This window comes from Schistocerca nitens, chromosome 8 (genome assembly GCF_023898315.1).
Source record: "Schistocerca nitens isolate TAMUIC-IGC-003100 chromosome 8, iqSchNite1.1, whole genome shotgun sequence".
NCBI classification, from domain to species: Eukaryota; Metazoa; Arthropoda; class Insecta; order Orthoptera; family Acrididae; genus Schistocerca; species Schistocerca nitens.
In genome coordinates, this window is record NC_064621.1 from 334,480,719 (window position 1) to 334,624,897 (window position 144,179).

The following is a 144,179-nucleotide window of genomic DNA, read 5'->3' on the forward strand; positions in this document are numbered from 1 at the left end:
GTGATGTGACTGAGAAGTGGAAATGCGAAGGAATAAGCACAGTTAAACGAAGACCAAGCAGACCTCATATACCGGCCGACAGTAAGCCTGTGAGCATAGCGGAGGATGGTTGTAACAATCGCATGAATTCAGCATTGGGAATGACTCGTGAGTTCCAAAGTGTTGTCAGCAGCGGAGCTATCACAATAAGTGTTCGTTGGCAGTTACAAAAATAGGCTGTAGTAGTCGAACAGCTGCTCGTAAGCCACACATTTCTGTAGTCACTAATAACCGACGTCTGAGGTTGTGTAAAGAGCGACGCCACCGTGCAGTGGACGACTGGAAACGAATGATGTGAAGTGATAAATGGCGGAATACCCTATGACACAACGATGGATTTGTTCGAGTTTGGAGAATGCCTGAAGAACATTATCTGCCGTCGTGTGTAGCACCAACAGTGAAGTACGGAACAGGTGGTTTTACAGTATGGGGGTGTTTTCGTGGTTAGGATGCGGTCCTTGTACTGCATTTAAGAAACAGCTAAATGCGGCAGTATATGAACTCATTTTATAGCATTGCGTATTTTGTACAACAGAGATACAGTTTCGAGACGATGTGTACTTGTATTAGCATGACCATGTACCTATTAATGAAGTGGCATCTTTGAGGCAATAGTTTTTGGACAACAACGTTTCTACAGTGGACTGCCCTGCACAGAATGCCGGCCTTATTGTAGTCGAACACTTTACGTATGAGTCAGAACGTCGACTTCACTTCAGATCCCAAAACAACGCTCAGTGAAACTGTCGCCAACATAGTCCAAGCCTTCATAAAGGCGAAATGTGGACACACTCCATACCATTGTCCACTAATAAATGTCTGGATACTCTCGATCAGATAGTATGAGTTCATACACACTCAAGGGACTAACCTGCTCTCAGAAATTACAGTTAATTCATAGTTGCATGTCTTTATTTTTATTCTTTCAATATTTCATTGCGTCTTATCAGAATATTAATTTTAAAAAATAGTTGCTTTATATTACTGTCTGAATGCCTAGATTATTAAATGAGGTCGTTTTCCTTCATGAAATGATTCACGTTTTCACACCTGTAATTGATAAGAAGTTGGCGTTTTTTGGAAAGTATATGCCATATCGAACCAGAGGGGTGCAGTATGTAATTCTTTAAAACTGGGGTAATATACAACTTTGGTGGAATACGTTTTAATTTTATGTCCTGAATGCCCCTTCTTGTTAGGAAAAAGATTTACCACATTCTTTTCGTGAAAAAAAACTAGCAAGACGATAAGGTTCAAGAGTTTATGCGACGAAATCGGCATGTGTACCCTGTGTAACACCTCTGGAACGATTGTCTGGAAATCGAGCTTGAATATGTTTCTGGGTGTTTGTATTAGAAACTGAAATGGATTCCCCAAATAGCTTAATGAAATAACGTGATGCTTCCTTTGAGAAGGGCACGGTTGATTTCCTTCCCCTTTCTTTATCAGGCGGAGTTTATGGTTCGTCTGTAATTAGCTCGTCAAATGGTTCAAATGGCTCTGAGCAGTATGAGACTTAACTTCTGAGGTCATCAGTCCCCTAGAACTTAGAACTACCTAAACCTAACTAACCTAAGGACATCACACTCATCCATGCCCGAGGCAGGATTCGAACCTGCGACCGTAGCGGTCTCGCGGTTCTAGACTGTAGCGTCTAGAACCGCTCGGAATTAGCTCGTCATCGACGATATATTACGCCCTACAAAAGAAACTGTGCCGACTTCAGAGAGATACTTATTTTCCTCTAGTAATGTCAAAAACATTAGAGTTCTTAATGTGCTCTATTATTCTAACACAGACTTCGTGCATTAGTTTGTAACCCTTTTTCATAAACAGAAATGATTCACGTTTTATTCCAGTATAACTACATCTACAAACATACTCTGCAAGCTCCTGTGAAATGCGTGACAGAGGGTACTCTACTTTCAAATTCTTCTCATTTTCTTCCTGAATCTTTACATAGTTCGCGTTGACTGCTATTGACCTTTGGCGAACTTCTCTTATCACGTTTTACGGCACTATAATGAAGAGCACTGGTGAGCGCACACTTCCTTGTCGAACCCCCTAGGTCACACTTCAATTTTGTTTCATATGCGTCCCTTGGATACTATGGTGGCGCCACTAGATTTCCCTTGTCAGAGGGGCGAGAGAGCATAGTAACGGAAAGCTATCCTTTGCGCATTCACAACACGAGTAGCAAGGTCGTAGCAACGCACATCAGCCGTCTCACACTTCGTGTGCTAAGCGAGCCAGTGTTGGCAGTTACAGCCGTAGCTTCGGCGCCATCTGACATACCTACAAGATGGTGACCTCCCAAGGCACGTTTACAGTAATATTTAATGTCGTTAGTCCATATAAGATTTTTGTGTATAAGCAGATGGGCGCTGTTGCTTGTCTTCTTGTACTTCCACGGTCCGCAGGAGTATTCTGTCCTCAGAATATCCGATGTGCACTACGACTGGAAGCAAGCCAGACAGTGCCACGCTAAGTGCAAAGTGCAGATCACATGAGTGCTGCTATAGTCTTCCAACATACTGTAAGCCAGAGCCAAATTCGAGGTTCTCGTTTACAGCGCAGCCACACAATACTGCCTGCCTTGTTACACTCTACTGAAATTCTTTGGTGAGATCTTTCGATATGATGTTGCATAAATATATTGAAAACCGCAGATCCATTGTTCGCTTCTGGTGTGGGATGGACTCAGACTCCCTCTACGGCAAATGTAACTTGCCGTCACTACCAACACATAAAACACAGTTTTTCCATACTGAAAGGTTACAGTACCGCCCGACATTGAAAATAGGTACAACATACTTCATTATTCTTGTCAGAACAACCCATTTTTTTGTAAAAATAACTCAATTTCAATTAATACAGCGAAGCCGGATACCAGTGTGGGAAAGAATGACAATTTATTTATTTAATTGATCACATGTGCACTCCCACAAAGTAAATCCCTACATCCAGTTTGGTGAGATCTGTGAAATGAATGAATGTATGGTCGTCTGCTAACCGCAGATAGTGAATGTGAATATATGATCATCTTCGAGTCGATCCTTTGGCCACCTTTGGTGGGACCAAAGAGATGAAATTTACCTGAGCTTTGAGCGCCTGAAATGTGGCTGACCAATACGGTAGCATGGTCTTCACCCACCTGGACAGAAGTGCGAGATGACCTAGAGAACGGCCATGTTTCAGCACTCTGCTGCTAGATCTTGTGCTGTTAAGACCTGTTTTAGTTGTGCTCCGTAATGACAAAAGAGTGGAGACATGGTATGCATGTGGAATATTTAAGAGTAGTTTGAAATAATAATTTCTCTATTTCAGGAACTTTTGTGGGGAGAATTAAATGTCAGGCAGGTAATATTAATGGGATTGTAGTAATCTTCGGAAGTGACCAACGATCACAATGAAACCACGTGTAGCAATAAGTTGAAATACTTCCATGTGCTTAAGTTAAGCTGAATTACTAGCGTGTGTACAATAAGTTGAAATATTTAAGAAATAGCGTGTGTACCATAAGTTGAAATATTTAAGAAATGGCGTGTGCAGGACTTGAAATTAGAGACGAGTACTTCCACGTGGTGAGTACTGTGTGAGTCTCAAGCTGTGTATGAGACAAAAGATAAAGAGAAGTACTCGTCCATGGTATAAGTTGAGGACTCGCGTGTGTGATGAATACGTTCTTAATATTACTTTGCGTGATATGATTCCGTGTGACGCTAGATTCAAACTCTGAGAGAGAAGCAAGGTGAGTCGGCCGTCTATCCAGCAACGCCACTTGGCTTGCATTGCACAGGAAGACGTGCAAATATCTCCAGAGTTCATAGTAGGAAAGTAGAATTACAAAGTGGGGCAGTGTCGTGTGAAACTGGGATAAATACTAATTGAAGTGGGAAAGCTGAAAGTGATAATGTTGTGAGTATTTAGTGTTTTGTATTTCATGTCGTAGTGTGGTGTATGTCATGTAATTTGGGTATGTGTGGTTTGCATGGGAGAGTAGCAAGGTAGTTTCAAAAGATTAGTGGGTTATGCTTGTTCCTTCTGTACTGCTCGGTCTGGAGGATAGTCTCGTGATGATGATTGTGAGAGTCGAAGTGTGAGAAATAATAAAAGATCCACCATCCTATCCAGAAAGTGCACTGTAGCGTTAAATAATTATGAGGCCATAATATAGAGATTCACCAATGTAAAGCCATGCCCACTGGGCGGAATTTCTCATGTGTTATTGTTGTAGGTTATAGAATTTGTGTGTTTAGGTTAGAGAATTTATCGGAAGAAATAAGATAGTGAAAAGAAAAAGATTGGTGGACTTTTCCTTCGAATTGTATGTTGTCATAATGTCCCGAATTTATAATGTGTGTGCCATTCATATTCAGTGCGGTGGCCACGTGTTGACAAAAGCCGTTAAATAAAAATAGAAAGAAAATGTGGTATTGCCAGTGCGTAGTGTACAGTCAGAGTTCTGTAAATTACTGATAGTCAGATGCGTGTTTCCATTACGTATTAATCATATAGGAGGATAACTTGTAACTGAAGTGTGAGTACTAGAGTTCATGTTACTCGATAAATAAGAATTAATCCACTCGCTTGGCAGACCACTCATCTTGCAAGCCTGACTGCTTGATGCCACAGTATGAGCAAGGCATGTGGGTGCCTCTCATAATTTCGACCCTGCCAGGATATTTTTTGCCAGGATATTTTGCCAGGATATTTTGCCAGGATATTTTGCTGTTAGGTTTATTGCTGTTAAGATTTTTTTTGATGGAATATATTGTGATAGCGCTAAGAACTAAAATTTTTTCTGTTTGCAAATTCTTTCTGGATTGGTGAAGATCTTTTTTTTTTTTTTTTTTTGGAATTAATTGCTATATCGTCCAAGGCTGGAAGATCGTTGTATAATTTTTTTGCGTAATGTCCGTAGTAACTAGGTCGCAGTCGAAAAGTGTAGTCACCATGGAGAATAGTAATTCTAGGGTGAACGTAGCAGTGCAGCAGGAAGTAGCTGTTGACCATGGGTTAATGAGCGAGAACGACAAACACTCGGAAGGGGCTGAATTGTTCAGCGGACCGCGGCTAGGTGATCCTTTATGCGGCAGGCTTTGTCCACAAATGGGGGCTTTTCCCAACGACGCGGGTGAGCCGGGACTAGGTCAGGATTGCAGTGAAAGTGAAGCTACCCTTAGCGAAGCTACCGTTTCTCAGGCGAACAAAGTGAGCGCACCGAAAGTAGCAAATGACAATGTGCTATTGCAGTTTTTACAGAGGATGGATAGGGATAATAAGGAAAGATTGGAAGCGATGAATAAAGATAATAAGGAAAGAATAGAAGCGATGAGTAGAGATAATAAGGAGAGAGATAGGGAGAATAAGGAAAGATTTGAAGCAATTACGGAAATATTGGAAGCCATGGATAAAGGTAATAAGGAAAGGTGGGAAGCGATGGATAAAGATAGTAAGGAAAGTACGGAGGCATTGGATAAGGGAAATAAAGAGGCAATGAGGAAGGTACACTCAGTTATCGATGAGCGTCTGCCCGCAGTTAATAATCGGTTAGATGAGGGGGAGAAGAATCTGGGTGCGTTGAAGAAAGTATGTGACGCCGTGAAAGAAAAAGCTAATAATTTGGAGGTACGTATATTTGCAATAGAGAGTGATACCACTGAACGTAGGGATGTGTTGCCGGACAGGCGAATCAAAGAGGTAGTGGTCAGAATGAATACGATTACCGCAGATGTAGAAAAGATCAGTATGAGAGGCAAAACAGGCTCTGACAGTACGCAGCGAGAGGTTTATGCCGACCAGGAGGAGATACAATCACTATTACAGTTTAAAGAGGCACAATTAGAAACAAATAGGAAACATAGGGAAGAACTAGCACAGTTGCAATTAGCGTGCAGTAGCGAAGGTGACACACCACCAGGTAGATTGCAGAGGGAGAGTGAGATAAATTCAAAAAACGAAAATAGGCAGAAAACGGAAGACGAACTCAGAGAGTTAGAAGAACGGTTTTGTCGGATAAAACAGGTGGCAAACCCAACTGGGTATAGTCCAATAGCTGTCTCAATTTCAAGATTCATTGCCTTCATCGTGGGGACAGCTCCTCAAAATGAAGATTGTGTGTAACCATTTCAGGGACGAGGCTAAAGCAAAAATGCAGGAAGTTGTTAAAGACTGTAGTAGCTATTTAAATGAATTCTGGTCGCAAAGTAAGCAGGACCAGGTTACGCAAAGCATATTGATGATGCCAAATTGTAACGAAGGTGGTATAAGAGATCCAGTGTCGTGCTATCAGGAAATCCTGAGACGAAATAGGTATTTGGATGTGACATACGAACCTGGGGAGCCCATTAGGATCTGTATAGCGAAGTTGCCAGTGAAATTGCGCAGAGATATAGCGATAGCAGACAGAGGCGTAGACGATTCTGCGTCATTTCAGCACTTGTTACAAGGATTGGGTAATGAGAGCAATATCGTGAACGGAGACACGACTCATAGGTCAGATAGTGTCGAGGATAGGAACGGCAGAAGCTATCAGAATGACAGGAGAGCATGGAATCCTGGCATTTCATTCTTGTCATAATGGATTGAAGGATAGGAGAAACTAATCCAACATATCAGCCCTTAGCATCTTGCCTTAAAACACATGCAGCTGGCACTGAAAATTGTCTATGTAGCAGACATACTCTACTAATAAGTAGGAATGCAAATACCATACTTCTGATCAGAGAATAAAACACCAGTATTGGCATCTGTTAGGCTGGTTTCTCAGAGCAAAATTTGCAAATTTTTATTTCGAACAGTAAAGTAAAAGGACTGTTTCCTCAAAGAAACCAGTTGCTAAAATGTTATGTAATAATGCCAATGAGTCCAGTTTAATTAGTGCAATTTGACTATTGCAGGTGCTTAACACGTAATGTAAAAGGTCAACATTGTGACCAAAGTTTTTAGATTAGCTGCCATCTGATCGGTAGTATGTCATTGTCATAGTGACAGTTATGAGGTGCTGCGTATGGTTGTTCGGAATCTGGTGTTAGTGAAAGAGGCCACTAGCACCAAAGTTTCTAACACTTGGGCTGCCATTTCTCCCAGCTTGTATATTCTCTGCACACATTTAATTTTCATGTAAGCTTAGATTCCTAACTAGCAAATTCTTTACTGTGTATAGTGGACCATTCAGAGTGAGGCGGATTGTCCAGGAAAATGCTGTACTGATTGAGACGATAAAGGGAAAACAATCTCGTGGGCTTCATCACATTTCTAACATCAATTTATGGAAAAGGATAGATCGAAAGTAGGCAAGTTATGGTAGATAGTCAGTGTATTTATTTGTGGTGTGTAACGTTGTGCAGGGTCAAATCGAACATAACAATTTTGGGATGTCAGGAAGTGTGATGGAATAGACTGGTCGAATGAGTCATGAACAGGAGTCGACAGAGTGGTGTATGTACGTATTTTTTGTCATATGAATAAGGATCAAGCAGAAACGACGTGATGATTAATGAGTGGATAAAGATGGTAGATAGAGAAGCGACGTGATAAATAGTAGTGGATAAAGGTGATATTTAAGGAGAGAAGCGACGTGAAGCAGTGTGATTAATAAAGAGAGATTCGACGTGATGAAACAGTGGTAAATAAAGGTGAGTAGAATTAATAATGTGGAGATGTCTTAGATGTATGTTACAGAGAGGCCTGTGTATGCTGCAATAGAGATTGATGCCAATGGCGAAGGAAGACCAGGAAATGATGGAGTAATCGACGGACGGAGAGCCGAAATACGAATGAAGAGATGAGGACAACTGCACAACGTTAAAGGACATAAAGGGAGTATGAGATCCAGATGGTGAACGTTGTGGAATACTGACGTAAGATGTAATATAAGTGTAAATCTAATTCTTACCATAACATTTGATATATGAAAAAAATAATTTTTGTTGTTGTTGAAGCCGGGTACCGGTATAACTAATCAAAACGGTATCAAGAATGTGTACAGTTATTTTTGCAGGATGAATAATTTGTGTATTTTTTGTTCTTAGATGAAGTGTCGCAATTCTAAGTTGATATTTAGCAGGATGAATAATCGGTAAAGTGAATGCAGAGGTAAGCCGATGGAGAGAGGTGCCAGAGTGAAAGGACGAATTCGGAGACTGGAAAGCTATCTGTGAAACAGCTTCATGTGTTATGTGGTTGAGTATAAGGGAACAAAGGTCTGGTATGTTATCGTGAGTGTGGTGGTGTTAAGGTTAGCTGACTTCTAGACCTATTCTGTTAGTGTATTAATGGATTGAATGAGAAGAAAAATGTGATGTCTGGTGAGTGAGAGTCGTAGAGTAGTGTGATCAATGTGCACACTCCTGTAAAGGGGATGCAACCGATCCGTAACTAAAACATTATTGTGTACTGTTTGATTTGGATGAACGTCGATGGCAGGTCAGGATCTGACATCATGTGGATGGTTCATACATGTCCTAGAAATGTTGTTATATATAATAAAAAAGGTAAAATATATAAAAAGATACTAATTTCAGTCTGTCACAAGCACAAAGGTGCATTGGACGTTGTAGATTTAGAGTCATCAGTTTCTAAAATGTTTATTGTGTTAGGATGTGAAAGTAGTTTACTATTTAACAACATGTGGTAGGTAGTCGTGAGCTGTGTAGATTATTTCTTATTTTCTTGTTAGAACACTTTCAAGGGGTATTAATTTCAGTCTGTCACAAGCACAAAGGTTCACTGTGTATTGTAGTTTTAGAATAAACAGTTCCTAATATTTTCATTGTGATAGGATGTTAGAGTAGCCTACTATTTGATATTGTAATTATGAGCAGTACAGATTGCTTATTATTCCTATTGTTTTTTTTACACTTTCATGTTTTGTATGAGGGACGACAGGTACAATCAATAGCACAAGTGTGGGCTATATATAGAAAAGGGATAAATGTTGATGTTGTATGTGTAGAAAACTAGGGGTTACGATTTTATCTTTTTAGAACACAGATTCTTTTATTACCAATGTATCTAATAGATCATACATGTAATCAATGAGTATTTAAATACTGTAAGAATATCCTTTTGTCGGTAATGTTGCGAGATGCACGGAAGGGTCTGACTGATTGGGTGTCGTAGCGCTGAGGGCTACACCGAATGCGCCCATACCACATAAGCCAAGCAGACGTCGGCAACAGAGCCGGTGCGCTCCCCACTCCACTGCCGGGCGGGGTACACTCCACGCGCCCGCTACAGCAGGTCAATGGCCTGGAGCGACACGCACGTACCACTGGCCATTCATAAGTTCCGCCACCCTTACGACTGGGGAAAGTATCCCGCGGAGGCAACAGCGGGTGGTTTCTTCTGCACAACAGGTCGCGCGGCGGCGCCACGGCAGAATGAACGACGTGGGGCAGATTCCGGCGGGCATTTGTTACCAGCAACTATTAACTAGTACTGGACTGTGGAGCTGTGAAGCAAGATGACTGCTCGTATGTCTCCATAAGGTGGAAAGTGAAGGACTGGTGTTTCCACATTGTGAGTGGTGGAAACGATTTTGTCTTTAGCAGACAGGACGATCGTTTTGTTTTGTCTTGACCACTGAACGGTGGGATCCATAAACTTTTGGCAGTCACTTGTTAAGTGTGCTTTGTGAATTGCAGGTGGGACGCTTGGTATTCTTGAAGAGGACAGTTGTCGTTTGGTGACTAATTATTGTATGAACGCAAGAAATTAGAGTGGGACATTGACATTTGCGTCTGTGGTAGGAGACATTTCTTTAATTGGTGCGGGAATAAGTGCTGTTTGTTGGAACTTACGACTTTTAATTACACCATGAACTGAAAGGACAGAACCGTGGGTAATAGAAGTTGTAGGGCCATTTCTGGACGACCAGATTCGTGTGGATGGTACGCTGAGAGTGACTATGGCATTTGTGTTTAATGTGAGATACAGTTTACTGTTCAGTGCGTGTTCAAAATGTCGATTTGAGTGACTTAAAGACTTTCGTCCGGATAACCATGGGAGAGCTTTGACACCGAGACAGTGTTTCTAGGGAACCTGTCAGCAACCTTTTAGACCCCAAGAAAATCACAGAATGAAATGATTCCGTGTGACTCGCAAGATAGGGAATAATGTATTTGTACTTGTAATTGTGTAAATTTTTTATATGTTTCATTCCTGAAGGGACAGCGAGTGTAATTGTATTTCATTAACATTTGTGTTTAGAATAGTTAGTGTTTCTTTTGTTTGTTTGTTCTGGGTTATCAAGTTCACGTAGCATGTTTATTAGAATATTTGGTACAATGATGCTTTAATTATTAGCCAGTGGCGTAATACTAACGTAGCGGCTCTTGTTGCATTGGTCAGTAAGGTTGTCACAGGGGACAAGAGTTTGCATTGCACAACAAATATCGGAATTAATTGATGTATTTTGATGTCGTGGACATTAATAATCTTGTTGGTGTGTTGACTGAAGCCACTTATTTGCATTATCACAGTGGTGATATTTCACATTAAAGTGCAACGAAGGCTAGTCGAAATGCAAGTTCTTGTCGTCCTAATGTGCAACAACAAAGAAATGAGCAGTAGAGTAAGATACGAGAGCTACTGGTGGATTCAAGCACTTATTGCTAACTATTTATTGCGTGTATTGATATGGAGCCTGACTTCTACGTGTAACTAGTGTACGAAATTTTTTTCTTTTGTTGATTTTGTTTTGTATTTAGACATTGCCGTGTAAAGATTATTACAGCGCAATTTATGAATGTCAGATTATTTGTTCTGTGATTGGACGGTGAGCTATTTAAAATTTCATGAGTACAATTAGAATTTTTTTTATTTGTCATAGAATTAGTGAAGTTTGGATTACTCATAAAAATAACGGAGATCCTGGTAACTAAGCAAATTTTTACCTCAACACTATTTTTTATTTGTATGATGTAATGTTTTATTTGTCATGTGGATTGTTGTAAACTTGTATGTGTATGTCACTCCGGATTGTGGACAGTACAATAATGGAACAACTGTGTCAATAATTTGGTAAACTTAACAGCATTTGGTCGGCTATTTGAGGTCACCAGGGGCTAAGGTGTCCTCCTAGTTATTTTGATGACTTGCTAAGTTTGTTCTAATACAGCTTTCTTAAAAAAATGTTCGGAACTACCCTCGCATTGCAAGGATAGTACCGTGCCATTTTTTTTTGCATGGGTAGCCGGTGGTGAAAGGGTACAGTACCGCCCGACATTGAAAATAGGTACAACATACTTCATTATTCTTGTCAGAACAACCCATTTTTTTCGTAAAAATAACTCAATTTCAATTAATACAGCGAAGCCGGATACCAGTGTGGGAAAGAATGACAATTTATTTATTTAATTTATCACATGTGCACTCCCACAAAATAAATCCCTACATCCAGTTTGGTGAGATCTGTGAAATGAATGAATGTATGGTCGTCTGCTAACCGCAGATAGTGAATGTGAATATATGATCATCTTCGAGTCGATCCTTTGGCCACCTTTGGTGGGACCAAAGAGATGAAATTTACCTGAGCTTTGAGCGCCTGAAATGTGGCTGACCAATACGGTAGCATGGTCTTCACCCACCTGGACAGAAGTGCGAGATGACCTAGAGAACGGCCATGTTTCAGCACTCTGCCGCTAGATCTTGTGCTGTTAAGACCTGTTTTAGTTGTGCTCCGTAATGACAAAAGAGTGGAGACATGGTATGCATGTGGAATATTTAAGAGTAGTTTGAAATAATAATTTCTCTATTTCAGGAACTTTTGTGGGGAGAATTAAATGTCAGGCAGGTAATATTAATGGGATTGTAGTAATCTTCGGAAGTGACCAACGATCACAATGAAACCACGTGTAGCAATAAGTTGAAATACTTCCATGTGCTTAAGTTAAGCTGAATTACTAGCGTGTGTACAATAAGTTGAAATATTTAAGAAATAGCGTGTGTACCATAAGTTGAAATATTTAAGAAATGGCGTGTGTAGGACTTGAAATTAGAGACTAGTACTTCCACGTGGTGAGTAATGTGTGAGTCTCAAGCTGTGTATGAGACAAAAGATAAAGAGAAGTACTCGTCCATGGTATAAGTTGAGGACTCGCGTGTGTGATGAATACGTTCTTAATATTACTTTGCGTGATATGATTCCGTGTGACGCTAGATTCAAACTCTGAGAGAGAAGCAAGGTGAGTCGGCCGTCTATCAAGCAACGCCACTTGGCTTGCATTGCACAGGAAGACGTGCAAATATCTCCAGAGTTCATAGTAGGAAAGTAGAATTACAAAGTGGGGCAGTGTCGTGTGAAACTGGGATAAATACTAATTGAAGTGGGAAAGCTGAAAGTGATAATGTTGTGAGTATTTAGTGTTTTGTATTTCATGTCGTAGTGTGGTGTATGTCATGTAATTTGGGTATGTGTGGTTTGCATGGGAGAGTAGCAAGGTAGTTTCAAAAGATTAGTGGGTTATGCTTGTTCCTTCTGTACTGCTCGGTCTGGAGGATAGTCTCGTGATGATGATTGTGAGAGTCGAAGTGTGAGAAATAATAAAAGATCCACCATCCTATCCAGAAAGTGCACTGTAGCGTTAAATAATTACGAGGCCATAATATAGAGATTCACCAATGTAAAGCCACGCCCACTGGGCGGAGTTTCTCATGTGTTATTGTTGTAGGTTATAGAATTTGTGTGTTTAGGTTAGAGAATTTATCGGAAGAAATAAGATAGTGAAAAGAAAAAGATTGGTGGACTTTTCCTTCGAATTGTATGTTGTCATAATGTCCCGAATTTATAATGTGTGCGCCATTCATATTCAGTGCGGTGGCCACGTGTTGACAAAAGCCGTTAAATAAAAATAGAAAGAAAATGTGGTATTGCCAGTGCGTAGTGTACAGTCAGAGTTCTGTAAATTACTGATAGTCAGATGCGTGTTTCCGTTGCGTATTAATCATATAGGAGGATAACTTGTAACTGAAGTGTGAGTACTAGAGTTCATGTTACTCGATAAATATGAATTAATCCACTCACTTGGCAGACCACTCATCTTGCAGGCCTGACTGCTTGATGCCACAGTATGAGCAAGGGATGTGGGTGCCTCTCAATACAACAATAATTTATTTACATTAGCGAGTACATCACTTTATTATAATTTCTAAGAAATTCCAGTTCAGCGAAATACCTCTGAAAAGCATTCATCCAAAAATGTGTCATGTAATTGATTTGAGAAATCATTCCAGCGACGATACTGGCCGCAAATGGTGAAAACCACTGACATAAGCGATTTGAACGAAGGACAGATTGTTATAGTTCGGTGGAAAAGAAGCAGTTGATCCCCTGTTAGTGTGCTACTGTCGTGAGTATCTGTGGAAAACACGAGTAGGCAACAACGCTGGGCAGCCACGCCTCATCAAAGAACATAAGCTCGGAGAGCTGCCCGCTCTGTAAAGCAGAATTTGCGTTATTCTTTGGCAGATCTGACGGCACAATAGTTTCGCAGGACGTCGTTCAGCCCTCGTAGCTGAAAATGAGGTATCATACATGTTGTCATGTTGACCCAACGCCATCGTCAATTACGATCGCATTGGGAACGGGGTCATCGGGAGTGGACCATCCATGAGTGGAAATGAGTAGCCTGGTCGGTTTATGGATACACCAGATCGATAGTCGTGTCCAGATAGGCCGGCACCTTCACCGCACCATTGGACGCACAAAGGGAGTGGCTGAGTTACGCTATGGGGGCTCTCACCTCGGCTTCCATGGTATATGTGTTAGCGTTAGCTTACGTCAACAGTACTGCAGACGTCTTGTATCCCTTTATGCTGTTTTTTGGGACAGCGATAGCACTTCCCGAAGGATAACTGCCCGTGTCACAATGCCAGAATCGTGCTACAGGTATCTGAGGAGCACGACAGTATGACGTGATAGAAGAAGAAACAGGTGTCGACAGAGAAGAGACAGGAAATCCAGTAATATAATTTAAAAGACTTTTGGACGGCTTAAATCAAATAAGACAGAAGGGATACATATCATTTCACCAGATTTTCTAAAATCACTGAGGGAAGTGGCAACATAACGACTATTCAATTTGGTGTATAAAATATATGAGGCTGGAGATATAACATCAAACGGTCGGAAAACATCATCCACACAATTCCGAAGATAACAAGGGGCGACAAGTGTGAGAATTATAGCACAGTCAGCTTAATATGTCATGCATACAGGTAGGTGACAACAATAATATACGGAAGAATGGAAAAGAAAATTGAGAATCTGTTAGATGATGATCAGATGGCTTTAGGAAATGTAAAGGCACCAGAGACACAGTACTGACGTTGCGGCTGATACCGGAAGCAAGACTGATGGAAAACCAGTACACATTTATAGGATTTGTCGATCTGGAAAAAGCGGTCGACAATGTGAAATGGTGCAAGATGTTTGAAATTCTGAGAAAAATCGTGATAAGCTATAGGGGAAGACGAGTAATAAGCAATATCTAAAAGAACCAAGTGCGAACCCTAAGACTGGAAGACCAAGAAAGAAGTGCTCACATTAAAAAGGGTATTAGAAAGGAATGTAGTTTTCCGTCCCTTTTGTTCAGCATGTACATCGAAGAATCTGTGACGGATATAAAAGAAAATTAAGATTCGCTGATGACTTGCTGTCCTCAGTGAAATTGAAGAGGAATTGCAAGATGTGTTGGATGGAATGAAAAGTCTAATGAATAAGAAATATGGATTGAGAGTAAATCCAAAAAAGACCAAAATAACAAGAAATAGCTGAAATGAGAACTGAGAGAAAATCAACACCAGAATTGGCGATCACGAAGTACTTGAAGTTATGGAATTCTGCTACCTAGACAGCAAAATAAACCATGGCGGATGCAGCAAGCAGGATGTAAAAAGTAGACTGCCGGTGGATAAGAGGACATTCCTGGACAACAGAAGTCTACTACTGTCAAACATAGGCCGTAATCTCAAGAAGAAATTTCTGAGAACGTACATTTGGAGGACAGCCTTGTATGGTTGTGAAACACGGACTGCAGGAAAATCGGAACAGAAAAGAATCGAAGCTTTTGGCACTTTGAGCTACAGGAAAATGTTGAAAATTAGGTGGACTGATAAAGTAAGGAATGAGGAGGTTCTGCGCAGAATCAGCGAGGAAAGGAATCTATGGAAAACTCTACGACAAGAAGGGACAGTATGATAACAGGCCACGTGTTCAGCATCAGGGAATAACTTCCATGGTACTAGAGAGAACTGTATAGCGCGAAAACCGTAGAGGAAAGCAGAGACTGGAATACATCCAGCAAAAAATTAAGGATGTAGGTTGTAATTGCTACTCTGGGATGCAAAGGTTGGCACAGGAGAGGAATTCATCGTGAGCGGCATCAAAACAATTCGAAGACTCATGACTCAAAAAAAAGGCACGACAGTGAACTCACGCTGATGCCTTTGCCACCAAATTCGCCTAATCTGAACCCGCTGGAACACATCAGGAACGTTATCGGTCGCCAGCTAGGCGCTCACAGACAACCAACCTGTAATTTACGTGACCTGCGCATAGACAGCTGGTGCCATATAACTCTGGAAACCTACCAAGGGCTTGTCGGATCCATGCCACACGGAGTCGCTACTGTACTGCGTTCCAAAGGTGGACCAATACACTATAAAGCAGGTGGTCATAATGTTTCGCCTTATCAGTTTCAATGACTAAAATGCAGCTAATGGGGCAACGTAGCCTGTTGTTGATAGAAATGGTCCAGACTGCTGTGTTGACAGCTTTGTTTACACTCAGTTCCTGAAGCGGGGAGAGCTTAGAGGAAGCTGCGGACGTGGTACGCAAGCTTCCGGCGGATGAACGCTGCAAGCAGTGCGCCGCCACAGAGATGGAAGTCGCCGATAGAGGCAAACGCGAAACCGTCGCCGCCGCAGCGGAAGGAAGGGGTCAGCGACCGCGGCGGCGACTGGCGGCTGCCGCCTTCCTTCCTTCCTCAACGCTTCCCGGACATCTTTAAATGGACTCTTTGGCTGTCGCCGCCTGCTACTCTCCTTCCTGTCTTTGGCAGCCTTCGCCTTCGGGATATAAAATGCGTTAGTACGAGGAGCGTTCAGTAAGTAATACAACACACCTTTTCTGAAAGCTAGTTGGTTTTAAAAGTCTCTTCGGGTTTGATGGCCGATCCTAAAATCAACTTGACTCGATATTCGGCGATACAACTGGTCGCCATCTTCAGGAGAATGCTGATTCTGCTGATGAGTCCCGCTGAGAACTGACGCCAGCTGCAAATCGACGTCCTATATAGGGAACGTCCAGTACACGGCGCACGCGCCGCCCATCACGGTTGCTGCCCTCCAAGACAGGGAAGTGGCGCCGCCCTTAGTAGACACCGGCGGCAACGATATATCGCACTCAGAGCCACATCGAAGAACGTTCAATTTTGATGCTAGATAGTACAGGATTCCACGTCCTGCTAAGAGGAAACCCATTGTCTCTGTTGATTGAATTATCCGCCAACATAATCTCAATCGTCTCTTTATAGACACCGTTCCAAAAACTGGAAATGTTGGCAACTACCACAGTTTCATCAAATTTCATACTGTGTCCCTCATTTAAGCAGTGTTGTGCTACTGCCGATTTTTCCGGCTGTTGTAGCCACGTATAACGGCGATGTTCCACACACCTGTCATGAACTGTGTGAATCGAATGGCCAATGTAAGCCTTCCCACATTGACACGGAAATTTGTATACACCGGGTTTCCTAAGCCCAAATCATCTTTCATAGAGCCGAGTAGTGCCCTAATCGTAGAAAGTGGACGGAACACACTCTTAATGTTAAAATTCCTTAAAATTCGTCCAGTCTTAAACGATATGCCTCCAGCATAAGAAATAAAGGCCACCGATCTCTGTTCCTCTTCATGCACCTCCAGAGATGGTCCAAACTCCATAGCCCGACGAATCTGCTTCTCGGAGTATCCATTTTCCTTAAAAACAGTCATCAAATGAGCAAGTTCATGACTTAAGCCGTCCGCGTCGGAAATGGCATATGTTCTACGTACCAAGGACCCCACTACATCTACATCTACATCCATACTCGGCAAGCCACCTAACGGTGTGTGGCGGAGGGTACCCTGAGTACCTCTATCGGTTCCCCCTTCTATTCCAGTCTCGTATTGTTCGTGGAAAGAAGGATTGTCGGTATGCTTCTGTGTGGGCTCTAATCTCTCTGATTTTATCCTCATGGTCTCTACGCGAGATATACGTAGGAGGGAGCAATATACTGCTTGACTCTTCGGTGAAGGTATGTTCTCGAAACTTTAACAAAAGCCCGTACCGAGCTACTGAGCGTCTCTCCTGCAGAGTCTTCCACTGGAGTTTATCCATCATCTCCGTAACGCTTTCGCGATTACTAAATGATCCTGTAACTAAGCGCGCTGCTCTCCGTTGGATCTTCTCTATTTCTATCAACCCTATCTGGTACGGATCCCACACTGCTGAGCAGTATTCAGGCAGTGGGCGAACAAGCGTACTGTAACCTACTTCCTTTGTTTACGGATTGCATTTCCTTAGGATTCTTCCAATGAATCTCAGTCTGGCATCTGCTTTACCGACGATCAACTTTATATGATCATTCCATTTTAAATCACTCCTAATGCGTACTCCCAGATAATTTATGGAATTAACTGCTTCCAGTTGCTGACCTGCTATTTTGTAGCTAAATGATAAGGGATCTATCTTTCTATGTATTCGCAGCACATTACACTTGTCTACATTGAGATTCAATTGCCATTCCCTGCACCATGCGTCAATTCGCTGCAGATCCTCCTGCATTTCAGTACAATTTTCCATTGTTACAACCTCTCGATACACCACAGCATCATCTGCAAAAAGCCTCAGTGAACTTTCGATGTCATTCACCAGGTCATTTATGTATATTGTGAATAGCAACGGTCCTATGACACTCCCCTGCGGCACACCTGAAATCACTCTTACTTCGGAAGACTTCTCTCCATCGAGAATGACATGCTGCGTTCTGTTATCTAGGAACTCCTCAATCCAATCACACAATTGGTCTGATAGTCCATATGCTCTTAGTTTGTTCATTAAACGACTGTGGGGAACTGTATCGAACGTCTTGCGTTGGTGTGGTGGATGACAACTCTTAGAATGCAACCGAGCGAGGTGGCGCAGTGGTTAGACACTGGACTCGCATTCGGGAGGACGACGGTTCAATCCCGCGTCCGGCCATCCTGATTTAGGTTTTCCGTGATTTCCCTAAATCGCTCCAGGCAAATGCCGGGATGGTTCCTTTCAAAGGGCACGGCCGACTTCCTTCCCCATCCTTCCCTAATCCGATGAGACCGATGACCTCGCTGTCTGGTCTCCTTCCCCAAACCAACCAACCAATCTTAGAATGCAGATACCGATCTGTGTGCGTCGGCTTTCGGTGAACACTGTGTCCCAAAGTACCATCTTGTTTTTTATAATCCATAACGTCTGAAAATGTAAGCATCCCATCACTTTTAACCTCCATGGTAAATTTGATGCGGGGATGAATACAGTTGAAGTGGTCCAAAAATCTATTAAGAGCATAACGTCCATGGGGCCAGACGAAAAAGGTATCATCCACATCTCCAGAAGCGCTTTGGTTGCATAGATGTAATCCTAAGTGCCATATCCTCAAAGTCCTCCGTAAATAAATTGGCGGCTATGGGTGATAAAGGACTACCCATAGCCACTCCGTCATTCTGTTCAAAAATGTTACCGTTAAATAAAAAATATGTGGATGTCAGTACATGACGACGAAGTTTCACCAGCTCTTCATCCAGTTTTTCACTAATCAAACTAAGGGACTCCTCCAGAGGAAACAGCATTCTCCTGAAGACGGCGACCAGTTGGATCGTCGAAATATCGAGTCAAGTTGATTTTAGGATCCGGCAGCAAACCCGAAGAGACTTTCAAGACTTATTAAGCCGGGAAAGCCTACGTAGTCACATCAAGTTGGTTTTATTTAGGATCCACATAGACTATATTATTCCCCACTTTTTTGGCTACTAAACCCTATTCTTCTACACAATCGACCAAATCGATGGCCTTACGCCGCCTTACTGGGAGCACCTGTATGCCACTCTAATGATCGACGTCGGAGATAACGTCTCGCTGCTTCAACTACCTCCCTATCATCCATGTACTGTTTCCCGCAGAGCGTATCCCTCATCGAGCCCACCACATGGAAGTCAAAACGTGCGAGATCCGAGTTGTAGGGTGGGTGAGGAAGAACGTCCAACGAAGTTTTGTGAGCGCCTCTCGGATGTACAGACTTGGATGAGACCTTGCGTTTGCCACGGAGAGCGAGAAATTCGTTTGCGTTTTTGTGGTGACTAACACGCTGAAATCGTTTCTTTGGTTTCCTGAGGATAGCGCAGTACACTTCAGAGTTGATCGGTGCACGATGAGGGAGGACATCAAAGAGAAAGTCCCAGAAGACCATATATGAAGTCTTCAAACGTTGTCAGCGGAGTGGCGTCGTCGTCTCGGAGCAACGTTTCGATGGAATGCGTCTCCATCATCTTCAGGCGAAGTGTCGGGATATCGCCTTGCTCACTATGAATGACAGCCTCCCAGAGGTTGCCTAAAAAGAGGAGTCTTTGTCCAATGACATTTACTCCAAAATAATGGGTTGAGAGTTATAACTGGGACAAGGGAAAAACTGGACTTGCCCGAGCAAGTTGCTCTTTATGGTCTTCTGTTAGGCGACTAGAAACCCTATGGGCACACACCTTTGAGAACCTCAACTTGTGTAAGAGTGTGTCAGCACTACCAACAGGGACGTCCAGTTGAGCAGTGACGTTTTTGAGTCTGATCAGCCGATCACCTCGAATGAGAGCGTACGTATGTTCCAACAGTGCAACAGTCAGAGTTGTATGCCGTCTGCCGGCATCCGGGAGATCGGACTTGTTTGTGAGACCTTGTTCGTATGTGCCAGACGACTCGCCCAGAGACTCGACATGCTTTTGTTCACTGCCAGATGACCGTAAATATTCTGCAAGTGCTTATGAATGTCTGCAGTGTTCTGGTTTTCCGCCAAAAGAAACTCAATGACATCTCTCTGCTTGGAACGCACCTCAATTAGAAACACCGTTTTGAAGGCTACATATAGCACTGCCACCTATCGGAACTTCATGAAACTATAGGGGCCGAAGCGTGAATATTCCACAAAGAGCCACAACAAATTCCACATTTTTCAAAGCGAAATTGCCCGAGAAGAAATGTGCGCATTACTTATTGAACACCACTCGTAAAATTCACGAATCATTCTATCGTTAATGTAGCCCATTGATCTTTCGCTCGCTCTGATTTGTCTATCTATTTGCGCAAGCCTCTCCACCAACTGCAAGCAGCGTCCACAGTAATACTCCTCATATACCCCAATCTTCCCCCTTCCGTCCTGTTTTTTCCCCGCCTACCCTCTCTCTGCCTCCCTTCTCACCCCTGAGTCCTTTTGCATTTTACTCCTCTGCCTTTCTCCATTCCCTCTCGCGTCTGCCCTGGCCCCCCTTATGGGTCCTCTCCTTCCGTCGGTTTCCCCCCCCCCCCATTGTTTTTTCCTTTATTCCCTCCTTTTTTTCCCCCTCATCTGTCCAGGTCCCCCCCCCCCCCATCTGCCCTCGGCTGTGGTGAGTCATCTTCGTGCCAAATTTTTAGTGCAATGTTTCCAGTAACTGTTAAGTGTTGTGCGTCTTTTCTGAAGTGTTGCGAACGGACATCATGCTGTCACTGGGTGTGATTTTTATATCTCGCAAACAGAAACTAGACTGTCGCCGTGTTTTTTAATTGTCTGTCTACTATTTTACCTGTCTGCTTCCTGTGGATTTTATTAGCATCGCCAAACCCCTTGTTTTATGATTTAACTTTCCACAATTTTCCACCGTTTTACAATTTAAGCCACCGTTTTATCGCCTACTTTTATTGTTTCTTATCTTCTTGTGTTTTAAAAATTCTGTAGGCCGAAGCGCAGCGTACGTACTAAGCTGCTGCCAGCCTGCCCCCTTCGGGGAGAATCGCCAATCAATAAAGGGAAAAAAAAAACAATATTTCTGTGCCTTCCATTTTCCTAACTCACCAGTGAACCAACATCACACACACTGAATGCTCTAATTTTTGATCAAATGTTTGACCGTGGTGAAAGCAAACCTACCTAGAAATTACACAGTGGATTTCTGTCCAAATTATCATAGCCAGACGAAGAGAGGGTATCAAACTGACAGATGTAAGGTCTAGTTTTGCTAAAATAGATGTAACTGGTTGAAAGTAATCAAGGTAATTAAGAAAATTATTCATTTGTTGGAAAACTGAAATACTCCACAAACAGGTGCTTTCACTTGAACTGTATTTTCTTTATAATCATAGATTACCATTCTATATTTAAATACAAGACTGCTATAAGGGGCAATAAAAATCTGTTCCAAGGCCGTACATTCCAGAACAGGACTGCTAATTTGGCAAAATCACCATGAGCACTGAGGCAGTCATCCCACTAACGGACCAGGTTGAAGATACGCGTGTGATAAAACACCGTGTCCTGCCGGTTGAAGAAGTCAGTCACTGCATGTTGCACATCCTCGTCCGACAGAAATCGTCGACCCTTCAAGACCTTTTGTAAAGGACTGGAGGTGTGATAATCGCAGGAGCAGGGTAGAGTCATGCAGCATCGCCCGGCTTACAGCACCTGCCACTACTTCCCTTTCCTCATCTAAGTGGCAGAACAGTACAGCAAGCAGAAGCAAACTTGCGTATCCATGTGCACTGGGCTCTGATATCTTCTCCCTCTCTTCATTGCTAGACTGCTTGATGATCTCGCTGTAGTTCTTAGCACACCTAAGGTATTTTGAGGCCTGTGATACCCGTTTTTTTGAGATAAGTGATTAATTTCTTTGTTATATTTCAGTTATCTAAGTTATGTAAGGAATGACATCTACCAAACGCTTCCGATTTTCTATAAAAGAACGTATTATATGACAAGATCCCTGCAGCGTATTGGCCGTGCAGCACTAAAAAATGGTTCAAACGGCTCTGAGCACTATGGGACTTAACATATTAGGTCATCAGTCCCCTAGAACTTAGAACTACTTAAACGTGACTAACCTAAGGACATCACACACATCCATGCCCGAGGCAGGATTCGAACCTGCGACCGCAGCGGTCGCGCGGGTCCAGACTGAAGCGCCTAGAACCGCTCGACCACTCCGGCCGGCCGTGCAGCACTGGTCATCCGATTGTCTTTCGGTATCAGTCAGACGTAATCTCAATTTTTAAATTATATTTTCTTCTTCTTACTCATTTTCAGACTGAGCGGGTGGAAAATGCAAAGAAAGTAAGAGGAAAATGGAATGAAGAGTGAATGAAAAGGCTGTGAGCAAGGTTAAGTCTAACAGAATCGTTGTGAGGGAGGCAGCTGAAGTGTTTTCAACACTTTGAAAAGAAACAGATCGCCACCGAAGAGAAGAGACTAAAAGCAGAAGAGCGTTGAAGGAAGCATAAGTTAAGTCAGGTGTTCCAAAATGAAATAAACATACAAAGTGGGACCTTCGAAAGCCAGTTACAATACGCCGAAGAAAACTGGAATTTACTGGAAAGTGTAGGCTGAAGAAACTGAGAAGTGCATTATGAGTTTGGAGTCGTTTGGAGAAGACAGAGTGCCGTGCGCCAAGTGTAGAAATGGTTGAAATGGCTCTGAGCACTATGGGACTTAACTTCTGAGGGCATAAGTCCCCTAGGACATAGAACTACTTAAACCTAACTAACCTAAGGACATTACACACATCCATGCCCAAGGCAGGATTCGAACCTGCGACCGTAGTGGTCACGCAGTTCCAGACTGTAGCGCCTAGAACCGCTCGGCCACCCAAGTGTAGAGGCTGGGCACTTATTATATGTGTGCAGTGGGGAAGAAAAACTAGAATTTTATTTGTGACATCTATAAAACAATGCGCTAAACACTGCTGAACTGCACTGGACTCGCATTCGGGAGGACGACGGTTCAATCCCGTCTCCAGCCATCCTGATTTCGGTTTTCCGTGATTTCCCTAAATCGTTTCAGGCAAATGCCGGGATGGTTCCTTTGAAAGGGCACGGCCGATTTCCTTCCCATTCCTTTCCTAACCCGAGCTTGCGCTCCGTCTCTAATGACCTCGTTGTCGACGGGACGTTAAATACTAACCACCACACCACCACTGCTGAACTGAACTGGAATGTTAAGAATAAGTTTCCATGCTTATGTGCTTCATTGTTATTAAATAAGTAACAGTGTGGTGTATCATTAGCAGCTGATATATTCACAGAAAAGACCATGCCCGATACTGCAAGACATTTTCTACAAGCCTTGTAATTGTAACCCTTTTACTGTCGATGTAGTTAACGGCGGCTCCAGCGTCCCCCACTAGATTCTCCTTGATCGACTGGATCCGTGTCCAATCACGACCAGCACACAACTTGGCACATCATTCCACAACGCTGGTTTTCGACAGACTTGTTGTCCGGCACACATTTTTCATTCGCTGATGGATATCTGCTGGAGTTTGTCCTTCTACAGCCAAGAAAAGAATAACAGCACTTTGGTCTTGTTTGGGCGCATTTGGTAATAACGGCGCAGTATTACGCTTTAGCATTTAACTGCACGCACCCCAGAAAGACACGAATGCCACACTAATCCTTTTGCCCACGTGTCTGTGCTTATCTACCCGCATCGAACTCGCGCTAGGTTGCATATACGCCGCAGAAACGACCTCAAACGAAAACTTTGTGATCGCCCCTTGTATAAACGATTCACTCGTTTTCATAGTACTATATTTTCCAAAATATTACATATACAATTATGACTGATGCGTGAATAGGACAGCAATCTCACCAAGCTTGTATTTTTCACTCTACAAATGTCACCCGACACATGTCCAAGAGACAGTCAAGTTTATTCCATACCTTATATAGTGGCATCTTGTCAGTGGTTATCACACCAGGATTCCGTTCTCTGAGCTGTTCCAGTGTTCTTGACAATTGGGGATAGAGAAAACGCGGTCCTTAATGTATCCATCCCCAGACGACAAAATCACAAGACGTTAGGTCAGGTGAACTGTGTCGTCTTAAATACTCCGATTATGTAAGAACGTTTCCAGGATCGACCCAAATCTCCACATATCCCAGTGTCTGTTTGCCATAGTGCTTGTAGAGTTATGAGATTTCCGCACAGGGAGAGCGTTGATTATTTGTTTCGTCAGTCTGTCTTGGCCTTGACATGAAACACTTTGGTGCAGTGTCTGTTTTAACGAGGGTCACTCCAAAAGAAATGCACACTATTTTTTTTTGTAAACCATCTTTTATTCTACTTGTTTGAAAGTTTTACAGTGTGTGGATACATCCTTTAGGAACAATATTCTCATTTCTCCACGTAATTTCCATCCCTCTCAACTGCCTTACGCCATCTTGGAACCAATGCCTGTATACCCGAACGGTAAAATTCTGGACCAACCACTTGGAGCCACTGTTTGGCCGCGTGCACAAGGCAGTCATCATCTTCAAACCTTGTTCCACGAAGAGAGTCTTTCAGTTTCCCAAAGTCACATGGAGCCAGGTCAGGACTGTAAGGCGGGTGTTTCAGTGTCGCCCATCCGAGTTTTGTGATCGCTTCCACGGTTTTTTGACTGACATGTGGCCGTGCATTGTCGTGCAACAGCAAAACATCCTGCTTTTGCCGATGTGGTCGAACACGACTCAGTCGAGCTTGAAGTTTCTTCAGTGTGGTCACATATGCATCAGAATTTATGGTGGTTCCACTTGGCACGATGTCCACAAGCAAGAGTCCTTCGGAATCGAAAAACACCGTAGCTATAACTTTTCCAGCAGAAGGTGTGGTTTTGAATTTTTTTTTCTTGGGTGAATTTGCATGATGCCACTCCATTGATTGCCTCTTCGTCTCTGGTGAAAAGCCGGCCGGAGTGGCCGTGTGGTTCTCGGCGCTACAATCTGGAGCCGAGCGACCGCTACGGTCGCAGGTTCGAATTCTGCCTCGGGCATGGATGTGTGTGATGTCCTTAGGTTAGTTAGGTTTAATTAGTTCTAAGTTCTAGGCGATTGATGACCTCAGAAGTTAAGTCGCATAGTGCTCAGAGCCATTTGAACCATTTTCTGGTGAAAAATGATGGAGCCATGTTTCACCACCTGTCACCATTCTTCCAAGAAATTCATCTCCACCATTCTCGTACTTTTCCAAAAGTTCGCTGCATATAGGTTTTCTTGTTTCGTTGTGAGCCACTGTCAACATCCTGGGAACCCACCTGGCACAAACCTTTTTAAAGCCAACACTTTTAGTATTCAGCAAACACTTCCTTCCCCTATCCCAACGTAGCGTGACAATTCGTTCACTGTGATGCGTCTGTCAGCAGTCACCAATTCGTTAACTCTCTGCACATTGTCTGGAGTGCGTGCAGTACGAGGCCTGCCGCTGCGGGGACAATCCTCAATACAGCCGTGCACGCTTTCATCACGTAACCTGTTTGCCCACCGACTAACTGTGCTGCAATCGACAGCAGCATCTCCATACACCTTTTTCAACCTCTTGAGGATGTTTCCCACTGTCTCGTTTTCACAGCTCTGGAATTCTAGGACAGCACGTTGCTTTTCACGAACGTCAAGTGTAGCAGCCACCTTGAAGACATGCTGTGACGGCGCTACTCACGGGAACATGTTGAACTAAGATTGAAAACAAGCGGGAAGGATGTATATACACACTGTAAAACTTTCACACATGCAGAATGAAAACTGTATTTTTACAAAAACAGTCTGCATTTCTTTTGGAGTGACCCTCGTAAAAGTGTCCGTACAGTTAGATGGGGTTCCTGATGATCTATACGCGTATTAAATCAAGAAATGTAGTCGCAAATTGCGATTACGGTACCACAACAGCTATACAATTTACCGGAAACATGCATGCATGTCTGAAGAAACACTGCATGGAACTATACAGACTTGACGAGAAAAAAAAAAAAAAAAATTGTCTCTCCCCATACAGTAATCACATAATTGTGCGAGCACTATTAGAAGCAGACACTGGGGCGTATGTGATTTGGGTCAGACCTACAAGCATACTCGGATAGCCGAAGTTGTTAAGGTGTCCGCTCTCGGGAAGCGGGAAATGCGGGTTCGAGTCGCGGTAGGGCACAAACTCCCGTATGTTTACAGTAAGTTCTACAGCTGTTGTGGTACAGTATTCACAGTTTGCGAATACATTTCTTAATTCGCTGTTAGTTTGTTTTCGTAAAAATAAGACCGCGGTGCTTAATTCTCTCTCACGTGAATTTCCGAAAATATATCTATCACTGAGTTAATAAAAACTAATAGCGTCATCTCTTGGTTCTTTAGGGTACTACGCCTCGATGATTAAATATAGACTACCAAGATGAGCCGTCGATTTAGATACAACTTTAAATTATAATGTTTTTTTAGTGCTCTGATCTTGACGAAATAAAGCCTATATGTTGCCCCAAGCTATGCTCAAATTACGTGTGAAAACCTCATGAAAATTCATCAAGACGTTTTGCAGACTAGCGTGTCAAACAGACATCATGACGGTTTTAGACAATCCTTTGAATCATGATATCTTTTTTCCACCATCTGATTTTTGTGAAATAAAACCTACACGTTGCCCCAAGTTACGCTCATGTTATCTGTGAAAACGTCCTGAAAATTCTTCTAGTGCTCTTGGAAATTAGAGCGTTCAAACAGACAGACACGACAGTTATACAATTTTAGTATTAGTGTAACCAGATTTATTTCATGTAGCAAGATTAGCGCCCTCACACCCTCTCTTATATTTAACCAGAAATCCATAGTAAGTGGATATTCCTAATTGTATAGCATATGAGAAATACAGTAATAATTGTAAAATGTGTAGTAATTAATGTATGGAATTTAAGAAACGACTGTCTCACTTCCGCATTATGGCCTTGTCGAATGTGAGTGTAAAAGAAACGCGTGGCTGCAGTACAGAAGCAATCAATGCGGAGAAGAAGTTGACTGGTCAGAGGAAGAGCAAGAAAGAGAAACGTGAAATTTGCAGATGAGATGGAAGAGAGAAAAGAGGAACAGAAAGGGTTTGAAAAGCCTACATAGTTTACACTGTGACGGAGATACTGGTTCCCTATGTAGGTTGGATATGTCGATGATAACAAATAAAGTTTTAATCTCCTCTTGACTGTAGAATTGTTTTGGATGAGACGTAGGTTACGGAGTAATATATTCCGCAGTGGCAAAAGCTGAGATGGAGAAGGAAAAAGATTTAGTGTTATGAGAGGATACAGCCAAGACGCTGGACATATTCGATTTGATCTGTGAGAAGAGGTACTGCGGACACCTGCGGCTAATAAACCGATGAAGAAAATAGAACGTGCAGAAACCATGTCGCCCACCCAGACGCATCAAACCCAGCAGTGTGCAGGAAGGACTGACGTGAATAAAAAACCGAATGTTACACACGTATCTGCCGCAGCCATTCATAGCTAACTCGAGTCATCTGGAGTAGCATTCGGGAGGACCACGGTTCAAATCCGCGTCCGATTGCCCTGATTTAGGTTTTCCCGTGATTTCCCCAAGTCGCTCCAGTCAAATGCCGGGATGGTTCCTTTAAAGGGACACAGCCGATTTATTTCCCTATCCCTGAACCGTTCCGAACTTATGCTTCGTCTTTAATGACCTCGATGTCGACTGGACATGAAAGCGTAACCATCCTTCTTTTTATCGAATCATCTGGAATTTATAATATTTGAACGTCCTGAACTACATCCCACAAAGATTTGGCAGGACTGTGATCTGGTCTAATTAGTGATGAAATATTTTTCTCAATTTTTGGGTTGCATGTAGAGGGAGATTTTATGCACCCTGGAACAGTTTGTTCTTCCCAGTTTAGATGCTCTGCCAAGATTATCTTACTGTTTTTTGAAACTGTGATTAGATTTTTTTCAGATGTATCGGAGGCACTGTTTCGCGAAAATATCCGTTGCTAAATTTTCCGCTTATATGAGGATGGCTTGTGACTCAGGGTTTAAAATATTGATTTGTGTGGCCGTATTGTCCGTAGATGCTTTATAATTGTTGAAGGTATTTTAATTTAATTTTTATAACTACAAGAAAATGTGTGTCTTTTGACATATAATGCGTTTCATTTTATTGAAATAAAACATAATCAGTGGTCTGTAATGAAAGATGTTTAAAGTTTGTCTTTTTTCAGGATCTAAAGACAGTTCGTTAGAAAAGATGTCGATATTTACTTGCTGTATTTCATGTCTGGTTTTCCACTCACCTCAGCAAATACCGTCTGCTTGCGTATTTTTGGGCTATTAGTTCATTTCGCACTGTTGATTCTGGCCTAATCCCACACTTCTCTGCAGTTATTTATGTTAAACACAACAAACTGTAGTACTGCTGCTGCTTATTTGTATCTTTCTGCAGTTTGTTATTTGTCTGTTATTTCATTGAATTATGTTACTATTGAAAGGTCTCTGTTGGATTCCTTTCATGTTAATTTCTTAAATCTGTTGTCATTTACGGCATAAATTCCTCTTCTAAATTTACTGTGGTGTTTCTATCTGGGAGGAGACTGAGCAGTGAAACGTGTTACTTTTACACATAAACAAGAACGATCTGTCACACTACTACACTTTAAAGCATAGTTTATATGTAATTCATGTCACACAGTCTCATACGGAACCTACATCTCCTTCCTTTTATATACTGTATATGATAAGATACTGTCATCCCCCTTCCCTTCTGTGTGAAAGAATGAATGAGCAAATGTATTTCTAGTTGCATGCTTGATGGTAGCAGACAAGCCTGTCTGCTAGAGAACAGTAGGACCAACGTCGGAACAGATAGCTACACTTTCTAAAAGCAGAGAGGTTTCTATTCTTAGTATGGTTCTGTCCGTCCCGTGTCATGTTGGTATACGAAGCTGCCTCTCTGGTCACTTCCGTTTGTATCGGTTAAGCGCTTGGTAGGAGCCCAGGTCAGTCTGTCCGTGGCGTGCGTCTGAAGTGGTAAGATCTCCGGCTAAGCGCGTCTCTGCTAAGTCGGTAGGACAATGGATTTCTTAAGTTCAGCCTAACTGAAAATTTAATCACCTTTATTTCAGGTTTAGCTCTAAATTATCTAATGTTATCTTAAATTGCAACGCAGTGTATTTCGAGTGTGAAGTTCAGAATATCTTCCGGTAGTTGCTTTGTCACTACTTTGTGAGTAAAGTGGAACCACGTGTTGATCAGTAACTCTAACTAAGATCATCAATCTTAAATGCGAATGTGCTTGAGATTATAACGCCTCGTCTTGACAATATTTTTCAATATAGCAACTTTTCTTTATGTTCAACCCACGTGGGGTGTACTTTGTGAGACCAGTACCACGTGCTTATACAATTGTTTGACCCATCACGTTAATAATAAGACGATAGTAACCAGTTCGAGGTTTTTCTTTAGTAAATTGCGTTTCGATGTAATTTATTTTAATTATCAAAATTACTGTGGAGTTACACTCTTTGTGTAAACCAAGTTGACCACGTGAAGCATGTGGTGTAAGCATCAAAGTAGCCCTCAGCTATTCTTTTCGGGAAGATTTCACAGAGAGTTAGTATGAATTTAGTATTCCAGTGTGTGGTAATTTCATGACGGACAGGATTGCGCTACGAACGTAACTTCTTTGGGTGAAAATTGAATCGGTTGGTTGTGGTTAATTTCCTCTTGCATATGTTTCAACGTTCTTTATGTATTATTTTATGTATGCCGTGTTGTATGCAGTCTCCCAATCTTGGCTCCATATTTGATGTGTTCCGTAAGATTAAAAACTCACATTTTCACAATCCTAAATAAGGCACCAGTTTAGTTATGAATCAAGTTTAATATGCTGAAATTTCAATGAGCAATGTTAAAATAAATTTCCAAATATAAACTGATTTATTTCTTTTTATTTAAATTCTTTTCTTTATATATATATATATATATATATATATATATATATCACCGGTTGTAGTATGACTATTAAAAGATTATAATTAATGTTAGTCTGGTTGGGAATTTGGTAAGCTAGACTGGATACCTGGTGAAACAGTTGCGCAGTAATGCAAGGTTAACTTCCCCAGACAGCTCACAGCTTTTAAACCGCTTTTATTGTCTATCAGTACCGCTTTCATAACAAATTAATGCAACAACATTACACTATGTACTTATTTTTATTTGTCTTCTATAGTTCGTCATTTGTATGTTATTCCACTTAATTATGTTGCTATGTGTTTATTGAATGTGTAAGAAAAATAAAGATTTTTACCTCAAACACTGCTCTTTAATTTCTCTTACACATTAAATAAACACATAGTGACACAATTCGATCTAGAAAAGGAGTCAAATAGTAAATATCTTTCATTGCAGACTACTAGTGATATTACATTTCAATAAAATGAAACTCGTTTGGTGATAAAACAAGCGTTTCCTTGTTGCTGCAAAAAGGGAATTAAAAATACCCTCAATAATCTTAGGATTTAGTTTAATAGCTAGGTTTTGTGCCCATCGTGATACTGAACAAACATTGTCATTCATACCCGATACGTGTGACGTTCCCCTTTGTTGCTCACTTCATTGATTCTACTAATCGATAATGGAATGCTTCAAAGTTATTTGCTGATCTAATATATGATACAAAATTGTTGAGGCTTTCGTGGCCACTTGTTGACAAACTGCCTATTGGCTTCTGTCTCGGGTTCTTCGGCCGACGTTCATCTAATGATTTTTCTGACGTTTCGCCAGCACGAGTGGCTGGCATTGTCAAAGCTTCACCCTCCATTGCCGATGGTGCACTGGAGCCGAGCTCGCGGGCGCAGAATATACACTCCTGGAAATGGAAAAAAGAACACATTGACACCGGTGTGTCAGACCCACCATACTTGCTCCGCACACTGCGAGAGGGCTGTACAAGCAATGATCACACGCACGGCACAGCGGACACACCAGGAACCGCGGTGTTGGCCGTCGAATGGCGCTAGCTGCGCAGCATTTGTGCACCGCCGCCGTCAGTGTCAGCCAGTTTGCCGTGGCATACGGAGCTCCATCGCAGTCTTTAACACTGGTAGCATGCCGCGACAGCGTGGACGTGAACCGTATGTGCAGTTGACGGACTTTGAGCGAGGGCGTATAGTGGGCATGCGGGAGGCCGGGTGGACGTACCGCCGAATTGCTCAACACGTGGGGCGTGAGGTGTCCACAGTACATCGATGTTGTCGCCAGTGGTCGGCGGAAGGTGCACGTGCCCGTCGACCTGGGACCGGACCGCAGCGACGCACGGATGCACGCCAAGACCGTAGGATCCTACGCAGTGCCGTAGGGGACCGCACCGCCACTTCCCAGCAAATTAGGGACACTGTTGCTCCTGGGGTATCGGCGAGGACCATTCGCAACCGTCTCCATGAAGCTGGGCTACGGTCCCGCACACCGTTAGGCCGTCTTCCGCTCACGCCCCAACATCGTGCAGCCCGCCTCCAGTGGTGTCGCGACAGGCGTGAATGGAGGGACGAATGGAGACGTGTCGTCTTCAGCGATGAGAGTCGCTTCTGCCTTGGTGCCAATGATGGTCGTATGCGTGTTTGGCGCCGTGCAGGTGAGCGCCACAATCAGGACTGCATACGACCGAGGCACACAGGGCCAACACCCGGCATCATGGTGTGGGGAGCGATCTCCTACACTGGCCGTACACCACTGGTGATCGTCGAGGGGACACTGAATAGTGCACGGTACATCCAAACCGTCATCGAACCCATCGTTCTACCATTCCTAGACCGGCAAGGGAACTTGCTGTTCCAACAGGACAATGCACGTCCGCATGTATCCCGTGCCACCCAACGTGCTCTAGAAGGTGTAAGTCAACTACCCTGGCCAGCAAGATCTCCGGATCTGTCCCCCATTGAGCATGTTTGGGACTGGATGAAGCGTCGTCTCACGCGGTCTGCACGTCCGGCACGAACGCTGGTCCAACTGAGGCGCCAGGTGGAAATGGCATGGCAAGCCGTTCCACAGGACTACATCCAGCATCTCTACGATCGTCTCCATGGGAGAATAGCAGCCTGCATTGCTGCGAAAGGTGGATATACACTGTACTAGTGCCGACATTGTGCATGCTCTGTTGCCTGTGTCTATGTGCCTGTGGTTCTGTCAGTGTGATCATGTGATGTATCTGACCCCAGGAATGTGTCAATAAAGTTTCCCCTTCCTGGGACAATGAATTCACGGTGTTCTTATTTCAATTTCCAGGAGTGTATGTACCTGGCGCGCCAACGTCCGAGGGCTTCTCCGCGGTCATTTCCGGTGCGGTTCTTCTCTTCCTACCTGCGACGTTCGTTCGCTGCAGTACGGGAAGCCGGGATCCGTTTACCTTAAGGCTTTCCTCTTTCTTGTTCAAACTGTTCACGTGTTTTTGTATTTCTACAGCTTCTCTGAACAAGCGCGTGTGATAGTGGTTCTCTACAGCCAGAACTTCCGTGTCGGCGAATTTTATTACGTGGTCGGTCTCATTCAGTGCGTGTTCTGCCACGGCCGATTTCTCCACCTGCCCCAACCTGCAATGTCGCTTATGCTCCTTGATCCTGGTGTTAATGGATCGTCCAGTCATTCCGACATAAACTTTTCCGCATGCACATGCGAACGAACGTCGCAGGTAGGAAGAGGAGAACCGCACCGGAAATGACCGCGGAGAAGTCCTCGGACGTTGGCGCGCCAGGTACACATAGTCTGCGCCCGCGAGCTCGGCTCCAGTTCACCACCGGCAATGGAGGGTGAAGCTTTGACAATGCCAGCCACTCGTGCTGGCGAAACGTCAGAAAAATCATTAGATGAACGTCGGCCGAAGAACCCGAGACAGAAGCCAATAGGCAGTTTGTTAATATATGATGTTCATTAACCGCAACGGGTTGAGATGCTGCTACTAGTTTCTTATATCCTTTGTCAAAAACTATTACTGAATTATAATATATAACAAAATCATACCACGAGATCCTAAAAAACTCCAACTTTCACGAATGCTATAAACTCGAACGACATTCACCACTTGTTTAATAGCCTCTAGTCACGAAACTGTAAAATTTAGTACACTAATTGGCTTTCTTTTGAATACTTCCTGCGACTAAGTGCTCGCGATTTCGCGATTGCCCACATCTCTAGACTCTACTATACAGACAGCCGAACTGGCGCGCACTCAAAAACGAGCAATCATAGAACTCAGGGACACCTAGCTGCACTTCGTTGCACCTCACAGAGGTTGTTTTTACCATCGGATCGATCGGGATGTGGCAACGATGAGAACACATACGGCAGCAGCACTGTTCTTAGATCTGCCACATGGATACAACTGGATATTGTCTGGATATTAACCCTGCAGCGGATGTGTGGATTATAGATGTAATCCACTTGCGCAAATTCGGAAAAATGTGGAAGTTGGATAGCAACAGTGCTTTGACACTCTGTGTAATTTAAAACGGATTGTTGGCGAGCCGTCTCAGTTTGTGTGAACGGCCGTCACGTGTTTTTGTGTCACAGAAGTTCCGCGAATTCGACGAACTGGCTTGTTATCAGCGCGTCTGCTCCGTATTTTTTATATTTCTGAGTGTTTTTTTTTTTCATTTTAAGTGTCAGAATACATTTATCATATTGACTAATTACTGTTTTAGAATGTATAAACATGTGATATAATAGAATCTCATTGAATTTTGGCAACATCATGGAACAGACGCAAGAAGCTCGAATTCTAGCGTGGCTAGAGGAGGTGAGAGCGAGGAGGATATTATTTAGCCGATCTCTAGCGATGCAGATTACGTCCTGGAAGAGCATTCTCGCAGTCCTCTGGAGGAAAGTCAGCCATCAAACTCGGGAATGACAAAGAGCAGATCCGTAGGTCGCTGTAATGCTGGAAGGACGCAGAAATAGAAGTACCCGAAAAATATGTAATGCGTGCAATAACTTCATTTGCACCGGTCTTTCCAAGATCTTCTGTATGTCTTGGTTGGAAATTTGCGGTAAAAAAATGGTTCAAATGGGTCGAAGCACTATGGGACTTAACATCTGAGGTCATCAGTCCCCGCGACTTAGAACTATTTAAACCTAACTAACCTAAGGACATCACACACATCCATGCCCGAGGCAGGAGGATTCGAACCTGCGACCGTAGCAGCAGCGCGGTTCCGGACTGAAGCGCCTAGAACCGCTCGGTCACAGCGGCCGGCGAAATTTGTGGTAAGGTCTTATGGGACCAAACTGCTGAGGTCATCGGTCCCTAAGCTTACGCAAATCTAACTTAAACTAACTTACGCGAAGGACAACACACACACCCATGCCCGCGGGAGGACTCGAACCTCCGACGGGAGAAGCCACGCAGACCGTGACAAGGTGCCCAAGACCGCTCGGCTAAACCGCGCGGCTGCATGTCTTCTTCCACAAACCATGACTATAGCAGTATTTATCGGAATATGTATTTTTAATTTGCTCAAAGTCATGATGTCATTTTAATTAAAATAATGATGCATTATTAAAATTTTGTTGCTGTTTTCATATCTGAGGAAATATGTTTACTTTTTATTGATAATTTTTAATAAACATTTCTATGAGCAACACATACAGTAAAAGATTCAATATTTTTCCAAAATTCAATGGCTCCCAATTTCAGATGGGAAAATGACATAGCCATTTAACCCATGCCACCACTTAAGGGTACGTTTCTTTTTAAGGTGAGACCATTGCAGGATTAAGTGGTAATTACATCAGTGAGGTGCAGATGAAACACCATTGATGTACAGCTATACACTTTACCCAGTAGGTTAACAGATACTGTGAATCATCTATATCTGCGCTATTGGAAAACGTTACCCTTGCAGGAAGACAAAGACCGTAGTTTATCCACGAGGGGGAACCATCCCATTTATTACAGAGGATCGTTCGACAGTACCGCACAGCGTTTCGTGGGCGACAGACTGGTAGATTGGTTGGTTGGTTGATTTGTGAGAAAGTGAGAAAGGGACCGAACAACGAGGTCGTTGGTCCCATCGGATGAGGGATGGATGGGGAAGGAAATTGGCCGTATCCTCTGAAAGGAACCATCCCGGTATTTACCTGAAGCGATTTAAGGGAAATCACGGAAAACCTAAATCAGGATGGCCGGACGTAAGTTTGAACCGTCGCCCTCCAGAATGCGAGTCCAGTGTGCTAACCACTGCGCCACGTCGCTCGGTGACGACTGGGAGAGGAGTTCCAGTAGCACACCCTCCCTGTCCACCACACCTGAATCCCTTAGAATTGTGGGCAAGGAAACATTTAAATGTGTTGGTAGATGCCCACCCATGACACTGTGCAGACGTTACAAGAGCGTGCGAACAATGCCTGTGACGCAGGCCAAATGGAGCAAGCTGTATTCACTTCGGAGAAGGGCTCAAGGATGCCTCAGGATACGCAATTATGACATGCTGCGCTGCCTATAGCGTCTTCTACGTAATGTAATGATTTTTGTGTGTGTAGATGGGTGTGTATAGTGCTTGCGTACGAGTCACTGAACAATAAGTATGACTATACTTGTGCTATTAATAATACATCGTAAGATCATATGAGGCTACAACATATTCACTGCAACTTCATTCCGAGGGCAAGTAATTTTATTTTTGATATTGTTAGGACTTTCTACATTCGAGTGCCCGATAAACAAAGCACTTTGGACTGTCTGAATAGACGTAAAATGAATTAAGAACTGATCGGTGTGAAACATCTTAATCGTTTGCTTTTAGAAATATCTTAGGGATGTAATGGAAAGTCTTTTCACATGAATAATAATTAATGCTTTCGTAGGTTCGCGAGGAGAAACACCTTTTGCGTGGTACACTACTTATTAGCCGGCCGCTGTGACCGAGCATTTCAAGGCCCTTCAGTCCGGAACCGCGCTGCTGCTACGATCGCAGGTTCGTATCCTGCCACGGGCATGGATGTGTGTGGGAGCTATGTGCTGGACATCCATCGTGTTGGAAGTACATCGCCATTCTGTCATGCAGTGAAACATCTTGTAGTAACATCCGTAGAACATTACATAGGAAATCAGCATACATTGCACCATTTAGATTGCAATCGATACAATGGGGGCCAATTATCCTTCCTCCCATAATGCCGCACCGTACATTAACCCGCCAAGGTCGCTGATGTTCCACTCGTCGCAGCCATCGCGGATTTTCCGTTGCCCAATAGTGCATATTATGCCGGTTTACGTTACCTTTGTTAGTGAGGGACGCTTCGTCGCTAAATAGAACGCGTGCAAAAAAATGTGTCGTCCCGTAATTTCTCTTGTGCGCAGTGGCAGAACTGTACACGACGTTCAAAGTCGTCGCCATGCAATTCCTGGTGCATAGAAATATGGTACGGTTCAAATGGTTCAAATGGCTCTGAGCACTATGGGACTTAACATCTATGGTCATCAGTCCCCTAGAACTTAGAACTACTTAAACCTAAGTAAGCTAAGGACATCACACAACACCCAGTCATCACGAGGCAGAGAAAATCCCTGATCCCGCCGGGAATCGAACCCGGGAACCCGGGCGCGGGAAGCGAGAACGCTACCGCACGACCACGAGCTGCGGACAATATGGTACGGGTGCAATCGATGTTGATGTAGTATTCTCAACAGCGATGTTTTTGAGATTCCAGATCCTCGCACAATTTGTTTGCTACTGATGTGCGGATTAGACGCGACAGCAGCTGAAACACCTACTTGGCCATCATCATTTATTGCAGGTCGTGGTTCACGGTCACACGTCGCTGAACACTTCCTGATTCCGTAAATAACGTAACTATCCGGCGAACGGTCCGGACGCTTGGATGATGCCGTCCAGGATACCGAGCAGCATACATAACACACGCCCGTTGGGCATTTTGATCACAATAGCCATACATCAACACGATATCGACCTTTTCCTCAATTCGTAAATGGTCCATTTTAACACGGGTAATGTATCACGAATCAAATACCGTCCGCACTGGCGGAATGTTACGTGATATCACGTACTTATACGTTTGTGACTATTACAGCGCCATCTATCACAAAGCGAAAAAAGTGGTCCAACTAAAACATTCATATTTCTTTACGTACTACACGAATATGTACTAAAAATGGGGGTTCCTATTTTAGAAAAACGCAGTTGATATCCGTTTGACCTGTGGCAGCGCCATCTGGCGGGCCAACCATAGCGCCATCTGGTTTCCCCTTTCAAGCTAGACGAGTTTCGTTCCTTGTAGTTTTTTCGTTTGATGCTTATTTCGTGAGATATTCTGCCCGGTCACTATCAATGGACCACCCTGTATATCGCCTCTCTCTTACTCAATCTTGCCGTAACTGGAGCAGGCAAACGACAGTAAGGAGAGAGAGAGAAAGAGGAGGATCCAAACAAGACGAGGGACGAACGTTTCTGACGCTGGGAACATCCGCATCACCAGTCTGACGATGTGTCCTTGCTGAGAAGAAGCGGCACGGTAGAGCGCCGGTGCGCAGCGTCAAGCTCTGGTGGCGGCTGTGTCTGTGGCTGTGGCTGCGGCAGGTGGCAGGTGGTGGAATTAGTGGCCGCCTGCCGGAACGCCCGGGACGGTCCAGCGCCGCGGGACAAGGCGGCCGCGCCGCAGTGCGTGGCGGTGGTGGCTGTCTCCGTCTCGCCGCGTGGGTACCGCGCTCCGCCGCCTAGCCGGAGACAATACCTTTGTTCGCCTCAACAGGTCCGTTTCCCACCTCAGGCCTGGCAACGGTAACTATACTACTGACAGATTGTTGCTTGGGAGTCCCCGGACACAACGGTGAAAAACGAAAATTGGGTTTTCTGATCACCACCTATTATGATCATGGGCTCATACTTTAATTTCATATCGTTTATTGACAAAAGAAGCCTTTTCCCGCTGCTTCAATCGCATGTGCTTTCGACACATATATTGTACATATCTCCTCCTCCCCCTCTCTACGCCCACCTCTTCCTCGCTCTGTCTGTCCATCTCATCCTCCCACCTCTGTCTACCTCCTCCTCCTGATGCTCTCTGTCTCTTCATTCTCCCCCTTCCCCTCTCTCTATCCATTATCTCCATCCCTCTGTCTGACCATATCTTCCTCCATCTCCCTCTTCCCCCTCTCTTTCTCCATATACGCTCCCCCCCTCTTCCTTTCCACCTGCCCACTGTCCCTCTACACCTTCTACCTGCCTCAAGCAACTCACTCTGCTCCCCTCTCACTGTTCATTTCCTTCTTGCCCCCACTCGATTCATGACCTCCTCTATCCATCTCAAGCTGTTCCCTGTCATGCTCATCAGTACATGTAGCCCCCGCAATACAGTTCGCCGGCCGGAGTGTCGGAGCGGTTCTAGTCGCTACAGTCTGGAACAGCGAGACCGCTACGGTCGCAGGTTCGAATCCTGCATCAGGCATGGATGTGTGTGATGTCCTTAGGTTAGTTAGGTTTAAGTAGTTCTAAGTTCTAGGGGACTGATGACCACAGAAGTTAAGTTCCATAGTGCTCAGAGCCATTTGAACCAATACAGTTCAAAGAAGGACCTACCTTACTCCCACAGCATGCCTGTCATGCAGGGCAGGCTTCACATCAGGGGCCGGCCGCGGTGGCCGAGCGGTTCTAGACGCTTCAGTCCGGGACCGCGCGACTACTACGGTCGCAGGTTCGAATCATGCCTCGGGCATGGATGTGTGTGATGTCCTTAGGTTAGTTAGGTTTAAGTAGTTCTAAGTACTAGGGGACTGATGACCTCAGATGTTAAGTCCCATAGTGCTCAGAGCCATTCACATCAGGGCGTGAAAATCATTTTTTTTATCCATGATGTATAGGCCATCATACAAAACAGGTCGATACAACAGGCCGATACTACTCCAACACACACCTCTCATGCATGGCAAACTAGATGTCGCAGCTCGTAAAACTGTTTTTTGTTCATGTCATGTAGGCTGCTGAGCCGCGTTTCGGCTCACGTTAGTGCCATTGCTATATTGGCATCGTGTAATAGGGATAGTGGCGTCTCGTTTTCCTCTTGTGTTTACTGGCGGCACTACGTTTGCTAGCGTTGTCTGTACGCGAGTGGCAGCAGCAGCTGTTATCGATATCTAGTACGGTGTTATTATCTTTGGAGGGACGTCAAGTGTTTTCCGGGTGGAGTGTGTTCGCAGTTCGGTTGGGACGGAGCAGTAGTGAGGTCCGGCAGCGCGGACACATGTCGGGACCACTGGCGGCACGCAGGCACTGCCGGATCGAGGGGCTGTAGTTGGGCGACAACCTCGTTGTGCACCGGACCCAGGACGTTTGAGTTGAGTGAACATTAACCCAGTGGTGAAACCTCCACTATTTTGAGATCACGCCGTGTCTTCACGCGTTGCTGCTCCACAGTCAATGAAATGAAGAGCAATGAGTCGAATGTTTGGAGTTGGCGAAATTAGTTAGCCGTCCTCCGCTTCTTATTATTAATCATTGAATTCCTTGTGTTTATTGGTGAAGTTCAACCAGCAGTATTTTTCTGCCTAGTGGCCGCTAACGCCCCAGTTATCTGTCCTGGAGGTTAGCGTATTTTCGCGGCAGTGTACCTTCCCTCGCCTTGCCACTGCTGTCCGGTGAGACATGTAGTTAGACAGCCTCCTTCATTGTGGTTCGGATATGTTGTTTCTGTTGGATTGCTTTCGTAGTAGTGGTTCCTTCTGCTTCTGTATGTTTTAACACCGGATTTTCTTTAAAAAAAATAGCATCTCATGGAGAAGTTTAACTGTTTTTAAGAATTTTATATTCAGCCCTTCAGCCATTAACTTGTTTTTGAGTTATTACTATTGAGGCCTTCAGCCGACAAATAATTTCAATTTCTGGTCAATAAGACCAGATAAGAATGCAATTTATATTAAGCATTTTTTATTAGACACTGTGTCTTAACAGTCAAATTTGATAATTGTTCCTTATTGTCAACCTCATTTGCAATTAGTTCCAAATCAAGTGTAAGTGATTTTATAAAAAAACTGAGCAATCAACAGTAACTGAGTAACGCCTCCTCCATACCAAATCCTGCCTTCCCATGTCTCAGCTGCCCTGTAAAGCAGGTTGATTTGATTTGCCATACTGTTCCTAGACAATATTCCTGTCATTTTTGGCAGCCTATATGCCAGGGACTGTAAAAACCACAGAAGCCACGGTGCTGATACTTGTGAGACCTGCTGTTTCTGTGCCAAATGGTTGAAATCCATCTAGGAGTTTGGGAGGAGTTCTTATATATACCGGGTGGTTATAATTAAACTTTCCCTATTTAACATATTATAACATGGAAACTAATTACCATACGAGTTTCAAACTTGGTAGCATTAATGTCAAGGACATGGGAAACAGAAGTAATGCAGAATCAATTTAATTGAAAAACTTTTAATGTTCTGCTACGGTACATCGTACCGTTACATATCGGTACCATTAGTGCTACAAAAGGGGCTCTATATGCCGCCTATCAGCGTCCAGAAGAGTCTGAAAGCGCTGGACTCTATTCTGCAAAGCAGAACGAAGCATTTCCTTAGGTATGCTGGCTACCTCTCTGATCACCAGATGTTTCCCTGGTTAACCACGTCCTTCAGGAAGCCGCGCAACCAGAAATCACAGGGAGTGAGATCAGATGATCATGCTAGCCAATCATGGAGTTTTGGAAAAGCAGGTAAACTTCACAAGCGGTGTGCGGTGGAGCTCCAGCTTGCAGTTGAGTTCAATGCGTCTCTCTCCTATAGGGCTGATATGACATGGTGGCAAGTACTAACGCTGCCCAGTCACACTGCTCGTCTTTGGTCCTTGAGCGCTAACCTTTCAAAAAAGAATGGGCCAATGATGAAAGTAGCCGTGAAGCCACCCACACCTTACGGTGACAAAGTCACCATATAGAGGAACTTCATGCAAAGTGACTGGAGGTGAAAATCCCCGCACTCGGCAATTCTGTGTGTTCACCTCATCCGTCAGAGAAAAATGAGCTTCGTCTCTCCATAGGATGGTCCAGGGCCAGCCCTCGTCAACTTTAATCCTTGCGGGAAAGCGGAGAGCGAAGTCAACACGTTGTTGTGCGACGTGTGGTGCAAGCTGCTGTACGATATGGATCTTGTACGGATATCATTTGGGAATGGTTTGAAGCACCTTCCATAAAATGGATCACGGGATGCTCAACTGTCGTGACACAGCATGTGCACTGCCTGACGATCAGAAATTGCGCGCAGCGTTGCGTGCCATAGCAAAAGCGATTTCATCAACTACAGGGTTATTACAAATGATTGAAGCGATTTCACAGCTCTACAATAACTTTATTATTTGAGATATTTTCACAATGCTTTGCACACACATACAAAAACTCAAAAAGTTTCTTTAGGCATTCACAAATGTTCGATATGTGCCCCTTTAGTGATTCGGCAGACATCAAGCCGATAATCAAGTTCCTCCCACACTCGGCGCAGCATGTCCCCATCAATGAGTTCGAAAGCATCGATGATGCGAGATCGCAGTTCTGGCACGTTTCTTGGTAGAGGAGGTTTTGAACACTGAATCTTTCACATAACCCCACAGAAAGAAATCGGATGGGGTTAAGTCGGGAGAGCGTGGAGGCCATGACATGAATTGCTGATCATGATCTCCACCACGACCGATCCATCGGTTTTCCAATCTCCTGTTTAAGAAATGCCGAACATCATGATGGAAGTGCGGTGGAGCACCATCCTGTTGACCGTCGGCTGTGGTACGTTTAGCTCCCTGCTTGCTTTATTCGTCGACTTCCGCGGGCTACGCGTGAAACTTACCTGCACGCGTTCAACCGTTTCTTCGCTCACTGCAGGCCGACCCGTTGATTTCCCCTTACAAAGGCATCCAGAAGCTTTAAACTGCGCGTACCATCGCCGAATGGAGTTAGCAGTTGGTGCATCTTTGTTGAACTTCGTCCTGAAGTGTCGTTGCACTGTTATGACTGACTGATGTGAGTGCATTTCAAGCACGACATACGCTTTCTCGGCTCCTGTCGCTATTTTGTCTCACTGCGCTCTCGAGCGCTCTGGTCGCAGAAACCTGAAGTGCGGCTTCAGCCGAACAAAACTTTATGAGTTTTTCTACGTACTTGTAGTGTGTCGTGACCATATGTCAATGAGTGGAGCTACAGTGAATTTATGAAATCGCTTCAATCATTTGTAATAGCCCTGTACATGTGGTATAAACGGTCGTCGGCCTCTTCCCGGAGCGACGCCCAGTTCTCCAGTTGATTCGAACTTCATCATGTTCCGCACAGCAGGTGGATAAAGATGACCCTTCCGTAATCATTTCACCAGGGATATTCTCGAAGTGTAGCTACAGCATTACTGTTGCTTTGACCTTCATCAATAATGCCCTGCTCCTTTTGTCCAAGCTTATCTTGATCATCGTCAACTGCACTGTGGATGGTCAAGTGTGTGATAGTATGAATCACGATGACTGATCACGGCATCTGGTGGCCATAGTTGAAACCGGATGGTGGCGCTGTGACGCGTGGAAATCATCACCCCATACTCTTGACGTTAATGCTACCACGTTTGGTGCTATAATGCGTTAAACAGGGAAAGTTTAATTATAACCAGCCTCTATATATAAAAAACTGCGAGTAACCCAACGATAGCTTTGTGGGTGAATGTTTTGTAGAATGGCCATGTCTTAAATCCTGCCACCAGGTGCTAGAATACAGCTGGCACAGCATGCTGCAATACTGTAATTTGACACAGTGGTATACTGCATTTCCGCATGACGTGGCACAACGCTACACTTTCGTAGCCTCCTATGTAAAGGGAAGTGGGCTTCTGTGACAACATAGCTGGGCTGGGCGAATATAAACACTAGCGGCTCAGCCACTAGTGGTGTTTGCATGTTGTTGCTGGACATCCATCTTCAGCCACTGCCATGACAGTGTCCACGCCTGCCGTCAATCAAAAGTAGATCCGAGCAGCTTCACCCTCACCAAGCAGCAGCCTCAACGAGTCACCGCTAGGTTTGATGGTTCTGGGTCTCGAGCTAGCATCAGACATTGGAGACCTCGTCTAGACTGTCCAGTGCTCCAGGCGACCCCAAGGATCCTGGCTTCACTCAGGGTGTTAGTTTTGCTTGCCAGAACCACTGTTCATAGCTGCAGCAGCATAAGCTCATCAGCTTCCTTGTGCCAGCATGACGGCCTTACCAGCTGCTGCTCTTTTGCCGAGGCAGAACCCAGCTGCTCAGCAGACTCACCCGGTGCTGCGAGGCCTAGCATGTCACCAGGAAGTATGCTAAGGTAGCACTCTGTGACGTGGATGACCACATGTGCTACTGAGACGCAAACAACGACCTCTTGTAAGGAAGTCAATTTGAATAAAGAATATTTATAGTGTGCAAGATGCTGGATGTGAGCAGTGATGAGACTTCTCAGTACAACGTCCGACGCCAACTGGACCTCCCAGCAGTCAAAATTTTCCTCATAAACTGAGATACGTTGTTTACATTACACAACGTATTAAAAAGGTAAGGCCATAGTAAATTAATGAATCAGTGAGGGTTTGCGAAATCACTCAGTAATACGGGGGAGGATTCTAACTACAGATTTAATAGGAAAAAATCCAGTCACTGCCACATTCTCTTTAATCTAATAAACACGTACGGTTTTGGCTGTCTTTTTTCCGGTACTCTGGGCGACTCCGAGGGCCCCGGGTTTGCATGGTGTCTGCGTGCCGTAAATTATATAGAAAGAAAATTTGCGTACGAATAGCAGTAATATACATAAAGGTTATGATTAAACTGTCGAAAGTTGAGCCAGTGTAGACTGAAATTGTTTACTGTTTGGGTAGCCAACTTTATAGGAATGATGTTCAGACTGTGCTGTAGGATTTGCATTGTTAGTAGAGTTAAGATCATGACTTGCCGTTAGGTGCCGGTACTGTTAAGATGACACAGCGCTGAAACACAACCATCGGTTTGCATTACAGTTGCAGACAGTCAACAAGGATATGGACACGGCTAACAGGGTTTACTCGTAAAGCTGTTTTATCAAAACATGCATTAAAGGAATACGGAGAGGTCCTCTTCCCGCACTGGGGTTGGAGAGCGTGATAGATAAGTTCGAATTAGCCGGCGATTTTGGAATTGCCCCTGCGTGGGGCCAACAGCCAGTTGCTCCACAAATTGTTGACGTTACTGTTGCCATATCTAAGAACGCTGGAGGCAGTGTGGCGTCTCCAGGCATTGCTCGAACTGTATCAAGACAGCTGAACATTTCGTGGTCCGAGGACTGATGACCCTGTAGTTTGATCCCTTTCTCTCCAAACCAACCAACATGGTCCACTGTTCGTAAAGTGCTGCGCAGAAAGAATTATGAAATGGTATGTGTAGTGCGATTCCATGCTGTCATGGATGCAGATGACCATCGCAGTGAGCAACGTTCATAAACTGAAATGTAAACATGGTACGGAATTAACAAACGTTACCCTCTCAAGTCGCGATTAAAATTGTTTCTTTCAATGGTTTTTTCGTAAATTCTCTTCCGTATAATATTTTAAAAAGTTTCATTGCTTTGTGATCACTCGTTTTTTATGGGTGCCCTCTCAGGTAGCAAAAATTTCCTTGTAACTACCATATGCATCGGAAAGTACTGTATTAAGGTTATATGGACCATGCGTTCGACACTTATGAGGAGATTCCGAAGTACAGGGACACAAAACGAAAAACATTGTCTCCAGGAATTACTTTGCAACCTACATTCATTGATACTGAAGAAAAAATTGCCCTGACTGTGCTGTGAGAAGGAGTACATGGAAGCCATTGAAATGAGTTGGTGATACGCAAATGGCACTGTAATAAGGGGTCACGTAAAAACATATGATCAAAGATCCACTGAGATAAAGCCCACACGAGGATCGCCAAGAAGAAGGAAAATCACGAACGCGGTACTAGAAAAATCAAATATCACCTCGAGTAAACTAATATCAAACGATGCCTACTCGAAAGTACAACCTATCCATTTTCTGTTCAAATCAACCATCGAAGCAAAGCAGCACTTACACTGTCTTGGTGTGAGCAGCACTGACTCGATGTCCAGAATCAAAGTCACGAAAAACTTGGCTTATCTCTCCTCCCTGACCCTCCGAATAAAAAGCGCACCTAAAGTAGCATCAGCCATTCAAGACATATGACCAGTTGTCATCCTATGAAGTGAGAAGAGATGTCCCTCACAATTCCCCCACTCTAGAGAAATTAGAAATAACCCTCAGGCACACCCTAATGACCGACAAGGCGCACTTACAGGTAACAGTCAGGCGGGCGCCTAACTGTCACGTCCTTGTCGATAGGGAGGCGACTGCCCCCCAGAAAAATTTAAACGTAACCGACTAGGTGCTCGCGCGAAAGATAAAGGATATGCAAAGAAGTGGAATTAAGCTGGTAACGTATACGTGACGAGCCGAGCGGCTACCACCTCATCGTATGAGAGGAGACTTGCAAAGACTTTCTGTCCACGGAAAACTCTAAGTTGACTAAAACTAAACACGAATATCAGTCCTTGGTACATAGTGAAACTTTTACTGTTTTATTAACATCAAAATTGCTCAGTCACGGCCTATGTAAGAATGCATCTAACTGCCAGATGTAAGCGGGGTATGAGGGGGCTAACTATCTTTCTATACAATTGTTTCTGTTAGTATTCTATGTTACTGGTGCGACGGAAAAACAAAAAATGAAACGAGACCACCAGAAAACTGGAGGTCGCGTTTCAGCTGCATGATTTCCTGGACTCCATGCTCGCTATGGCACTGATAGACTGCAAGCCACAGCTCCCACACGTGTCCTTACAAAATGGTCAGACAGAGACTCCGAAATCAGGTACTGCATTATGAGACATCTCCAGGATCAGATATAGACTCGAGTCATAATTTTGTGATGATGAAGAATAGGCTTACATTTAAGAGATTCGTCCGGCAGAATCAGTATGCACAGAAGTAAGGTACTGAAGCAATGAGGAATGATGAGATGTGTTTGAATTTCTCTGAGGACACTTAACACCACACTAGGCAGTTCTGTTGAAGATGAATTGCCATTTCTATAAATGGCAATTACAGAAGTTAGAAATGTTAGAATGTGTGTGAATTCTAAAGGACCAAACTGCTTAGGCCATCGGTCCCTAGACTTACACACACACACCCATACCCGAGGGAGGACTCGAACCTCCGGCGGGAGGGGCCGCGCAGTCCGTCACAGGACGCCTCAAACCGCGAGGCCGCTCTGCGCGGCTGCGGAAGTTACACAAATATAGCAACAAGCAAGTATGCGAAGAAACCTTGGATAACAGATGAGGTACTTCCATTGATCAACGAAAGAAGGAAGTACAAAAACGATCAGGGAGATTTAAGAATGCACAAATATAAGTCACTTAGGAATTAAAATAATAGGAAGTGCAGGGAAACCAAGGCGAAATGGCTGCAGCTAAAAGTGAAGAAAGCGAAAAAGAAATGTTCGTCGAAAGGACTGATTCGGCGTGACGAAAAGTGGAAACAATCTACGGTGAAATTAAAAGCAAGGACGTCAGCGTTAAGAGTGCAATGGAAATTGCAATGTTAAGCGCTGAGGAGAGAACGGACTGGTAGAAAGAGGAGGGAGGAACGCTGTACCTCGGAATACTTATCAAACATTCGCCTCAAGTCAGCCCTGTAATAGAATTTTAACACATTTTCTTATTCCTTTTAGAAATAGCATTAATTTTATGTGTGCTGCAATATTTTTCTGAACTCACAGAAATTACTCCGGAAATGTAAGGTTTTTAGAAATGTGAAAAAATTGCTCCAAGGTACAAATTGGTCATGTACGTAGAAACAAACATATTATTCAAATCTGAAAGTGTTGCAATGGCGAAAATCTCATCAATACTGTTTCTAATAGTCTACGTGTTACATTACTGTATCACTCTGCTACACACCAATAATCAAGAAGAGAAATCAAATTAAAAAGACGTGTTATCAGGAAACAGTTACAAGTTAAAAACAGTTTGAAATAGAAACTGCTGACAGTTAATTGAAATTTCTATTCTCAAGACAGGGAAAATTGCTAACACATTAAAAAAACTCATTTCATTTGCATAAATAACGTGTTCCCTGATAGAAGGTCTTTGTTTCAAGGTACAACATGGGGCTCGACTGGAGAAGTTGTTTAACTGTCCACACGTTATAAAGTTTTAAATATATGCAGAATATTACACACCATAAAGTTCTATAACTGAACAATTAAAAACATCCTCCAAACAGCTGCCGGACGAAGTGGCCGCATGGTTCTGGCGCTGCAGTCTGGAACCGCGAGACCGCTACGGTCGCAGGTTCGAATCCTGCCTTGGGCATGGATGTGTGTGATGTCCTTAGGTTAGTTAGGTTTAACTAGTTCTACGTTCTAGGGGACTAATGACATCCGCAGTTGAGTCCCATAGTGCTCAGAGCCATTTTTGAGCCTCCAAACAGCTTCAATATAATATACAGCATTTAAATATGTAGGACTCGTAATATTCACAAATAATGTACAAAACACAATCTCATGTCAACCATTGAAAGCAGTGACAAGCGGGCGGCTATTCAAGTTGGTGTGCAGAATGCATGAATCTGGCGACACATTATCATACTTTCGGAAAAATATCATCCACAAAACCTCATCAATAGCAAGGACTGATAAAAGCGAGAACTGCTGCCGCACATATATTCAAGTTTCTGGCAAGAATAATATACAGAAGAATGGAAAAATTTAGGAGTTGTTATATGACGACCAGTTTGGTTTTCGAAAGACAGTTCGAAAGACAGTTCTGGCGTTGGAAGCAATAGTAAGGAAAAATCAAGACCCTCCCTTGAAAGTTATAGACCAGGAAAGACCGTTCGATAATGTAGAAATGAATAAGATGTTCGAAATTCTGAGAAAAATTCGAGTAAGCTATAGGGAAAGACGGATAATACACATTACATGCAAGAATAAAGAGGGAGCAGTAAGAAGGAAAGACCAAGAACGAAGTTCTCGGTTCAAAAAGAGTGTGAGACAGGGAGGTAGCCTTCCACCCCTACTAATTAATCTATACGGGTACACAGAAGAAGCAATGGCGGAAATAAAAGAAAGGTTGAAGAGTGAGATAAGAATTCAAGACGAAAGGATATCAATGATAAGATTTGTTAATGACGTTGTTATCCTCAGTGCAAGTGGACAAAAATTTCCCGACTTGCTGAATGGAATGAACTGATAAACTTCGTATCGGAACTGGGGACCACTAAGTAGAGGCAGTGGAGGAGTTCTCCTAACTTGGAAGCAAAATAACACATGACGAGAGAAGCAAGGACGACGTTAAAAGTAGATTAGCACTGGCGAAGAGAGATTCCCTGACCAAGAAAATTTTACCGGTATCAAACTTCGGCCTTAATTTGAGGAAGAAATTGTGAGAATGTACGTTCGGAGCACAGCACTGTACGGTAGTGAATTACTGACTATGGGAAAACCGAAACAGAAGAGAATCGAAGTGTTTGAGATGTGATACTACAGAAGGAAGCTGAAAGTTAGGTGTATTGATAAGAAATGAGGAGGGTCTCGTAGAATACTATAAATAAAACCTTAAAGAAAAAAGTCGAGGAAAGATACAAAATTAAAGTTTAACAAAGTAATGCCTCCGTCTGTCAGCCCTCGGGTAGCGGATCTTAGACCGAGAACAATAAAGACAAAAGTACCGTACAACAGGCTGAAGTGCGATTTATAAGATGTGTGAAAGGTTGCTCAAGTAGGAATCTTATAAAGAATGAAGGTATAGGAGAGGAATTAAAAATATTCAATTTAAACGACTAGGCGGAAGAATATAGGAAGCAATGGAGACAACACCTTAAACTTAATGGAATAAAAAATCCTAGGCACCGTGAAAAAGACATTCTTAAAGATCTGAAGTCGATACAGGCGTATTGTCTAAGACGAAGAAGAAGAAGAAAAAGAAGAAGAAAAGAAAGGAAGAACAACGTTGCTGTGTCCCGTAATAGCCACTTGCAGACAGACCCCAGACGCTCACTGATGTCGCGTCGCCATGACTGCTACGTGGGAACGACGCCCTATCACAGCACTGAAGTCGCCAACTAGTACTTCGTAACAGTAATACACGAGGGCGTTAATTAGTAACGTAACACACGTTTTTCTCCGCCACTTTGGTTTGAATAACTGCGGAATTTCTTGTGGGACGTTGCGGAACATAACCCGCTTCAGTCCCTAATAGTTCTATGAAGTTCTGGTTGATGACGACGCTATACGGTACTTAGCCTACAAAATGGAGTCTGTACAGGAAGTGCGTTCCAAGTTGTGACGGAGTTTCTTTTGGTGGAAAACCAGAGCATCGCAGATATTCACAGGTATTTGCAGAATGTCTGCGGAGGCCTGACAGTGAACAAAAGCACAGTGAGTCGTTGGGACTCCTCGTCTGTCGTCATCGCCACAGTGTCGCGCACTGCCTCGATCTCCCTCGTGTCGGCGGGTCGTGCACGACTGTGACGTCTGCAGTGTTGGAACGTGCGGACACTCTCAGTCCAAGTGGGCGACGGATCTCAATCAAACATCTAGTTGCTCAACTGGACGCCACTTTTGGCAGTGCTGACACACTCGTCCACCACTTGGAATTCTCAAAGGGGTAAGAAGAAGAAAATACAATTTAAAAATTGAAATTACGTCTGATCGATACCCAAAGACAATCGGATGGTCATATTAAACGTTCTTTTACATAAAACCTGAAACGGTTGGTAGATGTCATTGCTTACATAACATAAATAACTGAAATTTAACAAAGAAATTAATCACTTACCTCAAAAAACGGGTACCACAGGCCTCAAAATACCTTAGGTGTGCTAAGAACTACAGCGAGGTCATCGAGCACTCTAAGGAGACAAAGAAGTGAAGAGAGGGAGAAGATATCGGAGTGCAGCGCACATGGACACACAAGTTTGCTTCTGCTTACTGTACTATTCTGCCATTTAGATGTTGAAAGGGAGGTAGTGGTCGGTGCTCCAAGCCGGGCGATACTGTGTGAGTCTACGCTACTCCTGCTATTATCACGCCTCTAGTCCTTTACAAAAGGCCTTGAAAGGTCGACGAGTTCTGTCGGATGAGGACAACATGCAGTGACTGACTTCTTCAAGCAGCAGGACACCGTGCTTTATCACATGGGTATCTTCAACCTGGTGCGTTAGTGGAATGACTGCCTCAGTGCTCGTGGTAATTTTACCAGATTAACATTCCTGTTCTGGAATGTACGGCCTTGGATCAGATTTTTATTACCCCTTATGGTAGTCTTTTATTTAAATATGGAATGGTAATCTATTATTATTAAGAAAATACAGTCCAAGTGAAAGCAGCTGTTAGTGAAGTATTTCAGTTTTCCATCAAATAAATAGTTTTCTTAATTACCTTGATTACTTTCAACCAGTTACATCAATTTTTGTAAAACTAGACCTTACGACTATCAGTTTGAAACCCCTCTCTTCGTCTGGCTATGATAATTTGGGCAGAAATCCGTTGTGAAATTTCTAGGTAGGTTTCCTTTTATCCTGCTCTAACATTTGATCAAAAAGGTTGAGCATTCAGTTTTTGTGATGTTGGTGCACTGATGAGTTGGGAAACTGGAAGGCAGAGAAATATTGGAATATATGAGGAGTATTTCTGTGGACGCTGCTTGCAGTTGGTGGAGAGGCTTGAGGAAATAGGCAGACACATCAGAGCGGTCGAAAGATCAACGGGTTACAGTAACGATAGACTGGTTCGTAAATTATACGAGTGGTGTTCAATAAGTAATAAGACACATTTCTTCTCGGGCAATTTCGCTCTGAAAAAAGTGGAATTTGTTGTGGCACTTCGTGGAATATTCTCGCTTCTTCCCCCATAGTTTCATGAAGTTCCGATAGGCGGCGGCGTTATAGGAAACCTTCAAAATGGTGTCTGTAATGGAGGTGCGTTCCAAGCAGAGAGCTGTCATTGAGTTTCTTTTGTCGGAAAACCAGAACAGTGCAGATATTCATAGGCACTAGCAGAATGTTTACGGTGATATGGCAGTGAAAAAATGCACGGCGAGTCTTTGGGCCAGGCGTCTGGCACATAGGAAGAAGGTCGCGCAAACCAGTCCGATGTCCCGTATGCCGGCAGGTGGCACACAACTGTGACCTTTGCACTGTTGGAACATGCGGACGCTCTCATTCGAGGTGATCGACTGATCAGACCCAAAAACGTCACTCCTCAACTGGACGTCTCTGCTGGTAGTGCTGACACACGTACAAAAGTTGGTGTTCTCAAAGGTGTGGGCCCGCTGGGTTCGTCGGCGCGTAATAGAAGACCATGAAGAGCAACAAAGGAGCATCAATGCGGAATTGCTTGCGCATTACGAGGCTGAAAGTGAAAATTTTTTATGCAATTATTGACATAGTCTCCGACGTCGACTAGTAGAATGGTACCATGCGGGTGTACAGGCCCTCCTACTAAGGTGGCGTAAGGCCGTCGCTTTGGGGGACATTATGTTGAAATATAGGGTTTTGTAGTCTCAAGTGTTGGGAATAATATGGTGCACTGGAATCGTGAATAAAACAAACATGCTTACAAAATAAATTGTGTTGAATTACTTATTGAACGTCCCTTGGACGTCACTGTACGTAAGTTGCAGTTGTCATGTCAATGTTTCAAGCTTGTTCCAAAGTCGTAACGATTCAACAGCTAGAACAGTGATCCTGAGATGACAAAGTACACCTTAAACTAATTACTGTGTAAAGACTTTAACTCAGAAACTTTAAACGAAGCGTGTCTATAACTGTGGTGGTTTCAGCGGAAGCGATGTCGGAGATTTGATGGTTTACCGAATTCCTGATATTCTCGGTACACTCGTGAAATGGTCGAACGGGAAAATGCCTACTTCATGGATACCTCGCCGCTAAAGTCAATGCAGAGCTGAAAGTCGTACTCGCGAACCCTGCCAGCACCACACGAAGGAATCTCCAGAAGCTGGGAGTCGCACAGCGAGCTGGAATTCCAAAACTGTGGTGCAACAACAGGAACTCATGTAAACGTATAAGTCTTGTTTCACAATATCTCCAACTTCTGGACTAGCTTGTGTCTCAGGAGTGAGACATGGCAGGCGTTCGGTTATGATTTGGGCAGGAGTATCGTGGTATTCCATGGCCCCATGGTTTCCCTGCAAGGTCGCATTACTGCCAAGGATTATGTGATAGTTTGCACTGATCAGATGCATCCCATGGTACAATGTTTGTTCCCCAATGTTGAGGCTATGTTCCAAACGACAGGGCCGCTACCCACACAGCTTGCATCGTCCAGGAATGGTTTTGTGAGCTCGAGGATGAATTGCCGCACCACCACTGGTCATTACAGTCGCCAGATTATTGAGTCTTTCTCGTCTCCTTCGGAGAGAAGGAATGCACGGTTCCTAGCCACCTCCATTATTGTTGGAATTTTTTAGTATTTTGAGGGAATAATCGAACAAGGTTCCCTTGAAAACAATACAGGTCATCTAGGAGATCCATTATGAAATGGTTGGAAGCCAACAGTTTTCCTACGCCGTATTAGGCGTAGGAATGTGTTGTGTTCTTCGTGTTTCTGTGTTTTGTCCAATCCGTGCACACAGCTCCGCTTCATCAAACACTCGATTAAAATTCTGTTAAAACCATATGCTCTGCAGTTCTGTCTGTTCGTTCAACAAATTGTCCCGCTCTCTTTTAGCATGCGTGAGTGTTCCCACTTCCTCGAGTGCATACATTTTTGTAGGGCTTCGCTGCTCTGTGAAATAGTGTCGGTGGTCTCTTTCTCTTTACGTAAACCCATAGCAACAGGAGTACCAACGGGGGTAATGAAAACTTGTCTCTACCTTCGCAAACAATAAAAACTTCGCTCATTTTATATTAAATGTTTTATCCGAATGTCTTGGGGTGTAAGGGGTAATTTCTACCCAAATGACATCGTCATCTGCACCTTGTGCACCCTGCTTTAGACTGCTGAGGCTCTGGCGACCGAGTAACTCTGGGACAAGGAGACCCCCTCTTTCTCTCCAATAGCGGATTGAGATTAGAGCTCTCTTTTGCCCCAGAGTTGGGAAACTTGTGCCAAAGACGGAGGAACCATGAAGATGGTCAGCGGCATAAGGATGCAGAACGCACTGGACAACGGCTACATTAAAGGCCTTATGGCATGTCCTAGTAATCAGCGTGGCCATGCTCTTGGCAAAGCTAGTATTCGGAGTAAGCTTGTAACCTCCCCCTCACTTATCGACCTTAATGACAGTGAAAAATTTGGGAAAAACAATCGTCACCGAGGTTAATTTGTCGGTAAAGAGGGAGGAAAGGGTTACATCTAAATGAAAGGAAAAATGCAAATGAAACTGGTGGAAATTAATTTTGAAATAGGGGTAAAGTTAATAAAGAAAGTAAATGTGCGGCCGTTACATTAACAATCAACTAGCGGTAATTAGATATTTGAGATTTGGGGGAAATTACGGTCGCCAGTCCTAAGGACAATTACTATAGTAACTGAAAAAGAAAGATTATTACACATATAATTAGCACTAGAAGCGTGGCAACTGAAGGTTGACAAGTGTAGTGTGAAAACTGAAAGTTTGTCAGAAGTAATAAATTTCGCTACACTTAATTTAGCAAAAGAATTAATAAAACCGGAAAATCGAAAGTTAATTTAGTGACTGAAGTTAATAGTGAGCTTTCTTTCTGAAGCACATCGAAATTCAGTAAAATACGGTTAGTCTTGGACTACCTCAACAATCATTTCAAAAGCTGCTTGAATCTATGCAATTTAGAAATAAGAGATTTAACTTTGAACTTGAATTAAATGATTCTGAACAATTAACAATAGTAAAATTTAGTACGTACCAAGCTGAGCTGCAGTCACAGGTAAGCTAAAATATGGTAACAAAACTAGCACTCTTAATTTGTGCTTGTGTAATCTAAGTATTGTAGCCAGCTATGAATACTTTAACTGAACTTTGAAATTAAAGCAGTGAAATGGAATTATGCTGGCGTTTGAATTTCAACGACACTCGGGTTCATTTCGGAAAAGGAAGGGACCCTGCTTGGTAATTCAATTGGGACAATGAGCAACAAAGGTTCATGCTAAGTAGCTGTAATTTTGTGATGCAACAATTTTAAAAGTTTGAAAAGCTGAGGTCTGCCATACAGTTCTAAAACTTTACGTGCTTCCAGTCTTCCTTGTTGGTTGATTGAAGGTTTGAAGCCGCCGATCGAGGAGGTGGCGACAGTCACTCATTGTCGGCCGTCGCTGTTGCAGAAGCTGGATGTTGGCGCGCCTTCTCGACACGGGCACCAGACGAAACGGGCTCTTGATGTGCACCAGCTAATGCTTCCCGTCCGCGACACCATGTCAGAAACTATCATCGCAAGTCGAGCGCAATTACATGCTGCCAAACCCCGAAAGCGCGGCAACTCGCGGGAGCTCCACACAACACACCTGCTCCACTCGCTACTCCAGCCAGACTCCCTCATGCTCTGCCCGCACTCCACACGGCAGAGTTAACACTACCAAAGATCCTAAACACTTTGATTCTTCACACGACCTATCGATGTATTCGTTCGATATTATAGTTTTCCCTAGGCCAGACCCAGCGTATAAATACAAATAATCTTTACACAACAAACCAATTATACATCGACATAAATGCATATATATACAAATAGTAAAACAATTACAATATACAAAGACACAGTAACGTCATATATTCAGGTAACAAAATAAGGAAAACAAATTATAGTACAATAGATGGAAATCGAGGATATGCATTTCCGGCGTTACAAGCTCCTCAATCGAAACTCAGGAAGGAACAGTTATGAGTACAGACATAAAGAAAATCAAATGGCAAGGAAAAATAAAAGTGGCAACGTGGAATGTAAAATCAATGAGTCAAGGAGGGAAAATACATAATACAATTCAAGAAATGGATAGGATGGGAATGGAGATACTTGGAGTTAACGAGATGCGATGGCCGAACACAGGAGATATTTACATTAATTGACACAGAGTCCTATGCTCGGTAAGATCAGACCGGAAGCATGAACATATAGTCGGTGTAATGCTATCAGCTTAACTAGCAAGATGTCTCAAAAGTTTCATACCTGCATCAGCCCGTATAATGTTATTGAAGGTGAGAGGTAGCGCTAGTGATACAAGTGTATTCCCCCACAGTGGACAAGAACGATGAAGAGATAGAAGAATTTTATGATAACATAAATGTAATTTTGAGAAAACTTAACAAATACGAGTTAACAGTTATGATGGAACATTTTAATTCGAAAGTAGGGAGAGGTAGATCGTCAGACATCTACATCAACATGGCTACTCTGCAAATCACATTTAAGTGCCTGGCAGAGGGTTCATCGAACAACCTTCACAATTCTCTATTATTCCAGTCTCGTATAGCGCGCGGAAAGAACGAACACCTGTATCTTTCCGCACACCTCTGATTTCCCTTACTTTATCGTGGTGATCGTTTCTCCATATGTAGGTCGGTGTCAACAAAATGTTTTGTCATTCGGAGGAGAAAGTTGGTGATTGGAATTTCATGAGAAGATTCCGTCGCAACGAAAACACCTTTCTTTTAATGATGTCCAGCCCAAATCATGTATCATTTCACTGACACTCTCTCCCACATTTCGGTATGGTAGGACCATTTGGACTAGGATAAAGGAATTCTAGAGTAGATGATCTTGAAAATTTTGCGGTGTCAAATGGTCTAGTGATTATGAACACCTGGTTTAAACTTCCACCTAGAAGACTATATATGGAAGTATCCACTGGACACACCTGGCAAATACGTAAGAAATCAGATTCATTTTATACTAGTAAATAAACTTTTCAGAAACAGTTGTACACCAATAAAAACACACGCAGGAGCCGATATAAACGCTGATCACGCACCACTTGTACAGGGTGTTTCAAAAATGACCGGTATATTTGAAACGGCAATAAAAACTAAACGAGCAGCGATAGAAATACACAGTTTGTTGCAATATGCTTGGGACAACAGTACATTTTCAGCCAGACAAACTTTCGAAATTACAGTAGTTACAATTTTCAACAACAGATGGCGCTGCGGTCTGGGAAACTCTATAGTACGATATTTTCCACATATCCACCATGCGTAGCAATAATATGGCGTAGTCTCTGTATGAAATTACCCGAAACCTTCGACAACGTGTCTGGCGGAATGGCTTCACATGCAGATGAGATGTACTGCTTCAGCTGTTCCATTGTTTCTGGATTCTGGTGGTACACCTGGTCTTTCAAGTGTCCCCACAGAAAGAAGTCATAGGGGTTCATGTCTGGCGTATAGGGAGGCCAATCCACGCCGCCTCCTGTATGTTTCGGATAGCCCAAAGCAATCACACGATCATCGAAATATTCATTCAGGAAATTAAAGACGTCGGCCGTGCGATGTGGCCGGGCACCATCTTGCATAAACCACGAGGTGTTCGCAGTGTCGTCTAAGGCAGTTTGTACCGCCACAAATTCACGAAGAATGTCCAGATAGCGTGATGCAGTAATCGTTTCGGATCTGAAAAATGGGCCAATGATTCCTTTGGAAGAAATGGCGGCCCAGACCAGTACTTTTTGAGGATGCAGGGACGATGGGACTGCAACATGGGGCTTTTCGGTTCCCCATATGCGCCAGTTCTGTTTATTGACGAAGCCGTCCAGGTAAAAATAAGCTTCGCCAGTAAACCAAATGCTGCCCACATGCATATCGCCGTCATCAATCCTGTGCACTATATCGTTAGCGAATGTCTCTCGCGCAGCAATGGTAGCGGTGCTGAGGGGTTGCCGCGTTTGAATTTTGTATGGATAGAGGTGTAAACTCTGGCGCATGAGACGATACGTGGACGTTGGCGTCATTTGGACCGCAGCTGCAACACGGCGAACGGAAACCCGAGGCCGCTGTTGGATCACCTGCTGCACTAGCTGCGCGTTGCCCTCTGTGGTTGCCGTACGCGTTCGCCCTACCTTTCCAGCACGTTCATCCGTCACGTTCCCAGTCCGTTGAAATTTTTCAAACAGATCCTTTATTGTATCGCTTTTCGGTCCTTTGGTTACATTAAACCTCCGTTGAAAACTTCGTCTTGTTGCAACAACACTGTGTTCTAGGCGGTGGAATTCCAACACCAGAAAAATCCTCTGTTCTAAGGAATAAACCATGTTGTCTACAGCACACTTGCACGTTGTGAACAGCACACGCTTACAGCAGAAAGACGACGTACAGAATGGCGCACCCACAGACTGTGTTGTCTTCTATATCTTTCACATCACTTGCAGCGCCATCTGTTGTTGAAAATTGTAACTACTGTAATTTCGAAAGTTTGTCCGCCTGAAAATGTACTGTTGTCCCAAGCATATTGCAACAAACGGTGTATTTCTATCTCTGCTCGTTTAGTTTTTATTGCCGTTTCAAATATACCGGTCATTTTTGAAACACCCTGTATGAGTGAAGAGCATTAAATGCAGGTTTGAGGGAACAGAAAGACCTGATAGTAAAACAGAATACGCAAACAGAACTCGACTTAGCGATTAACACAGAAGACGTAACAAGTAACAATGTCAACTTAGAATGGAACAATTTATAGAATGTTGTACAGCAAATAAAAGTACATGAAACCAGAGAGGAAGAAGAGAACGTCATGGATGATGGAGGAGATACTGAATATAATGAAGGAAAAGAGATTAAATAACGGAAACCCAACGAAATACAGTAAGATATATTAGGACATCAGCAGAAAAACAAGGGAGGCAAAAAAAAAATGAAAAAAGTGGAGCAATGCGAGGAAATCGACTTTCATCAAAGTAAATATGATAGTTTCAATGTACACAAGAAAGCCATAGAAATAACAGGGAATTACAGGAAGACCATTAGTGGAAAACTAGTGGATGAAGCAGGGAACTTGATGGTGGAATCAGAAGGCAAGAAAAAGACATAGAAGTCTGTGGGGCCAGATAAAGTAGAAGTAGATCTCTTAAAATTGATGGATGAAAATCATGTAAAATGGTTAACTCAAATTTTTAGTCAAATTTATGTATATGAAAACGTTCCATTGGAGCTGCTGAAATCAGGAAAAAAATGGCTCTGAGCACTATGCGACGTAACTTCTGAGGTCATGAGTCGCCTAGAACTTAGAACTAATTAAACCTAACTAACCTAAGGACATCACACACATCCATGCCCGAGGCAGGATTCTAACCTGCGACTGTAGCGGTCGCTCGGCTCCAGACTGTAGCGCCTAGAACCGCACGGCCACTCCGGCCGGTGCTGAAATCAGAGTTCAGTACTCTGCCCAAAAAGCCAACGCAAAACAATATGAAGATTATCGTGCGATAAGTTTTATGAGTCATACTTTAAATTGTTTTTGAGGGTGAAACACAGGAGAATATATACATAATGTGAGGAAAAGGTAGCCCCTAGTCAGTTAAGGTTTGCTAATGGCATGGCTACGACGAGAGAAGCATCGTTCAGTGTACGAGTATTGTTTCAAAGGTATATAGATGTAAATAAAAACGGTATTTGCTTGCCTAATAGATTACCAGAAGGCTTTTAATCAAGTAAAACAGGACAAATTGATGAGACTTAGAGAAATATTGGAAAGGGGGAAGTGTATCTGCAAATCATGAAGAACCTGTACTGGAATCAAATAGCGTTGTTGCTTATTGATGAAGAACACACTGAGGCAGCCACAATTCTCAGAGGAGTAAGATAGGGGTGTATCTTGTCACCCATGATATTTAATATATACGGAGAATTCATATTCAGAGAATCCCTGGAACAAGTAGAAGAAGGAATTGTGATTAACTTAATAAGATTAAACAACATTCGATATGCTGATGATAGTATTGCACTGGCTGACACTATCCAATTATTAATGGATAAAATTGTAGGGGTTAGCAATCAGTATGGGCTTGAAGAAAATACCACAAAGACAAAACTCATGGTCGTAAGTAAGGACAATATTACAATAGTAAACATAGTCACAAACCAAAGGTCTATAGAAAGGGTAAAACAATATACTAACGTTGGAATCATAGTAAATGAAAATTGGGATAACTCGCAAGAAATCAAGATTCGTATGGGGAAAGCAAGAAATGTGTTTCAGAAGATGATTGTTGTCTTCAAAAGTCATAACCTAACTTTAAGAACAATAATTAGACTTTTGCACTGCTATGTATATTCTGTCTCCCTACATAGGATAGACAAGTGGACCTTAAATAAAAACATGGGGAACAAGCTGGAGCCCTTTGAATTGTGGCTTTATAGACGGATCCTGAGAATGCCTTTGACCCAGAGAGTGACAAACGTAGAAGTCTTGAGAAGAATGAACACTACACCTAAATTAATCGAGATAGTGAAATGCCGAAAGTTGCAATATCTAGAACGTATCATGCAGAATACAAATAGATATGATTTGCTACAAAAATACTTCGGCCGAGCGGTTCTAGGCGCTACAGTCTGCCTCGGGCAAGGATGTGTGTGATGTCCTTAGGTTAGTTAGGTTTAAGTAGTTCTAAGTTCTAGGAGACTGATGACCTCAGAAGTTAAGTCCCATAGTGCTCAGAGCCATTTTAAACAAAAATACTTCGAGGGAAAATCAGCAGCAAAAGAGGTTCTGGAAGAAGACGAATATCTTGGTTTGACAATCTTACATGCTTCTTCAAAATGTCTTCAACAGAACTGTTACGTGTTGCTACCAAAAAGAAATGAATAGCCGTCATAGCCGCCAACATCTGAACCGGATAGGTACCGAAAGAAGAAGAGTCTGTACTACCGCCTCATAAGATATTTGAAGACCTAGGATGTAAACAATGGTAAGGTGTAACTTGGTTGTTACGACAAACTGCGCAGTACAGTTTCAATAAAATCTCGTGAGGGTGATATTTCAAGAACATCGATTGCGTAGGTCTTCGTTTTCATACATTTTTAGACTAACAACTTTTTAAAAAAAAAATCTGTTCTTAAAAATGCGCCAACGTGTGTTTAACGATGTTTACTTGCAAGCTGAATGCGCTTAACATGTGTTAGCACTGATTTATCACTGTTATTCGCTGGTCGAGTTAACACAGTATCACTGCTAAACCTCCCAAAACAACTAATTTAAAAGAACCAAATTGTTTCAGTTTGTGATACTGTGACTTTCATTATAAGTTTTTGCTGTAAGTATAACAACCTTAAAAATTAATCCACAATTTGACTCAGTATAAAATTAATTTTATTGACGCCTTATTATATCACGTAAACAATGTTAAGGATCTCCGTTAACATTTCCGCCATCATATTGCCACGTAAATTAAAGGTAAACCACTAAAAGGGGCACAACATTGTTTACTTAATTTACTAATTATTCACATTTCGTGATTAGCAACACATATTGAAGCGGATTTGCCTTCTGGAACACATTCAGGATATTTATCTGAGTCGTAGTTATTAACATCATCATCGGATTTGCACCAATTGTACCTCAAAAGCCTTTTCCTGGCGCGAAATACCTCGCACGTTACTCCTACTGGCAGCCAGGTTTTTGGCGTTTACCGCTGTTTACTTGTACTCTCGGTTTATTGTGGAGCTGTCGACTAATATAATAAAGCATATGATACTATGTTTTGCATGCAATAACTGTTTCTCATTGACTGTCATAATTGTTTACAGCTCAGGTTGTCGTTTGTTATTCCATTTGAAACACCCTGCACACTGTATATGTGCGTTATTTATTATTATATTGTAATATTACCTGTGTGAAGATTAATTTAAAATGTTACCTGCAGAAATTTAGATTAGTAATGGCAATACAACCCATGCAGGTACAATAGGTAAATTTCTTTTTAGATACAAAATTAGAAAACATCAATACTTAAGAATTTACCAAAATATCACATTTTTATCTAAACTAGCGTCGCACCCCAGCCTGCATGGGTAGCACTAATTGTGTATGGCCTAACGACTTGCTTATAATATGTAGAGAAATACACAAACCTTCCACTACCTTACGGTAGTTCCTGAGATTAGCCTTCACACACAAGCAGAAAAACGCAGTGGGTGACTTTAACGCACGAAGCTTTCTCATAAATCAGTCTCTCTGTTAGTGAAACCGTACTAGAATCCCCACCGTACTTTCTGAGATTAGTCTGAACGGAAATTTGAAGTCAAATAAATCGCTGTGTACACGCATTACGACAACGTCTCCCCGACACGCTCTGCACATCCTCCACTGCTGGCAGTCCCATCTGTGATTTCGTCGATAGACGGTGGGCGCATTACTGTGAGTAGACCGTGCACATTGTTTAACACTAATTCTTTTGAAGTTTCCAGCTTCAGCGAATATTACAACGTCCTTGTCAGCATTATTATATAACACTTAATACGTTCAGTACATCATGAACCTCCTGAATACTTACTAATTTCGGCAGAATTTTCCTCTTAGTTTTGTACATGAATTTAAGAAAGGTGTCGACATCTTTAATGGTTATCTCTTCCGTGTGCGCCTTTCAATTGATTATATATAAGTTTTGATGGTCTCTCTGTAGCTTTTCTCTTCAGATCACAAACTATTTCCTATCTCTGAACTTTATCACCAGCTACTTCTGCGTGGTTGTGGTTGTCTTGACTCTCCAACACATCGGTGTCTTCAATAGAGACAGATTTAATGAACTTTTTGCAATTCTTAATGTTGCACGTCCATCGCGCTACACCACCTTATAACAATTTTTTGAATACGAGAACGTAGCCTTTCTGAAGCAGCATTTTCTTTCCTGTCCTACTCGCAGTAACTGCAACAGCGTCGGAGGACAAGTCCACTATGAAACGATCTGCTGTAGATTGACACATGAGCCCACAAACTACCATTGCGAAGAGGCACGAAGGCCTCGTTTATTTAGATTTGTTCGAGAGACACGGGTCCTGACACCTGCTAAGCCTACCTGTTTGCGGAAGGTTTGGGTCCTGCGTCCTGACAGGCACGAATATTGCTGCCATACTTATTTTGTAGAGGATTCCGCGCTTCAAGGTATTTGCGGATGCATTTTGCAGCTCTAAAAGAGCTGTACGAGTAAAAGACAGAGGAAAAAACGGAGACACTATTTCTGCACTGTCCTGTGAAGTTTGGCATCCATCTTGACTGCAGAATACCTCCGAAACTGTCACTACACCAAGGAAATAACATAACTTCTCATTAACGGTATGAAAACCAAATGCAGAGCAACTTTCAGTAACGCACAATGTCACAGAAATAAAAAATTACAGGAGACACGAAAAATGTAAACCCCAAAAAGCATTTCATTACTTTACGCAAAATATGCATTAGGACTGTTGATCAAAATGTGTTTATTACGACGTAAATGTTTAATTTACTTTCAAGGTATGAGGACCGTTGTGACAGCCTAAATGTTGTTTGTTGTGTTATACTGGACCTAAGTTGCATTTCGATTAGTTTTCAATAACATAGAACTGGAAAACACTATTTTTGAAAATTCACTTATTAATATTCAGTAAAACGCCTCAACGCCAGAAATAGAAATTAAAAAATGTGAACTCTATTATGGGAAATGCGCTCCATTTCCAATGGTTCTGCTCACATCATTCTTCCAAACAGCCTCTTCTTCTATACTATCTATACAGTTTATGGAGAAGTTAGTTCTTTGCATGGAAGGCTAATAATCTGGTTGAAATACTTAAGTGCTTTATTTTCTCTCCAGTTTTTTCCACATCTGAGACTTAGTTGTTTTTCTTCATCGCCTTAGTGTCCTTGTTTTATCCTGTTCAGAGATGACACTTTGGATCAGTTTGCTACTTTGCTAAAGCTGTATGCACCTTTGCCTAATGGCAAAAGGCACTTCGAAGGATCATCAGTTAAGGTGAGTTTTGATTTCTACATCAGTTACCGTTTCGCGTACAACTTATGTCCTCAAATGAATCTCCTTCTGATCACAGATCCCATTTACAGACCAAAAATTTTTCCGTAACTCCTTGTAATCAAATATTTCCCATAACTGTTGTTCCACCCACTTCTGCATAAACATCCTGGTATGTGTTTGGATTCAATATTTTTGAAATTGTATAGCGTTCCCTTTCCACTCGGCGAAAAGCGCGGTCAGCAGCTAAAAAGGAGTGCCCTCGCACTGTAAAGTAGACAAGCGTATCACTCACATGCATTCGACAGTCTTTCCTAACTCAAAATGGCGAAAATCGATTAAAAATGCCCATCCACAATCTATTCACGCATCTTAACAGCACAAAGATTTCATATTTATCTTCTGTATTTCTAACAGGCAGAATGAAAATAAAACACTCACCAATGGTGATGATGAGTCCCATACTCCTTTACAGAGCGTAGGGGAGCGACGCGGGAGACCCGCGCCGCCTTACTAGGCAAGGTCCTAGTGGAGGTGGTTTGCCATTGCCTTCCTCCGACCGTAATGGGGATGAATGATGATGATGAAGACGACACAACAAAACCCGGTCATCCCGAGGCATGAAAAATCCCTGACCCCACCGGGAATCGAACCCGGGACCCCACGCTCGGGAAGCGAAAACGCTACCGCGAGACCACGAGCTGCGGATTCACGAATGGTGTAATATTGAAAATGAATGGAAGTTAATCCGGGCTGGTCAGTTAAAAGATTTCGCTTCAGTTGACCGTTCTTACATTGCAGCCAACAAAATAAAATTAATTTGTGGACCTTATGCAGCTTGATGCTTTCATACTACAGGACAATATGCTATTTGTTGCATTTGCTACTTTTCAAAGCTCATTTTGAATGCCTTAAAACACGTTTTGGTGGGTCGTGATTGTAGGAGTGAGTAGAGCTGGTCAGAAAAAAGGCGATTTCATTTAAAACTCAGTTTTCTTACGCCAGTGGACTTTATGCATTTTAAAAAGTTATTTCTCAAATAAATCCCGAAACAGGTAGTTATTGCAAAAGTCTATTTTTGCGTATGACAATGTTCCATATGAAATTTAATAGGGTCTCAGGCAATGACTGCTAGAACTTTGTGAGAGTTGTGCCATGAATAAAACGTCTGTACCCCAGATTCCAGGAGGGGAAGTTCCCCATCTTACTCCCCCCCTCCCCTCACCGCCAGTCCTCCCCCCCCCCCCAACCTCCCGCCGCCTCAGCCCGATTAAACTAGCGCTGGGTCTGTAGGAAGTACTAAGAAGAGACCCTTCGTTTGGTTTAGGCCTGAAAGTTTGGGATATAAAATAATACAGCACTTTACTTTGATTCAAAAACGCTATGTACATTTCCTTGGATGATTATCGCCATATGGACGTTTAAAACATAAATTCTTTTCGCCCCAGAAGAAAATATAAACGCTGCATTACTACAATCACATTTTTAACATAAACTTAATAAAATGATTGAAATGGGGCATCGGAAATTAAATTTAAGAAAATAATTATATTTACAACCAAATGAAATGAACTGAAATAAGTATCACCGTCATTTTGATAAGGATTTTACAAGAATTACTGTTCTGTAAGCACTGAACAGTCGACCTATATCTTGCGAGCCTAGAGTCTTAGCCATTATGCTGCGGAGCTCCTGGGTAAACCCATGTTACTTTTAATGGTTTAGTGTCCAACGAGAGATTTTTTCATCACATTTTCACAAATGAGTGTCTACCAGGTTGGATGACTGCACAGTGTGAAACCTGGCGCCCAATCCTACATCGCTGTATGGGTTGTTTCAATTATTTAGTTTTAGCCCTCGTGTCTCAGTGGCAAATAAATCTTTACTGTATTCGAAAGAAAATTAATTATAATTATAATTTGTTGTTATCAGATCAAACATCAATAACTGAAACGTGCATTGTTATATATGTTGCACTTACCAGAGCCGACTTGGTTTCTTTAAACTTGGTAACGTATATAGACAAAGCAAATAAGCTTTCCTTATTCTTCAGTGCTTCTCATTTTCCTGTTCGCAAATTTCGCAGTCACATAGATAAAATTATATTTCACTATCTTAATATCTTCTAATGCTATGATAATTAAATAGACCACCCTGGCTGCAAGCAGGCGTTGATACACTTCATTGGGGACATGTTGAAAATGTGTGCCCCGACCGGGACTCGAACCCGGGATCTCCTGCTTACATGACTACCGTCTTCTAATGCTGTTAAACAGCAGCATTTTATCTTGTAGTCCAAAGTGATGGGCAGAGAAACGACATCACAAAAAAAAAACAGGAACTGTGAAACTATAACACGTTGTACAGCAGTAAACCCCAAGAAGAAATCAACCTTAACTGCAAAACCAAGTGTGTCCAATATTGTAGCTTACCTGCGTTACAGTGGAAGAAAACGAGTATTTTAGGATCGCGCATAATACTAACCACTGAAAAAAACAAATGAGACAGTCGAAATTATATAGTTAACACGTTCTTGGAGTTTACTTTTTTACTTTACAGTTCTTTATTTTTTTTTTTTTTTTTTTACCTATCATATGGTAGACGCTCACTTGTTGGGCCGCATGCAGCCCGCCGACCGCTATTCGGACAATCCCTGCCCTAGACGGCTCGTATCTAAAGTACTGTAAGAAAAGTAAATGCATGCTGAACGAATGACCAATGAGCGTTCAGTAGTGTTCTCGGAGCTCTACTTTGAATGTTGCAGCCAATGCGAGCATTAAACGTGATCGTAGCGAGTTATTCTGTGAATTTTTATTCCATTTGTTGTCGGTTGTCACGGCCGATGGAGGTGGTAAGCGAGAGGCATAATTTGCAGTAAAGACGCTTTCTTCAATCGCACAGCACGTGAATGCGCTTGCCGCAACCGTCGCTTGGAACCGGCGACAATGCAGCCCTCGTCCGTGTCTCCAGCTGCGCGAATCGCCATCATTCGTGGATCGGATCATAGCCCGGACAACATTATGGAATTCCCCTGCAACTTTTTTGATGGTGTCAAGTTGCGACACACAATGTACGGTGTGGTCAGCGCTCGCTTTTCGAGGTGTGCAAAAATTGTTACCACACATTGTAGATTCGGTCACCACCGTCTTTACATTAGACGTGAGCTGGAATACCGTTGCCATCTAACACGAATTCCGCCCAGTTTTAATGCTCTATTTCCACCCCAGGTTGTAAATTTATAAAACAGTGAAAACCTCCGATTTTTGGACTTCCAAGTCAAGATGTCTTTCTGTGATGTCCAGTGTCATCTGACGGAAAGAAATTGAAAATGGACGTGGAAGAGGAAAGAGCAACACTTCAGGCAACCGTCGACTGTCGTGGCACGCCGATTTTATCTTCAGCTTCGCTCCTGTAGCGTTCCGCCCATTAGATGTTTTGATTGTATATAACGTTTCCCATATGCACAAATACAGATTTAAACTACAAATATCTCACTTGTTCTCAATGCTATGGTGAAATCAAATCCAACAAAGCGTTAATTTGAAGGTTCGACGGAGCGAGGAAGACACTAAGGTGGCAAAAGTCATGGGATACCTCCTAATATCGTGTCGAACCTCCCTCTGCACGGCGTAGTCCAGCATGGACTCAAAAAGTTTTTGGAAGTCGCCTGCAGAAATACTGATCCATGCTGCCCCTTTAGCCGTCCTAAATGCGAAAGTGTTACCAGTGCTGGGTTTTCTACCTGAACTGACCTTTCGATTATGTCTCATAAATTTTCGATGGGGTTCATGTCGGGCGATCGGGATGGCCAAATTGTTCACTCGAATTGCCCAGAACGTTCTTCACATCAGTCAAACAACTGTGATCCGGAAACATGGCGCGTTATCATCTACAAAAATTCCATCGTTGTTTGGGAACATGAAGTCCATGAATGGGTGCAAATGGTCTCCAAATAGCCGAACATAACCATTTCCAGTTAGTGTTCCACGTAAACACTGCCCAGACCATTACTGACAAGGGAACCTCCCCATCGCACCCCCCTCAGATTTAGTTATAAGTTGGCACAGTGGATAGGCCTCGAAAAACTGAACACAGATCAATCGAGAAAACAGGAAGAAGTTGTGTGGAACGATGAAAAAAATAAGCAAAATATACAAACTGAGTAGTCCATGCGCAAGATATGCAACATCAAGTGAAATGTGAATGCAGGAGCGCCGTGGTCCCGTGGTTAGCGTGAGCAGCTGTGGAGCGAGAGGTCATAGGTTCAATTCCCCCCTCGAGCGAAAAGTTTACTTTCTTTATTTTCGCAAAGTTATGATCTGTCCGCTCGTTGATTGACGTCTCTGTTCACTGTAATAAGTTTAGTGTCTGTGTTTTGCGACCGCACCGCAAAACCGTGCGATTTTTATTGAACTCGCGAGCTATATTTGCTGGATTCATATTGCCCACGGAATACATCTCACGTATTTAATGTACTCTCGTCCAAAGTATCGAACAGTCTACTGCCAGCCTGGGAGCCTCGTTACCAGGAATACTCTCTCTTCCGTGCGCTGTAGTCGACTGACGTCGTACGTTTCGATGTTTGTTTAGGTGTAGCGTCCCCATACAACGCGCACTTACCTCGCATCGGACGGACAGATAATAATTGTCTGAAAATAAAAAATTAAACTTTTCACTCGAGGGAAGACTTGAACCAAGAACCTCTCATTCCGCAGTTACTCACGCTAACCACGGAACCACGGCGCTCCTGAGCTCACACTGCCCTTGATGTTGCACATCTTGCGCATGGACTACTCAGTTTGCATATTTTGCTTATTTTTTCCATAGTTCCACACAACTTCTTCCTGTTTTATCGATTGATCTGTGTTCAGTTTTTCAAGGCCTATCCTCTGTGCCAACTTATAACTAAATCTGAGGGGGGTGCGATGGGGAGGTTCCCTTGTGAGCCACCATCAGCTTGCACTTGACTATTTGGGTCCATGGTTTCGTGGGGTCTGCTCCACAGTAGAGCCCTACTATCAGACCTTACGAACTGAAATTGGGACTGATCTGACCCGGCCACCGTTTGCCAGTCGCCTAGGGTCCAATCGATAATTTCACGGGCCATCAGAGGCGCTGCAGGCTATGTTGTGCTACCTCACTCCATTAACGCCACATTTAGCCGCACTGTGACAATAATGGATACTTTCTCCGTATGTCCCACATTGATTTTTGCGATTATTTCACTCATTGTTCCTTGTCTGTTAGGACTGAACTCAATGCTCTCGGTCGTTAAGTGAAAGCCATTGGTCACTGTGTTGCCCATGGTCAGAGGAATGCCTGAAATGTGGTATTCTCGGCACACTTTTGTCACTGTGGATCTCGGAATATTGAATTCCCTATAGATTGCCGAAATGGAATACTCTAAGCATCTAGTTCCGTGTTAGAGTCTGCTAATCCCCGTCGTGAGGCCATAATCACGTTGGACACTTTTTCACATGAACCACTTGAATACAAATGACAGCTCCGCCAATGCGACATACTACCTCCATCTGTATATATGCATTATGGCTGTCGACAGAATATCGATATATCGATATACTGTTTCTCATCCAAAAGATGTCGATATACATATACGTAATTTTTTACACCGATAAATCGATATCGAAATAGCAGTATAGAGCGCCAATATTTTTAATTTGTAATATTTTTTTTAAATTTTAGATAAATATTTGAAGTTGTTCTCTTGTAAATGTAGTAGAACATAATTTTATTTTCATTGTGTCAAGGAGTCTTACCACTTTTTGAGGTTTCATCACGTCTAGTCCTCTTTGTCTGTGTGAAGCAAGTATAAATGGCAAAAAGAACAAGTATCATTGCACTGGAGGGGGGCGGGGGTGGGGGGTCGTGTGAATGCGATAAAAAGATATCCGATGCGAAGAAATAGCACATCAGTTGCTAGTGTGCTGTTTCTCCATATCGGCATTTTTCAAGAACAGTTGCTGAAACTGATTAACAAAAACCTAAACGACAAGATTGGTCTTTGCAGTGGGCGGAGAAGTGTGAGGGTAAATGCTGACATAATCGGCGCTCGGTGTTACCAACAGAAACGGCAACGTTGAACACGTCACCAAGCAATTTCGACACTACAGCAGCTAGGTCGCTGGAGTTTGCAAAAATGAAATTAAAAAAAAAAAAAGACAGGGAAGTCCGCGTGAAGTGTTTCGGGAAAATCCGATATGTGACGAAACAGAATGTCGGATCCTTCGGACACATTTTATTGTGCCACTTACCTGCAGTTATCAAAAATGGTTCAAATGGCTCTGAGCACTATGGGACTTAAATTCTGTGGTCATCATTCCCCTAGAACTACTTAAACCTAACTAACCTAAGGACAGCACACACATCCATGCCCGAGGCAGGATTCGAACCTGCGACCGTAGCAGTCCCGCGGTTCCGGACTGCGCGCCTAGAACCACTAGACCACCGCGGCCGGCTGCAGTTATCATTGTTAGCAAAGTGGTTACCGTCAAGTGTGAATGAGCATCGTTTCTTTTCTTGGTCTAAGGGTGATAAGCAGGCTGCTCGCTTAGTGATGTATAGAAAATCTAATAAAAAAACGATATTTTAATATACAGCTCTTAAACTCGCGGTATATTTACAATATGCAGCCGATATTGTTTCTGGCCGATACTTCAATATCTTTACCCAATCGTGCATCGATAATTTTTTTTGATATATCGATGACTGAAAATGATATTGTTTTTAAATATCAATACATCGGAGTCCCGATACTTTCAAAATATCAACAACTGTAACGTGCATGTAGCTGTCCCATGACTTTTGCCGCCTCAAAGTATGATTTCGTAAAGAACTAACCCCTTGTGGTGCACGGAAGTATTGTTTGTAACAGTCCCTCGGTTTTTTTCATTTGTATATGTGGTAACCCTGTGTGGGGCCTATAGCATTTGCTAATGCTTAGTACATGGCTAGTTCGGCACTGCCCTCGTCCCATTGCGGACGCCTACGATTACGGTTACGGATTCTTGGGGTGGGTTGGTAGTGACGGCTGGGTCGCGACCCAGTGCGTCCAGATTTGAATCGATGTGGCGGGAAGAGGCGGCCGTTTGGCTGCCCCTGCCGGCTGCGGCTGTGACGACGCGGCGCGGCGCGGCGGGGAGCGTTTGAAACGGAACGGTAGGCTCGGGGATACGTTATACGTTGCGGGCCTGGCCGGCCGGCGGCATTGTGAGGCGCAGCCAACGTGTCGCCTAGCTGCCTCCCCCTCCCGGCTGCCTCGCGTGTCCGCGGGGCCGGGTCCGTGTGAATGTTCGTTATACGGCGGGCAGACGTGTCGGCGGGTGGCACGTTTGAATGGCGCCCTTGTCTGTCTGGGAGCGCAGACAGGCGTGGGCGGAGATCGACCCTCCTCACCCGCCCCTATTAACGGGACGGCCTTCGTAGAAGGACACCTAGCGCGCCGGCTAAGCGGTTCAGTCCACACCGCACCGTTGTCACAATGCCCGACGGGCAGGAATGGAATAGACGCCCGAAGTGATATCTCGAAAGCTTATACTTTAAGCTGTCCTCGCACGGGACGTGAAATCGCAAGTGGACGAGGAACTGGTGACATCGTAGCGTGGAATTCTGCGTTCCAGTACATTGCGAAGCGCTTATAGAAGAATATGGCATGTCGCTGTATAGCATATACGGATCTCCAGTTGCTATGTCGAAACTGTGGCACAGTTCGTAGCCTCTTGAGCTATGAAGCGAAAAGTAGTGTGTTTGCGTCCACCTCCTTCCAATTTTTTTTTCATCTTTTGTTTTATAAACGACGCTGGGTCTTTCTTATTCATTTACTAGAAGTATTACCTGAAAAACTGATGTTATTTATTATAAACAATGCAAACGCCAGCCACTGGACTGGAATGTGTTCCTTGTCTATGTCTGAACGTAAATACAAGTTACGCACTGGAAGTTTTTGCTACTATAACACTTATTGTAAAATATACACGGTGGTCCATTGATAGTGACCGGGCCAAATATCTCACGAAATAAGCATCAAACGAAAAAACTACAAACAACGAAACTCGTCTAGCTTGAAGGGGGAAACCAGATGGCGCTATGGTTGGCCCGCTAGATGGCGCTGCCATAGGTCAAACGGATATCAACTGCGTTTTTTAAAATAGAAACCCCCATTTTTTATTACATATTCGTGTAGTACGTAAACAAACCTGAATGTTTTAGTTGGAGCACTTTTTCCGCTTTGTGATAGATGACGCTCTAATAGTCACAAACTTATAAGCATGTGGTGTCACGTAACATTACGCCAATGCGGACGGTATTTGCTTCGTGATACATTACTCGTGTTAAAATGGACCGTTTACCAATTACGGAAAAGGTCGATATCGTGTTGATGTATGGCTGTTGTGATCAAAATGCCCAACGGGCGTGTGCTATGTATGCTGCTGGGTATCCTGGACGACATCATCCAAGTGTCCGGACCATTTACCGGATAGTTACGTTATTTGAGGAGACAGGAAGTGTTCAGCCACAACTGAAACGTCAGCCACGACCTGCAACAAATGATGATGCCCAAGTAGGCGTTTTAGCTGCTGTGGTGGTTAATCCGCACATCAGTAGCAGACAAATTGCGCTAGAATCGGGAATCACAAAAACGTCGGTGTTGAGAATGCTACATCAACATCGATTGCACCCGTACCATATTTCTATGCACCAGGAATTGCATGGAGACGACGTTGAACGTCGTGTACAGTTCTGCCACTGGGCACAAGAGAAATTACTAGACGATGGCAGATTTTTTGCACGCGTTCTATTTAGCGACGAAGCGTCATTCACCAACAGAGGTAACGTAAACCGGCATAATATGCACTATTGGGCAACGGAAAATCCACGATGGCTGCGACAAGTGGATCGTCAGCGACCTTGGCGAGTTAATGTATGGTGCGGCATTATGGGAGGACGGATAATTGACCCCCATTTTATCGATGGCAATCTAAATGGTGCAATGTATGCTGATTTCCTACGTAATGCTCTACCGATATTACTACAAGATGTTTCACTGCATGACAGAATGGCGATGTACTTCCAACATGATGGATGCCCGACACATAGCTCGCGTGCGGGTGAAGCGGTATTGAATAGCATATTTCATGACTGGTGGATTGGCCTGGCGTCCCCGGATTTCTTTCTGTGGGGAAAGTTGAAGGATATTTGCCATCGTGATCTACCGTCAACGCTTGACAACATGCGTCAGCGAACATATGCATATGCGAACATTACGGAAGGCGAACTACTCGCTGTTGAGAGGAATGTCGTTACACGTATTGCCAAATGCACTGAAGTAGACGGACATCATTTTGAGCATTTATTGCATTAATGTGGTATTTACAGGTAATCACGCGTAACAGCATGCGTTCTCAGAAATGATACGTTCACAAAGGTACATGTATCGCATTGGAACAACCGAAATAAAATGTTCAAACGTACCTACGTTCTGTATTTTAATTTAAAAACCTACCTTTTACCAACTTTTCGTCTAAAATTGTGAGCCATATGTTTGTGACTATTACAGCGCCATCTATCACAAAGCGAAAAAAGTGGTCCAAGTAAAACATTCATATTTGTTTACGTACTACATGAATATGTAATAAAAAAATGGGGGTTCTATTTTTAAAAAAACGCAGTTGATATCCGTTTGACCTATGGCAGCGCCCTCTAGAGGGCCAACCATAGCGCCATCTGGTTTCCCCCTTCAAGCTAGACAAGTTTCGTTCTTTGTAGTATTATCATTTAACGCTTATTTCGTGAGATATTTGGCCCGGTCTCGACCAATGCACCTGTCTCTGGATTTATGGAACGGTTCATGTTTTTGTATCTGGCCGTTAAATATCTTTCTCAGTGTTCCATAAAAACACGGGAGAACTTCCTTATTGATATCCGGCAGTTCTCCCGTGTTTTTATGGAACAATCAGTACGCCGGGAAAGCTTTAAACATCACATCTTTCTCAGTGATAGTGAGCAGCTTCAAAGCAATCTCCTCTTTAATTCTAATGAAACAACGAAACGAATCTGCATCTTGGAATCTTTGTGGTGAAGTACGTTATTACAGAGTGGTTGTTGTCAATGCAACATAGAGAATATGGATATTATGCATACATGAACAGACATTAGACACTACACCTTAACTACGTTACTCCACAGCTCCTGGTCGAGTGGTTAGCTGGCACAGTAGCTCAGCGTGTTCGGCCAGAGAGCTGGCTCCTCTCTGTAATAAAAAATATTGAGTGAAAGGATGAACAACGAACTTCAACAGACGTCATGTGACGTCCGCTACGATCGAATACAACGAACAATAATGAACCAAATGAAAAAAAAAGTGGCTATCGTTGCTACCTCTACATCGCGGGGTCCCGGGTTCGATTCCCGGCAAGCGTTGCGATTTTCTCTGCCCGCGGACTGGATGTTTTGTGTTCTCCTCATATTTCATAATTATTCGTGAAAGTGGCTAGATTGGACTGTGCACAGATTGACAATTTGTACGAGCGCTGATGACACAGCAGTTGAGCGCCTCACAAACCGGACATCATCATTAACTATATTCAATTTAAAACCGAATATGGGATGAAAATTTCTTTGCATCTCGACCGCGGCTTGTGGTCTCGCCGTAGCGTTCGCGCTTCCCGAGGGCAGCGTCCCGTGTTCGATTCCTGGCGGGGTCAGGGATTTTCACCTGCCCCGAGACGACTGAGTGTTGTTGTGTCGTCTTCATCCCCATTACGGTCGGAGGAAGGCAACAGCAAACCACCTCCATTAGGACCTTGCCTAGTACGGCTAGTAGGGTGGTGTGGGCCTCGCGCATCGTTCCCCTACGCTCTGTTAAGAAGCATGGGACTTCATTCCATTCCAGTGTGTGTCTCAGACCGTTGTACAGCGTCATGTAGTGTTCCTCTACCAGCAGTTCGCCGTTAAAGCCATCGACGAGTCAATCTTCTTCGCGCTTTTCTCAGCTCTTCTTCGACAATCGCTGACAGAGTTAACGCAGCTATTTTACGCGCATCTGTTTTCGTAAAGAAACTGTGTGAATGGCGGGCCAGATCAAGCCGACAACAGCCGCTGGAGAGCGCTGACGGCGTAAATCACGTTAACCAGCCAGCCCCGTGTACCGAGGGCGGTTCCTCTTATGAGGTCAGATGTGCGTGCCATCCGCGTCTACGTCAACGTTAGCTGCCTCGCCCCGTGTGAGGAAGGCTTTACGCCGTCCTCACACAGGACGTGTTTGTCATCGCGAAACACGCCAGACGTTGTGTCCGTCGTGGTTGATGCTCTGAAACGACCTACCACATCTCACTGGTTTTCGACCTTAGCCCTTACCAGTGGTAGCTGTCGGGTGCATCTAGTGGGTAAATCTCGCAGTTTCTTTACGAAATGGACGCCCGCAAAGCAGCTGCGTCAGCTCTGTTAGTAATTGTCGCAGAACAGCGGAGCAAATCGCGAAGAAGATTCTGGACTCGTTGAGGGTTTGGACAGCGAATTGCTGGTATAAGAAAACTACATAATGCTGTGCAACGATCTGAGATTACACACTGGTAGAAGTTATTCGCTAACTCAATTGCATCTTCGCCCCATTTTCGGTTTTAAGTAGATTCTATTTGAAGCATAGGGGAATGTCGAGAAAGAGTACGAACTTAATATTTAACGTCTCATATGTAGTAGATGACAATATTAAAACAAACTTTTCTTATAACAAATTATTGCTGGTTTATTTAGGAACAACGTACATCTGTTACAAGTGCCTAACTTTTAACAGAAATCTTAAATGTCAACATACGTAAGACACTGCTCGTTCGTACTTTTGGCCACGCTGTCTCGTAGGAGCAGGCGACATGTAGTCAAAGAGTATGCACTAACATACAAGAAAATTTACCATGTCCTTCATAAACTGTGCGATCTTCATACCACCACTGGCAGCACTATCACACTTAATCTCGTCTTTCGTGATAGGCTTTTTGTAGACTTCATCACACCCTAAACAGTTCAAAACATCAGATCCCTCCTTAGATGTGGAACAGATTTTTCCTGAAGAAAATAGTTGTGGTACGAGGTACCCACCGCCACGCACCGTATGGTGGATTGCGGATTATTTATGTAGATGTAGTAGATGTAGATGATGGCGCGGGTAAGTCCAGATTATTCCTAGGGATTACTGATATTTTGTTTCTTTCTGGTTTTTGTCTGTTTTAGCTTGTTTTTCTAACAATACATTTTTGTACGGAGACCCAGACAAAATCTCGGATTTTTACCACTTTCTTCTTCGTTGTGGGTCGATCATGTTTTGGCAGTGGATAGATACTGTATAGGCCTACACTTGTTCGAACATCAGCACTCTGAACTTCATTTGTGTCACGTTCTTGGTTTTTTCTTGGTGACTGTACACGCAAATCATCTGTCACTGAGGAGCAGCATTTGCCCATTCGCTCTTGTTGAACTACTTTGCCTTCTTCAGTTGATGGAAATTCGGCTCTCTCAGGATTTCTGATCGAACAAAGTCTTCTGCTGCGAAGACTGAACGGCAATATTCCAGTTCACTCGAAGGATTTCTGAGCTGTTTGGATTACGGCTTCTCTAGAATATACAGATCGAGACAAAGCACTCACATGTCTGCCTAATGGGCCTTCTTATGTTAGTTACCGTTAGAAACAAAGTCTTTCCCCTTATCTTACAGCGTACTCTTAACCGATGTGTCATACAGTTAAAAAAATATCACAAATGACAGTTACTGCTTGGTTCCGATGTTTGTCGTGCCGCGGTTTGCTCCTCACAGAACGGCAATTCTTTTCGCAAATAATTTTATTTTCTAGTACAGACCTAGGTAATGCTTACTGCTTACGATATACAACTTACAGATTATATAATTTGAAACAACACTTGTATTTACCTGCTATAACCAATAAATATGGAGGAGCTCTTCAAGATTAATTGTGTTGGCGTCGCTATAAAAGCAACAACTGAATGTATCTCTCTGAACTAATGTACTTCATCACATAGATTTCAAGATGGAGATTCGTTTTGTTATTTGATCTGAATCAAAGAGATTTTTTGGAAACTGTTCACCATCACTGAAAACGCTACTTATATTTAAGATTAAAACGTGAGGCAGTCTGTAAAAACGTGAGATACAGAAAGTTCCATAATAGCCAAAATTTCCAGCGAGTAACTTGTGTTTACTTTCTGACAGTCCGGAAATCGCGTTGAGATTTCTGGCCACCGGGGAAAAATTCCTTGTTGCCCTTGCTCCAACAATTGCCGCAAAGTCATCACTTATAATAAATAACATACACATTTGCACTTAATACTTCCATTAAATTGATAATAAAGACCCAGAATCTTTTAGAAAACAAATGATGGAAAAAAAAATTGGAAATACGGTGGACATGAACGTGCTACTTTTCTCTCTAAAGCTGACAGCGCTATCAACTACTCTACAGCTTCGACATAACAGCAAAGACTCAGTGTGTGGTATACGCTGTCTAATGACTGTATCTACAAACTCCATTATTTGAGTTTTAATACGCAAATAGACGCGCTTTTGATAGATAATCATTGTGCCGTAGCACTGAAATGGTATCGTATACAGTGTAGTGGAAAATAGAATTCCACTCTGTGACGCCACCAACATCTCGTCCACATGCCTTTTTACGTCCCGCTTTTAGTGCGTCACAAGCCTTTAGGGACAAACTTAGAGCAATGATTCCCAGTGTGGCAGCCATTGCCCGCTCCTCCCATTTTTGGGGATAAAATTAATTTTTCTTGCAGGTTCCTGGTATAGTACTGCATTTAATTGTAACAAACCTGAAGAATGGAAGCAATGAGTTCAACTCTCTATTATTTTCCATCATTAGTCCACAGACCTGATTATTTTCTAGAAGGTTCGGCTTTCACAGTCATTTCCATTCATAAATATATGGTTGACGACAAAATTGTTGATTCACCTTAGATTTTATTATCTATTTAGTCTTCGTCCCTCCTGATACAAAGGTACACTCCTGCTAGCCTGGCAAGTTCACAAAAATCATAAATAAACTGAGTACGTGCGGCACAGGTCTTTCTCCTGCTGAGTCCAGAATTCAACCGATACCTCCTAAATGTACATAGTGTGAGCCGAAAGGCAAAACTACCCAACATTTGACTGTCTTAGTTTTTTTGCTTCTTAATATAAATTATTTACGATAATAAATATTTTTCCATAGTACAGTGTAATCGCGGGTTTACGAATTCACATTCAGAAATTTTAATATCCAAATAGCCTGAGTTTGTATAAGTGGCTTTTCTCGTACAAATGCCGACGTTTTGTAATAAAATGATGATATTAACCAAAATTTAACTATTTTGTTTTGTAAATCGTAGTTACTGTTGACAGCTTCCAGTATGTATAAAAACAGTAACAGTAATTCAATTTTTATCAGTTGACCAAAGCATGAGGTTTCGAAAAATATGTGAAATTTACAACTGAAAACGTTTTGAAATACGAAATATTAAACAAACTCAAACAGAAACCGTGCAGTTTTTATTATGATGCGGTTCGATTGACGTATACATGTGCTGAGATTGTTATTTTTGTTGTTTGAAATACACATTAATAAGTCGTATAAATTGAAATTGTTTGCAGAGCAATTTTTAAAATATTCAGAGTCAAACTTTATTTTAGCGTCATTCTGGTGCTATATCAATAATCTGTATTCAAATAAACAAAAGTACCCGAATGGGTTTAACAGCACTTAGAAACTGCAGATACACAAGTTCTACGCAAAAGATAAATTTGTATCAAACACCCGAAATTTGCCATTGATTGCATTTTTACGTCAAAATACATATAGTACAATGAAGAGTTCCATAAAACGGTAGAAACGACCAGGTTTCGATTTTGATTTACTCACGACTCCTGTATTTTCATTGTAGTATTAACCACGTTTTTCAACTCATTTCCTGGAACATTTCTTCATTTTACGTCTCACTCAATGATTCCCATAATGCACCTCTCCATATCCAATAGCGGAACGTTCAAGTTTTGACCGGTTTTCTCATTAAAAGTCCATGCCTCAAAGCCCTAAGTAAAAACTGTCATTCACGCAGATTTTCAGTCAAGTTTAGCTAAATCGCAAACTTACTCTGCCAGCCTATTTTCGGTTTTCTGTTTTATATCGCTGATCATCATATATATTATTTGTTAAAGGTGTTCTTTTAGTCGGTATGCCATATCTCACGTATTACTTAATCAAAATAAGTGATTGAGATATCATTTTCAAGACTTCGTCCATCGGTAATGACGGAAAATACACAGATAGCTTATAGTTATTGTTTTCGTTAAAAAACGTTATTTTGAACACATTTTATAAAGACTGTGATTTAATATTATGCACAACAGCGGCTGGAGTTGTTTACTTTCTTAAAGCAAGCGTTCCTGACTGCGTGAATACTCTGAATTACACTGATGTTTGTCACTGCGATGCCACGGGGCACACCAAGTAGACGAGGAGGGTCCTCCAAGCACAAGGCTTCCCACGCCATTGGAACGTGTCACAGGCCACAACAGAAAAATTTCCACAAAAAGCTACGGACAAAGACAACTTCGACTTCAGCAAGATACAGAAGCTCAGCGCAATCGCAGACAAGGCCGACTCAATGATTTTAAAGAAAAATGCTGTTGTCATGTCAGAAAACTTAGTGGCGCAAGATTAATGGGAACTCATTTGGACGAGTTCATCGTTACTGCTAAATTAATTGAGTCCGATAAAGCTGCACACATATCCGCTTTAGTCTCACGCCTTCTGATCCAACAAGGCCGCACCAGATGACACGGAAACAATTCATAATAAAAGTAGCCTTCGCTATGTCCACTGATAAAGCGCTAGGTCGGACGCTTCAAACGGCAGCATTGTATTCACCAGAATCTGTTTCTTCACATCGATAGTTATACGTGGCTATTAAAATGAGTTCACAGATTTAGTGATATTTATGATTCTGCTAAAGACACATGAAGCCAAAAGAAAACGAGATCACATTGTAACTGTTAACACTGATTTGAAAGTAGTTTCGTAAAATAAAGGAATTTTAAAAAATAAAATTAATCTGAAGAAGACAATATTTGCTTTTTTATGTTTTACAGTTAATCATATTGTATACAGGGTGTTACAAAAAGGTACGGCCAAACATTCAGGAAACATTACTCACACACAAAGAAAGAAAATATGTTATGTGGACATGTGTCCGGAAACGCTTACTTTCCATGTTAGAGCTAATTTTATTACTTCTCTTCTAATCACATTAATCATGGAATGGAAACACACAGCAACAGAACGTACCAGCGTGACTTCAAACACTTTGTTACATGAAATGTTCAAAACGTCCTCCGTTAACGAGGATACATGCATCCACCCACCGTCGCATGGAATCCCTGCTGCGCTGATGCAGCCCTGGAGAATGGCGTATTGTATCACAGCCGTCCACAATACGAGCACGAAGAGTCTCTACATTTGGTACCAGGGTTGCTTAGACAAGAGCTTTCAAATGACCCCATAAATGAAAGTCAAGAGGGTTGAGGTCAGGAGAGCGTGGAGGCCATGGAATTGGTCCGCCTCTACCAATCCATCGGTCACCGAATCTGTTGTTGAGAAGCGTACGAACACTTCGACTGAAATGTGCAGGAGCTCCATCGTGCATGAACCACATGTTGTGTCCTACTTGTAAAGGCACATGTTCTAGCAGCACAGGTAGAGTATCCCGTATGAAATCATGATAACGTGCTCCACTGAGCGTAGGTGGAAGAACATGGGACCCAATCAAGACATCACCAACAATGCCTGCCCAAACGTTCACAGAAAATTTGTGTTGCTGACGTAATTGCACAATTGCGTGCGGATTCTCGTCAGCCCACACATGTTGATTGTGAAAATTTACAATTTGATCACGTTGGAATGAAGCCTTATCCGTAAAGAGAACATTTGCACTGAAATGTTGATTGACACATTGTTGGATGAACCATTCGCAGAAGAGTACCCGTGGAGGCCAATCAGCTGCCGATAGTGCCTGCACACGCTGTACATGGTACGGAAACAACTGGTTCTCCCGTAGTACTCTCCATACAGTGACGTGGTCAACGTTACCTTGTACAGCAGCAACTTCTCTGACGCTGACATTAGGGTTATCGTCAACTGCACGAAGAATTGCCTCGTCCATTGCAGGTGTCCTCGTCGTTCTAGGTCTTCCCCAGTCGCGAGTCATAGGCTGGAATGTTCCGTGCTCCCTAAGACGCCGATCAATTGCTTCGAACGTCTTCCTGTCGGGACACCTTCGTTTTGGAAATCTGTCTCGATACAAACGTACCGCGCCACGGCTATTGCCCCGTGCTAATCCATACATCAATTGGGCATCTGCCAACTCCGCATTTGTAAACATTGCACTGACTGCAAAACCACGTTCGTGATGAACACTAACCTGTTGATGCTAAGTACTGATGTGCTTGATGCTAGTACCGTAGAGCAATCAGTCGCATGTCAACACAAGCCAACTGGCGGTGAATCGAGGAAGTACAGTACATACTGACGAAACTAAAATGAGCTCTAACATGGAAATTAAGCGTTTCCGGACACATGTCCGCATAACATCTATTCTTTATTTGTGTGTGAGGAATGTTTCCTGAAAGTTTGGCAGTTCCTTTTTGTAACACACTGTATAATGAAGTGATTTTTTACAGTGAGTCTAATATTTAGTACTACATTTCAAACTATAATGCCTTTCATTAACAGTTATTTGCATTTACTTATTTCGCCATTACTAAATTAGCTGTTGTTGATTGATCAGGATGAAGGGCGAGTTTTTCGCAGAGGTCAACTAATACATTCTGTTAGTAACTATTTTTCTGAGTCGGAAAATCTACATGAGAATAACTAGGTTATAAGACCGTTTTCATGGACAACATGGTGAAACTAGATTTCTTTAAAAGAGTAAATAACGCACACCTACCAAGCACTCAGAAAAGTCCATAAGATTACCGATCCCATTCGCCAGGTGCTACTCCGTAGGGCGATAATGGTATCGGAAAGATTGGGGAACGCTGCATTAAACAACCTATACCGAATATTCTGAGCTAAGGTTTTAACTGTCCACAATAAATATTTGGAGTGGTACAAATCTCGAATACGTCTGAGCAACTTGCCAATGAACAGTTTCTGCATCACAAAAAACAACAGCCTGAGAGTCGACGAGCGGGAGCGTTAACAAACAGAATTAATAGAAGAGATAGAGAAAGTCCTAAGTCGAGAAGCCGCTTTGTCACAGGTTCGCTTAAAAAGTACAAGGGCGTTACGAAAATTTCACCAAATTGCTGTTACAGACGCAACAAGGGAGGCGTCGTGCATCATGCAGACGTTCGTTGTTCGTTCTTTGACGGACGTTGAGCATCGGATCAATCATTAAAAAGTAGTTGATTCGTGATCTCATAGATAAAAAACTGTAATTCATTATCTCACAGGTAAAAAATTGCAAGAAATGATTATACTGCAAAGTACTTGCTTCTTTACTTTCACTTCTGCAAATGTTTGCTGCGACATCTTGAAAGAGTTCAAAAGCGTTTGAGATTGGTGCCGTGTATAATAATTGAAAAATGGCTTTGAGCACTATGGGACTTAACTTCTGACGTCATCAGTCCCCTAGAACTTAAAACTACTTAAACCTAACTAACCTAAGGACATCACACACATCCATGCCCGAGGCAGGATTCGAACCTGCGACCGTAGCAGTCGCGCGGTTCCAGACTGTAGCGCCTAGAACCGCTCGGCCACCACGGCCGGCTGTATAATAATTCTCAGTCATTTATACCAGCGAAAAAATGCTCCTATCGGATCACAAAAAGTGAGGATGTGTTCCTGTTTATTTAAAAGACTCTGAGTGAAAAGTGGGGCACCAGCTACTTTATTTTATCTTCCTCTCAGTGCCTTTAAAAAAAAACCTCCCTAAAATCCGGGTATGCTAACATGTGGGTCCTCTCTTTTCCCTGATCATCAGAACATGTAACTCACATGAAAATAAATGTATTGGTCAGCGAAATTTAGATATTTCACTTACGTGATACTAAAACAACACAAAACTACTTTTACGCCTCAGACCGGATTTTACGTGTAAAAAAATTTGCGTGTGCTTCAGTACTACAACATGGTATTCCCAGATGATAACAGGGACTACTGCACGTTTCTCTTTGTTACGTCACTTCATAAACTAAGTTTTCGCCTCGTCGGATTTTACGCGCGTATTTTACATGTAAATGTAGGGTAACTTTGAACCTCTGTATCTCGGAAATGGATAAAGATTTGAAGATTTTCAAGGTTGCTGAAGATCGAGAACTTAGAAATATATTATAAAAATTACAGCCATCTGAGCCTTGCTGACCCTGGCTTTTGCGTTGGTTTAAACCTTGACTGTTACCATGCGTTTGGTTTCCAGCGGTTATTGCGGTTATGCTGTTGTTCTTCCTCTTTCTACGTGTGGCCGCAGCGCTGTGTATCGACATTCGCACCTTGTACTATTTTTGGTCCGGTGCTTATAGTTTCCAGCTAGCCGGTGTGCGGCAGTCGGTCGGTTGGTGTGGATCAGCCAGGAAATCTCCGGGCGGCGCAGTGTCGGAGTGTGTGGGAGTTGTTCCGATTGCTACGAGGTTCGTGGCTCACCGACCCAGGACATCAGAGTTGAGAGGTGATTTAATTGCCGAAGCCAGTCTGTTCACATTGTGCCGTTGTTTTTCATGGTTGCCTGTTGGGGGTATTCCCCTGAGCAGCAGCGATTGTTCGAGATGGCGAAAGTTTGGCCACCATCTTTTGGTTATTAGAAAAAAAATGGCTCTGAGCACTATCGGACTCAACTGCTGTGGTTATCAGTCCCCTAGAACTTAGAACTACTTAAACCTAACTAACATAAGGACGTCACACACATCCATGCCCGAGGCAGGATTCGAACCTGCGACCGTAGCAGTCGCACGGTTCCGGACTGCGCGCCTAGAACCGCGAGACCACCGCGGCCGGCGGTTATTAGAAGTCCAAGTGCACCAGCGGAATTTTCTGCCTTGTGGCCGTTAGCGTTCCAGTTACCTGACCTGACCGCTGACGTAAAATTCAGGCAGTGTCCTTTCCTCACCGTGTTGTCGCTGTCCAACACTTATGTGTAGTTTTGACAGCTTATGCGTACTTGGTTGTGGGCGGCTACGCATTTTACGTTTTGGCTTTGGAGTTCCTTGTGTACTGGTCGGGTGGAAAGCAAGTCATCTTGTCGGTGGGTTCGTTGACTGTCTCTTGGTTGGGTTGCCGGCGGATCGGATATAGTTAGGCCGACTACCTGTCTCCCCTAAGCGAACATTAATATTTCAAGTGCAGACCGACCCCCAGAAGATTCTAAGCGCCGCTGGCTTTACTGCCTTTTCTTAATGGTGTTTGATTGTGTATTTTAGTGGCTCATAGCCGAGGGTTTGAATTTGTATGCTTTTAGTTGGGTTTTAAATGATGGCCCTTCAGCCGTTTTAAAATTGAAAGTTCCTTACTTGCCACGTCTTGCATTGTTCGGGCCTTCAGCATCATTTAAAATATTTCTTTTTGTAAAGCTTTAGGCCTTCTGTCTTTTGAAAATTCATTGTAGTTGCGTTTTTCAATCATGGGCCTTCAGTCGTCTTAAAATTAAACTTACTTACTTGCTAAGTCTTAGATCGTTTGGGCCTTCAGCCTCATTTAAAATACTTTTTTCTTTCTGGATAAAGCTTTGGGCCTTCTGCCTGTGTTTTTCAATCATGGGTCTCCTGCCGTCTTACAGTTTAAATTTCGTACTTGTTAAAACTCAGATTGTTTAGGCCTTCAGCCTCACTTAAAAAAAATGTTTAAGGATAAAACCTTGGGAGTTCCACCTCGTAAAAATTTATTGTAGTTGTGTTTTGAATCATGGGCCTTCAGCCGTTTTAAAGGTAAAATTTCTTATTGTTAAGTGTTAGATTGTTTGGGCCTTCAGCCTCATTTGAAATATTATTGCCGGCCGGAGTGGCCGAGCGGTTCTAGACGCTACAGTCTGGAACCGCACGACCGCTACGGTCGCAGGTTCGAATCCTGCCTCGGGCATGGATGTGTGTTATGTCCTTAGGTTAGTTAGGTTTAAGTAGTTCTAAGTTCTAGGGGACTGATGACCACAGCAGTTTAAGTCCCATAGTGCTCAGAGCCATTTTTTTTTAAATATTATTTAAGGATAAAACCTTGCGCTCTCTGCCTTTTGGAAATTTATTGTAGTTGTGTCTTAAGTCATAGGCGTTCAGCGGTTTTAAAAATTAAAGATTGTGTGACATATTCAGTCGATAGTTAAGCTCGCAACTTTGCGCTGTAATGTTTGGGCAACTAAATAAAGTTATATGTGTTCTAGTGTAACTGATAGCCGCTCATTTTTGGCCCCTTTCCAAAATTTCAGTTACCTGTTCTGTCCTGCTCATTTAACCAGGCGTTTCACCGTCTGCTGTGTATAGCCGCCTCCGTGTCCGTCGCTGGGGTTTGGTATCCAAAAAGCAAGTTTCTTGCATGTCTCTCGATAACGGATAAGGATTTTTAAAAACGGGGAGATGGCTCTTCTAGAAAAATGTCTACAAAACATACTGTTAAATTATGATCAATTTGCTTCGATAATTTATAATTTAAATTTCACCTTATGCCGTATTTTACGTGTGGATGTAGGGTAAATTAGAACCTCTTTATCAGGGAAACGGATAAATATATCAAGAAAAATTTCAAAATTATTCGAGATCGAGATCTTAGGAATGCTTCTTAAAAATTTCAAAAAAACGTTCAAACGTGTGTGAAATCTTATGGGACTTAACTTCGAAAGTCATCAGTCCCTAAGCTTACACACACAACTTAACCTAAATTATCCTAAGGACAAACACACACACCCATGCTCTTAAAAATTTCAGCCATCTGCTGTGCGTAGGGGTCTTGGAACCCTCGGCTGGGTTTTGGTCCGCCAGTGATGGCGAAACTGTAGTGAAAAGTACTTTTCTAGTGGTTTTCCAAGCAACCGCCCATGGACTAATGGTACCTCCATAAGTCCCATCAAAACACCGTGAACCACATCAAATGCAAAAAGAGCCAACCATTTGTCTAAGCAGGAGAAAATGTGTAATATCATACTTTGACCCTGTACTGCAGGATAGTGACACTAAGACGGTTGTTCTTTTGGGTTTATAAATGATCCCTAGTCCAAGGGCTATCCAAAACACTTCGCCCCACCTTTTCATCATCAATAGAAGACGAAGTAAACATTCCAGAATTCGAATCAAGAACAGCTAACAACATGACTAACTTAGAAGTAGATATCCTCGGAGTAGTAAAGCAACTTAAAGTCTACTGGTCCAGAATGCGTATTAATCGGGTTCCTTTCAGAATATGCTGATGCGATAGCTTCATGCTTAGCAATCATATACAACGTCGAATATCATGAATTACCTCGAAGAGAACTGTCTGTTAACACACAGTCAACAGGGATTTAGAAAACATGGTTGTTGACTATATCAACAATCTGTATTCAAATAAACAAAAGTACCCGAGTGGAATATGTAAAATAAAGGGTTTAACAGCACATAGAAACACAACTAGCTCTTTACGCATAAGAAGTGTTGAGTGTTATTGACAAGGGATTTTAAATTGAAAAAAAAAAATGGTTCAAATGGCTCTGAGTACTATGGGACTTAATCTGCTGCGGTCATCATTCCCCTAGAACTTAGAACTACTTAAACCTAACTAACCTAAGGACATCACACACATCCATGCCCGAGGCAGAATTCGAACCTGCCACCGTAGCGATCGCGCGGTTCCAGACTGTAGCGCCTAGAATCGCACGGCCACCTCTGCCGGCTTTTAAATTGATTCCGTATCTCTAGATTGTCAAAAGGCTTTTGACACTGTACTACACAAACGGCTTGTACTGAAATTGTGTGCTTATGGAATATCGTCTCAGTTATGTGATCGGATTCGTGATTTCCTGTCACAGAGGTCATAGTACTTGACAGAAAGTCATCGAGTAAAACAGAAGTGATTTCTGGCGTTCCCCAAGGTACAATAATAGGCCCTCAGCTGTTCCTTATCTAAATAAACGATGTCGGAGACAATCTTAGCAGCCCTTTTAGTTTGTTAACAGACAATGCTGTCGTTTATCGTCTAGTAAAGGCATCAGAAGATCAAAACAAATAGCAAAACGATTCAGAAAAGATATCTACATAGTGCAAAAAGAGGCATTTGATCCTAAATAATGAAACGTGTGATGTCATGCACATGAGTGCTGAAAGGAATTCGTTACACCACAAATCAGTCTAATCTGAAGGCTGTAAATTCAATTAAATACCTAGAAGTTACGATTACGAACAATTTACGCTGGTAAGAACACATAGAAAATGTTGTGGGGAAGGCAATCAGAAGACTGCGTTTTATTGGTAGAGTGCTTATAAAATGTAACGGATCTACTACACAACGCTTGTCCGTCCTCTTTTGGAGTACTGCTGCGCGGTCTGGGATTCTTACCCGATAGAATTAACGGTGCACGTCGAGAAGCTTCAAAGAAGATCAGCACGTTTTGTGAAACTTCCTAGCAGATTAAAACTGTGTGCCTGACCGAGACTCGAACTCGGGACCTTTGCCTTTCGCGGGAAAGTGCTCTGCCATCTGAGCTACCGAAGCACGACTCCCGACCGGGGGTGAGTCGTGCTTCGGTAGCTCAGATGGTAGAGCACTTGCCCGCGAAAGGCAAAGGTCCCGAGTTAGAGTCTCGGTCGGGCACACAGTTTTAATCTGCCAGGAAGTTTCATATCAGCGCACACTCCGCTGCAGAGTGAAAATCTCATTCTGGAGCACGTTTTGTATTATCGCGAAACAGGGGAGATAGAGTCACGAACATGATACAGGACACTATTAACACAAAGGCGTTTTTTTGTTGCGGTGGAATCTCCTGACGAAATTTCAATCATCAACTTTCTCCTCCTAATGCTAAAATATTTTGTTGACGCCGACCTACACAGGGAGAAACGATCATCGTAATAAAATAAGGGATATCAGACTTCGTACGGAGAGATAAAGGTGTTTGTTTTTTTCCAAATGGTGTACGACAATATAGAATAATAGAATATAGAATAATAGAGAATTATTGTGAAGATGGTTCGATGAATCCTCTGCCAGGAACTTAAGTTGGTTTGCTGAGTATCCATGTGGATGTAAAAAAAATTTTTATTACACGCTCTTGTTTTAGCATCATCAGTGATCATGAAGATCCACGTAGAAGCCCTCGGCACTTCTACCTACCGGGCAAGTTGCGGAGTTACGGCAGGGGTATTAGTAGACCTTCTGACGACCTTTTCTGGGCGGAAATTTCAGTGATCGCAGTTTACAGAACAAAATGGTTCAAATGACTCTGAGCACTACGGGACTTAACTGTTGAGGTCATCAGTCCCCTAGAACTTAGAACTACTTAAACCTTACTAACCTAAGGACATCACACACATCCATACCCGAGGCAGGATTCGAACCTGCGACCGTAGCTGTCGCGCGGTGCCAGATTGTAGCGCCTAGAACCGCTCGGCCACCCCGGCCGGCCTTACAGGACACTCCAGTAGCTATGCAGAGACGAAGACATTGGACAACGTACACTGCCGCTGAGAGCGCCATCAAAACGAGTTCTTGCTCAACTCATCTGCGTGTAACCACCGTTACTTATCTGTACATCCGCAGATTTGGACCGGATTTCGTATATTCTCATTGAAGAAATTTTTTTTAAATTTTCGATTGGCATGAGAGTGGCAGTTTCAACACTCGACTACTTACAATCATTCATCCTTTTACGTCGAATTACCCATGTTTTTCTCCCGCCGTTGGCGGCATTATATTTTTGCTGTCACTGTCACTGATTTCATTATTTTTGTCGCTGTCGTCAGTACAACGCCCTCGCTTCCACAGCTTCTGCAAACTCGTAATGGTGCAGCCCATCTTGAACGGGCCAACTTCTATATAAGAGGAGGCATAATACTACCGTCCTGCAACGAATACTGGTCACTTTGTGTGCTCAAACGAAAACGATGGAGAGTGGGGGTCACTGTTATGCAAATAGCACCTGCGCAGCACCCCGCTCATTCTTTCTTAAGCCCCCCCCCCCTATCCCCCTCCCTTTCACTGCTGAATGTGTAGGCTCACGGATGTACCAGTATTCGTGTACTGCATAAAACAGTGTTCATTTGCACACTCTTTATTAATAAAGCCGGACTCAACTCTCCATATTTTTAGTGTCGCTAGCTTTTTTTGGGGGAAAACTTCCTCAATGAAACGAAATCGTCAGTGACAAGAAGTAATTTTGGAGAACATTTCTCATGGAGAAAAAAGGTCTAGCTAAGACACTTTAAGATGGATTAAAAACAGTCTTGAGTGCAATAAAATATTTATTTGCAATGGATACTGGTTTCGGCCAGAATGTGACATTTTCAGACCGTTTACACCGTGATGGTAAGCGTTGGCGGTGAGCGGAACAGCTGCTGTGACTCCACGAACTTCAGCTAGTTGGTTGATCTCGCTGGATGCGTCGAAATACTGGATGGCTTTGGCTGTTATCGAGAAAGGCTCTGATCGTGGTTCAGAAAGCAGATTATGATTGTGGCTAAGGCAAGATAATTCTCTCAAGAGTTTGTGAGTACCGTGGCTCCAGTCTTGCTGACCTGCTGCATTTACTCAGAGCTGCCGGCCGGAGTGGCCGAGCGGTTAAAGGCGCTACAGTCTGGAACCGCACGACCGCTACGGTCGCAGGTTCGAATCCTGCCTCGGGCATGGATGTGAGTGATGTCCTTAGGTTAGTTAGGTTTAAGTAGTTCTAAGTTCTAGGGGACTTATGACCACAGCAGTTGAGTCCCATAGTGCCCAGAGCCATTTGAGCCACTTTTTACTCAGAGCTCAGTTACATGACAACTCATGAGTCACACTGCGAATGGTTCAAATGGCTCTAAGCACTATGCGACTTAACATCTGGGGTCATTATTCCTTTAGATTTAGAACTACATATACCTAACAAACCTAAGGACATCACAAACAACCGTGCCCGAGGCAGGATTCCACCTTCGACCGTAACAGCAGCGCGGTTCCGAACTGAAAGGCCTAGAACCGCTCGCCACAGCGGCCGGTTCACACTGCGTAACTTACATTAACTGTGTTGATAAACGTTGTTGGTTGTTTTGTCTATGCCAAAATTTGTTTTATGGAGTTTCAGCGCAATTCATCTGCCGGGAGTATTTTCTACGGATGTATAAAGGGGAATTGTAGATCATGAGTTTTAAGCATACGGTTTATTGCAGCTTGCGTTCGCATATTTGCTGAGAGAGTTGTGGAGTGTAGCCACTTAATTCGTTTAAATTATATGTACTCTTAAATTGTAATAGCCTTGTGATTGGTTAAGGGTTTCTGTTTATGAATATTGTTGCTGGAAGTCTTTAATGTAATAAAATTGAAATGTAATTTCAAGGAAATGAATTACACTCACTTGGTCCTTCCACTTATTCTGTTGCATATTCCAGTCCATGTCTTCCCTTACACTTTTTACTATCTAAAACTCCCTCTAATACAATGGAAGCTACTTCCTAATGTCTTAACACATACCCTGCCAGTCTGTCCCTTCTTGTTGTCAATTTTTTCACTTCTTCTGCATGAATGTCCTCTTTTCCTGCGCTAGACTGCTTTTTATGACGTCCTTGCTTCGTCCAACACTTAGCAAAATAGTAGATTTCCTGTACTTCCTCCATTTCATGGTCCTAAATTTTCACAATTAGGTTTATCGCTAAATTCATTCCTACAACTTCTCGTTGCTTTCGTCTTTCTTCGGTTTACTGTCAATCAGTAGTGTGTGCTCCTTAGACTCTTCATTCTGTTCAACAGCTCCTGCAGCTCTTCCTCACTAACAAGGAGGATAGCAATGTCGTCAGAGAAGCTTATCACTGATGGCCTTTCAGCGTGAATTTTAATCCAACTCCTGGTAGTTCCTCTTGTTTCTTTTGTTGTTTATTTCATGCATAGAATGAACACTAGCTAGATGCCTCTCTGTTGCTTCCACCGTTCCTAAGAACAAACTGATCGTCATCTAATAGATCCTCAAGCTCCATTGCCATTCTTCTGTTTAGTGTTGTTTACAGCAACTTGTATGCATCAGACGTTAAACTGATTCTACGACCGTTCTTATCATTACCAGTCCTTGTCTTTGTGATAGTGTGGCTGATATAGTTTTTTCCTGAATATCGGTTGGATGTCCCTAGAACATAGTTTCTGCAAACCAACTCAAGAAACTCTGTAAGAGCCATCTGAAGACAGATTTGCAACAAATCCGAAACGTGTAATGGTTTGATTCGAATAAATATGTTAAACAGTACTTGTGGCTAGTTGCTGTTTTAAATTACAAACCTTATACTAAAATTATGTAGTTCTATAATTAATGCTGTTTCATTGACTTAGCTGCACTCTTGATAATTTAGTGGGTTAAATATAAAGTATTTGTAACAATCCGTCTGCATTAAGACAACTGAAGATAGTGGAAAGTCCGAAACAAAAATAGAAAGGATGAGGTGGCTGATAGCCGTATTTCTTCAACAGTGAAATCAATAGCCACGGTGGTCATTCATTGCTACAATGGATGACTACCATTAGTAGCGACAAGTTATACGGAGCGTAAACAATAACTGTTTACAACGAAGCACAGTGGTATAGCGGAAGTCGTAAAAATCAGTTTGATAATGGGACAATTGTAGTCTATCAAGCCGGGAGACTACCTCAAATTGGCGTACGAAATCCATGTAAGCTACAGCACATAGGAGCCGCGCGAGATTTTGAATGTCGTTACGCCCTCTTTCGTCGCCGGCTTAATCGGTCGGATTTTTTAAATTATTTCGTTAACATTAATAATTTAAACTTTGACGTTGTAGCACTGACAAAAAAAACTTTTGTAAACTCTGTGCGAAAAGCAACTACGCTTACGTTTCGACTTAAACCTAACCCTTACAAGCACTGTAGCCTCGCAGCAATAACGCCAGAGAGAAAATTATTTAATTGTTAATTTTACGCTGCTAGAATGCAAGAATGTAAATGCAAGAACAAGGTGCGTTTAATATTCAAGGGCGATATTAGCTAGGAAAGAAAACGGCTTCAAACGATAAATTCGGACTAAATTGGTGGCGTGAAAGAGCGATAAGGTATTCAAAATCTCGCGCGGCGTGTATGAGCCGAAGTTTAGGTAGCTTTTGAGGTTGTTTACCGGCTTGATATACCGCAAGTGTCCTGTACCAACCTGTACATTTCGACATCTCCTACACCACTGTAGTACGTTGTAAAACGATATCTTTAGCACCCTGTATATTTCACAAAGGATCGCTAAGCATTGTCAGCGAGTAAGGCGGATGCAAGGGTCAGCATACAGGACTCGCATTCGGGAGGACGACGGTTCACATCCCCAAGCGGCCGTCCTCACTTAGCCAGCCGCGGTGGCCGAGCGACTCTACGCGCTTCAGTCCGGAACCACGCGACTGCTATGGTCGCAGGTTCGAATCCTGCCGCGGGCATGGATTTGTGTGATGTCCTTAGGTTAGTTAGGTTTAAGTAGTTCTAAGTTCTAGGGGACTGATGACCTCAGACGTGAAGTCACATAGTGCTCAGAGCCATTTGAACCATTCGTCCTAAGATTTTCGATGATTTTCTTTAATCGCTCCAGGAAAATGCCTGGATGGTTCCTTTAAGCGCGCGACCAATTTCCTTACCGATCTTTGAAATATGACGAGCTTGTGCTTCGTCTCTAATGACCTCCATGTCGACGGAACATTATATCTAAATCTTCCTTCCTTGTTTCCTAAGCATTGTCAGTGAGCAGCCAGTTGGCTTGGCTATGATTCATTATCTTCTTAAAATATCACGAGGCAATTAATTCATAGGACTCTATAGTATTTCAGACTGCCGCAAAGATTTTGAAATTATGTTGAATGCACAGAAATGTGAAACTTCGAACATCACGAAAAGTGAATATTTAGCAGAGTTTTGCGAAAGGAGTGATGAGTCACAATAAGAGTCATCGCACAGTTAAGTACAAGAAAATTGCAGTACATGAGTGGGAAAAATAGTAGCATCCCAAGCGCCGTACGGTGGCTTGCAGGGTATCTATGTAGCTGTAGATATAGATGTGTTCAGCCTTCAGTAAATTACACCTGGTATTTGTTGAAACACAGGGAAACTTCGGTTTATTTAGAAATGGGATTGCTTTCACTAGACTGTAGATTCGGTAACCAGTCCTAAGATTTGTTAATGTAGGTCTTCAACCCTGCCGCTTGCCTACATTTTAACAACGCTGCTGCATCCTACGTCACTGTATCTCCGCGTTATATAGTCCTGTCTGGTTCTGCCCAGCGATTCTTTGCTTTGTCATTGCTTTAATTATAGTTTGCAGCGCCGTTTCAAGTAATATATGCCCAACCATTGTATCTCCTTGTTTCATTACGTTCTGATTAGGTTACTTTCTCTCGGTAATTCATTGTAGAACGTGTTCCTACTTTGTCTGATGAAGCCATCTGATCTTGAACAGTAGGCATGATATAACATACATTTTAACGGTAGTATCTTCCTTCTTTAAAGGTCTGTTTTATCGTTCTTTCAAGATAGGACATGGATCCAGCTCTTCAATAGAGTCTTGCTCGAGATTAAAATTTAGCTATCTTGGATGTCCTGAGAACAAAATTATCTTAGGTTTTCTACGCGCACCATCGTAATGAGGCTATAAGGTATTTGTTCCATTTCTTTAAGCACTCGGTTCAATAATTGATCACTTTCTGCAACCACTGATACGTCATTAGCAGCCGGCCGGAGTGGCGTGCGGTTCTAGGCGCTACAGTCTGGAGCCGCGTGACCGCTACGGTCGCAGGTTCGAATCCTGCATCGGGCATGGATGTGTGTGATGTCCTTAGGTTAGTTAGGTTTACGTAGTTCTAAGTTCTAGGAGACTGATGACCACAGCAGTTAAGTCCCACGGTACTCAGAGCCATTTTATTTATTTATTTATTTATTTATTTATTTATTTATTTATTTTTTGTCATTAGCAAATCGTAGACAACTGATGTTCTCTCCGTGATAAACAACTCCTTCATCTCCTTGCACTCCTTTTTACTATTTCTCTAAATTTACACAGAAGAGTCGCGCGATAACAACGTCGTCTTTCTTCCTAATATTCAAAATTTTTTGAACATCAAACAGTCCTGTTACGAAGTTGATACTAAGGCAAAGGGAACTCTAGCGTGGACATAAGTGAAGTCAAAGCTTCTTTGACATATAAGAGGTGAACAAAATGAACGTAAGGAAAGCAGTGCGAGAAGCGTTCAATGAATTCGAAAGCAAAAGTTTTGTATACCAATCTGACGAAACAAATCTAAGAACTTCTGGCTTTATATAAGGTCAGTAAACGATTAAACCAATCCATCCAGTTGCTCAGTCAACACACAGGTACAGCAAAAGGCAATCTTATAAGGCCGAAATATTGAGATCCAACAATCTGGAATTATTTCTGCAGAATCCTGTAATTCGAAATCGGTCACAGAGGACATCCATTTGTACGTATAAAACGCTTTCACGATTCTGCACATATTATGCCAAAAATGTAACAGTTTGTCGGTGATATCTGACGCAGCGAAAGATAGCAAGCGATTGAAAGAGGAGCGTCCAATAACTAAGCTTTCTTATTTTATAAGGATATTACACACATTTTATCATGTTGTTGTTGTGGTCTTCAGTCCTGAGACTGGTTTGATGCAGCTCTCCATGCTACTCTATCCTGTGCAAGCTTCTTCATCTCCCAGTACCTACTGCAACCTACATCCTTCTGAATCTGCTTAGTGTATTCATCTCTTGGTCTCCCCCTACGATTTTTACCCTCCACGCTGCCCTCCAATACTAAATTGGTGATCCCTTGATGCCTCAGAACATGTCCTACCAACCGATCCCTTCTTCTGGTCAAGTTGTGCCACAAACTCCTCTTCTCCCCAATCCTATTCAGTACCTCCTCATTAGTTATGTGATCTACCCATCTAATCTTCAGCATTCTTCTGTAGCACCACATTTACATTTTATCATGCTTACCTAATTTTATTGACATTGTACAATGCTTCTGTTACTTTTCTGCATAGTCGCCACGTTTTCCAAGCATTTTTGATAATGTGACACAAGTTTTTCAAACCAGTATTGTACCAGGTCGGGTCCTGTGCATATAACCAACTGTTCACTGTTGATGTGACTCCATCACCTTTGTTGAATATAACCTTTAGGTCTGTTGAATATGGAGGATGCGGGAACACTTCTCAGTTTAATCTTCCGAGTTCCACCTGGGTCATTCGAGCTGCATGAAGCAGAACACTGTTGTGGAGGAAGAAAACTTTACGAGACAAAAGTCGACGACATTCTCTTTTGATGGCGGCACCCAGATTCCTTCAGACATTACACCATCTTTCTGCATTCTTTGTTGTGTTACGAGGACGGTAACACCCCATGACGGTCCCAAAAGATGCTGCCATAACTTTTCCTGCCGAATGTGTGATCTTTGACTTTTTTGGGGCACTTTCGCCAGCTTCCTGCCACGCCATGCTCTGACGTTTTGTCTCAGGTGTTGGATGATGGACCCTGGATAGTTGTTTTGCTGTAAAGAAACTAGTGACAGAGCAGAGCTCACAAGCGGACACACTTTGTAGTGATAATGCCATGCTAACCGGCAGCATAGTGGCAATGTAGTGCAGTATACATCGTAAGCCAATGGCTCTGAGGACTATGGGACTCAACTGCTGAGGTCATAAGTCGCCTAGAACTTAGAACTACTTAAACCTAACTAACCTAAGGACAACACACACATCCATGCCCGAGGCAGGATTCGAACCTGCGACCGTAGCGGTCGCGCGGTTCCAGACTGAAGCGCCAGAACCGCTCGACCACCAGCGGCCGGCCGTAAGCCAATGTGGGCCTTGTCAACACATACCAGTCGAACTCGCCAGCCCTCAATTGTCACGAGCACAGTTTATTTTGCAGAGAAATAGAATAGAGAAACTTAGAAGGAGAGACAGCATTGGTCGTATTTGTTTGTTTTATTAACCGCAAAATCGATTTTCGGTCACTTAGTGAACATCCTCAGTGCTAGAAGTTAAAAATTTTCACATAACGATCAGAGAGTATAAAACAGAAAATCACGACTACATCTGCATATGAACATAACAGTTGGTAGGAACATACTTGTAATATACTCGTACAATTTAAATTGGTAGGCACTGGAGTCAACAAGCTTAGAGTGATCACATAAACTGAGGCCGCTGTTTACATGCACTTGTTCAGCAGACCTCGGTGTGACAGGGCTTGGAACGCCCTCTATGTGACATGTGTCACGTGAAGATTTAATATTACTGTTTTTGCGAGATATTAACAGTTAATAACTCTTGTGCATTTGTGAATCATGAAGTAATTCAAATTTAAAATGTACATAAAACACATAGCAGACGAAGGGGGAAGGAAACATCTAAAATACATTGGCGTATTGTTTTTAAAAAACAAACTTATAAAACATAAAACAGATCGATAATAAGTTGTCAGAGTGCAGGACAGGCAAAAGAGAAAAAGACAATAAAAAAGAATAATATATGAATAACATGAAATGAGGTATAACACAGGTTTTTAAAAAAACATAATACCCACCGTCTGGCGTGGGAAGTTAGAAGTACAACGTTCGTGATTTACGTAAAATGTTACCTTAAGACTAAGGAGTCAAATATATAAAAAATAGTAATAGTACGAAACTGCCATTACGTAATAATTAAAATGCCGTGAAACACAATGTTCATTACAAAAAAGTTTGTAGGTGTGGATATCATCATATTTAACCGACATGCTGATGTACGTCTCGTTTGTCCCTTTGGACAAGCTAGCATTGTTATAACAGTGGTTATAGGCTTCCGCATAAGCACTGGGTCAGAACCCATACATACATGACATCAAATATACACGGTTGCTTACTGTAAAACATAGCACCCACCATTTGGCGTGGGAAGTTAGAAGTATATCGTTCTTGATTTACGTAAATATTACGTTAAAACTGAGAAGTCAAATATACAAAAAAAATATAAAAAATAGTAATAGTACGAAAACGCCATTAAGTAACAGTTCAAATGCCATTAAACAATATTCATTACAACAACTCACGTTAAAACTGAGAAGTCAAATATACAAAAAAATATAAAAAATAGTAATAGTACGAAAACGCCATTAAGTAACAGTTCAAATGCCATTAAACAATATTCATTACAACAACAAAAATGATTTGAGGGTGTAGAGTAACAATTTTGTTATATTTAACGACGTGATAATGTACGTATCATTCGTCCCATCACTGGTTGTACGCTTCCGCATAAGCACTGGGTCAGAACCCATACGTACATTCACAGGTTGATAAAAAGTAATAAAATTGCCAAGCAACTGGTTTTAAATATTAATAAAATAATTTGATTTTACATAGCTTATAGTAGCAGTGGGACCTATATGAAATAAAAGCAGACTTAAGAAGTACCTATAAGGTACTTCTGAAAGGCATTGGATACAGTTCCTCACAATTGATTTAGGAACCATGACAGCAACAATCTTTCATAACTTTGCCAACGTCATAATTTGCACGATGTAAAACCGACTCACCATTATCAGCATTCCACTTAGCAAAACTACTGTAAATTGAAGCCTAAAGGCTTTGGCTACGCAAACGCATAAGTTACCTTCAGGTAAGTGGAATATTTTCTGCAGCCAATCAGGCCGCAAGCCCATCCACTTGAGCGAGATCATAGGCAAGCAACTAAACAGTTCCTTGGGATTATCAGGACGCTTAGCTTTCATCCAACATTATTCCCCATGAGGTGATAAATAGACTACTGAAAACTGACATGTGTAAAAATATAAACGGATTTAGTAAATAGTTTTTGCAGGGAGCCATGGCCCTCATAACCCTCTCCTTGTATTCAGGCCTGCCTGCACCTGCTATCTGAATGCGTGAGCGAATACACGAACTACACTACCTGATCAAAAGTATCCAGACACCAGTTTGTGGATGTTGATATGGAGTGCGTCCACCCTTCGCCTTCTTGACGGCTTGAATTCTGCCAAAGACAAAACAAGGTGTCTGAGTGTATATAGAGGAATGGTAGATCAAAGTAGGCACAGGCTTCGTACCCTGGGGATTGGAGCTAAGTTCTGATGCCAAAGATGTTGTTCCACTGGGTTCAGATCGGGGCTTTCGGAGGGCAGTCCATTTCAAGAAAGTTATTGTCCACAAACCATTGTCTCACATATGCTTGTTTATGACAAGGTACATTGTCATGCTGGTAAACTCCTCGTCTCCGAACTGTTGCTCTACTGTAATCAGTAAATAATTCTGTAAACTGTGTACAAATCCATCAGTATTTATCATTTTCTTAAGCGCAATAAGGAGACTACATCCTAATCACAGGAAGCATCTCTATACCGCAACACAGCCTCCTCCGTACCTCAGTGCTGGCAATAAACATGGTGGCTCGTAAAAGTTCTTCAGTTATTCACCAAACACAAACCCTTCTATCGGACTGTCACATAGTGCGATTCATTACCGCTAATCTGACTGGATGTTGTGTGACGTCCTTAGGTTAGTTAGGTTTAAGTAGTTCTAAGTTCTAGGGGACTGATGACCATAGATGTTAAGTCCCATAGTGCTCAGAGCCATTTGAACCATTACCGCTAATCACTCGTTTCTATTCATGGACTGTCGAGTGACATCGGGGTTTACATCAACGCAAGAGTCGATTAGCTTCACTACAGAAATGTGTGGCTTATGAGGAGCTGCCCGACCATTGTACCCCATTGTTTTTAACTCCCTACGAACAATCATTGTGCTTGCGGTACTGCAGGTAGCAGTTTGGAACTCGAGGGTGATTCCTTCCTCTCATTTCGTGGTTTTTTTTTTACAGCCACCCTCCTCAGTGCTCGACGGTCCCTGTCGGTCAGTAGATAAGGTCTGTTTGGCTTGGTTTAACTGCAGTTGTTCCTTCGCGTTTCCGCTTCACAGTGACATCATCAACAGTCGACTTGGGCAGATTTAGAAGGATTGAAACGTCCCTCACGCATTTGTTATTCCAGGGACATCCACTAACTATCCCACATTCGAAATAACTGACCTATTTCCGAGCGAGGTGGCGCAACGGTCAGCACACTGGACTTGCATTCGGAGGACGACGGTTCAAACCCGCGTCCAGCCATCCTGACTTAGGCTTCCCGTGATTTCCCTAAATCCCTTCAGGCAAATGCCGGGATGGTTCCTTTGAAAGGCCACAGTCGATTTCCTTCCCCATTCTTCCCTAATCCAATGGGACCGATGATCATGCTGTTTGATCCACTTCCCCAAATTAACCAAGCAAGCAACCGACCTATCCTGACCGACTCATTCGGCTGCTTCTCTACTGACAACACTCCCGCCTCCTTTTATAGTAGCGACTTCCCTCTCGTGATATTTAGTGGCTACTTCCGTCTTACATATATGTGGTGTACGTACTGTAAGACCTTCGGTACTCACACCATCAGATAATTTGACTCGTCGCTCTAACGAAGTAGGCGAGTGTCCGCAATATGTCTCGTGGTCTTATCGTGGCGTGTTTATCTTCTGCCGTTAGGTCAGACGATAGAAATGCCACTTGTACACTGAGAGTAGCAGATTGACGGTGACCAACTTTAAACAGAACTTGATTAATTTTCACCAACATTTATTAAAATAATACAAAGCACAGAAATTACTTAACTTGATTCTGTATGCTGTTTACAATTGACAATCTGAAGTTCCTTTGGTCTTGGTACGTTAATCTTATTCTCACATATTTCTGATACTTGACAAAGTGTCTATACATTTCTCTTCATGGCTATGTACAGGAATATGATAATCTTATTAAGCGCAGACTGAAATTTGAAAATGGTTCAAATGGCTCTGAGCACTATGGGACTTAACATCTGCGGTCATCAGTCCCCTAGAACTTAGAACTACTTAAACCTAACTAACCTAGGGACATCACACACATCCATGCCCGAGGCAGGATTCGAACCTGCGACCGTAGCAGTCGCGCGGTTCCGGACTGAGCGCCTAGAACCGCATGACTGAAACTTGACTATAAACTGGTACAGACTAATGCAGACTGATGCAGACTAATGCTGACTAATGCAGACTGACTAATCGGAGGTCTGTACACTCGTTATAATACCTCGAGCGTTCAGGTATCACTGCGCGAGTGTGATCCGCGAGGAGAAAAGGTTCTACGTTAGCAGCAATCTCATTGGCTGCGTTACATATTAATACACGGATCGGCGGAAGCAGAATTTGGCTCGTCTCTATGACAGCGCCATCTCGTAGTGCGGAGACGGACGAACGCTGCGCCTGCGCTGTTGTGCTTAGCGGGGCGCGCTCTAGTGGGAAACTTGTGTATGCGCTGACTACGCGGAACCATGTACACAACAATAGAGGAATCCGAATACTTTTGATCCTGAAGTGTACGTTTCACAAGAAGTGGATTTCCCGGGCCTGTGCTGACTCTTCAAGATGAGATTATATTCCTGTAGGAAGAGCCCGGATCCTGCCGCAGATGGACCTATGAAAACTGCGGACGACTGTTGGAGCCACTGGGCGGCGACGGTAGACAATGTTTCCCAGCGGTGCAGGTGGCCCGGACGTCATGGCCGCGCTCTGATAATATTTGTACCAGCCCCGTTTATCATCAGCGACAAATATTTGGCCAGCAGACTGCGGGAGCGCCAAGTGCCGCGACGCTATTGTGCTCGCTATTCAAAACACCCGCTCCGGCAGACAATGGCCGTCATTGCGCTGTTGTCCCCTCGCTGGCAGGTGTCGCTTGTAAATGTGCAAGCCAGACGTCCGTCGCCAGTTTATAAACCGAAGTTCCTTTGTGTCGGCAGGTTCAGCGTAGCAGGCCAACGCTGATCAGATGTAAGCTGCGCGTCACCAAATACTGATCTATCTCGTGTTCGATACTTGGATAGTGCTTGGATAGTGCTCCATACCCACTCTCCTTCAATATTTTTAACGGTTCTCTACCAAAAGCCAGAAAGAAATCCCTGGAGAACTTTTTAATACGATAATGCATTATTAAACACAGTCGAGTCACATTGTAAGGTGGCTATAATTTCGCACCTTAGAAGCACTCATCCACATACTTCGCCGTGAACTACAATTACAATTACTTATCATTTGATAAGTTGTACATCGTATATATGAATATATAAAGGAGACTAACATTGTCATTTACGTGTTGTAAATAATTGTTAACGCTTATTGCATGAAAGGTGACGGAGTGTCTTTATTATAAAAACGGCGTAATTGAAAGGGTCCTGTAGCCACCTTTCATTGCCAACTCTCGTAGTGGTCAAGTCGGCAAAGAGGTTTCCGCTACTTGTGAGAAATCCACCTGCGTTAGGTTGGTGGCGGAAATGGCATCCTGGGGTTTTCCGGTCCACGCGGAGCGTGGAAGAGGCTGGAGAAGCGGGAGGCAGTCTGCCGCCGGTACGGGAAGCGTACACAGCTGTGCTCCAGACGAAGAAGGGTGAGTTGGACTGACCGCGTGGCGCGTTGTCACATAGAGAGGGGAGCTTTTAGCTTTTGGTCTCGAATTTCGTCTTATAAAGATTTACTTGCTGGGTTGCAGCAGGGAATGCAAGGCTTTTGTAGACTTTCAGTTTGATTCCCAATGCAGTCTTGACTTTGATCCGTGAGAGGAACGCAGCACAAAGGAGTTGCATATGTTGAAGTGCCCTCGGTTCAGTGTGAATGTTTATGTGCCTACAACTGTGTGTGTATGCGTCTAATCTTTTCCGGATCTTGGTAATTTTTGTGTATTTGTGAATTTTCTTTGTCTCATGTGATTAACATTTGGCCACGGTCCATAGAAATTGTCTCCGCGGACCGAGTGGGCACGCGAGTCTGTCATGAAATGTGTAGTATTTCACAAGCAATTGTACATAGTTAGCATGCAACAGCAGTCTATAGATGCACTACATCAATGTTTCAAGGAATAAATAATTTTGCCTTCAATCTTATCTTGTGTACCGATGTTACGTCGCCGTTACCTTCGCCATTTACCTTGTAGTTTTCCTTGTTGGCCCACCTATAGCGTTTCCATGTGCACAGGTGTAGTGATTAGTGTCCCTTTTTTTTATTTTTTTTTTAATCTGAAACAAATGCTCTGGAATAGATCGTGTTTTCACGAATCTTGCTGCAGGCTGCACTTACGCATGGTGTTCACGCCCTATTTACTTTACTCAATATTTGATTCACGGGAAGAATGCCTGGATCATATTAATAACTACATCCCATTCTTTATCAATGACTTTACAATGAATGTTCTTTTGTGAGTTTTTCTTATTAATAAATTAAGTAATTTTCCGACTCAGTACTACCTCTTCTTTGTCGTGTGGCTAGAGTTGGTGGCGACCCTATCTTTTATATTGATTTCAGTGTCAAATAGCATTTTCTTATTCAAAGTGCGCGTGGCTCTTTTAGCTATCAGGATACATTCAAAGGGCGCTTCATGCTTCTTGCACATAGCGTCCTTTTATACACGCTACTTACATAATGAATGATTGCCTGTACTAGTAGAGGTTGGAACGACAGTGGAAATGAAACGGCTGGCGGAACTGAAGACCTGGGTGGAAGGCCCACACAGGTGTGTTGGTCCTACTTAAACACAGGAAATAGCAAGACGGACGTCGAAGCACCTAAGCGCTGGAGCACAACAGAGTCGCGACCAGCCGGTCGTGTAGGCGAACCCGAATGGTTATACTTCGGAAAGGCTGAAAATCTTGGACGCAGGTGAGAGGAACGAAGAAGCGGCACCTGGGAAACCACGCAGGCCGGGTATTTCCTAGGATTTTTACTCAGAAGCGTACCATTGTACAAGTATAGGTTACTCCTCGCAAACTTTTCGCGCTGGACGACGAAAGACTAAAATATGATTGGTCGGCGTTCGGAAGAATCTGTAGAGAGGGAGAATATTCCGTGGTTTTGGGAATATGATTCGTTTTCGGAATTACGAGGGTGGGGAGCCAAGCCATTCTGGGAAGCAAGCGCTGGAGAGACGCAGTCTTCCGTTGTGAGCGCCCGTGTGTGACGGTCGCTATATATCTGCTTTTGTTGGTGCAGACGGACTTGCTGTCTTTGCTCTCAGGAGAGTTTATGGTTAGAACAGTTAGGAAGTGTACTGTTGCGAACCTATACGATTCTGGACTTGACCTTCGGGTTGGAAGTCGTCGTTGAGTACGCAGCGTTCAGTAATTGAGAGCATTTCCTCTGTCTATACTTACGTTCAGACGTTATCTGAGCTCCGTCCTTGTGGCTGGGAGTTCGCGTTTCTCGTCTGTAGAACACAGAGAGGGGAAGACAGTATTAAAGTATATTAGTCGGAGGAACGCCTTCTGCCGACCTACTGTTTGAAAGAGTTTATTTGTGGCTGGAGTTCTTCCATCGTCGCAGACGAGTACGAGAACCAGTACTTCGACACACCGGACGCAGTACATACGGTGATATCGCAAATTGCTTCGGCTTATTAGGGCTATAAAGCTAAACACCTGTGATGACGTAAATATTATTTCCACTGAGGTTGCACACCACCGTAGATCATCTTTGAAAGCAGTGTCTTCTAGTGTTTGGTACGTAGATGATGACAGTCATTCCGCGTTATTGGTATTAGACCGCGCAGTCATAAGGGGCAGAGTTGGGCAATTGATCACTAATTTTACTTAGGAAATGTAAACTTTGTAATATAAAGGGCTCTTTAATATACAATAAATATATAAGCAGTAACAACGTTTATCATTTAGTAGGATTAGTTACCTTCATCATTCATTTATGTTTAGATTGTAATTTATATGTTAAAGTCCATTAAGATATCCTAAGATCTGCTTCAGGGGGTAGTCAGACAGGGCCAAATCTTCATTTTAGCGTTTATTATTTTCCTTTGCGCACATTCATTTTACACGCGCCTCGAGTAGCATTTTGGAACATCAATGTGACCACCGCCTATGTTCGACGTCAGTGTGCAATAACCACTCACAGACGGCAGGTGGCACCACCAATAGTGGAGTGAATATAAAGCGTGTCGGTGGGACGCGGTAAACAGTGCAGTCGTTATCGTAATGCGGAAACGAAGAGATTCATCTGACTTCCAAAAGGGCATGATCGTTGGCTTTCCGGCCAAGGGTGGCAGAACTTCGGGAACGGCTAAGTCCGCAAACTGTTCGCGTGACGACGTGGTGCGTGGCAAAATGGTGCTATCCAAAACCGATGCCGAGGCAACTGTGATATACCACGGGCCGCAGATGACAGGGGAGAACGACGGCTGCGGAGATGTGTATGGGCGAACAGACGTGCAACCGTTGAGCAACTGACCTTCCAGATGATTCAAGGGGTTACCAACAGCGCCTACCCAACGAGCGTTCAGTGTGAAACTTCTTTATTTAAATGTGTGAGTCTGTACTTAAATTTCTGAATGACTGAGAAGATGAAAATTCTACGTTATCTGATTCTGAAACAGCTGAGTAAAACTGAACGTACTGAGTCTACTTTTCTTTACGTTTTCTTATCATGTCAACACTGACCCACAATATTCTAGAGCAACGCAATCTGACTGCTCAAAAAAAGTTACAACCTGACTTAATATAATTAATACAAAAGAATGGTCCTGACTAAATAGAAAGCTTAATAATAACCTATCCATTTAATTAAGCACTTACCTCACAAAAATCTTTTAGACGAATTACTGCTATACAGCGAGCGTCAATACTGCCAGATAAATAAAAGATTCTAACTACTAAAGCCACTAACTACTAACAGGCATGTGGTTAGCAAAGGAAAGATTTTGTTGCAAAACAAACAATGTGTTTATTACCTTAATAATGTAACATCCAGTTCAAAGAAGAATATAAATCTTCATTGTCATCCAGTACAAAGATATATAATCATGAATCATTTTCCATCTCCAAGTCGAACACTTCCAGATCGTTAGCCTACGCTAACACTTCAGACCTCTACCCACCAACAATGCTAACTTCTCACATCTAACATCCATCACTGCTGACTGTTCACCTCCAACTGCCCAACAGTACTTCCATCACTGCTGGCGACTAACTGCCAACAACGAGTCCAACCAGCCACAGAGTCAGAGATCCAATGCAAAGCGCTACACAGCGCTGCCAACACAGAAGCAGCCCACTTACAAGTTAACGTTGCTGCCGATGGGCCTCCGCAGCAGGTGCGTGTATCGTGCACCCATGTTGACCCCTGTTCACCGGCGACGAAGGCTGAAATTTGCACGCCTGTATCACAACTGGAGGCCCAGTGAATGGCGACATGTGGCCTTTTCAGACGTTTTATGCTCCATCGGACAGATGTCCGTTGGTATGCACGGCGTGAAACGTGTGAAAGAACACTGCAACAATCGCCGGAAGGGTACAGCCGGATGAGGTAGTATTATGGCCTGGGGAATGTTTTTGTGGCATTTCCTGAGTAATCTCGCCATTCTAGAAGGCGCAATGGATCAATAAAGATACGCATCTACCCTTCGGGATTATGTCCACCGCCACAAAAAAGTGGTTCAAATGGCTCTAAGCACGATGGGACTTAACATCTGAGGTCATCAGTTCCCTAGACTTAGAACTACTTAAACCGAACTAACCTAAGGACATCACACACATCCATGCCCGAGGCAGGATTCGAACCTGCGACCGTAGCAGCAGTGCGTGGTTCCGGACTGAAGCGCCTAGAACCACTCGGCCACAGCGGCCGGCTCCACCCCCACATGCAGTTTGTTTTTTCTCGGCACGCTGGCATCTACCAGCAGGACAATACAACGTATCAGAGAGTTCGCAGTGTACGTATGTCGTTCGAAGAGCACTAAGGGTGAGTTTACCGCAGTCCCCGGGCCTTAAGACTCCCCGGATTTAAATTCTATCGACTATCTGTGGGACCATCTCGATCCGGCTGTACGCACGCTGTTACCTCACCCGTGAAGTCCAGCGCATTTCGCCACGGTAGTGGAGTCATCATGTCGGTACATTCCAGGACATCACCGACTCTCTTCCTTAACATCATGCTGTCGTCCGCGCTGCAAAATGTGGTTATTCAGGCTTTCCACACGTGGTCCATTAATGTGACTGAACAGCGTATCAGAAAACTGAATATGGTACTCAATGGCTTCCGATGTAAAGACTCACCGTCATTACGTCATCGACGCAGTAGTCTAGCAGAGAGGTAATAGCAGAAGTGAAGACGTGAGGACGATCCTCAGTCGTACCTTGCTCGCGAAAGGCAAGGCTGTGTATTAGTCACGAAAATATCCTCGTATATTCTCCTGCCTCAGCCCAAAAGAAGCATGTGACACGGAGCTTGTTAATAAAAGTGCGAGCATGTGGAATAGGTTCCCAGACATGTGTGTGGCTTGAAGATTCCTTAACCCTTTCGTGGTTGATGGGTCATATATGTCCCACTAACTTTGAGCGCCAGTTCGAGTATCGGGATATGTGTCACCCAGCTCTGCATGGTGCTGCCATCTAGGGACGACTGTACTGAACCTGAGAAAAAATCGGGACTGCACTGCAAAGGCAATAGAGAAGGCGGTGAGCAGACATTATTTGTAAAGTTATTTAACGGTTTGAAATATAATGTGATGCTGTTTTATTCCTTTTCACACTGAAAATAATACAGTTAAAGCTTGCTATTAATGAATTATCATTACTATTTTGCAGATACTAAAAGACAGTGAGATTCTCCATTATCTTTTCGCGCTGCCAGATGATCCTGAGGGTTCGGAAGCTGAAGCTGATTATCTTGAAGAGGACAATACTTCCGGTGCAGAGTCATCTAGAAGTGGTATGCCACATGAGGTAACAGAAAATCGAACAGCAGGTGGTAGTTCAGACATTTCACAAATAACACTGACAGTAGAATTGCAAATGTCTTTCCTGATATTTTCGCTGATGAGAACTCTTATGAAAAGGCTGAACATAATGCATGTGTTATAAACACTGAAGAGACAGGAGATCAAGATGTAAGCGATTCTGACAGTGACTGGGGTGATGATACGACATGTTTTGAAAACACCGTGCTTCTGTGTAAGGAGCCAAAATCGAAAGTAGATTTCAGTGTAACAGACAGTGAATGTGTTTATTTTGAGAAACTATTTTGCAAAAACATTATGGAGCACATATGTTTTCAAACAAATTTATATGCTGCTCAGAAGAAGTGTCAAATGGAAAGAAATAACTGTTCCTGAACTGAAGGCATTCATAGGCATGCTCATAATAATGGGTATCCATCAACTACCAGCAGCTGACAATTACTGGAGTTCAGATCCAATGTTGAAAGTGAGTTCAGTTTCAAACGTCGTGACACTGTCAAGACACAAGGAAATCGTACAGAACCTGCACTGCAATGACAACAGTGTTATTCTTCCTCCAAAAACAGATCCAAACTATGACAAACTTTATAAAATTAGACCCATTATTGCAGCTCTAAACAAAAGCTGTTTTGCAGTATATGAGCCACGTCTACATTAGCAGTAGACGAATCAATGGTGGCATTCAAGGGACGTACGTCTCTCAAACAGTATATGCCCATGAAGCCAACAAAGAGGGGGTACAAAATTTGGTGTCTTGCAGACTCGAAAAGCGGTTTTGTTTCAAATTTTGAAGTGTACACTGGTAAATACAGCACCCCAATACAAGACTTCAAGAATTATCAGATGTGTGAACGATTGGTTCTGGAACTGTGTCAACCATTTTTTTACACAGGCAGAATCATTGTTTTCGATCATTTTTTCACAATTTACAAGTTGGACTGAAGAACAAAGCCCCCTATAGTTGTGGAACTGTAAGAGGAAAGAGGAAAGGACTACCAGGAATATTAGAAAACAAAAAAGTTATCTCAAACGTGGAGAGTTTCAGTTTGCAGTAAAGTGTGGTGTAGCTGCTGTGAAATGGCAGGACAACAAAGCAGTTTGCCTTCTTTCCACATACAACAATCCAAAAGATGTCAAATTTATTGAAACAAAACTGAAAGATGGCTCTAAGGTAACTGTATCCTGTCCTGAAGTAGTAAGTCATTACAATAACACAATGGGCGGCGTTGACCGATTTGATCAGCTACGTGAAAGATATATGGTAGGCAGACGATCCATAAAATGGTTGCATCGACTATTCTATTTTTTTCTTGATCTGGCTATTATCAACTCTTCATGGTTCATGGGACATATGTGTCCCACTTCCTGTTGTGAAAAAATGGAGAACTTAAAAAATATTTTGGTGGTGAAAATATAATAATGGGACTGAAAAGAAACCGTTATCACCTTAATATTTTAAAAATCTGCAAAAAATGAATTTTATCCATGAAAGGGTTAACTAACAGAAAACCAGTACATCGTCATCGACAGCGAGAATTCATCAGAGACAAGGGTATCGTTAGGAGAGCCACAGGGACCACACTCATTTTCTACATACATAAATGATCTGGCGGACAGGGCGAGCAGCAATATGCGGCTGTTTGCTGGTGATGTTTTTGTGCACCGGAGGGTGTCGTCGTACAGTGGCTGTAGGAGGATACAAGATGACGTAGAGAAAATTTCTAAGTGATGTGATGAATGGTAGCTAGCTCTAAATGTAGAAAAATGTAGGTTAATGCGGATGAGTTGGAAAAACAATCTGGTAATGTTTAAGTACAGCTCTAGCAGTGGTCTGCATGACAAGTCACATCAATTAAATATCTAGGCATAACACTGCAAGGCGATATGAAATGGAACAAGCATGTAAGGATTATAGTAGGGAGGGCAAGTGCTACCGAAGCACGACTCACGCCCGGTCTCACAGCTTTACTTCTGCCAGTATCTCGTCTCCTACCTTCCAAACTTTACAGAAGCTCTCCTGCGATGGTAGCTCAGATGGTAGAGCACTTGCTCGCGAAATGCAAAGGTCCCGAGTTCGAGTCTCGGTCGGGCACACAGTTTTAATCTGCCAGGAAGTTTCATATCAGCGCACACTCCGCTGCAGAGTGAAAATCTCATTCTGGAAACATCCCCCAGGCTGTGGTTAAGCCATGTCTCCGCAATATCCTTTCTTTCAGGAGTGCTAGTTCTGCAAGGTTCGCAGGAGAGCTTCTGTAAAGTTTGGAAGGTAGGAGACGAGATACTGGCAGAAGTAAAGCTGTGAGAGCGGGCGTGAGTCGTGCTTCGGTAGCTCAGATGGTAGAGCACTTGCCCGCGAAAGGCAAAGGTCCCGAGTTCGAGTCTCGGTCGGGCACACAGTTTTAATCTGCCAGGAAGTTTCATATCAGCGCACACTCCGCTGCAGAGTGAAAATCTCATTCTGGAATAAATTCCGTGTTAGAGAGAGTTTTGACGAACAAGAGTAACCGTTTACGCTTGAGTTTGTCAAACAAAACAAAGTATCTTGCGAGGCTCCAAAGTGACGGACACATATTGACGTACAGTCGCGCATTTTGAGTGAAAAAAGATTTATGTTGCAGTTCATCTCGTTCTATTGTGAGTTTCCACAACTGTGGAAACTAAGATCAAAGGATTATGTTGAAAAGATTAAATGATCACAGGCCATTATGAAAACAGCAGAAATGTTATAATTTTCCCATCCCATTATGACAGAGGCAGGCCTAAAGGAACACATTAACATTTTACGCGGGACGTATGAGCGGGAAATAAGGAAATCAGGGGTTTCTTTGCCGGTACATCCACAGATATCTCGAAACTATAGATAATTTTCGTTGACCAACTGGAAAAGATTTTAGCATATCTTTTTCAGTATGATGTGAAAGTAATTTTAACAGGTTATTAAACGATTGAGTTTAGTTCAATGAAAGCTGATGTAATCGTTAGATCCTTCAGCATATTTTCATGGGCGTATTTGATCTTTCAATTTCAACCATTTCCTGGACGAGCGTCTTCGATTTCTTTTATTTTTATCCAGTGCTAAAGCCAATGAAAGAAATGCTTGTGTGCGCTAGTAGCCATCCAATACGAGAAATGTTCGGGAGTGAGATTGAATGTGACGAACTTGCTATCTATTAGACATCAGATTTGACTAACCCAGCGGAAAGCAAACAGCGAATTTGACCAATACTTTTGATCGTCAAACTGTTTTGCTTAAGAGCCAATATTGATGTAATAGGACGGCATCTCGGGCCTCGAAAAAGGATGAGTGGTGGGGGTGCGGGGAGGGGGAGAAATTGGTCACTCAAAGAGAAATTCAGTTTTCACCAAATCACGGTTATTGACAGAAGCTTACCACTTGCACATTTTGAAACTACATATTATAGGGTATCACAGCAAATATTTTTAAGTGGGAAAGAAAATAATATACTGGAACTACACACATTTTCTTGAAGTCTTACATAGTGATCAGTTTTCCGTACCTTAGCGAGTACTGAGGCCAGTGCCATCGCAACGTGATACCATATTTGTTTTTCTCATTTCCAGGCATTTTTTCTAACCATCTTGATGCCCTGCTATCCGAAATAATGCCACGCGGATAGAGCAGATCGTTTTCAATCGGAATTTTGTATTATGCCAAGTATAACAGAACAGAGATGGTTCCAAATAATATAACTTGATTAATTCAGAATTGTCACAAGGGAGCAGAATGGAGGATGATAGCTTTTGTACGAAAAGGTTTAGAAGTCAGTCTCATCTCCTGTTTAAGCATTTTGCTTGGAAGTAAGTAACTCTTCTTGGGGTGAACGCCTTGCCCACTGTTCCCTGTCGGCATCAGTGATCCACAGAAAACAACTATCAAGCTGAAATAAATAACCAGGAACAAAATTTGTAGGCCAAAAGACTTGGTTTAAACATTGATATTGTAAAAGATTATTAGCCTCGCTGCAAGTGAGGTAACAAGAATCATACAAATAACTTATCTTTCATCAGACGACTCAAAAACAAAAACGGTTTTACTAAAAAATAGAGGAACAAGCTTCCTCTGTCAGTCTCACTGAGAGCAATAGCCGTGTATATTAGAACTAATCTAACCACTTCTGTGCAAGCAGAAGCGCTGTTCAGGCCAAAAAATATGCAACGGCCACTTTTCCGTCCTGGCCGCTTTGCCACACCTTCCCATAACGATCTTACTGTTAATTTGTAACCAACTCCAATTAATATTTATTTTAATTACTAACAGTAATTGCAACATGAGACACGACCACAAACGTTTAATAAATGTATTGAATGTCATTTTTAGTTTACTCATTGCATTGTAATACAACAGCCTTAATTTGATTTCGTATTACTTGCGACAAACATGTACGACATTTGACGATGACGGCATCTATAAAGTGCATTCATAAATTAATGTTTGACATTTATACCATAGTAGCTGATCGGTGCTGGTTGCGCACGCTCGTGAGTTCTCAGCCTTGGAAAACAAACAATAAAATATTCCACATTTTACTTTTACTAACCCCTCTGTCCCTAAGGTAACCATCCATATTTACTCAGATCTCGGACGAATTAACCAAAGTCATTCAGAATTAAGCACATCTTAAAATATCAATGTCTGTGTAAGTACTTTTGTTTGTTGCTGCTTTGATGTTTTTGGATTCTACTGTTAGTTGCTAGAAGCATTTTTGTTATAAAACCACGGGTCGAAGGAAAACTCGATTCCGGCCACATGTGGTTCGCGGGCCGCATTTTTGACTACCACTTGTTTACAGAGACCTCTCAGGTCATATCGACAACTGGAGTATGTGGGCTCCTGTTAGCCCAATATTCCGGGTAACCATCATTCAAAGAATAGGACCATTTGAAAGAAAAGGCCATCTGTACTATGGAAATGGGCATGAGAAGAGTGCTGAGAGGCATCTTGAGTGGTATTAAAACTCGACATCTCATTCGTTCGCTGCGAAACTCTTAGTGCGAGTAATAACGTCTCAAGCGGTATCGTCTCAGTTCTGCAACCTTATTCGTGATTTCGTGATTTTCTGTCAGGGAGGTCACAGTTCGTAGTAATTGATGAGAATGATAAAAAGGGCAGTGATATCTGACGTTCCCTGGTGTTTTAGAACCACCACTGTTCCTAATCTATATAATAATTTTCGAGTCAATCTGAGCAGCCATTACAGGTTTTTTTTTCTTTTTTTGCTGATTTACTGTGTAGTAAAGTCATTCGAAGATCAAAACCAATTTCAAAACGAAGTTAAGTTAACTCTAGGTAAGGAAGAGTGTGAGGTCATTCACAAGAGTACTAAAAAAATCCGTTAGATTTAGGTTACATCATAATTCACCCAAATCTAAAGACTGTGATTTCAAATAAGTACTTGGGACTCAAATTAGAATACAGATAACATTGTGGGGAAGATGAATCAAAGACAGTGTTTTAATGGCAGAACACTTAGAAGAAATCTCTTGAGTGTGTTGTCGTCAAAGGGCAATAATGTTGACAGCATTCGACGACCCACGTATTCTGTGCCACAATATTGGCTGCTAATGGCAACGGGGGGCGGGACTGAAGGTATCCACTGGTGAGCACAGCATGAGGCTACGCAGCGTAATTGAACTGCTTAGTCGACTAGTAACTCACAACAGTGCTACAGTTCTAGTGGTGTCGATACAACCCAGAGCAATGGCAACGATAAACGAAGCAAAGACAGCGTTATATCCTCAACAACAGTCGCCGAAGTTGAAATTTCGTCAGAAAGGAACGCAAGGAATTTCACAGATTGAGAAAAAAGTAGCAGAGGAAATATTAGTGTTTCTACTAGTCAGTGGAATGTGTGGTGTCGGATACCCTCAGCTGTCCGGACAATGTACGTGAGGAGTACAATGTAGACGATAAGTGATTAACAAGTGAAAGTGATATTGAAACACGTGTCGAGCCATGTAGTTGTCATCCTTGTCGGACAGGGAGCCATAAATCCCATCTCCAACGAAACGTCATGAAGGACAATCGTTGTCTCAGGAATGGACACTAAACAAAACTACCTACAGGGAAGATCATCCACAGCATAGTAAAAAAAAAACAATTATGAACAATTTCGAACAAGTCGGCAGCAGTATGATAGTGTCGTAAAAACTACGGATATTCAAGGGAGGACAAGGGGTATTTGTTCCAAAAACTGGTGTTTGCTCGTTTCAAGGATGCTCGATAGAATTTGCAGGATGTGCATGGTCGTGACCTACTGCGTTATGCACATCACATTCAGCGTGACATAGATTACAGCGATTTCAAGGATGGCTGTATAACTTCAAGCAGTACTACAGAACTGTAAGACAACGAACTTTTAAACCGTCAGCTTGACGATGCGTAGCGAACTGCGGAATCGGCCGGAAAATTTGTGGACGAAATAAACAAACGTATCCCATTGTTCAGTAAGGAATTTGTTTACAACTCCGACCAATCGGAATTTGAAGAGTAAATGGTTAAAATGGCTCTAAGCACTATGGGACTTAACATCTGAGGTCATCAGTCCCCTAGACTTAGAACTACTTAAACCTAACCAACCTAAGGAAATAACACACATCCATGCCCGAAGCAGGATTCGAAACTGCGACCGTAGCAGCAGCGCGGTTCCGGACTGAAGTGCCTAGAACCGCTCGGCCACAGCGGCCGGCTGAAGAGGAAATGCATATGAAAGGAACCCTGGGAATGAGAGGTACCAAGATAGTTATATCAAGATCGACTAACATCAATGCCTTAAAGCATTCGTATACAATTATGCCGACGGTTAATGTGGATGGTGAGTTGGCTGGAAAGTTATTTGTTGGGCTGCGAGAAGTTCGAGGTTATCTGTCCCCTACCATTCTTTCTCTAGTGCGTGATCTCCCAAGGGCAGTAGAGAATATTTACGTCACAGCCAGCAGGAGTGGGAAAATGGTAGTAAGAAAAATACAACTGTGGTATGAGCATTGCTTTTGGCCAATAGTTAGTCAATATAACTTGCTTTTGCTTGATTCCCGTCTGTATATAAAAGTCATACTCTTTTATACCAAACTATCCCTCCCGAAAAGTGTGTGACATTGTAGTTTGTACCACCTGGAACCACTGGGCAACTTCAACGTCTTGATGTTTGTTTCTTCCGTATCTATAAAACGTATTATCGCACTATCTGCAGCTACGTCCTGAAGAATAGTAAGTATCACTGTAACCTCCACGACAAACTGTTTCGCGTTCGGTTGTATGCCATCACATTCCATCAATTCTGATCGCCCCGTTACACCAGTATGATTCTGTATGTGTTCTTTAAGAGTGGACATCTAGTTGAACGTCCTGTACTGTTTGTAACTCCCAAGGAGTTCGCCTTCGATTTGGATCGTGAGATCCTTTGTGATTAGTGTGGCGCGCCATTTTTCATCCGATATTAATAGTTCAAGTTAATAGTTTCTTTTGATCATTTCTTGAATGTTGACGATGTCCACTGAAGCGCCAAAGCCTGGTACAGGCTAGCGTATTCAAATACGTAAACAGGTAGAATACGGCATTGTGGTCGACGATGCCAATATAAGAGAACAAGTGTCTGGCGCAGTTGGTGCTGTCTCAATGGCAGGTTATAAAGATTTAAGTGAATTTGAACGTGGTGTTATAGTTGGCGCACGAATGATGGGACACAGTATCTCCGAGGTAGCGATGAAGGGAAGATTTTCCCGTACGACCATTTCACGAGTGTACCGTAAATATCAGGAACCCGGTAAAACATCAAATCTCCGACACTGTTGCGGCCCGAAAAAAATCCTGCAAGAACGGGACCAACGACGATTGAAGAGGGTCGTTCAACGTGACAAAAGTGCAACACTTTCGCAAATTACTGCAGATTTCAACGCTGGGCCGTCAACAAATGTCAGCGTGCGAACCGTTCAACGAAACATCATCGATATGACTGCACGACACTAAGCTTTACATCTTGCCTGGGCCCGCCAACACCGAAATTTGACTGTTGATGACCGGAAACATGTTGCCTGATCGGACGAGTGTCGAGCGGATGGACGTGTGCGTGTATGGAGACAATCGCATGAATCCATGGACATGCGTGTCAGCAGGGGACTGTTCAAGCAGGTGGTGGCTCTGTAATAGAGTGGGGCTCCTGCAGTTGGAGTGATATGGGACCCCTGATACGTCTAGATACGACTCTGACAGGTGACACATACGTAAGCAACCTGTCTGATCACCTGCATCCATTCATGTCCACTGTGCATTCTGACGGAGTTAGGGAATTCCAGCGAGACAATGCGACATCCCACACCTCCAGAATTGCTACAGAGTGGCTCCAGCAACACTCCTCTGATTTTAAACATTTAGCTGGTCACCAGACTCCCCAGACTTGAACATTATTGACCATTTCTGGGATTCCTTACGGATTTTAGGATATCTCTGCAGGATTCATGGTGTCAGTTCCCTCCAGCAGTACTTCAGACATTAGACGAGTCCATGCCAGGTCGTATTGCGGCATTTCTGTGTGCTTCAGTGGCCCCGTACGATATTAGGCAGGTGTACCAGTTTCTTTGGCTCTTCAGCGTACATACATTCCATACAAGCTTGATCTCTACAGCTCCCGCCTGTCGCCCACCTTATGCACATTGAAAGGCTCCCCCCGTCGGAGGGTTGAGTCCTCCCTCGGGCATGGGTGTGTGTGTGTTGTCCTTAGCGTAAGTCAGGTTAAGTCAGACTAATTAGTGTGTAAGCCTAGGGACTGATGACCTCAGCAGTTTGGTGCCATAGTCCTTACCACAATTTTCCAATTTTATGCACATGGAGAGTCACTGGTAGCTAATATTTTTCCTGTCATAATTGTTAACACAAATTTTCAAATAGGCCTAACGATTGAACTTGCGACCTCGAGCTCAAGGTATTTCTTGTTAGATGTAACAAATCCGCTACAGAGAGTGCCCACACAGCCCGTGTCCGTTCTGTGTTAGAGTTTGCTGTGCGGTATGGGATCCTTACCAGAAACGATTGACAGAAGACATCGAAAAAGTTCAAAGATCGGTAGTTCGTTTTGTATTATTGCGAAATAGGGGAAAGAATGTTACGAATATGACACGCGAGTTCGGGTGGCAGTTATTCAAACAAAGACGTTCTTTGTTGTATCTTTTCACGAAATTTACATCTTCAACTTTCTCCCTTGAATGCGAAAATATGTTGCTGAATCACACTTAGATAATGAGAAATGATTATCGTAATAAAAGAAGAGGAATCAGAGTTCGCAAGGTAAGATTTGCATGTTCGTTTTTCCTTCGCGCTGTTCGAATGTGGAACGGTACAGAAGTAGTTCCAAAGTCAAGCACTTGAGTGCGAATTGTAGAGTAGTCATGTAGATGTAGATACAGAATAGCGTTCAATGCACTGCACTAAACTACTGAAACGATAAAAGATCGGCACGATATAGAATAAAAGGGCAAAATAAGTGCAGCTCAAATTAAAGAGAATCAAGTGTTGGCCTTGATGGAGCGTAATGAATGCAGATGTATTCAGGGAGCGCAGCGAGCACGTGCCCGCCTCATCTGCTGGCGACCTCCCCCCCCCCCCCCCCTGGCCGCCCCCCTCTGTCATGGCGCCCAGACGCGTGGGCCGCGCCTCCCCGGGCGCCGGGGTCAATTGCCGTTTCCTGACACGACACGAGACGCGCCTAATGCCGAGCACGCGCACGGATTTGACGAGCAGGGGGACAATCTTGGCCGGCGGCCGAGGCGGAACCGCGTCGGCCTCTGATTCCACGCTGGACCAGTCGCCCGCTGTGTCTCTGCAAAGGAACGCACGTTGTCGCTCGACTAGACTTTTAACTTCGGAATCTTGTGCGAGCGTGTGCTTCTAAGACGGATGTCGTCATTAATAAACACTTGTTCGGGTATAAAACAGCTGAGGCTTTCGTGGCCACTGGTTGACGTGCGGCCTACTCGCTTTTGTCTCGGAATTTGTTCAGTGACTTTTCTGACGTTTCGCCACCACGAATCGCCGGCGTTGTTAGACATTCACCCTGAATTGCTGGTGGCGGGCTCGAGTCGAAATCGCGGCCAGAGATTAATCGCTATCTGACGACCACGTATTAGTGGAAATCAATATGGGCTGTGTCCACTCATCGCTTTCTCACAGCTCTGCTATGGACGTTTTCAACGAAGGGTCAGAATATCTGTGGAGGATGGAAGACCATTCTTCCTCGAGAGCCGAAAGCAGATAGGTAATGATGATGGACGCTGAGGTTTGGAGGTAAGTCGACGGCCTAACTGATACAAAGCTGTTCCATTTGTTTCGGGTCGGCCAGGCAAGGCCAGTTAACTTCAGGAACGTTACTGTTTACAAACCATTGCCTCACAGTCGCTACTTTATACCAGCGTGCATTGTCATGGTGATGCTATCACTAACCGTCTGTGAACTGTTCCTCTTCTCCATTTAGCGTTATCTTAACTGCAGTAAGGGGACCACACCCTAACCATGAGAAATAACCCCATACCGTAACACTACCACCTCTGTACTTCAGTGGTGGCACTAAACGTGAAAGCAGGTAACATTCTCCAGGTATTTACCAAACCCACACCATTCCATGTAATTGGAGCAGGTTATAACTTGACAAGAAGAAGGGACAGGATGATAGGACGTCTATTAAGACATCAGGGAATAACTTCCTTGGCACTAGAGTGACCTGTAGAGGGTAAAAACTGTAAAGGAAGATTGGACTACATGCAGCATGTAATTGAAAACGTAGGTAGCCAATGCTACTCTGAGATGAAAAGGTTGCCAAAGAAGAGGAATTCTTGGCGGACCGCATCAACCTGTCAGAAGACAGATGACCCAAAAAAAAAGGGTTGTTCATCACTCCACATCATTCGTTTCAAGAGATCCACTATCTACCGGTGTCGCTCTTTACACCGCCTCAGGATTCGCTTAGCACTGACTGCAGAGATGTCTGTCTTATGAGGAGATGCTCGGCTATTCTGCCCTTTCTTTTTAACTCCCTAGGCACAGTCATTGTGCTAGCTTTACCGCTGGTAGCACTTTCGAATTCGTGAATGATTCCTTCCGCTGATTTCTTGCGACATCCTATGGCCACCCTCCGCAATGTTTGACGGTCCTTATCTGTCAGCTTTTTTATTTTTTTTTATGTGGCTGCCTGGTCTTATTTTAACTGTGCTTGTTTCTTCACGTTTCCATTTCACTATCACATCATCAACAGTCAACTTGGGCAGCTTTATAAGGGGTGAAATTCTCCTAATGGATTTATTACTCAGGTGACGTCCAGTGACTAATCCATGTTCGAAGTCACAGAGCTGATGAATGCGTGGGTCTCTTCTTTCACACATATAATAATGGGCAATGAATCCACAACGTTCAGTTGGGATGCATGTTCGACCTCCAGCAGAAATCTAAAATTAGCGACCGTGGAGGACATGGACGTGGACTCTGTATAGGTGCCACTATGTGAGAGTCTGAACAGCCGGGAACGTGTCGGGATAGTCCGCGTGTTTGCGATAAACACTGTTTCCAATGGCAGAGTGGTTAACGCAACTGCCTAGTGACCAGGAGACCCCAGTTTCGAGTGCCAGTCCGCACGCATGTCACTCGTCGCTGCTGATTCCGCGTAAAGCCCCTATGTAGCTGATGTCATTAATTCCTTCCCTTTCCTTCACTATCTACCCCCACCGTCTCCAATTCGCATAAAATGAAAATTAGTGATCTTGTGCTGTAAGCAATATAACACTCATAGAGCCGGAAGGGATGATGTCACATCAGAGCATTCACGGTCAGAAACAGAGAGTTCCGTCTGTTCTCTGAGCCGAGCGTAGCACGCCTGACCATCATTTCAGCACTCGACACTGGTCTCTAGTTATTGGGGAAAGTACTACAAAATAAGCTTTCGTCTGTTTTATTTGCGTACCAGCACACGTTCAAAGAGAATTATCAGAATTTCAGTGTAACATTCTGTGGTGTCACCGCTAGACACCACACTTACTAGGTGGTAACTTAAATCGGCCGCGGTCCTGTAGTACATGTCGGACCCGCGTGTCGCCACTGTGTGATCGCAAACCTAGCGCCACCACATGGCAGGTCTCGAGAGACTGAGGAGACCTCGCCCCAGTTGTACGGACAACATAGCTAGCGATTGGACGTGCTAAGCCTTGCTCTCATTTGCCGAGAGATAGACAGTAGAATAGCCCTCTGCTAAGTTAACTGGCGACCACCTAGCAAGGCGCCATTTGTATCAGTGCCTATAGCTTACTAATATTCAAGAGAGATGTATTCCAAGGACTAATTAAAAGTTAAGTAACAAGCATCTACGTACTTTTCTTCTTATTCATTTATAAGTCTCATGTTCCAGACTTCACGCCCGTCTGCGTTAGCATTGCGTGCCCTATCGGCTACAGCATTGTGTCTAGGCTGTATGGTCTAGACACAACACATTCGAAGAGAAATGACACATTTTCAGTGCGATTTACGGCTCACATTCAAGGAGAAATGCCTAAAATTGGTGTGTTATTTCCAGTGTGCTGTAGCACATTAGCACACGATAGCCAGCCAGCTGCCACTGCGAGTCGCAGTGCAAGTACTTCAACTATATCACTGGGAATGTTGTACGCTTCAACTTCTGGATGGCTCAAACAGAAAAATCCAGATGTTAAAGATCACGTGATCTTAGAGGCCAGGGTACTGACACCGGTCGATCTTCCCAAGGCGTCACAAGTTGCTTAACATATGTGGTAACTAGCGAAATACATTGGTGTCCCAAATTCAAGCGTCCGCAGCTCGTGGTCGTGTGGTAGCGTTCTCGCTTCCCGCGCCCGGGTTCCCGGGTTCGATTCCCGGCGGGGTCAGAGATTTTTCTCTGCCTCGTGATGACTGGGTGTTGTGTGATGTCCTTAGGTTAGTTAGGTTTAAGTAGTTCTAAGTTCTAGGGGACTGATGACTATAGATGTTAAGTCCCATAGTCATCAGAGCCATTTGAACCAAATTCAAGCAACAAACTGCTGCTTCCCCGTCCTGTGTCTAATTCACGACATAGTCATACAAACTGTCAACAAATGCGTTACGATCGTGTTCTGCAAGGAAGATGACATTCCGATCAACGGACAATCACGCCAGCAATGGCGTCAAGGCACCTGTCAAGCGGGGTAGTATTTGCAGAGCAGTTCCACATCCACAGTCGCTGTGTGCACAGACACAGACGGTGTAGTATGTGTAACACCTCCGTTTTTTATCCCGACCTGATCTGATCGAATAGCAGCCCAATATTTATTATTAACATGACCGTGAACCTAATAGGGCTGGTAATGAGAATTGACTGCTACGGAAGTTGTTACAGTTCGTCCTGTTCAATATTATAATACTGAATGTATAGTAATAAGGAACACCAACACAGTTTTACTAATTACGAACTTATATTCTTCTCAAAACACAAAAAGGAGACAGCCACTGCCTTCGTCATACATATCTAATTACGGCTAATCTCAGCACAGGCTTTCTTCATTTGTCATTATCGTCACACGCTATCCATCACTGCATCCAACACTGCAATCAAAGGTAAGGCCGGCGCGGTAGAAGCGAAACTAAATATCGGCACTAGTAACGTCACTGATCATTTTTATAAAGATACTTCATCACTTTTCCGGTATTTTTTATTATTTAGGGGTCTAACCACGGCAATGGTGACACCCTTCTCGGTTAAAAAAAACCCTGTATTCCAATAATGGCCTCCACACACACACAATTCCCGCCAACCACTCTGGCGCATCTCGACACTCGCTCTCGCAACACGTCACAATCGATTGTTGGCCCTATCGACCTGTGCCAAGTGCAAAGTTATAGTAAGGGCCTACGGACCCCTTACATATGGCACAGAGAAGACGCCTACAGCCTCTCTGCTGTGGAGGCCCATAGGAATAATGGAAGCAGGAGAGTCGCAAACTGATGTGGCCCGATGGCTTAATGTGAACCGTTCTGTTGTTTCTCGGATGATGCGAAAATTTGTAGAGACCGAAACTGTATCCTGGAGACCAGGACATGGCCGACCATGTGTGACATCAGAAAGAGTGGATCGTTATTTGGCTGTAAGGGCATGACAGTACCGCTTAAGTACTGCACTGCAACTGCTCTCTGACCTCGGAGCATCCCCTGGACGTTTTGTATCGAGGCAAACGGCGTATAGACGGCTTCAGTAGAGTGCCCTTTACTGTTCGAGACCTGCTGTCTGTTTACCTCTGGCGCATCTTCACAGAAGGGAACGTCTAGAGTGTAGTCGTCAAAATGCCACGCCGGCCGGGGTGGCCGAGCGGTTCTAGGCGCTAAAGTCTGAAACAGCGCGACCGCTACGGTCGCAGGTTCGAATCCTGCCTCGGGCATGGATGTTTGTGATGTCCTTAGGTTAGTTAGGTTTAAGTAGTTCTAAGTTCTAGGGGACTGATGACCTAAGAAGTTAAGTCCTATAGTGCTCAGAGCCAGAGCCAAAATGCCACCTGAACGGTCTAACGGTGGGCCAATGTTCTTTTCACAGATGAGTCCCAATTTGGTCTGGAGAGTGATTCTCGACGGATTCGAACCTGGAGGGTGCTTGGAAACGAATTCGAGACCCAAACATTGAGGAAAGAGACCGGTATCAAGGAGGATCTACAAGTGAATCGACAAGATTTAACTGCTGTCAGATTTTGGGATCTTATGTACAGTTGCGAGATGCTGTGGACCCAGAGATCACAGATGGACAATAATGTTCGACCTCAAAGAGCACGGGTGTGAGCCGTGCTCACTCCCAACTACGCGTTTTTGTGAACTTCGTTGTCTATCTGTGTTTGGTTTCCCGCCCTTGTTGCGGTTACGTCGTGGTTCTTCTTCCTTCTACATGTGGCAGCAGTGAGGTGTATCGATATTTGCGCCGTGTACCATCTTTGGTTTGGTGCATATACACTCCTGGAAATGGAAAAAAGAACACATTGACACCGGTGTGTCAGACCCACCATACTTGCTCCGGACACTGCGGGAGGGCTGTACAAGCAATGATCACACGCACGGCACAGCGGACACACCAGGAACCGCGGTGTTGGCCGTCGAATGGCGCTAGCTGCGCAGCATTTGTGCACCGCCGCCGTCAGTGTCAGCCAGTTTGCCGTGGCATACGGAGCTCCATCGCAGTCTTTAACACTGGTAGCATGCCGCGACAGCGTGGACGTGAACCGTATGTGCAGTTGACGGACTTTGAGCGAGGGCGTATAGTGGGCATGCGGGAGGCCGGGTGGACGTACCGCCGAATTGCTCAACACGTGGGGCGTGAGGTCTCCACAGTACATCGATGTTGTCGCCAGTGGTCGGCGGAAGGTGAACGTGCCCGTCGACCTGGGACCGGACCGCAGCGACGCACGGATGCACGCCAAGACCGTAGGATCCTACGCAGTGCCGTAGGGGACCGCACCGCCACTTCCCACCAAATTAGGGACACTGTTGCTCCTGGGGTATCGGCGAGGACCATTCGCAACCGTCTCCATGAAGCTGGGCTACGGTCCCGCACACCGTTAGGCCGTCTTCCGCTCACGCCCCAACATCGTGCAGCCCGCCTCCAGTGGTGTCGCGACAGGCGTGAATGGAGGGACGAATGGAGACGTGTCGTCTTCAGCGATGAGAGTCGCTTCTGCCTTGGTGCCAATGATGGTCGTATGCGTGTTTGGCGCCGTGCAGGTGAGCGCCACAATCAGGACTGCATATGACCGAGGCACACAGGGCCAACACCCGGCATCATGGTGTGGGGAGCGATCTCCTACACTGGCCGTACACCACTGGTGATCGTCGAGGGGACACTGAATAGTGCACGGTACATCCAAACCGTCATCGAACCCATCGTTCTACCATTCCTAGACCGGCAAGGGAACTTGCTGTTCCAACAGGACAATGCACGTCCGCATGTATCCCGTGCCACCCAACGTGCTCTAGAAGGTGTAAGTCAACTACCCTGGCCAGCAAGATCTCCGGATCTGTCCCCCATTGAGCATGTTTGGGACTGGATGAAGCGTCGTCTCACGCGGTCTGCATGTCCAGCACGAACGCTGGTCCAACTGAGGCGCCAGGTGGAAATGGCATGGCAAGCCGTTCCACAGGACTGCATCCAGCATCTCTACGATCGTCTCCATGGGAGAATAGCAGCCTGCATTGCTGCGAAAGGTGGATATACACTGTACTAGTGCCGACATTGTGCATGCTCTGTTGCCTGTGTCTATGTGCCTGTGGTTCTGTCAGTGTGATCATGTGATGTATCTGACCCCAGGAATGTGTCAATAAAGTTTCCCCTTCCTGGGACAATGAATTCACGGTGTTCTTATTTCAATTTCCAGGAGTGTATTTTCCGGCTAGGGGTTGGAGGCAGTCGGTAGGTTGTCGCGGACAAGGGAAGTTGTCTCCACGCTGTGCAGTCGGCTGGGGCCGCTGGCAGCCCCTGCGTAGTGTCGGAGCGTGTGTGGGGCTGTCCGATCGCTACGAGCTTCGTGGTTCACCAACCCAGGACGTCAAAGTTGAGTAGTGGTTTCAACTACCCAAGCCACGTCCATTCATGTTGTGGCGGTTCGTTTCGGTGGTTTGCTGTTGGGGAGGGTTTCCTGTGAGCAACACCAAGTGTTTCGACTGCTGAAATTTAGCCGCCATGCGGTGCAATTAACTATTTTGGTCGACTGCAATTTGAGTGCACCAATGGAATTTTCTGTCCTGTGGCCGTTAGAGTTCCGGTTACCTGCCCTGGCCACTAACGTAATTTCAGGCAGCGTCCTTTCCTCACATGTTGTCACAGTCCAACATGGTGTGTGATTTTGACAGCTAATACATACTCCATTGTGGATTATCACGTTTGTAACCTTTCCGGTTTGAGTTCTCATGTACTGATTGACGGGAAGGAAGTCGTTGTGTCGCCGGCCGGAGTGGCCGAGCGGTTCAAGGGCGTACAGTAAGGAACCGCGAGACCGCTATGGTCGCCGGTTCGAATCCTGCCTCGGGCATGGGTGTGTGTGATGTCCTTAGGTTAGTTAGGTTTAAGTAATTCTAAGTTCTAGGGGACTGATAACCTCAGCAGTTAAGTCCCATAGAGCTCAGAGCCATTTGAACCAAGTCGTTGTGTAGGTCGGTCCGTGGCTGTCCCCTGGTTGGGTTCCGACCGATGAAGTATAGTTAGGCTCACCACCTGTCTCGCCTAAGTAAACAAGGGCAGACCGACCTCCCCGGAGCCTTCTGAGTGCCACCTGTGTTTAATTATCTGTTGTCAGCTGCTTTAAATTCAAAGCTTATGGTTATTTTTTTTATTTTCTTAAAAATTTTGCAAAATTAATTCCTAAATTTTTCTTTCAAGCTTAAACATTGCGGCCTTCTGCCTTTAAAGATTATGGTAATATATTTTAAAATTTTGAAACTTAATTGTGGCCTTCATCGATTGGTGTTGTACCTTGCATATATATGTCTATCTGCTTAGCCTTAAGGCTTTCCATGTAGCCGTGATACGTTTCTTTATTTATCTGATTTGCCTCTTTAATTGCATTTTAATCTTGTTGATTTTTAAGATTTCTTGTTGTTAAACATTCTGGCCTTCTGCCTTTAAAAGTCTATGGTAATATATTCTAAAAGTTTTAAATTTAATTGTGGCCCTCAGCCATTTGTATTGCACTTTGCATATGTTTGCTGGTTTTTTAAAATTATTTTATTGCTATCTTAATTGGATTTTTATCTTGTAGATTTGTTAAGATTTCTTATTTGGAGGCCTTCAGTCGTGAAAGAGTTGCATTCATTAAATGTCCGGCTATGTGCCGCTTTGGTTGTAAAGGTTATTATATTACAGTAAATGACAATTAGAAGGAGAAACTGACCTCAACCTTTGGCCCTTTCCACAGTCCTATTACCTGTTGTGCCCAGCGGGTTTAGCGGGCGTATTAGGGTTTTTTTTTTTTTTTAGCGGAAGAGATGGCACATATGGCGTGGCTCGCTCTCCCTATCTGAATCCCATAGAGCATGTTTGGGGTGCACTGGGGAGACAAGTTGCACCACGTCAGCAACCACTAGCCACTCTCCAAGGCTTGTGACCAGGACGCTGGAAGGACGGGCGTTATTGCCTCAACATGAGATTGATGACATCATTCACAGCATGTCCCGTCGTTGTCAAGCCTTTATTGGTGCTAGAGGTGGTCACACCCCATATTGAGCACATTAACCAGTTGTCAGAATGTGTGCAAATCCGTTACGTTGAAAAAAAACAAAGAACGTTTTTGTCTACCGTTATGCATGTTGCAGTTGATTACGTTCTGTATTCTTTACGTTGTTTCTACTTTACTATCACCTGTTTATACTGTTTTGCGGCAAAATAAAAGCAACTTTGCAAAATTTCCGTTTGTTAATTTAATTTTGGACACCAGTGTATTTCATAATGTAGTGAGTGACATCTCTTAACCATATCTCCACAACTGTCTAAGAATCGGATCGTTACCGGGCCTGTGTTTACTGTGAGATTCTAGCTTCTGTTATCGTTTACCTTCATCTGTGTCAGTTACCTCTATTAATTATGGTACACCCTGTATACATTAACTGCGAGTCCTTTCCAGAATCAGTGGCTACAATGATCAGATTGTGCGTGGTTCATAATATAAGTCTACTGTTTGGTCTCGTGTTGATAGTTCAGTTGGTAAGATTATTCACAGGGAAGCGAGCGTGTGAGCAGAATGGTCTAACCGTGAGGAATCAGTGATCAGTTCTGCCACCTCAGTTCCGTACACCGACAAATAATTGTTAGTCTGGGGAAACAGAGGTAGCAGTGTCCCCCTGCATCAGTTTTACTTTGCAGCCACAGCTATGACAGTACAATCCCTGGTCATCACAAGTGAAATGTCCATGTACTCTGCTACACAGAATCAATTCCTCGAAAGCGCCGCCTAGGAAATGTTAGCTTCCAACGGCAGCGGCCCACATCTGACTAGACTAGCGGTTCCCAGTCTGGGGATAATTACCCACTCAGGGGTAAAATGAAATTTTCAGAGAGTTAAAAATTAAACGATTCGATTCTGGTTCTGTCACGAAACTAAATTATTTTCAAAAGATGATTACTATTATCACAATTTTGTAAGACTCCAATGCTGATTATATAAGTGACCAATAATTACTTTTTCTCAATTAGTAGCATTAATGTGGTGGAGGGTACAGGTTCCTCACATTGTCCACCCACTACGCACATATGTTGTGCTTTGTCCCGTACATCGCTGATATAAAAGTGAGACGTTAAAATTCAAAATATCTCAAGAAAATGTCTTCTCCATGTTGTAGACAGTACCTGCAGAAGTCCAGAAATTGCTTCATTACTCTCTTCGTAACAGATAAATGAATTAATTGACAGCACGACACAGTAGTAACTACATAAGGGCTACTATAGTGCTGTACACAGTTTTACTTGCATTATTATTATTATTATTAGAGTGGTTAGCCACAAAGCATTAACAGCCTGAAGTCGTCCAATTTGTGCCACTTCAGAAATAAGGAGGGCAACAATTAAATGATTTGCGAGCAGTAAGTATAGTCCACACATCTGAACTTGTTTGCCGGCCGGTGTGACGGAGCGGTTCTATGCGCTTCAGTCTGGAACCGCGCAACCGCTACGGTCGCAGGTTCGAATCCTGCCTCGGGAATGGATGTATGTGATGTTCTTAGGTTAGTTAGGTTCAAGTAGTTCTAAGTTCTAGGGGACTGATGACCTCAGATGTTAAGTCCCATGGTTGTCAGAGCCATTTGAACCATTTTTTCAACTTGTTTCATTTTAAGTGGGGTAGCAGTATGTCGGTCAAGCAAGTGCCGCAATGTAGAGGAGTTTTGTAACATATGTGTACCCTCACTGTGGATAGTTAGCTTTCTTTTCTGAGAAGGAATTGAGGGCAGGACTTGCGATAGACCACGAAAACTAACTTATTCATCTTTCATCATTTTAAAAATAAAAGTGTTCAAGGAAAGGCTGTCGTTCTACAGTTTGGTTAGGTGGTGAAGTTGGTGATAATATGGGGGAGGGAGTGGCAACAGATAGCAGGGGGGGGGGGGGGGGGCGTTACCAGCTAATATCTGATTGCACTCTCGGGCAATGATATAAGAAACGTTGGGAACTACTCGAGTAGAAGACTTGCAACACTGATTGAGAAATGAAAGAGGCCTATTTCTTACTTTTGAATAGATTATGGGAGTGACAGTGATCAATGTATTACATATACTATCAAAAACAGTCTTGGTCACAATCTATTTATTATGGTGACCGGAAACCGGTCACCATAATAAATAAATTGTGATCAAGACTGTTTTTCCGTGGTCGTGCGGTAGCGTTCTCGCTTCCCGCGCCCGGGTTCCCGAGTTCGATTCCCGGCGGGGTCAGGGATTTTATCTGCCTCGTGATGACTGGGTGTTGTGTGATGTCCTTAGGTTAGTTAGGTTTAAGTAGTTCTAAGTTCTAGGGGACTGATGACCATAGATGTTAAGTCCCATAGTGCTCAGAGCCATTTGAACCGAGACTGTTTTTGATAGTAAATAGCCCTATTTCTGCTTGAGACAAGAACGCGAAATGTCTCTTCGTTGCAATTGACGAGCTTTCGCCGACTTAGCTGAATTTAAAAGTCGGTGCAATCTGCACAACAAGTGTGCGGCTGTTCGCATCACTTCATCACTCAGCACTACGCCTACGACGCTACAAGCACGAGTAACGGGCGATGCGCGCTGTGCGCCACCGCTGGACCACCCGAAGAGAGTCTCGTCTGGTCGGCCGACAAGCTCAAGCAGCTCCAATTGCTTCATTGTTCGCCATCCAGCCAGAGGTGGAAACGCCGTTCCCTGTCACAGACTCTGTCCGCAGCAATGCCGGGCTCTTGCCACAAGAACTTCTGTGTCCTGGTGCTTACTATTTGTGCTACCACTGACAACCACAAACCAATGCCTATATTTGCTATGGTGTGATGGAAGGTCAAACTGTTCTGCGATAGGATGCAAACAGTCTGCTATTATTCGCTGCCTCTCATCTGAGTTTCGTGAAAGCGGGAGGGGACGAGCAATCGGTGCACAATCGCTTACAAAATGAAACTCAAAACTGTTGTTTTATCCGTTCTGGATCTTGTAGAAGTCTGTGGCCGTTAAGGGTTGTCGGTGAAGAACGCAACCAGCCACAAATACTTTTAAAAAGTTTTATTTTAATTAAGACCAAGGCGAACGGGGCGCGTTGCCAGATGGACGGTCTGGACCTCTGCCTTCCACTTCAGAGTGCGTCACGTATGCGGAGAGGATAACGTTCTTGCTGACTACCTTAGCTGTATCTTTGGAGGAGACGACAAGGAACTGTCGAGTGAGTAGAAATCTGTCAGTGAGAAACAGAATTCATTAGCAATCTCTATGTATATCTTATAAAAATGTATGTGTGTCTCTATGTTCAACATCTCCTCCTGAACTAATGGATCGATTTGAGTCAAACTTAGTACACGTATCACTTGCTGTCTGGAAAGAAGTATTTTGGGAGTAAGAACTACCTGCAATTTTGTTAGTTTACAATTTCTTTGGGCTACAATAAAAAGAAGAGTAACGCACGGCGCTCAGGTAACCAAATTACATTCACCCAGCATTTGGAAATGAGAACACTTAGACTTTCAACAAACTTTACACTTTACACATAATTTCAAATCTTAACAAAACTTTATCTCGTTAATTTCCCCCCTCCCACTGTCCCACACACGCAAACACGAAACGAGGAAAGAGAAAAAGTTTATCGCTTGCATTTTCGCTGTTCATGCAACAGAACTGTCGCATCAGGCATGACGTTTTAATTTGGTACTTCTTAGTACTGACTCAGTTCGGAATATATCTTGCAGACAGCTTTCACATGTACCACTGAACATACCTGGAAGATTTTATCATTGTACGATACATAGTTCAGAAGATACGGTGTCACAATCACTGAGATGCGTGAAAAACTAGGTCTCCTTAAGACAGAGCACGAATCTCCATTCAGGTATGTGGTACTGTACTAATAGCTGTGTATATAGTGTAACTCATGTAAGCCCTCCCTCAAACCTGTCATGTTATATCTTCACAGATGCGATGGTGGCACCTTTAGTGTGTTGAAACCGGTTATCCGGTAAACAGTATTTAAGCGATCTTGGCTTTTGAATTATTTCTACAACATAATGATCGCCCCACTACGCACTACGTGTTCACTGCAAAATATGGATTTTAATGCTTTCTCATTGCCAAGAAAAAAAAAGCTAGAAAAGAAGCCAAATGACTGTGAAGAAAGCAGTTCTTCTGGGCCCCAGCTAAGCCACTAATTTCCAGAGTTAGCTCTAAGAAATCTGATTTGACAACACTGAGCCTAACAACGTTTGTATGTTTTTTTTATCTGTGCGCGGTGGCCGCAACCCTTGTGCAAACTTTAAGAACATCGAGATACAGTGCCTAAGAATGATTGTACTGATTCACTTTCTTTAACAAATATTGTTGAGAATAAACCACTTAATCGACCAGCTGTCTCAATCTTCTGTCACTCCGTTTCACTTTTCTTGCTATTGTGACTTTGCTTTTTACAGTCGCCCTGCTTTGAACATCATCAGTTATTTTGCTACCTACTACGTTTAGTGTCTTGTAACTCAGAGGTTTTTCTCTAACACAGAAGATGCGTGGGAAAGCCACGACTGAAGCCCGGTGCTGTTTCCTAAGAAAGTGAGTTACTAGCCACAATTAACTTACATTTCCGATCACAGATTCGGACTGCTAGTGAAATTTCTCCCCCCCCCCCCCCCCTCCCCACATGAACCATGAACCTTGCCGTTGGTGGGAAGGCTTGCGTGCCTCAGCGATACAGATGGCCGTACCGTAGGTGCAACCACAACGGAGGGGTATCTGTTGAGAGGCCAGACAAACATGTGGTTCCTGAAGAGGGGCAGCAGCCTTTTCAGTAGTTGCAGGGGCAATAGTCTGCATGATTGACTGATCTGGCCTTGTAACATTAACCAAAACGGCCTTGCTGTGCTGGTACTGCGAACGGCTGAAAGCAAGGGGAAACTACAGCCGTAATTTTTCCCGAGGTCATGCAGCTTTACTGTATGATTAAATGATGATGGCGTCCTCTTGGGTAAAATATTCCGGAGGTAAAATAGTCCCCCGTTCGGATCTCCGGGCGGGGACTACTCACGAGGACGTAGTTATCAGGAGAAAGAAAACTGGCGTTCTACGGATCGGAGCGTGGAATGTCAGATCTCTTAATCGGGCAGGTAGGTTAGAAAATTTAAAAAGGGAAATGGTTAGGTTAAAGTTAGATATAGTGGGAATTAGTGAAGTTCGGTGGCAGGAGGAACAAGCCTTTTGGTCAGGTGATTACAGGGTTATAAATACAAAATCAAATAGAGGTAATGCAGGAGTAGGTTTAATAATGAATAAAAAAATAGGAGTGCGGGTTAGCTACTACAAACAGCATAGTGAACGCATTATTGTGGCCAAGATAGACACAAAGCACATGCCTACTACAGTAGTACAAGTTTATATGCCAACTAGCTCTGCAGATGATGAAGAAATTGATGAAATGTATGACGAGATAAAAGAAATTATTCAGGTAGTGAAGGGAGACGAAAATTTAATAGTCATGGGTGACTGGAATTCGTCAGTAGGAAAAGGGAGAGAAGGAAACATAGTAGGTGAATATGGATTGGGGGGAAGAAATGAAAGAGGAAGCCGCCTTGTAGAATTTTGCACAAAGCATAACTTAATCATAGCTAACACTTGGTTCAAAAATCATAAAAGAAGGTTGTATACCTGGAAGAATCCTGGAGATACTAAAAGGTATCAGATAGATTATATAATGATAAGACAGAGATTTAGGAACCAGGTTTTAAATTGTAAGACATTTCCAGGGGCAGATATGGATTCTGACCACAATCTCTTGGTTATGAACTGCAGATTGAAACTGAAGAAACTGCAAAAAGGTGGGAATTTAAGGAGATGGGACCTGGATAAACTGAAAGAACGAGAGGTTGTAGAGAGTTTCAGGGAGAGCATAAGGGAACAATTGACAGGAATGGGGGAAAAAATACAGTAGAAGAAGAATGGGTAGCTCTGAGGGATGAAGTAGTGACGGCAGCAGACGATCAAGTAGGTAAAAAGACGAGGAACTGTAGAAATCCTTGGGTAACAGAAGAAATATTGTATTTAATTGATGAAAGGAGAAAATATAAAAATGCGGTAAATGAAGCAGGCAAAAAGGAATACAAACGTCTCAAAAATGAGATCGACAGGAAGTGCAAAATGGCTAAGCAGGGATGGCTAGAGGACAAATGTAAGGATGTAGAAGCTTCCCGACTAGGGGTAAGATACTGCCCACAGGAAAATTAAAGAGACCTTTGGAGAGAAGAGAACCACTTGTATGAATATCAAGAGCTCAGATGGAAACCCAGTTCTAAGCAAAGAAGGGAAGGCAGAAAGGTGGAAGGAGTATATAGAGGGTTTATACAAGGGCGATGTACTTGAGGACGATATTATGGAAATGGAAGAGGATGTAGATGAAGATGAAATGGGAGATACGATACTGCGTGAAGAGTTTGTCAGAGCACTGAAAGACCTGAGTCGAAATAAGGCTCCGGGAGTAGTCAACATTCCATTAGAACTACTGACGGCCTTGGGAGAGCCAGTCCTGACAAAACTCTACCATCTGGTGTGCAAGATGTATGAGACAGGTGAAATACCCTCAGACTTAAAGAACAATATAATAATTCCAATCCCAAAGAAAGCAGGTGTTGACAGATGTGAAAATTACCGAACTATCAGTTTAGAAGTCACAGCTGCAAAATACTAACGCGAATTCTTTACAGACGAATGGAAAAACTGGTAGAAGCGGACCTCGGAGAAGATCAGTTTGGATTCCGTAGAAATGTTGGAACACGTGAGGCAATACTAACCTTACGACTTATCTTAGAAGAAAGATTAAGAAAAGGCAAACCTACGTTTCTAGCATTTGTAGACTTAGAGAAACCTTTTGACAATGTTGACTGGAATATTCTCTTTCACATTCTAAAGGTGGCAGGGGTAAAATACAGGGAGCGAAAGGCTATTTACAATTTGTACAGAAACTAGATGGCAGCTATAAGAGTCGAGGGGCATGAAAGGGAAGCAGTGGTTGGGAAGGGAGTGAGACAGGGTTGTAGCCTCTCCCCTATGTTATTCAATCTGTATATTGAGCAAGCAGTAAAGGAAACAAAAGAAAAATTCGGAGTAGGTATTAAAATTCATGGAGAATAAGTAAAAACTTTGAGGTTCGCCGATGACATTGTAATTCTGTCAGAGACAGCAAAGGACTTGGAAGAGCAGTTGAACGGAATGGACAGTCTCTTGAAAGGAGGATATAAGATGAACATCAACAAAAGCAAAACGAGAATAATGGAATGTAGTCAAATTAAATCGGGTGATGCTGAGGGAATTAGATTAGGAAATGAGACACTTAAAGTAGTAAAGGAGTTTTGCTATTTAGGGAGTAAAATAACTGATGATGGTCGAAGTAGAGAGGATATAAAATGTAGACTGGCAATGGCAAGGAAAGCGTTTCTGAAGAAGAGAAATTTGTTGACATCGAGTATAGATTTAAGTGTCAGGAAGTCGTTTCTGAAAGTATTTGTATGGAGTGTAGTCATGTATGGAAGTGAAACATGTTCGATAACTAGTATGGACAAGAAGAGAATAGAAGCTTTCGAAATGTGGTGTTACAGAAGAATGCTGAAGATAAGGTGGGTAGATCACGTAACTAATGAGGAGGTATTGAATAGGATTGGGGAGAAGAGAAGTTTGTGGCACAACTTGACTAGAAGAAGGGATCGGTTGGTAGGACATGTTTTGAGGCATCAAGGGATCACAAATTTAGCATTGGAGGGCAGCGTGGAGGGTAAAAATCGTAGAGGGAGACCAAGAGATCAATACACTAAGCAGATTCAGAAGGATGTAGGTTGCAATAGGTACTGGGAGATGAAGAAGCTTGCACAGGATAGAGTAGCATGGAGAGCTGCATCAAACCAGTCTCAGGACTGAAGACCACAACACAACAGTGAAATTTCGAATCTAGTGATATCAGTAACGGATTAATCAAGTTATTAATGATGGGCTGAGAGTACAAGTGATGCAAGTGCTTGTTGAGGGAAATTGAGTAAATCAAAGTTAAATGGCCATTTACAGATTATCAAACAGTGCTAAATCCAGGTTGGAATATCAACAACAGAAGGAAAGAACAGATTTCTACATACCGTAAAGATGGCAAGTTGCAGGCAGACACAAAGAAAAGATACATCCACATTAGGTTTCGGCCAAAGCGTCAGTCAGAAAAGGAACCACAAAGAAAAGAACCCACATACACATTCATTCACACAGGTAAGCACACCTTACGCACACTTAACTGCCGTCTCCGGCAGCTCGGATTGGAATTGCTGTGACCGAAGGCTGTTGTGTAAGTGTCTTTTGGATGTGCCTGTCTGGAACTTAACGTGTCATCTTTACGATGAGTATCAATCTATCTTTTCCTTATATTACTTATAAATTATTTGAGTTCCTATCGAAATATCAGGTATTTCTTTCCTAATGGTCAGTTAGTTCAAAAAAATGGCTCTGTGCACTATGCGACTTAACATCTGAGGTCATCAGTCGCCTAGAACTTAGAACTAATGAAACCTGACGAACCTAAGGACATCACACACATCCATGCACGAGGCAGGATTCGAACCTACGACCGTAGCGGTCGCTCGGTTCCAGACTGTAGCGCCTAGAACCGCACGGCGGTCAGTTAGTCCGTATACAGGGTGAGTCACCTAACGTTACCGCTGGATATGTTTCTTAAACCACATCAAATACTGACGAACCGATTCCACAGACCGAACGTGAGGAGAGGGGCTAGTGTAATTGTTTAATACAAACCATACAAAAATGCACGGAAGTATGTTTTTAAACACAAACCTACGTTTTTTTAAATGGAACCACGTTAGTTTTGTTAGCACATCTGAACATATAAACAAATACGTAAACATCTATTGGGCTGACATGTCGGGACACACTCTATTCCACTCCGTAATTGAAAACGGAAACCACGTGTGTACGTGTACCTCACCCCTCATGGTAATGTACATGTGCGTCAGTGAAAAAGACCAATAAAACGGTGTTAGCATGTGGACGTAATGTGCTGTTCCAGTCTCTTCTGTACCTAAGGTCCATCACCGTTCCATTTGGATCCCTACGAAATTCGGTGCTCTCCGATACACACGATCGAACAGCGGAGGAGTGGTACTCAAGCGTCAACTTTAGGTTACAATATCTCCGGATGTAATTAACATTTTACAATGCAACAAACGGCACTGATTACGTATTTGTTTATATGTTCAGATGTGCTAACAAAACTAGCGGGGTTCCATTTAAAAAAACGTAGGTTTGTGTTAAAAAACATACTTCCGTGCATTTTTTTATGGTTTGTATTAACCAATTACACTGGCCCCTCTCCTCACGTTCGGTCTGTGGAATCGATTCGTCAGTATTTGATGTGGTTTACGAAATATATCCAGCGGTAATGTTAGGTGACTCACCCTGTATAGTTCTAGGTATGGTTAGTGATTGCAAGACCCCTGCATTATTTTTATAATACATTAAAAATGCTTATAGTCTTGCGTCTTACTACTTTTAGTGTAAAATAAGTACAATAGCAAAAGCATTTTATTTACTGTAATTTGAAGATCTGTTTTTGGTACGATACACATGATTTACGTACATAGTGGAATATATTATTATCTCCAGGTTTTAAAGTTTCACGGGGTGACCAATTACTTTTAGTCCAGTGCTCTTCTCTGGCTCTACTATCCCACAAGCATAAGAAGCATGGGTATTTAGTATAGCCTGCCTGCTGATCCAAAAGCATCGTGAGTATTTTGAAGTCCATCGATGGTCCTGATATTTGATTTTTTCCAGGATAATGGCCAAATTGTTGTAGTTTTCGTCCACATGCACAGAATGCCCGATCAGAAGCGATGCAAATTTATTTCTATTGTGCAGTAATACTACTTTAAGACTAGTTTTGATTGAATCAATGAGTAGGCGTCATTCAGATGAGTCATACTGCATATCAAAGCAATTCATGAGTTCTTTCCACATCATTGCAAAAACTAAATTTCCTTCTTTTGAGAAAAACTCGGTAAATGCTTTTTCTCGGTGTCTGTTCCATGAAAATGAGGTACCAGATGATAAAAGGTTTTTATTTTTTAATCTGGAACCTAACAGTTCAGCTGCATCTTTTGAAAGACCTAAATCTCTTACTAGATCACTGAGCTCACTTTGAGAAAATAGTTGAGGCCTTTCATCTTCGTCTGAAGAAAAAACTGAGTTTGATTCCCGTTGAGGAGCTAATGTAACTTAGTCCTCCAACTCACCCGGGTATTCATCCAAACTGGAATGTGGCTGTGGGATAGGTATTTCAGAGCTATGTGGCACTGGACGTATAGCTGAGTCAAGGTTAGGATACCTTATGCTTCTTTTGTTTTTTGAATTGGAGTCTTTACGTCAACTGAACAAAGTAGCAACCAGTGGTATGGTTTTCCTGCTCACGCCATATCATAGGAATTCCAAATCGAAATTAATTTTTCTTACCCTTAAACCACAAACGAAGATCTTTTTCACAGCTTATACGTACCTTATGCGGGGCCCAAGGTTTATCTTGATCGCTAAGTTTTAATTTAAACTAAGTCAAATAAACTTTCCTCACAAAGTCACTTATGTTTCTCTGTTGACTTTTAATAGTGTATTCACCACAGATGTAACAAAAACTATTAGGAGAAACAACACAACCTCTTGTAGCCATGACTAGACAGAAACAACAGCACTGTTCACTTGAATAGCAATATGTCTACTGAGACTATCTCTTCATTTCATGCGAGATACAAATCGTAATTTGACTTGTCGCAACACGATAAAACTGAACAATAAGATTGTTTGCATTTGCTTCTGCCGCCCAGAAGTTCACGATAAAACCTGCAAGTGGTAAAAAGAATAGTTAACATTGTAAATTTTTTAAATTTAGGTTTATTTTATCAATTATAATTGATATAATTTTTAATAATTATTAAATTAAAGAAAACCACTTGGTTTATTACTAATGAACATAAATACTGCAATATTTTAAAAAAACCCTATGTGATAGAATTTTTTTAAATATTTTTCGTGTTTTTGGGAGGGAAAATCTATAAGAAAATGTTGAAAAATCCTATGCAGTTTTTTAGTCGCAGACCTGTATAATCTGTGCTTTCGTTGCAACGCAGATCTTACGGCTCTTAACTATTTCCTTTCTGATTAAAAGTTCTACAGCTTTGATGCGATTTTCTGTTAGGACACTCTTCTTATTTTCGGAGCAGTTTTCTTGTTTATTTACCAGTTATGTGTGTTTGCTTGTCTGTGGCCTTCACCTGTTGCCCTATATCACTGAGTTTCCTCATTTAGCTATTGAAAGCTCTGAGTCTGGCGTGAAGAAGCCCGATGTCACACCACGGTCGACGGAACAGAAGACTGAGAGGTGAGATTCATTTTCCAGCTAATAGGGAATCAGCGGCAGACAGTTCGTTAACTCTGTTTCACATCACATTTCGTCCAACTCCAATTAATGCCACAACAGTCTATAGCCTCATTACTTCGTCAGCATCGCTCAATTTACTTCGACTACATTCCATTTAACTTGTTTTGCTTTTATTGATGTTCCTCATATCTTTTTGTAAGACGATATCCATTCCGCTTTCTTTTCAACTGCTCTTCCGATTTCTTAGCCAGCTCAAACGGAATTTTTTTCAGTGTCATCGGCAAACTGCAAAATTTTTATTTCTTCTACCTGAACTTTAAATCTCTTTTCAAATTTCTTCTTGATTTCCTTAACAGCTTGCTCGGTGTTCAGATTTAATAACATTGAGGTTAGAGTACAACCGTGCCTCACTCCCTTCTCATTTTCCCTTCCTTCCACTCTTTCACTTGCAGTCTGGGTTTGTGCATGCTGTAAATAATTTTTCGTTTCCTGTATTTCAGTTTTATAACATTCAAAATCCCAAAGAGTGTAGTTCATTCCACATTGTCAAAAGCTTTCTCTAAATCTATAAATGCTGTAAAAGCAGGTTTACTTCTTTTCAACTTTTTTTTCTAAGATAAGTTGTAGGGTCAGTATTGCCTCCAATTTCCTACATTTCTTCTGAAGCCAGACTGACTTTTCCTCAGGTCGTCCTCTACTAGTTTTTCCATTCTTCTGTAAATAATTCGTGTCAGTACCTTGAAAACATTAATTATTAAACCCATGACTCAGTACTATTCCCATCTGTCACCATACGGCTTTTTTGGAGTTGGAATCATAACAGTCATCCTGAAGTCTGAGGGTATTTCGGCCGTCTCACAGTCTTGCACACTAGGTGGAATAATTTTGTCGCGGCTCGCTCTTCCAAGGATGTGAATAATTCTGAGGGAATGCCGTCTAGTCCAGGGACCTTGTTTCGTCTTAGGTCTTTCAGTGCTCCATCAAATTCTTCTCGCAAGATCTTACCTTCTCTTTGATCTTTAACTACTTTTTTTCGTTTTCTGTATTATTGCCCAAATGTTTGTTCCTCTTACACAGATCCTTTGTATATTCCTCCCATCTTTCACTTTCCTTTCTTTTTTTAGTACTGGCTTGCCATCTGAGCTCGTGATATTCATACAGTTCCTTCTATTTTCTCCAAAGTCTTCTTTAACTTTCATGTAGACAGTAGCTATATTTTCCCTATATATTTATGTTTCTATAGCCTTGTATTTGTCATCCAGCCATACCCGCTTAGTCATTTTGCACTTTCTATCAATCATATTTTTTTAGGTGTCTGTATTGTCTTTCGCTTACTTCATTTACCGCCGTTTTGTAGTTTCTCCTTTCGTCAATTAAATTCAATATTTGCTTGGTTATTCAAGGATTTCTACCAGGCCTTGTATCTTTGCCCATGTGATGCTCTATTGTCTTCACTACTTCATCCTTCAAATACACCAATTCTTCGACTACCGTGTTCATTTCCCCTGTATCATTCCGTCGTTGCCTTGTATTCGCTGTGAAACTCTCAACAACCTTTGTTTCTTTAAACTCATCCAATTCCTGTCTCTTTAATTACCTACCTTTTTGTGATTTCTTCAGTTTTAGCACGTAATTCAAAACTAATAATTTACGATCAAAGTCCATATCTGTTCCTGCAAATGTCTTACACATTAAAGTCTGGTTCCGAAATCTCTGCCTTGTCGTTAAATAATCAATCAGAAACCTGCTACTGTCCCCAGGCCTCTTCAACATACACAACCATCTTTCATGATTCTCAAACCAAGAGGTAGCGATGATTAAATTTTGCTCTGTGAACAATTCTGTCAGCCAACTTTCTCTTTCATTCCTTTCCCCCGGTACAGGTTCTCTTCTACTTTTCCTTTTGTGCGCACTAATTCAGTTTACCTATGACAGTTAAATTTACCTCTCCCTTAACTACGTTTTTCCTTATCGCATCATACATTCTTTACAATCTCCTCATCTACGAAGTTAGTTGGCACATAAACTTGTATTACTGTGATGGGTGTTGGCTCCGTGTCTATCTTGGCTGCGATAATGTGTTTATTATGCTGTTCGTAGTAGTTCACCTGCATTCCAATTTTCTAATGCAAATTAGGCCACTACTGCTTTAAACCTATCATAGTTTGTGATGATAACCCTGTATTAGCCTGACCACAAGTTCTGATCTTCCTGCCATCGCACATCATTAATTTCAATAATGTCTAACTTCAAAGTTATACATTTTTCGTTTTAAATTTTCTATCCTGCCTATTCGATTAAGGGATCTAAAATTCCACACTTCATCCCGCAGAACGCCATTTTTGTTTTTCCTGATGAGGTCTTTCTCCAACCGGAGGTCCAAATGGAGGATTATTTTACCTCTGGAATATTTCCTCAGATGGTGACATTATTTAACCATAAAGTAGAGCTGCATGTCCTCGGAAAAAATACGACTGTGGTTTCACCTTGCTAATCAATAGAATTTGGTAGAAAAAAGCGTTTTGGCACAGCTTGATTAAAAGAAAGCACTGCGTGAAAGGACAGTTCCTTAGGCGCCAAGGAATAGTCAATTTGTTTCTGGAGGGAAGTGTTTCATCCAGAAAGAAACGTTCTCAGCTGCACCAGCTCTCCTCCTATTACGAGCAAGCAACACCAGTGGTGGATCCTTCATATAAGAAGATTCTCCAAAGTCTTAATTAGCAAATTACGACATACGAAAAGTTTTATATACATTCACATCTCTCCCGTTAACACTTCTAGTCCAAACATTGCAACAGTATTACACCTCACCATAGCAGCAGTTATCCAACAATTATCATGTCCAACAGCAGCTGTATGAAATATACTGAAACAAAAATTAAATCCAACAAAAACACAAGGGCAGATAGGAGAGAGATTTGGACAGTTCCCTTACCAGCTTTATTACTGATTCTCATTGAGCCTGATGTCTAGTCGATGCTCTTGATCAGCTTGTTGACACTAGTGCGATGGGGCTAAGAAAATAATTATACAGGGAAACGGCAGCTACAGGAAGGCTACAGGAAACAGTAGCAAGTGAATGTAGGTTAGGGTATTTATACAGACACGAAAATACTAGCACAGGATACAGTAGCAAGGAGATTTACATGTATGTTTGTTGATGATCCATCACCTAGCTAACTACATGGGATGTTTTTTACATTACATTTTTACACCAAGCCCTAGAGAAAGACATCTTTATTGTCATTTCTTAAAATTACACATTATACATATGACCTTAATAAATATATAAAAAGTATGGCATAGGCATCCACGGCCGTTGTCACTGTCAAAATTCTTCAGGGTACCTGACTTCATTGTCAATATATAAAATTCCCCAATGTTTCGGCTACTGCTGCGAATGGCATTCCTCAGGGCGTTGTGCTGACTGCTGAATGGGAAAACGTAAGTTCTTAGTGTATATTAGTGATGATGATGATTATGATGATGTTTGGTTTGTGGGGCGCTCAACTGCACGGTCATCAGCGCCCGTACGAAGTCTCACTTTTTACACAGTCCCACTTTTTACACAGTCCAATATAGCCACAGTCACAAATGATGATGATGATGATGATGAAATGATGAGGACGACACAAACACCCAGTCCCGGGCAGATAAAATCCCCAACCCGGCCGGGAATCGAACCGGGGACCCCGTGTTCCAGAGACACCAACACTACCCACTAGACCACGAGCTGCGGACATATATTAGTGAAAGGAACTGTTATCTTAGCCCGACAGGGTACTGAGGATGAGGAAGAAGGTCGTTACACGTCCTTTACAGGTGTTTGCTTTATTTCGTGTCGTCGGCCTCAGGTACACAGAGTACTGTGCAAGTAAACAGAGCTACGACACAACTGCCGCACGTGTATCATTCACTAGCTTCCACCAATGACAAGAAATGAAGCAAATACCAGTAATGGGTGTCTACTTCCACCAATGACAAGAAATAAGGCCAACACCAAGATGGGACGTCTAACATCCCCTCCGCCTCATCCTCCATACCATATGAGATTGCGAAAACAGCTTCTTCAACTGGTTTATAAGAACTTAATTTTTCTCATTCAGCAGACAGATAACAGCCATAGGAAGGCAATTTGTAACAATGACCGAAATGTTTGAAAATTTTACATACTGACGGTGACGTCGCACATCCTGAAGAATTTTATTCACAGAAGTAAATAAAAACCTAATAACAGGGAAATTGCAAGAATTCAAGTTAAAATAATTTGACTGGAAAGGAAAAATGACGGAAGCATAGAATGTGCATGACACCACCATCAGCATCATCCTAGATACTAGGCCTTCTGTGACATACATTGAGCCGTTCACCGTTGTTAGGCATACTGATTTCTAAACCTAGTGATGGAATGACTGCAGGGAAGCATCTCCGAACTATGGTGGAGTACTACCTAAAGTCTTTCTTCTGTGTTATTCTACTTGAATTTCTGCAGTGTAAATCTTCGTATTGTTCTTTGTGTATGATAAATGTATTTCATTTCTACCTGTATCCAGTTTAACAAACCTATCGTAGACGTAGCCCAGCACAGGTGTGAGTTTTTGCACATATGACCTATTTGACATACGTTTTAGATTTTGTAGTACTGCTTATAATGCACAGCTGTTACAGGTTTTACGTGCCTATTTAGGGCAAAGCGTGGCACGGTTATAGCTAGTTGTGGTAAACAAATTTTACTTCTTCGCTCCTTCTGTCTGAGAACAGTTAGCCATCAATCTCTCAGTTGTTAATTTGATGTTGTGTGCTCCATTTTTCTTCCAGTCCGTCGTTCATTAATTATGAATTATCACTGCCAGAGTACGGATTTTCAATCTGTTCTGTACAGAACACTTACCATGGGCCAGATTCAACTCGAGTAACTGTCTATCTGGTTCGTCTGTACGGTCTTGTTTCTAAGTATTCGTCCTATAATGTACGTCGTGTAGTATCAACGTCTCTCTTCTGGTGTTGGCATTTGTGAGCATCTCTTATGGATTCGCAGAGGTCGTCATGTAATTTATGAAATTTGCTTGTCAGGTACGCACGTTTGATGTGCAGTGTAGACGTATAGCCTCAGGCATGCCTAATTCTCCGCGTGTATACTGTTCTCTGGCAGAAGTGCACTCGATGAAGGTGCGTTGTATAAGGGCCGTGTCTGGTCAAAAAATGAACCATATCTCGACTGTGGCCTGCATGGTGCATTCTCAACCGCTCCCAGTTATCGGGGGAAACTAGGCCTTCTAACATTGGCTTCTCACTCACACAGCCACTCATTCACTCGCCACTGTTTTGGTTGCCGCTTGTTTCTTAAATCTCCCCCGTTATTTCTACATCTACATAAGTACTCCGCAAGCCACCGTACGGTGCGTAGCGGAGGGTACCCTATACCACAACTAGTCATTTTCTTTACTGTTCCACTGACAGACAGAGCGAGGGAAAAATCACTGCCTATGCGCCATAATTTCTCGTGTCTTATCTTCGTGTTCCCTACACGTCGGGAGTAGTATCGTTCTGCAGTCAGCTTCAAATGCTGGTTCTCTAAACTTTCTCAGTAGGGTTCTCCGAAATGAATGTCTTCTTCCCTCCAGGGAGTCCTACTTGAGCTCCCGAAGCATATCCGTAATACGTCCGTCCTGATCGAACCTACCGATAACAAACCTAGCATCTCGCCTCTGAATTGCTTTGATGTCTTCTTTCAATCCGACCTGGTGCGAATACCAAACACTCGAGCAGTACTCAAGAAGAGGTCGTACCAGCGTCCTGTATGCGGTCTCCTCTATAGATGAGCCACACTTTCCTAAAATTCTCCCTATAAACCAAACCCGACCAAGTGAGGCAAAGTGGAATGTTATGTAAACTGAAGGTGCAGGGGAGACAAAGGAAAGGAAAGGTACTATTGATGTCAGCTGCATCGGGAGCGAAGAGTGAAAATGAATGCCGGACTAGGATTCAAACCAGGGATCATGCTGCATAGTAGGCAGTTGTGTTAACCACTGGACCACAAGGACACAGTCCGCCAAATTGCGATGAACACTATCCAGGCACGCCTCTGGGCCAACCACATTCCACCTAGAGCTGCCTTTACGCAGTCCCCGTCCATGTCGCCCATGCTCGCTGCTTTGAGATTCCGCCAGGTAGTCGGATGTGATTGTGCACCGGCACTGGAGGTAGTGGATTTATTACGATAAATACTATGTCCGAATGGTTAAGTGCTGGTAAGCAGGCTATCCTGGGTTCGAATCCCAGTCCTGCGCATATTTTCACATGTTGCTACTGACACAGCATAAGGGCCTGATACAGCTAACATCAATAGGCTCTTTCTTTTCCTTTCTTCCCCCCCCCCCTCACCCCCACCTTTCACCTTTAATTTACGTAATATGAGGATTGACTGAAAAGTAATGCCTCCACCTACGTAACTCTTCAACTGTTGGTAGCATTGGTATGCGGCATGTACTGGCTTGTTCCATAGCCTCTTCTCTACAGCTCCAGTTGGCGGAAAGCTTTAGCATTGGACGGTTGTGTTGTTACAGTGTAAAGTATGGAACCCTGAGCAGACGTTCGGTCAGTGTGACTTAAGCAACGTGCAGTCATTGAGTTCTTGACAGCAGAATGTGTCACCACAAAGGAGATTCATCAAAGAATGAAAGCAGTTTATTTTGATTATGCTGATGTGAGTACTGTGCGTCGTTGGGCGAGTATGTTTAAATATGTTGAGGCGGGAACATCTGACCTGCGTGACAAACAAAGAGTTGGACGTCCTGTGACAGCAGCCACCGAGTTTCACAAGCTAAATGTTGACAGGTTGATTCAGGGCGATCGTCGTATCACTCAGAGAGAAATTGCAAAGCACAATCGGCATTTCACAAGAACGTGTTGTTCACATTATTGCTTTACTTGGCTATCGGAATATCTGTGGACGATGGGTACCCCGGATGCTGACTCCTGCAACGAAAGCGCACAGACTTGAAATTTGCCAGAAACTCCTCTCGCTTTACGAGAACGAAGGTGACGCCTTTCTCCATTCAATTGTGACAGGAGACGAAACGTGGGTACACCATTACGACCCTGAGACGAAACGTCAGTCTATGCAATATCGACACAAAGACTCGCCCCAGAAAAAGTAGACGCAGCCCTCAGCTGGAAAAATCGTGGCCACAGTGTTCTGGGACGGAGATGGTGTCATCCATGTTGATTTCCTTGATCGTGGAACAACAATAAATTCAGAACGTTACATCACAGCGCTGCGAACTCTGAAACGACGGCTAACAAGGGTCAGAAAGGAAAAGGGAAATGTTTCCCTGCAGCATGACAATGCCAAACCACACACTTCACGTGCCACTACAGCAGAACTTCAGAGACTGAATCTCACCACCGTACGGCATCCTCCATTCAGTCAGGATTTAGCACCATCTGACTTCCACCTGTTCCCGATAATGAAGGACCATCTTTGGGGACATCATTATGTATCTGATGAAGACGTTGAGAGAACAGTGAGACTGTGGTTGCGGAAACAGAGTGTCGACTTCTTCCGTGACGGCTTCAGAAAACTTGTTCATCGGTGGCAGAAATGTATCCAGTTGGCCGGTGATTATGTGGGAAAGTGGATATTGTGAATTAAAGATCACATTCCAAGGATTATTTCTGCATTTGATTCATTAAAATATTCTCATCCAAACCTAATTAACGAAGGTGGAGGCATTACTTTTCATTCAAATCCTCGTATGTTGAAACGTCTCCATGCGAGCCGTTCCATGTACCTTGGAAAGCAACATCCGCTTTTACTTACAGTTCTTAACAACTCAGATGTTAGGTGCGACTACAGCTGGAGAGAAAGATGAACGAGAGAGTGCGTGACACTACGGCGGCATTTCTCAGTGACATTTCAACGCCAAAGGAGATTTTTTTTTTCAATTTCAGATTCATTACTATGGTCTGTATGAATCTGTGAAATCCATTATCATGCGTTCATGTCATATCTTTCCTGTCTCCACTGCCATCTGCTAGTATGAATATGTGGTTGACTGTAGCTGGTGCTTCGTGTTTTCTCAGTTGCCTGGAGGTTTCCTTGAATGTTAAGGGAAGTTTAGCCAACCTTTGTGCAGAACTTTGAATACTGCTAAGTTGGTCAGAGAGACATTACCGACTACTGGTGAGCATCCATTGTGAGGCTGGTACAGGCAGAAACCACTTACGCTCTCTGAGCCCTTCCGAGTTACTGTGTAGACCCCGCAGGTTAGTTTTACGCTTCCCTAGGACGCCGGTGAGTGAGGATGCTTAGTTGAAATGTGTAAGAGTTAGCTTTGTTTGAGTTTCCGACTCAAATTTGAATTTTATATAACAAATGGTTTAGTCATTAAACATTTCAGATAATTATAAGAATAAAAAAATTCATTTCTTAAAACAAATCCTAACGCATCTGATCTGTAGACA